The following is a 144179-nucleotide window of genomic DNA, read 5'->3' as shown; positions in this document are numbered from 1 at the left end:
TATTTAGTACTTGTTGTGTTCTGTTTAAGAATTTTTGTTTAAGATCACAAAGATGCTCCTCTGTTTTCTTTTAGAAGATTTATAATTTTAGGATTTAAATATAGGTTTGTTATCCCTATTGAGCTAATTATTGTATATGGTATGACTTATTTTTTTCATGCAGTTGTCTAATTGATCCAGCATCATTTGTTGCAAAGACTTTTCTTTCCAAGTTGAATGGCATTGGCAATTTAGTAAAAAGTTATTTGACTGTAGATATAGAGGATTTATTTCCAAATTTTCTATTCCTCTCTATTGTGTTTCATTTACCTATATTTTTTCTACCTTTATGCTAATACCATACTGTCTTAATTACTGTACTTTTATAAGTTGAAAAATTTGTTAAGTCTTTTAACTGTGTACTTCTTTTTTAAGATTGCTTTGGCTACTCTGTTCATTATACTTCAGGTACATTTTCATATCAGCTTACCAATTTCTCAAAAATTGCCTAATGTGAACTTGATTTGTGTTGTATTAAATATTTAGATAAATTTGAGAAGAATCAATAAATTTGCAATAGTGAGTCTTCCAGTCCAAAAAAAATACTGTTTTTCTTCTCTCGTATGTACATACGGTATGTATACGTACCATATTTTGCTGTGTATAATGCACACCATGTTTTTGGCCCATATTATCAGGAAAAAACTCTTTTGTTTTAATTTTTTTAACTCAGTTATTTATTTATTTATTTATATTTAGAAATCAAACCAGTTGTCATATTCCAGGTAATTATTTTGCATCATTATTGCTTCTCTAGGCACACTTTTAATGCATAAGCATAAATAAAAGAATTTAAAACATTTATATAGGTGTGGAATTAGTAATACCCATGTATAACATGCATCCTTTTTTTCCTTCAAAAATTTGGGCAAAAATGTGCATATTATACACAGCAAAATACAGTGTGTATTTTGTGTATGTATTTGTATATATACATATACATAGTATGTGTATAGTTTGATTAAATCTTCTTTACTTTGTCTCAGAAATAATTTGTGGTTTTCATTGTAGAGGTCATATTTACATTTTTTGTTATACTTATTCCCAAAATATTTTGTGATATTTTTGCTGTAAATGACATTGCTCTAATCAATGCTCTAAATGACATTGATTTTAAATTTTTTATTTTTTCCAATTCTTTTGTTAATATAGTTTGACACATGTTCAATTTACTTCTTGGGTTAAATATTTTTATAGGCTTATTTAAATATTGTATTTGTCATCAAATGTAAATTTGACAATTTTGTCATCTGCAAATAGAGGCGATTTTACTTTTTTTTCTTAGTTTTTATGCCTTTTATTTTCTTGTCTTATTGTTTAAGACATCCAGTGTAGTTAGATAGAAGTGATCAAAGTGAATATCCTCTCCTTTGTCCCAGTCTTAAGCAAAAAGTCTCCACAATTTCATTATTAAGCATGATATTTTAGCTGTGCCTTTTTTTGTAGATGTCTCTTATTAGATTGAGAATGTTGTCTTTTATTACTACTTTGCTGAGAGGTTTTTTAAAAATGTGAATGGATGCTGGATATTGTCAAATACTTTTATCTATTGAGATGATCATATAATTTTCACTTTTATTCTGTATATGATGTATTACCTTGAGTTTCTAATGTTAAGCTAACCTTGTATTCCTGTGACAAATTTCATGTAGCCATGATTTATTATTATGGCTATAATTATTATCATCATCATTATATATAATTAACTATTGTTAAATTTGATTTGTTAATATTTTATTAAGGATTTCTGCATCCATGAGGAATATTGGACTGTAATTTTTCTGTACTGCTCTTTCATTTACCATTTCATTCATTTATATTCTAATATTTATTATTTCTTCTTTTCTGCTTGCTTTAGCATTAGTTTGCTGTTTTTTTCCCAGTGATTTATGGTGAAAGGTTAGGTGGAGGAAAGTGGGGAGAGAAAGAGAAAGAGACAGAGAGAGAGAGAGCGAAAGAGAAGGAGAAAGATCAGTTGGTTGCTTTCCCCATTGGGGATTGAAACTGCAATCTTTCTGGTGTACAGACAATGCTCCAGCCAACTGAGCTGCCTGGTCAGGGTTCTTTCTTCTTTTTAATACAGGCATTTACAGTTGTAAATTCTCCTCTAAGCACTGCTTGGGATGCATTCCATAAGATTTGCTATGTTGTATGTTTATTTGCATTTGTCTCAAAGTATTTCATGGCTTTTCTTATGATTTCTTTTTTGACCTAGTGATTATTTAGAAGTACATTATTTACTTTCCACATATTCATGAGTTTTTCAATTTTTTTCCTACTTCTGATTTCTCATTTCATTTAACTGTGACCAAAGTACATATTCATACTATATCTGTCCTTTTAAATTTACTGAGGTTTATTTTATAGCCTAGCATAAGTTCCTTCAGGAGAACTTTCCATGTGTACTTGTGAAAAATGTATATTTTGTTGTTGAGTGGAGTGTTCTATAGATATGTCAGGTTTAATTGGTTAATAATGTTCTTTAAGTCTTCTATTTTCCTGTTGATTTTCTGTCTAGTTATTCTATCTTTTAAAAAATGGAATATTGAGGCCTCTATCATTGTTGAATTGCCTTTTCTCTGCTTATTTCCATCAGTGTTTGCTTCATTTGTTTTGGTGCTCTGTTATTAGGTACAAATAAACATGTATTCACATATTGAGAAAAAATTACCACAGTAAGTTTAGTTAAAATTTATTCTTATGCATAGCTAAAAACATTTTCTGTGAGAACTTTTGAGATCTCTCTTAGCAACTTAAATTTATAATACAGTACTAGTAACTATATAATCTCCTTGGTATATATTACATCCCTAGGACTTATTCATCTTATAGCTGGAAGTTTGTACCTTTTTACCATGTTTACCCATTTTTCCCACCCCTCCCCCACCTCTATCAACCACCAATTTGTTATCTATATTTGAGTTTGTTTTTTGTTAAGATTCCAGATATAAGACTTCTGGCCAAGATGGAGTTGTAAGTAGACACACTGTGCCTCCTCGCAAAGCCAAAAGAAGGACAACAATTAAAAAAAAACAACCAGAACTGACAAATCGAACTGTATGGAAGTCTGACAACCAAGGAGTTAAAGAAGACACATCCATCCAGACCTATAGGAGGGGCAGAGACAGGGGCTTGACAGAGAGGACTCATGGCAAGGTGGTGGCTGGTGGACCCAGTGAGGTGGTGGATTGTAGAGTGGGGTGTGCAAGGCTGCAGCTGGCCGGCAAGACAGCAGTGGATGGACCCAGTGAGGCAGCAGATTGCAGACTGGGTGGTCCCACATTTACATGCAGAAAAACTGGTAGAAACAACTGGGGAGATGGACAGACTGCGCAACCCAGGGCCCCAGCTTGGGAAAATAAAACTTCAAACCACTGATTGAAAACACCCGTGGGGGTTGAGGAAGTAGCAGGAGAAACTTCCAGCTTCACTGGAGAGTTCGTTGGAGAGACCCACAGGGTCCTAGAACATACACAAACCCGCCCACATGAGAATCAGCAACCAGAAGGGTCCAATTTGCTTGTGGGAAGTGGGGGAAGTGACTGAAATCCAGCAAAGAGCAGAGCAAATGCTGTTGTTCCCTCTCGGACCCCTCCCCCACATATAACATCATAACCCAGCAATGGAGGTTACCCAGCTGGGTGAATACCTAAGGCTCCACCCCCCACTACATAACAGGTGCCTCAAGACAAAAAAAATGGCCCAAATGAAAGAACAGATCAAAGCTCCAGAGATGTTGGGGGCTGGGATAAGCCTGAAACAGGCTGATACAATCAGACCTGAAGGTTGCGCCTGAATAACAGGACGCTGCGGTTAGGAGCCATAGAACTCCCCCTCCTGGACATGCAGGTGGCACACCAATCAGTGCCTTAATCACGCGCCCACCATGCACCCCCCGGCCAATCGCAGGCTAGAGCACGCTTTGAAGCCACCTATCCACTGCACTTCCTCCACTGCCCTCCTCTATATAACTCCCTCCATTTTGAAATAAAATTTGCAGCTTGATCAGAATCCTTTGTCTTGCTGCCATTCTTCGCGCCTCCTGTCCCATCCCTCTTCATCCGTTACAGGTATATCGGTGGACCCCATTGACTGCCTCGCGGGCCGAGGCACAGAAAAAATGCAATTAAGCGATGAAGAGGTAGCCAACTTATCAGATGCCCAGTTCAAAACATTGGTAATCAGGATGCTTACAAAATTGGTTGAATTCGGTGGCAAATTAGATGAAAATATGAAGACTACACTAAGTGAAATAAAAAAAGTGTATAGGAAACCAACAGTGATGGGAAGGAAACTGGGATTCAAATCAGTGGAATGGACCAAAAGGAAGAAAGAAACATCCAATCAGAAAAGAATGAAGAAACAAAAATTCAAAAAAATCAGGAGAGGCTTAGGAACCTCTAGGATATCTTTAAATGTTCCAACATCCGAATTATAGGGGTATCAGAAGAAGAGGAACAGCAACAAGTTGAAAACTTGTTTAAACAAATATTAAAGGAGAAATTCCCCAATCTGGCAAAGGAATTAGACTTCCAGGAAGTCCAGGGATCCCAGAGAGTCCCAAAGAAGGTGGACCCAAGAAGGAACACACCAAGGCACATCATAATTACATCACCCAAGATTAAAATTAAGGAGAGAATTCTAAAAGCAGCTAGAGCTAAGGAGACAGTTAACTACAAAAGAGTTCCCATCAGACTACCAGCTGATTTCTCAAAAGAGACCTTACAGGCAAGAGGGTTCTAAAAAGTATTCCAAGTCATGAAAGGCAAGGACCTACATCTAAGATTACTCTATCCAGCAAAGCTTTCATTTAGAATGGAAGGGCAGGTAAAGTGCTTCTCAGATAAGTTAAAGAAGTTCATCATCACCAAGCCCTTACTATATGATATGTTAAAGGGATTTATCTAAGAAAAATAAAATAAAGAATATGAAGAGTAAAATGACACTAAACTCATAATCATTAAGAACCACACCTAAAACAAAAACAAAAGCAAACAACTAGAACAGGAACAGAACCACAGAAATGGAGATCACATGGAGGGTTATCGAGAGAGGAGTGGGAGGGGGAGAGAGGGGGAAAAGGTACAGAGAATAAGTATCATAGTAGGTAGAAAATAGAAAGGGGGAGGTAAGGATAGTATGGGAAATGTAGAAGCTAAAGAACTTATATGTACGACCCATGGACATGAACTAAAGGTGGGAAATGTGGGTGGGAGTGGGTGTGCAGGGTGGAGGGGAGTGAAGGAGGGAAAATGCTACAACTGTAAAAGCATAATCAATAAAATATATTTTTTAAAGATTCCAGATATAAATGATACTATACTGTCTTTATGTCTGACTTATTATACTTAGCATAATGCCATCAAGACCCATCCATGTTATGGCAAATGGCCAGATATCCTTTGTTATGGCTCAATAATACTCTGTTTTGGGTATATGTATCACATTTTGTTTATCCATTTATCTGTTGATGGATACTTTGTCTTGGCTATTATAAATAATGTTGCAATGAACATAAGGCTGTGTAGATATTTTTAAAATAGTGCTTTTGTTTCCTTCACATGAATATTTAAAAGTAGAATTGCTGGATTATATGGTAGTTCTATTTTTAATTTTTTAAGGAACTACCATTCTGTTTTTCATAGTGGCTATAACAATTTACATTCTCACTGTGAGTGTACAAAGGTTTCCTTTTTTCCCAAAACCTTGTCAACATGGTATTTTCTCTTTTTGATAATAACTAATTTAACAGATGTGAAGTAATAACTCCTGGTGGTTTTGATTTTATTTCCCTGCTGATTAGTGATGTTAAGCACCTTTTCATGTTCTGTTGGCTGTATGTCTTCTGGAAAAATGTCTATTCAGATTCTTCACTCATTTTTAAACTGGATTTTTTTTCCTACTGAGTTGTATGAATTCTTTAGATATTAATGCCTTATCATGATATGATTTGCAAATATCTTCTCCCATTTTATGGGTTGTCTTTTCATTTTGTTGATGGTTTCCTTAGTTTTACAGATATATTACATTTCTTCATGTCTTTGCCCCAAGAACACATTATGCAAGTATAATCTTATACAATTATTTTCTTAAATAAGTTAAAAGAAAGGAGAAGATGTTTTCATACTGTCTTTTATAATTACTAATTATATTTTCCAGTTGCACTTTCTTTTTGTATACTTCAATTGCTCAATGGGATCACTTACTTTCAGTTTGAAGAACTTCCTTCAGTATTTCTTCTAAGGCAAATTTGCTAGTAGAAGATTCTCTCAGTTTTTGTTTATTTAGGAAAGTCTTTATTTAGGTCTCTTTTTTTGCAAGATAACTCTGTTGGATATAGGTTTCATGTTTAACAGCTGCTTTTCCTTGAACATTTTGTATATGTACTTCTGCTGCCTTCTGGCCTCCATTGTTTCTCCTTTGAAGTCAACTCTTAATCTTACTGTTCCCTTGTAAGTACTAAGTCATTGTTTTTTTATCTTGTAAATTTCAAGATTTTCTCCTTGTCTGATTTTCAGCATTTGTACTGTGATGTGTCTGTTTGCAAATCTACTTATATATATCTTACTGGGAATTTGTTGAGCTTCCAGGATGTATAGCTTTTTTTTTTTTTTTTTTCAGTAAATTCGAGTAGTTTTCAGCTGTTAATATGTTTGAATATATGTATTGCACCCTTTTCTGTCTCTCCTCTTCTTTTGGTATTTCATCACTCGTATACTGGTGTATTTAATGGTGCCTCACATTTCTCTGAGGCTCTCTTTATATTTTTCATTTCATTATTTTTTCCTCTTTGTTCTTAGACTTGTATTATTTCTACTCTATACAAGTTTGCTTATTTTTTCTTCTGTCAGTTCAGATATACTGTTAAATCTTTTCCTAATGAATTTTTAATTTCAGTATTGCATTTTACAACTTCAGAATTCTATTTGGTTGTTTTAAAAAAATTTCTATGTTTTTCTTTATTTTTAAAGGTATTTTACTTATTTTTAATGTTTTTGTGCAGTTTTGAAATATAATTGGTATATAACATTATAATAGTTTTAGCTGTATAACAATAATTTACTTACACATTATGAAATGATTATTACAATAAGTAGTTATATACATTATCTGACATAATTATAATTTTTCATTAATATCTCTATTTTTTACAGTATTTATATAATTTTTAAAATTTTATTTAGTTATTTTTCAAGTACAGCTTTTTGTCTGTTTCTCCCATCCCAGCCTCCCCCGCCCCTTGCTCCCCACCTCCCTCCCATTTCCACCCCCCTTAGTTCTCGTCCCTGTGTCCTTCCTATTTGTTCCTCCAAATCACTCCCCCTTTTTCCCCTTAACTTCCCTTCCCTCTCCCCTCTGGTCGCTGTCCCCTTGTTCTCTATTTCAGTGTCTTTGTTTTGTTTTGTTTTTTTTTTCCTGCTTGCTTATTCCTGCTGTTTATTTTGTTGTTTAGCTTCCTGTTAAAGGTGAGATCATATGGTATTTGTCTTTCAACACCTGGCCTATTTCACTCAGCATAATGCTTTCCAGTTCCATCCATGTTGTTGCAAAGGGTAGTAGCTCCTTCTTTCTCTCTGCTGCATAGAATTCCATTGTGTATATGTACCACAATTTTTGGATCCATTCATTTACTGACGGGCACCTAGGTTGCTTCCAGCTCTTGGGTATTGTAAATTGTGCTGCTATGAACATTGTGGTGCATAGGTTCTTTGATATTGATGTTTTAGGATTCTTAGGATATAATCCCAGCAGTGGAATTGCTGGGTCAAAGGCAGGTCGATTTTTATTTTTCTGAGAAAATTCCATACTGGTTTCCATAATAGTTGTACCAGTCTGCAATCCCACTATCAGTGAACTAAGTACCCCTTTTCTCCACAACCACTCCAACATTTGTTTGTTGCTTTGTTTATGATAGCCATCCTGACTGGTGTAAAGTGGTATCTCATTGTGGTTTTAATTTGCATCTCTCTGATAGCTAACGATATTGAGCATCTCTTCATGTGTCTCTGAATGTTCTGTATGTCCTCCTTGGAGAAGTGTTTGTTCAAGTCCTTTTCCCATTTTTTAATTGGGTTGGGTGTCTTCTTAGAGTGGAGTCGTGTAAGTTCTTTGTGTATTTTGGAGATTAAACCTTTGTCTGAGGTATCATTGGCAAATATGTTTTCCCATACAGTTGGTTGTCTTGCTAATTTAATACTGTTTTCTTTATCCACGCAGAAGCTTTTTATTTTGATGAGATCCCATTTGTTTATTCTTTCCTTTACATTCCTTGCTCTAGGGGACATATCAGTAAAGAAGTTGCTGCGTGAAATATCTGAGATTTTCTTGCCAATGTTCTCCTCTAGGACTTTAATGGTGTCACGGCCTATATTTAAGTCTTTTATCCATCTTGAATTTATTTTGGTATATGGTGTAAGTTGGTGCTCAAGTTTCATTTTTTTGCATGTAGCTGTCCAATTCTCCCAACACCATTTGTTGAAGAGGCTATCTTTACTCCATTTTATGTTACTGCCCCCTTTGTTGAATATTAATTGACTGTAGAGAGTTGGGTTGATTTCTGGGCTCTCTGTTCTGTTCCATTGGTCTATGTGCCTGTTTTTATGCCAGTACCAGGCTGTTTTGATTACAGTGGCCTTGTAATACAGTTTGATATCAGGTATTGTGATCCGTCCTACTTTGTTCTTCTTTCTCAAAAGAGCAGCTGCTATTCTGGGTAGTTTATGGTTCCATATAAATTTTTGAAGTGTTTGTTCTATGTCTGTGAAATATGCCATTGGTACTTTAATAGGTATTGCATTGAATGTGTATATCGCTTTGGGTAGTATGGACATTTTGATGATGTTAATTCTTCCAATCCATGAACAAGGTATGTGTTTCCATTTGTTTGTGTCTCCATTGATTTCTTTCTTCAGGGCTGTGTAGTTTTCTGCATACACGTTTTTTACCTCCTTAGTTTTATTCCCAGATATTTTATTTTTCTTTTTGCTATATCAAATGGGATTTTTTCCTTGATTTCTGCTTCTGCTGATTCATTGTTGGTATACAAGAATGCCTTGATTTCTGGATATTGACTTTGTAACCAGCTGTTTTGCCAAGTTTATTAATTAGTTCGAGCAGTTTTTGGGTAGAGTCTGTAGGATTTTCCATGTACACTATCATGTCATCTGCAAACAGTGACAGTTTTGCTTCCTCCTTTCCTATTTGGATGTCTTTTATTTCCTTTTCTTGCCTGATTGCGTGGCCAAAACTTCCAATACTATATTGAATAGAAGTGGTGAAAGTGGACATCCTTGTCTTGTTCCTGATCTTAGTGGAAAAGCTTTTAGCTTTTACCCATTGAGTATGATGTTGGCTGTAGGTCTCTCATATATGGCCTTTATTATATTGAGAAATGCTCCCTGTATTCCCACTTTGCTGAGTGTTTTTATCATGAATGGGTGTTGTACCTTATCAAAAGCTTTTTCCGCATGTATTGATATGATCATGTGATTTTTGTCTTTGCTTTTGTTTATGTGATGTATTACATTTACTGATTTGCGAATATTGAACCATCCTTGCATCCCTGGGATGAATCCCACTTGGTCTTGGTGTATGATCTTTTTGGTATATTGTTGGATGCAATTTGCCAATATTTTCTTGAGGATTTTAGCATCTAATATTCATCAGCGATATTGGCCTGAAGTTTTCTTTCTTTGTTGTGTCTCTATCTGGTTTTGGAATTAAGATGATGCTGGTTTCATAAAAAGAATTTGGGAGTTTTCCATCCTTTTGGATTTTTTGGAATAGTCTGTGGAGAATAGGGGTTAGCTCTTCCTTAAATGCTTTGTAGAATTCTCCTGTGAAACCATCTGGTCCAGGGCTTTTGTGTGAAGGGAGTTTTTTGATGACTGCTTCAATTTCTTTTGCTGTTATTGGTGTGTTTAGATTTTCTGCTTCTTTTTCACTGAGTTTTGGAAGATTGTATTTTTCTAGAAATGTGTCCATTTCCCCTAGGTTCTCAAATTTCTTAGCATACAGTTCTTCATATTAATTTCTTACAATCCCTTCTATTTCTGTGGTGTCACTTGTAATCTCTCCTCTTTTGTTTCTGATTGTGTTTATTTGTGTCTTCTCTCTTCTTTTCTTGATGAGCCTACTTAAAGGCTTGTCTATTTTGTTTATCTTCTCAAAGAACCAACTCCTGGATTCATTGATCCTTAGAATTGTGCTTTTAGTTTCTATGTCATTTAATTCTGCTCTGATCTTGGTTATTTCCTTCCTTCTGCTTGCTCTGGGCTGTCTTTGTTCTTGTTCCTCAAGTTCTTGCAGGCGTAGGGTTAGGTTGTTTGTTTGAAATGTTTCTATTTCCTTTAGGTAGGCCTGTATTGCTATAAACTTCCCTCTCAGGACTGCCTTCACTGTGTCCCATAAGTTTTGGGTTGTTGTGAGATCATTTTCATTTGTTTCCAGAAATGTTTTGATTTCTTCCCTAATTTCATTCTTGACCCATTCGTTGTTTAATGGCATACCATTCAGTCTCCATGATTTTGGGTGCTTTGGGGTTTTTTTGGGGGTTGGTTTCTAATTTCAGTCCCTTGTGGTCAGAGAAGATGCTTGGTATGATTTCAATTTTCTTGAATTTTTTGAGGCTAATTTTGTGTCCTATCATGTGGTCTATCTTTGAAAATGTTCCATGTGCATTTGAAAAGAATGTGTATTTAGCTTCTTTGGGATGAAGGGCTCTATATATATATCAGTTAAGTCCATTTCATCTAGGGTGTTGTTTAATGCCACAATATCTTTGTTGATAATTTGTTTGGAAGATCTGTCCTTTTTTGATAGTGGGGTGTTAAAATCCCCTATCATAATTGTGTTGCTGTCAATATCTTTCTTGAAGTCCTCTAAGATTTTCTTGATATATTTGGGTGCCCCTATGTTTGGTGCATATATGTTTACAATGTTAATGTCTTCTTGGTGGATTCTTCCCTTGAGTATAATGAAGTGACCTTCTGGGTCTCTCTTTATGGCCCTTTTTTTGAAGTCTGTTTTGTCCAATATGAGAATTGCTACCCCAGCTTTTTTTTCTTGTCCGTTTGCTTGGAAAACTTGTTTCCAGCCTTTAACTTTTAGTCTGTGATGGTCTTTTGTCCTGAAGTGGGTCTCTTATAGACAGCATATGTGTGTGTCATGCTTTCTTATCCATTGAGCTATTCTGTGTCTTTTGATTGGAGAATTTAATCCATTTACATTTAAGGTATTATTGATAGGTACTTATTCATTGCCATTTTTGTACCTGTGTTCCTCTTTGTTTCCCTCTTTTCCTTCCTTCCCTTAAAGCAGTCCTTTTAGTATTTCTTGTAGAGCTGGTTTGGTGGAGGCATATTCTTTTAGACTTCTTTTGTCTTGGAAGCTCTTTATTTGGCCTTCTATCTTGATTGAGAGCCTTGCTGGGTAAAGTAGCCTTGGTTGTAGGCCTCTGGTTCTCATTACTTGGAATATTTCTTGCCATTCTCTTCTTGCTTGGAGTGTTTCCATTAAGAAGTCAGTAGCTAATCTTATTGGGGCTCCCTTGTATGTTGCTTCTTTTTTCTCCATTGTTGCCTTTAAGGTTCTCTCTTTGTCTTGGAATTTTGCCATTTTGATGATGATGTGTCTTGAAGTGGGCCTCCTTGGGTTCCTCTTGATTGGGACTCTCTGTGATTCCTGGATTTGTGTGACTTTTTCTCTCATGAAATTAGGGAAATTTTCTCTCATTACTCGTTCAAATACGTTTTCTATCCCTTGTTCTTGTTCTTCTCTTTCTGGTGTTCCTATTATTTGGATATTATTACGTTTCATATTGTCTTGCTTTTCTCTTAATCCCTCTTCATTCTTTCTGAGCCTCTTTTCATTTTCTTGCTCTTTCTGTGAGATGCTTTCTACCTTGTCCTCCAACTCACTAATCCTATCCTCCACTTCATCTATCCTACTTTGGAAACTTTCTACTGTGTTCTTCAATTCGGAAATTGTATTCTTCATTTCCTCTTGTCTCTTGCTGATATTTTCCATTTCCTTTTTGATGTTGCTGTAGTTTGCAGAGAGATCATTATAGTTCCCCTGTAGTTTCTCGTAGTTCACTGTGAGCTCTTTGAACTTCGTAATAACCAGTGCTTTGAATTCACTATCTGATAGTTGGTCAGCCTCTATTTCATCTAACATTCTTTCTGAAGTTTCTGCTTTTTCTTTCATTTGGGGATTGTTTCTTTGTCTTCCCATTGTTTGAGACTCTTCTTGTTAGTCTTAGCTTCTAAAATTGATCTGTTCTGAAACCCTGGTTTTATGGTGTGAACTTCTGTGGTATGATACCTGTGAAGTTCAATGGTGCAGACTCCTTCAAGTTTCTTGATGTTCTCCATCTCCACCTACTCTCACGCTGGTCCTCGCGCTGGTCCCCGCGTTGATCGCCCACCACTGCTGAATGTCCTGGCTCTAGTAGCCGCCTCCTCAAGTGCCCAGGCCTGTTACTACTGCAGCGGCACAGGGGCCAAGAATGTCCCGGCTCCTGTGGCTAACTCCTCTGGCACCCAGACCTGTCACAGGGGTTTGGAGTTTCTGGCTTCAGTAGCTGACTCCTTGGGGCCCAGGCCCCTCTCTATGGCAGCGGCACTAGGGCTGAGAATGTCCCGGCTCCGTACCTGACTCCCTGGCGTCCAGTCCTGTTGCTATGGCAGTGGCACAGAGACTGAGAATGCCCCGGCTCCCATAGCTGGCTGCTCTGCCTCCCAGGACCATCACAGGGGTTTGGAGTGTCCCAGCTCCTGTTCCTGACTCCCCGGAGTCCAGTCCCGTCACTATGGCGGCGTCACAGGGGCCTCTAGTGTCCCAGCTCCTGCAACTGACTCTTCTGTTGCCCAGGCCCGTAGCTATGGCAGCGGCACAGGGTCGAGAATGTCCCAGCTCTGATACCTGACTCCTCTGTCGCCCAGGACCATCACAGGGGCTTGGAGTGTCCGGCTCCCTTACCTGACTTCCCGGCTCCCAGGCCTGTTGCTATGGCGGCAGCACAGGGGCTGTGTGTGTCCCAGCTCCAGTAGCTGACTCTGCCGCTGTCTGGTGTTTCAGTGTCAGTCAATCTCTGGTCTTTTAATTTCATAAATGCTGGGTAACCAATGGTTTTTTGTGCTGTTTCTCTATAGATCTGCCAAGATTTTCACCCATAGTTCAGGAGCTAGAATCAGGTCCGTCCTACTCTATCGCCATCTTCCCAGCATCCACATAATTATAATTTTTGTGATAAGAACTTTTAAGATTAGTCTCTTAGATCATTTCACATATTTTATTTTTTAATTTTTTGAATGACTCATTTTTAATTTTTTGAATAACTTACTTGAATAACTATGTATAACTTATAGTTAAATACAATATTATGTTAGTTTCAGGTGTACAACATAGTGATTAGACATTAACTTAATTTATGAAGTGATCACCCTGATAAAGCTAGTGCCCAGCTGACACCACATGCAGTTATTAAGTATTATCGACTATATTCCTTATGCTATCCTTCACATCACCCTGACTGTTTTGTAACTACCAATTTGTACTTCTTAATTTCTTCTCCTTTTTTATTCATCCTCCCAAATTCCCTCCCATATGGCAGTCATCAAAATGTTCTCTGCTCCCTGGCTGGTGGCTCAAGTTGATTGGAGCATTGTCCCATACACCAAAAGGTTGCAGGTTCAATTCTGGTCAGGGCACACACCTAGGTTGTGGGTTCAATCTCTGGTCATGGTGTGTACAGGAGGCAACTGATCATTGTTTTTCTCTCACATTGATGTTCTCTCTCTAAAATAAAAATAAACATATCCTTAGATGAGTATTTAAAAAATGTTCTCTAGATTTATGAGTTTGATTCTGTTTTGTTTATTCATTTGTTTTGTAGATTCGGTATATAAGTAAAATCATGTGATATTTGTTTTTCTTTGTCTGACTTCACTCAACATTATACTCTCTAGGTCTATCCATATTTATTGAATATGGCAAGATTTCTTTTTTTATGGCTGAGTCATATTTCGTTGTATATATGCACTTTCTTTTATCCATTAATTTATTGCTTCCATATCTTGGCTATTGTAAATAATGCTGCAATGAACATATGGGTGCACATATGTTTTTCACGTAGTATTTTGGGTTTCTTTGGATAAATACCCAGGAGTGGAGTTGCTAGGTCTTTCTTTGTTTTAAAGTTGACTTTGTCTGGTACAAGTATTGCTACTCCAGTGGTTTTCTCTCATTTCCATGTTCATAGCTTTTTCCATTCTTTTACTTTCAGTCTATGTGTCTTTTGATCTGAAGTGAGTCTCTTTTAGACATCATATATAAAGATCTTTTCTCATCTGTTCGGCCACACTATGTCTTAATTGGAATATTTAATCCATTTACATTTACAGTTGTTGTTGATAGTTATGTAGCTATTGCCATTTTGTTATTCATGTTTTTTATCTTTTTTTCTTCTTCAAGAACTCCCTTTAATATTTCTTGTAGTACTGGTTTAGTGGTCATGAACCTTTTAAGCTCTTTCTTGTCTGGAAAGCTTTTTATTTATCCTTCTATTCTAAATGATAGCTTTGCTGGATAGAGTAATCTTGGTTGTATGCCCCAGCTTTTCATCACTTTGAATATTTCTTGCCAGTCCTTTCTGGCTTGTAAAGTTTCTGTTGAGAAGTCAGCTGGAAGTCTTATGGGAGCTCCCTTGTAGGTAACTGCTTTTCTCTTGTGCAGGGGATTACCCTACGGATCAGGATTTGCTTTAGAAGGGCTCCGGTATCTGCCTAGCCTTCCCTTTGGGTGTGTTGTTTGTGGAGGTGGTGGGGTGGTGCTATAGTGTAGTCTGAAGCTGGCCTCCAGGTGTACTGATTCTGGGCCTTTAGGGAAGGGCTCTGGTGTAGGCCAAGGTCAGCTGCCTGTATCTTGTACAGAATAACTTTGTGACATGAACCAAGACAGATAACTTGTATGGAAAGCCATTGGAAGCAGCTTGGGTGGGCCTGCAAGCTAGGTGGGATGGGGGGTCAAAATCACCAGGGCAGGATGAACAGTTTTAGTTAGGCTGATGGAGACTCAGATATGGCCCCCACATGTGCCTGCAGGCTGGGTGCAGGGAGGGCTCTACAAAGGAACAATGGCTTCTTCCAGCACTTTTGTCTGGGAGATAGCTGCCCTTCCAGTCCTCATCCTGAAGCCAGACAATTTAGTTTCTCCTCATATGTCCCTGGCACCTTTTGAGTTGCTGCTCCAGTGTTGGAGCTCAGAGTGAGTGAGTCCATCAGTCAGTAAATCCATGCATGGACCCCTTAAGAGGAACACCTAGGACCTTAGAAGCCCTACAATGACTCAGCCACAATCTCTGCTGGTTTTCACAGCCAGAAATTATGAGGACTTCTCTTCCAGCATTGGAATTCTGGGCTGGTTGACCCCTTGCTCCTCAGGAGGTACCTCTGCAGCCAAGATACCCCTGCTGATTTTTAACTGCCACATGTAGGTGTGGAACCAGCCTGTTCCACATCTCTCCTCCCTCTCCCAGTCTTGACTTGGCTTTTTTCTCTGTATCCTTAGTTATGGGACTCTGTGATTATTGTTCTGCAATTTAGATGTGATTTCAATGTGATTGTGGTAGTAGGAGAGCAAAATATTTGCTTATTCTGCCATCTGTCCTGAAAGCCTTTTTATCTTTTTCTTTCTTTTAAGATTTTAATTTATTTATCTTTAGAGAGGAAGGGAAGGAGAGAAGGAGAGAAACATCAATGTGTGGTTGCTTCTTGTGAGTCCCCTGCCAGGAACTGGCCTGCAACCCAGGCATGTGCCCTGACTGGGAATCGAACCGCGATTGTGTGGTTCACAGGCCCGCGCTCAACCCACTGAGCTATGCCAGCCAGGGCCTTTTTCTTTCTTTTTTAATTGTTCAAATACAGTCGTCTCCATTTTCCCCCTACCATTACCTTTCACCCCAGCCAGCCCCACCCCCCACCCTTGATCCTAGCCCCCTTTGGCTTTGTCCATGTGTCCCTTACACATGTTTCTTGACAACCCCTTCATTATCCCCTTCCACTCCCCCTGGTTACTGTCATTTTTTTCTTAATTTCAATTTCTCTGGTTATATTTTGCTTGCTTATTTGTTTTGTTGATTAGGTTCCACATATAAGTGAGATCTTTACCTTTTTATTGACGCTCTCTATCGATGTGATTTTATCATGCCTTCCTTTACTTTTTTAGTCATGGTTTCATTTACTTCTGTGAACATGTTTATTATGGCTACTTTGATTTATTTTTCTGTTAAACCCAATATCTAATTACAGTCATAGGCAGTTTCTGATGCCCATTTATTCAGTGTGTAGTCATAATTGTTTTTTGTATGCTTCATCATTTTTTGTTGTAAACTAGATGTTTTTAGATGATATATTGTAGTAACTGTGGGTACTGACACCCTAACCAGGGCTTATTTGTTCTATTTGTTTCTTTGCTTTTAACTTTCTAGCTTATTTTAGTGAAGTTTATTTTCTACCCATAGTCTTTTTATATATATTCACAGGTAATCATTTAATCAAATATTTCCTTATTAAACAAATATTTCTTAAGTATTATAGGTGTGTTGGGCACTAGTGGCTACAGCAATAAAAGCAAGTAAGTTAAGGCCTAAGGTCTCTCTAGCTGTAAGGGGTTCATAATTTGGTAAGGAAAGTGGACACTATCTCAGTCAGCTTTGGCTGTCATAACAAAATACCACAGAATGGGTGGCTTAAACAATATAAATTAATTTTGCCCAGTTCTGGAGGTTGGAAGTCCAAGATCAGGTACTGACATGGTTGAATTTTGGTGAGGGCCATCTTTCTGTCCTGCAGATGGCTGCCTTTTTGTCGTTTCCTCACATGGCCTTTCTTCAGCGTCTTCCTTTTATGAAACTGTCATAGGTGGGCTTTGTCCCCTTTGGGCACAGGTAACCAGGTTCTTGGTGATTGGGACAAAGATTTGAACTGAACACCCGGAGTTTATAGCCGAGAACATGAGAGCAGGCCAACTCCAAGGAGAGATTGACCTCATGGGCTGGAGGTACTCTATTCTTATAGAGAGGATCCCTACATCTAGTTTTGGCAGGCTTTTACTGTGACAAGTAGTTGTAAAGCTACTTGCACATGTGGTCTCCCATGGTTTTCCTGGATTGGCCACCAGGGAGGGGGCTTGCTTCCACAATGTTACCTAGTTGACTCCCCCTCTTCTCCTGGGGTCCCCCTGTACTAGATTCGCCTTTCCCTTCGCCAGAGAATTATAGCTCTCCATTAGAGATTAGTGAAAAGGAAAGGTGTTGTGGACCGCTTTGCCTGGTTTCAGGAACTTTAACTCTCTAACCCCCTGTGGCTTAAGAATGAGTGAGCGACTACCTCTGGAATGCGAGCCACAGGAGACAAAGCTTGTCTCTGGTTGCAAATGCTGCCTCAGTTTTTTCTCCCTGCCCACAAAGCATGATCAGACGGGTAAGACTCCTCAGAGAAGGGGCAACCTAGGCCAGACACAATCACTTGGGAGGCCATCATAGAAGGACTCGGGGGGCTGCAACAAAGAGTAGTGGACTCTTGCCCCCTGGCTGCTTTGACAAAGCCTGAGTCCCCATGTCTTCTGGGAGAAGCACTTCCTGGCTTTAATCCCCTTAAGCCTGAATACCTGATGGAAAAGGGTGCAGCTCCTTGCCTTGCTAGAGAGTGTCCTGGGGAAAAATCTGGCATCACAAAGGCTTCCTGATAAACCTGTGAAATCTGCTCTGCTAAGAGTGCTTTCATTCATATGTTAAGGGTTCAAGCAGGAAACTCTAAAATTCTGTTCCTGACAGACTCTGACTCAGACTAAGCTCTCAGATTTCTTTGACATGTTATGTACTGTTTGATCTTTGCCACCCTGTATTCTTGTGTATTACAGCCCAATAAAAGTCCTTGGAGGAAGGGGCTCAATCCATTTTCCTCCTGAGAAACTGGCCACTGCTCAAGGCCTTTTTCCTCTGGGAAACTGGCCACCTCTCCTCCCCAAGCCAATCACGTCTTGTCTTGGTAGTGTTTACTTTCATCTGTGGCGGTTGGGGGGACGTGCAGGAAAAGTCGTCCCCACAAGACATCAGCTTATAGCCTTATGGGAACTACCCTGTAGGTAACTAACATCTTTTCTTTTGCCACTTTTAAGATTTTCTCTATCATTAACCTTTGGCATTTTAATTATGATGTGTCTTGGTGTGGACCTGTTTGCATCAGTCTTCTTTGGGACTCTCTGTGCTTCCTGGACTTGCATATGTCTGTTTTCTTCACCAAATTAGGGACGTTTTTTCCATTATTTTTTTCAAATAGATTTCCAATTTCTTGCTCTTTATCTTCTCTTTCTGGCAACCCTATGATATAAATGTTGGTATGCTTGAAGTTGTCCCAGAGGCTCCTTGCACTATCCTCATTTTTTTTTGGATTCTTTGTTTTTCTTGTTATTCTGTGTGGTTGTTTTTGTTTCCTTATGTTCCGTATCATTGATTTGATTCTTGGCTTCGTCCGCTTTACTGTTGATTTCCTATACATTGTTTTTTATTTCCATTAGTGTATAACATTTCTACCTGGATCTTTTTTTATGCCATTGAGGTACTCACTAAGTTCCTTGTGCATCCTTATAATCAGTGTTTTGAATTCTGTATCTGGTAGATTGCTCATCTCTATTTTGTTTAGTTCTTTTTCTGGAGTTTTTATCTGTCCTATCATTCGAGCCATGATTCTTTGTCTCATCATTTTTTCAGCCTCCCTGTCCTTGTTTCTATGTATTACATAGAGCTGCTGTGACTCCCTGTCTTGGTAGCATGGCCTAATGTAGTAGGTGTCCTGTAGGGTCCTATGGTACAGTTTCCCCTTTTACCTGAACAGGGTGCTAAGAGTGCACCCTCCATGTGGGCTGTGCACACTCTCCTCTTGTAGTTGATCCTCGATTGTTGTTGGCAGATCAATGGGAGGGATTTACCGAGGCCAGTCAGGTGCAATGATTGGCTGTGACCACTAACCACCAACCTCCAACCTCCATGGAGGATCAGCTGTGCAGGAGCAGGTAGAGGTACTCCACCATCGTTTGTAGCTGTCCACTGGGTGCACAGGCTCTGGGGTTTCCCTGGGTGGTATAGGCCACCACCTGTGTTCTGCCCAGGGCCACCCAGCATGAGCTACCAAGCTATCTGCAGATTGCTGGTACTTGTTCTGGGCTTGGAGCCTCCCAGGAAAAGCTAAACTGTGATCCAAAGCTGGATGCTGCTAGTAGTGGACCTAGGGCTGCTTAGTCAGAAGTATGGGGACTGCAGGCTTGCTGAGACTGGCTACTGCTTGTTGGAGAGGATTTAGAAACATGTGAAGCCTGAGCTGAGACCATTCATTCATGTGGAAAAGCCACTGTTGACAACTTGAGAGGGCCTGTAAATTGGGTGAGAGGAGCCTCAGGGCAGAGCCAACTCTGTTAGCCAGGTGGACAGAGTCTCAGGTATGGCTCCTGCTTGGGGAATCTGTGGCTATGTGTGGGAAGGGCTCAGAAAAAGAACATTGCTTTTGCCCATCTTTCTGTGTGGGAGAAATCTGTCACCCAGCCCTCACTCTGATGTCAGGCACTTCAGATCTTCCCTGTATACCACTGGTGCCTCTTAAGATGCCACTCTAGTGCTGGAGCCCAGAGGGAGTGAGTCAGAGTAAGCCTGTGTGAGGCTCCTTCAAGAGGAACTACTTGGGATTCTACTAGTTACTTTCATCAACTCCAACTGTGCTGGTTTTTACAGCCAAAGTTATGGGTGCTTATATTCTTGGCACTGAAATACTGGGCTGGGGGTTTTGGTGTGGGTCCCAAGATATCTTTTCTGAATTTTTATCCACCACATGTGGAATATAAGACCAGCCCATTCCATGTGTCTACATCCCCATTTCCCTTTCTTCTACCTGGATGGATATGGTTTCTTTAGTTCCATAGTTAGTGGACTTTCATTCAACTCAATTTCTGACAGTTCTGAGTGATGGTTGTTGTATAGTTTAGTTATAATTTTGATGTGGTTGTGTAAGGAAGTGAGCCATATTTGCCTATGCCTCCATCTTGACCAGAAGTCAAGGTGTCATTTTTCTCTGGCTGCTTTCAAGATATTTTTGTTTGTCTTTAGTATTTAGAAATTTATTATATCTCTTTGAGTTGATTCTGTTTGGATAAACTCCTTTTTGGATCTGTAGGTTTTGTTTCCTGCCAGATTTAGAACTTTTCAGCCATTATTTCTCTGAGTACTCTTTCAGCCCTACTCTTTTTCTCCTCTTCTTCCAGGACTTTTGTAACATGAAATTAGATTTTTTGTTTTTGTTACAGAGCCACAGAGGTTTCAAGCTCTGTATGTTTCCCCCACTTCATTTTCTTTTAGTGTTTCTGATTGGAGTTTTTCTGTTGTTGTGTATTCCAGTTCACTGAATCTTTTCTCTGTTCTGTCCTTTTCCACTGATCCCATTCACTGAGCTTTTTCTTTCAGTTACTATACTTTTCATTTAAAATTTTCTATTAGTTATTTTTTATATCTCCAATTTTTGTTGAGACTTTATATTTTTACATTTGTTAAATATATTATCAAGCATCTTTTTTAAAATTAAGTTTATTGAAGTCAATTGGTTAATAAAATTAATATAGGTTTTAATATCATCAAGCATCTTAATAAGGGTTCCTGAAGCATTTTTATATCAGATGCTTTAAAATTGTTTTTAGATCATTCTAAAATCTCTATTGTCTTGGTTTTGACTTTTTCTGTTTAACATAGTTATTATTTTTCACTCAGCGTGAGGTCTTGTTATGATGAGTGATTTTTAGTTGAAGCCTTGGCATTTTTGTATTATGTTCTGAGACTCTGGATCTTATTTAAACCTTTAGGGGGCTTCTTCTGACACTTCTTTGTCAAGGAAAAGGGGGAAGTGCCACTTCATAACCGCCACATGGAGGTACAAGTCTAGGTTTCCTTCTGTTGACACCTGAGAGAGAAATCTTCTTCTTACTCTTACGTAGGGATTGGAGTGATGGTGGCTTCCCAGATGCTCTCCTCTGACACGAGAGTTTTGGGAAGGTAGCCTCATTACCACTGGGAAATTGTGAATATACTGACTTTCCACTAGGCCTCTTCTGACAGTAAGAAGGTCAAGAAGTACTTTATTACTGCCAGGTGGTTGGGAGTCAAGGCTCCCTATATTGTCTCTACCAACACCATTTGTGGGGTCCCATTACTGGCTGGCAGGCATGAAAGTTTTGTCTTTCTACTTGCTTTCTTCTGACACCACCTCAGTGGGGATGTCGGGGCACCTGAGTATAGCCTCATTAGGGTAGAAGCGTAAGTTTTCCACTCAGATTTTGCTGGTGATGGAGTGGGACCACGTATTTGTCTGTGTCATTTGGCTGGTGTAGAGCCGTTATTATCTAAAGTTTTTGCCTTGCTAGGCTGCCCAATAACTTTATCCCCCAGCTAGAGAGAAAAGGCTTTGGTGGAGCTTTATTGTCTTCACCCATTGGTGTTTCTGTATTGTCTGCTTCTTCAGCTCCAAGACTGAGATGTGTGAGGCAAAAAGAAAACTCAGGGAACTTACCTACCTTGTCCACCTTTTTCTCTCCATCTTCAGAATCTCTTTTGTTAGGTTATGTACAATGTCCAGGGGTTTTGGTTGTACTTAGTGGGAAGGATAGCAAAACTTGATCTTCCTGGAAACAGAAGTCTCCTTACTGAAAAATTTTTTAGCTCTATCAATTACCCAGTGTCCTCTGCTTTAGGATTTATTTTGGGGTAATACATGTAAAATACCTCACACTATGAATGGCACATATTAAGTTCTCATTAAACTAATTATGCATTGCACAAATTTTCTTGAGCACTTGTTACATGACAGGCAATATCTGAGTCCCTGGAAATTCAACAGTGAACAAAGTCCTGCCCTTGTGGAGTTTATATTTTGTAAGAAGAAAATGAATATTATATAAATTAATGGTCATTTGGTGATCAGTTACCTTGACAGGTTTAAAGCAAGTCAAGGGGGTAAGAAGTGTATTTGTCAGAGCAGGGATAAAGGGTTGCCTCTAGATATTGAGTAGCCAGGGAAGGCCTCTCAAAGGTCTAATATGACCAGAATCTAGATATCCCGGTGAACAACAGGGACCTTTCCTCTATTCTACTGAAATGACAGATTACTGACCTTGTTTCTTGTCATCAGAAATTTTCACTGGTCAGGCTGGCCTAGAAATCCAGGACAGTACACAACTCCAGGATAAATAGTTAGAAGATCTTGGTCTAGGTCTTGGATTATCATTTATTAGTTATTTGACTTTTGACAAACCACATCATCCTTGTATCTCAGTTTCCAAAAGGATTATGTTTAGCTCACATGCTTTTGAGTATCCAGTTACTGGGAAATTGTACATGGAAGCATTTTGCAAATAAAACAAAGGGTCCTGGAGTTGTAAGATATTAAATGGTATCATAATTATTGACAGTGCTGACCAACTTGGATTCCAGGGCATTGGATTTTAGCAATTATTTAGCTCAACTTCTTCATTTTATGGATGAAGAAACTGAGGCTCTGGGAGGTTTGGCTGACTTTACAAGTGTAAACATGAAGCTATAGAATAGATATGTAATAACTTTGTGAAAGATTTGGTGATAATATAGAGCTGTGGTTGTCAGAATATAGTGCTTGGAATAGCAGCATCATTATCACCTGGGAATCTGTTAGAAATGCAGATTTTGGGGCCTTAACTTAGGCCTACTGAATCAGAAACTCTAGAGGTAGGGCCCAACAATCGGTGTTTGAACAAGCCCTCCATGTGATTCTGATACTTGCTAAATTTGAGAACCACTGACATGGAGGTTCATAATCCTGAGACTTGTGAGGAATGATGCTGGGTGTCTGAATATCCACAATCAATCCTCAGCAAAACTGTGAGTAAATGGCTTTAAAAATTGCATAAGATGCATTTTCTTATCTCTCCCCTTTCCCTCCCTCAGAGATGCCACCCCTTTAGGCATATCTTAAGAGACTTCTTTATTTAGATGCTTTCTTAGTTGGTTAGCCAATAATTCTACCTGAGGCATTAGTTGAAATTAGTATATTTTAACTTAATAAAAAATTAAATAAATTGAATATTCTCCATGATGTCAAGGATTTAGTCTGTAATAGAAGGCTATTTAGATGTAAGGTAGACAGAAGGGGAAGTAATAATTTGGAACAGAGAGAACTTGAGATTTCTTCTTTTCTTGATATCCGTTTGGTTATTGAACACTTATAAATTGAGTTGAAGGAAAAGACTCATATTTCTGAGTATCAGTATGTCAATGGTCCCAGAATACACTTTAAGTAACCATGATCTTTAAGTCTTCAGAACATGGAAAAGTAAAGAAACTGGCCTTATTACAAATTCTTGGGGGATTTATTAGAGTAATGATGCCTGGCTGGATGCTAAAACACTAGGGCATGGTTATCTCTGCCTCGTTCCCTGTACATACTTTTTAAATAGATTTATCTACATTAGAAAAAAAGATTTTTGCCTTATTAACATTTCACAGTATTCTTCCAGGCTCAATTTTTTTCTTCCCATCACAGTAAGCCATAGTGCCACTTATCAGGGAGGAGTAAGACTTAAACTACCTCCATTATTACCAATGCAGTGTTGGATTTGGAGATAGCCTCCTGCCTTCTCCTTGCATTTATCCTGTTTGAATTCTCTTATCTAGCATCATAGGTTAGAAATAGTTCCCAAATCTCAGAGATCCCTCATATCTATTAAAGAAAAAGCAAAGAATATTATAAGTGTTTCTAGATTATTGTGAATAGTTTTGTTGTAAGAGATAAGGAAATAAGTCTATAAATCACCTAATCTTGAGGAACAATATTAACCAAAGTAGCTGTGACTCTAAATCCTTTCTGCTTTTATGCTGAGTGAAATAAGCCAGGCATTGAAAGACAAATACCATATGATCTCACCTTTAACAGGAAGCTAAACAACAAAACAAACAAGCAAGCAAAATATAACCAAAGACACTGAAATAGAGAACAGGCTGACAGGGACCAGAGGAGAGAGAGGAGAGAATTTCAGGGGAAAAGGGGAAGGGTTTACAGGAACAAGTATAAAGGACACATGGACAACAACTAAGCGGGGTGGAAATGGGAGGGAGGTAGGGAGCACTGGGGGGATGGGCTGGGATGGGAGTAAAAGACAGAAGACTGTACTTGAACAACAATTTAAAAAATCCTTTCTGCTTTAATCAGGGACCCTAGAATAACCGACTCATATAAAATTAAATATACTCTCAACTGTCTACATAAGCACTTATTTAGATAGTTAGGTGATAGAATAATAAAGCAATTGCCCAGGGCTTTTGAGGTCAATAGGTTAACCCTAAAGAGTTTAATTAAAATCTCACAATAAATGCCTGCTCTGGGCCTGGCCTAGGTGAAATATTCTTTATAATTATTTTCTATTCCCTTTAAATCCTTTCCTCATGAAGCAGCCTTTTTATTACTAATTAGGAGTCCCACACTGGGGGAGGAGATTCCCTCCAGCAGCCTCCTCATTAGAAAGGTATATCCACCACTGTAAAAGAATAAATTGGTATTCTATTATCTTATTTTTTAAATGCCCACACAGTGAAGCCAAATTATAAGGATTAAAAAAAGTATCAGATACAAAAATAAAAACACTCTGGCAATGGCTGTGATAAATGCAGTCTACATTCTTTTTGCTATTAAAAAGTAAATACTGTTTCTGGTTCCACCTTAAAATATGAATGGTATTAAGAAAAACATGGTTTTTTGGCAAGCAAAATTGTATGTAAAAATTAGAAAGTTAATAAGAATAATTATTTTAAGAGTTCAGTCCCCCTCCTTTTTTTTTTTTGTTTGTTTGTTTGGAGAGGGGTATGGTTCAGAGGAAAATAGTTTCCCAAAAAGGAAGTAAAATCTATAACCACAAAGTGCCTGGGAGGTTTGAATGCTGTGAAACTGTGTAACTTCTTCAGTGCTCTCCCAGTCCTTTCTTTCTACTAGTATTGGAACCCTGCTTTCACTCTGCATTCTTAAGAAGTTTATTACCATCATTGTCATCTCTAATTGGTCCATTTTATAGCCTTCCTAAAGTCTTTCCTGTCCTACTCTATCCTCCATACCACTGTCAGAATTGTGTCAACTGTACTCTTCACAGAATGTGACCAGTTTGATGCATGTCCTAATTTCCCATCACTGCATATGAGGCAGTGAGGTTTTAACTTCACAGTCAGGTTTTACATTCCATCTGTGGCCTCATCTGATTCCTTTGCTCATGGAGCCTATGTTTAAACTACTCTGAAGTCCCAAGCTTATTTTATCTTTTTCAAATGACCATCTCCATTTCTCTTTCATGTACTCGTCTTTTAGGAACTAGCTCAAGTCTTCTTTGAGAAGTCTTTCTGGATTCCCCAGTTTAGTAACCTGCTCTATGTTATTATCACACTTTGTGTTAATACTTCAAAGTAAATATTTTGTGTTATAATCTGTTTGAATTGGTGTCTTTCCCACTGGCTGGAGCTCTTCAAAGGAAGGGATGATGTCGTATCTTGGGTGCCCATTTCTGTACGCACACATACTTGGTACTTACTAAGGTAGTTTGAATGGAATTGAGGGTTCATTAAACAGCCCTATATCCTCCCAGAGCACTTCATTTCATTTGCCTTCTATTAAAGTTCACTCACTGCCCACATTCACTTTTGTCACTATCCCTGATTTCACTCACTTAGGAGCTTAACAATGTTGAATAAATGAATTAGTTTTTATAGCACTATAGAGCTTATAATTGAGACACATATATTTTTAGATTGCAAAATTCTCTGCAAATTTTATTTTACTTTTTATATTATAGCAACATGAGACAGTGATAAAGAACTTCACATTGTGTGCATTTCTTTGGTCACCTTTCAGCATTTGGATGCATTACTCTTCACTTATGATTTTTGTGTGAACCTCTCGGCTCTTCACCCGCAGCTTGTTGACCTGGGACTCAGCGATGTCAGCCCGCTCCTCGGCCTCCTCCAGCTCGTGCTGGAGCTTGCGGAACTTGGAGAGGTTGACATTGGACTGTTCCTCCTGAGGATGAAGGGAAATGCATTTGAGAGTACAAGAAAATTTGACATTTCTGGTTCTTATTGCCTTTGTTACTAGAAGCAGCTACAAGACTTGCTTCATGAATGAGAAAGCAAAAGGTTCTGTCATTTGGTGATGTACTTATTTGGGGGTAGGGCATTTCCACATACTTGCCTCTATAAATGAGTGGGCTTACAACCCCCCTGTTCAGTCTTTCTTACTTAAGTTTCTTCCTAGCAAACTTAAGTGCTATAGTGACCAAAGGGAGATGAACATAGCAGGAATCTGAATCAATCTTGTATCTACAAAACAAACTTTTAAGAGTAGGTACAGTAGGTAGAATTGGGTGCAGAAAAACTTGAGGAACATTTCAGAATTAACAGGATAAGAAAGATAACTGCAGTCAAATTAAAAAGAAATGTCCTGAGATGGATTTATCATAAAATTAAATAAGGCTTGAACTTCAGAGCCCTCACTTGCACAGTCTCTATGAGTGCTGGGAATATAGGACCTCCAGATAGGGGTTAGAGAGTGTTCTAGACAGGGAGGAAATTGGGTTGTAAACAAGAAGCACTTCCATGTGAACATGTCTGGAAATTGCTTAAAGATTTCTCAGAAGAAGTGAACCTGAATCTCAAAGGCTCTAGTAATTCATGGTAAAATTTTGTCATTCTAAATAAATATCTAAACAAACCTAATTCTTTATTCCCAATTTCATGTTCTTTGCCTTAAAGAAAGTCTTTTAAGTTCTCAAAATTTCATGGACCTGAACCTTTCTCTTACTCTGAAGATATACTCACAGCTTCTTCAGCTTGTCTCTTATAAGCTTTAACTTTGGTTTGTAATTTGTCTACCAAGTCCTGCAGCCGGAGAACATTCTTGCGGTCCTCCTCAGTCTGAAATGAAAAAGATACCAAATAGATAGTGTCATGATTTGAAAAGAATTCATTTTATTTTCTTGAAAATATAATTTGGAAAATATGGAAATGTTGGTCACCTGGTAAGTGAGTTCCTTCACTCTTCTCTCATGTTTGCGAAGACCCTTGACTGCCTCCACATTGCGCTTCTGTTCATTTTCAACCTCATTTTCAAGCTCCCTTACCTGAAAAAAAACAAAGGCATTTAATGGTTGGCTGTAACTAGCTGTGCAAACAGGCTGGGAACTGAGTGAAGTGGTGGAAACCCACCCTGGCCTCCAGTTTCTGGATCTGCTTCTTCCCACCCTTCAGGGCCAGCTGCTCAGCCTCATCCAGACGGTGCTGCAGATCCTTCACTGTCTGCTCCAGGTTCTTCTTCATCCGCTCCAGGTGGGCACTGGTGTCCTGCTCCTTCTTCAGCTCCTCAGCCATCATGGCTGCCTAACAATATCAATAAATCAAGAAAATAAGGAAAACTGGTAATGGCAGGTAGCATGCATATATATCAGTAAAACAAATGCTCATCTCACATCAGTGATGGCCTTCTTGGCCTTCTCTTCTGCATTGCGAGCTTCCTGGACAATGTCTTCCATCTCCCCCTGGATTTGGGAAATGTCAGTCTCCAGTTTCTTCTTGGTGTTGATCAGGCTGGTGTTCTGGTTAAAATATCACATTTAGAAATATTAAGTATATGAAAGCAAAATCACAATGCCTGCTGTTCTAATGAAATCACAAACTAATTAATTAAATTAATTAGCATCTCAGTTGACAGTGTATTTTTAAAAGACAGTCACCTCTGAATGTCAAAATTCAGAAAAGCACAAATATTGTTAATGCAAAACATTAAATATTTTAACTTTATCCTCCATGAAACATTATGAATAAATTTTTAGATCGTACTAAGATATGAGCAAGAATTTGATATTCCTTCCTCTATTTTTCACTATTCTCTTATCCTATCTGCTCACCTGGGTGTGCAGCAACTGGACACGCTCACTGGCATCCAGCAGCTCCTGCTCTGCAACTTTCCTGCTCCTCTCTGTCTGCTCCAGAGTGGCCCGCAGCTCCTCGATCTCAGCCTGCAGCAGGTTGGCTCTGCGCTCAACCATGGCCAGCTGCTCCTTCAGGTCCTCCTGGCCCCGGAGAGCATCATCCAGGTGGATCTGTGTGTCCTGTGGCATAAATGAATAATTACTGAGACAACTTGTTCTCGGGGCCTTAGTCACCCCAGTGCCCTAGGACCAACTCCTGAACCCCTTTACCTTGAGAATGCCTTGGGTGTTCCTATAGTTCCTCAGGGCCTCAGCAGCCATGCGGTTGGCATGGTTCAGCTGGATTTCCATTTCATTCAGATCTCCTTCCATCTTCTTCTTGATCCTGATGGCATCATTCCTGCTCCTGATCTCAGCATCCAGGGTGCTCTGCATTGACTCCACAACTCTAATATGGTTTCTCTTCAGCTGGTCAATTTCCTCATCCTTTTCAGCAATTTTCCTGTCAATTTCAGACTTGACTTGGTTCAGCTCCAGCTGGATGCGCAGGATCTTTCCCTCTTCATGTTCAAGTGATGCCTTAATGACAGCAAGAGGTGACATTAGCAGAGAATGAAAGTGTATAGCATTCTTGGAATAGGAATTAGTTCTTAGTTTTGGGCTGCCATTAACACATCGTTATTCCATTGTTATAGAAACTTCTACAACATGTTATTGTTGGTTTTGTTGACTTCTGTCTCCTCAGCCAGGTAGTGCCCCTGAAGGCAAGGTCTTTAACTTCATCTTTGTTTTCTCAGTGTCTAGCAGTCTGTCTGACATACAGTTCTGTTAGTTGTATATGTGGTCAATTTCCCAACCCCATACTCGTATGCAGAGTGAAAATTATTTGTCTTTTCTCTTGATTCACCAGTTCTTGGCATGTGATAGACCCTAATTTTTCTCAAAATTGTTTTCAAGTGTACAATAATGTCTACCTCTGCCTCCTCTAAAGCAGCCTGAAGTTCAGACTTTTCTTGCTCAATTTGCTTCTTTATTTTTTCCAGTTCATGAATACGTTTCCCTCCTTCTGCAATCTGCTCAGTGAGATCAGAAATCTCCTCTGTTGGTGGACAAAAACATACAAATTTGTTCAGTGAGGACAAGCATTCTTTCAACTCTTTTGTTAAAGAAAGGTAAAATGTACTCACGTTGCAAATTCTTATTTTCCCGCTTCAAGGTTTCAAGTTGATCCAAGGATTCCTCATAAGCATTCTTAATCTTGAATAGCTCTGTGCTGAGGGAGCGAGACTCCTTTTGGGAAGCTTCAAGTTCAGCATGAGTTTCTTCATACTTTTGTTTCCATTCTGCCAGGACCTGAGGGGCAAGGAATAGTCAAGAAATTTAGTGGAGAAAGTTTGAGGTAATGAAACCATTTATTCTAGCAACTCTCAAACAGAGTTGAGCTGTCTGGGACTGAAAAATCATTATGAATGAGAACAGCAAGAATCACAGGAACTCCCCACCCCATCAGTGAGACAAGAGCTACTGAGAACAGTCCTCGGATGGTTGGAATAAGGCACACTGAGTAGCAGGCCATTTTTAATCATATGTTGTATGCTGAGGCAGAAACTTCTTTGGAAATTACCTTATCGAAGTTCCTCTGCTTTTTGTCCAGGGCTGCGCAGGCAGCATTAGATCTCTCCACATCGAGCATGAGGTCCTCGACCTCATTCTGGAGCCGCTGCTTTGTCTTCTCAAGGGAGGCACACTTGGCATTCACGGCTTCTACATGCTCCTCAGCATCCTGCAGCCTCTGGGCCAGCTTCTTCCTGGGAAGTGAATTAGAGACAGTAGAAGTGAATAGTCATCAGTGGAACTGGGTGTTCAGAGTGGGTACAAGAGAGTGATTTCCATAGTCAGGCTCCATAATACTCTGCTTTTCAAATTTGTTTTCTAGGTGTAGTTCTGTATTAAATCATTCCCATTCTCCCACCAACCAAATACTGAAAACAACCAAAATTTCAGTATGGCTGTGCTTCATAGTCTGGTTTTAAGGCAATCATGATCAGCCTAAGCCAACACTTTGCCCTTCAGAGTAGCTGGTTCAGTCCTTCTTTAGAGAATGTTAATATCTACCTTGAATTACTGTTATTTATTGTTTTCTGCACTGAATTTTGATATCCAGAGAGTAGAGTCTGTATTTTGCTAATCTTTGTGTATTCTTGTAGGCTGCCATATATATTATCTACTCAGATGTTATCTTTTTTTTTTTTAAGATTTTATTTATTTATTTTTAGAGAGAGGAAGGGAAGGAGGAAGAGAGGGAGAGAAACCCATCAATGTGTGGTTGCCTTTCTAGTGTGCCCCCCACTGGGGACCTGGCCTGCAACCCAGGCATGTGCCCTGACTGGGAATCAAACCAGTGACCCTTTGGTTCTCAGGCTGGCGCTCAGTCCACTGAGCCACAGCTGCCAGGGCAGATGTTATCTTAATTGTATTCAAATAAAGCGTACTTGATTTTGTCTAATTGTTTAATTATATTTGTATTTTCCTAGCTTTTCATAAATTCTTAATAAAAAGCTTTCCCAGATCTACATAAATTTTGCTCTGAGAGTTCTGCTAAGAATCTGTTCTAAGGCATTCACCAAAACACTGTAATTCCAATAATAGGAATGTGCCTTGGCCATAGACTAGCTGACTAAATCTCTCCTTAAACACTCTGTTGAATAAGTAGATCCCTTTCTGTCCAGACTCTCTCTCTTAACAGTTAAGTCTTGAACTTTTGATTTCATTGTATATGTAGTCCATTACTAAACAATTTTATTTTTATTACAGAATTTTATGTCTGTTATAATTTTATTGTCTGTTGCAACATATTCATTCCCCCTCCCTTTTCAATGTAGCCATATTTTCACATCTCAAAAGGAGGAGCTGTACTTTAAAGTCCAATTATTTTTCTCTCCCATATCTATTACCTTGGACCAATATTTTTGTTAGTTGCTGAAAGTGAGGAGAGGCACAAGAAAGTACAATTAATTCTTATTCTATCTGCACCTGTAATAGATAGAATGGTGGCAAAAGTCCCCCCCTTTAAGAACAATCATTCAGCTTCCTCTTGCCTTATATTTTTTCTCTTTCTACTCTCTAGCTTAATGTCTTTCTTGAGACAATCTAGAGTATTTTTCTTGCTTAGTTTTATGTTCATGCATATTTTTCCTAGGTTTTCAAATTTTTTTGGGGGGGGGAGGGGAGAAGTAGACACTTGCCCATTCGTAGTGGTAGCAGAAGCACTTTGTTAACAGAGATACTTCATTTTAACTAAGTTTAGAACATACTTGGCTTCCTCCAGTTCCTCGGTGCGCTGGATGGCATCTGTCTCATACTTTGTCCTCCACTGGGCAACCTCACTGTTGGCCTTGGACATTGCCCTCTGCAGCTCGGCCTTGGCTTCCTGCTCCTCCTCGTACTGTTCCCGCAGCAGGTCACAGTCATGACGGGAGGACTGCAGTGCATGTGCCAGAGCGTTCTTGGCCTGAACCAACCAAAAAGTGTATAATATAAATTTATGTTCTTATCATCAATATTCTTTATGTGTTCAATAGTGTCTCATGCTGTAAAGCTCAGCTGATTGAAAGTATCAGATGGAGAATTTTCACCTTAGACTCCTCTTCTAGCTGTCTCTTTAATTCCTCAATCTGTTGTGTAAATGCTTGTTTGCCTCGGGATAGCTGAGAAACCAGAGCTTCTTTCTCATCGAGCTGTCGTGAAAACTCACCTGTGAAAGATAAAACATGGGTGATATATTTCTGTAGTCTAAATGAAGAATAATTTAAAGGATGAAACAACATTAGAACTCTCTTATTTCATATGATGGAAAGAATAACTGAAGAGCTTTGATGCTGTTGAGAACATGAGTTCTTGCTCTTTAAAAATTTATGAGGTTTCTTTGATATTTTAGGATTTGCATTTTAAAAAAGTTTTTATTGTATTCTTTCCATTACCATTTAGTACCATTATACCCCCATCCCAATGCTAAAGCAATAAAAATTTTCTCAGCCCAGTGAGCTTAATTTTTTCCAGCTATAGCTTATAAATCATTTTTTACCATCTTACAATGAAAATATGAAGGAATAACAAGTCAGTGATAAATGGGTGTACATAGCCCACGAAATTTTTGTTTGATAGGTATATACTGGTTGAGGCTCGCCTTTCCTTCTTCACCTCTCCATGGGATGATCAAATTTATTTACTAACCTGATTCTGTATGTAAACGTGCTCTCTGAGCTGATAATTCATTTATTAAGCGTTGTTGCTCCTCCTCCTTTGTTTTCACTTCACTAAGCTGGTCTTCTAGTGTGCGGCACATTTTCTCAAAGTTTCCCTGTGGTGGGACGTACAAAGCAGTAAGATGATACATTTCTATGTGTAAGTTTGGTATTTGGAGATGTGTAAGTGGTTGTGGAAACAGGGATGAGTTTTAGCTGCCTCAAAGCCCTGTGTGGTGCCTTAGATGTAAAGGCACATAATTTTGCCTGAATAAATGAATAAATGATTGTATAAAGGATATTGGAAATGATTGGAAAACATAAGCATTATTTAGATTCTGCAACATGTTGTAGATATGATTTTTAGACTTCTTTTCTATAATTGCATTCTTTCATAGTATTAGTGACAAAGTTTAAAGTGATTGCTACAGCCCTGGCTGGTGTGGCTCAGTGGATTGAGTGTTGGCCAGTGAACCATAGGGTTATCAGTTCGATGCCCAGTCTCAGGCACATGCCTGAGTTGTAGGCCAGGTCCTCAGTGGGGGTTACACAAGAGGCAATTACACATTGATGTTTCTCTCCCTCTCTTTCTCCCTCCCTTCCCCTCTCTAAAATAAATAAGTAAAATCTTTAAAAAAAATGATCTCTACATATAAATCAAGTAATTCAATATAATGATGTCTATTGAGAATAATTTTAATATTTGAAATAAGATCTAAAGTTAGAAAAGATTGTTGTATATAAACTTGATTATTTTTGAATTGTTGTAAACAATGATGAAAGAGTAACAAGTTAATAAAGACCTTGGCTTTGGTGACAGTCTCCATGTTACTAGCAAGGTCATCAATCTCCATCTTCATCTCACTTTTCTCCTTCTCCAGCTTCTGCTTGACCCTCTGCAGGTTGTCTATCTGCTCCCCAAGTTCAGCCACACTGTCTGCATGCTTCTTCCTCAGGGTGGCTGCTGTGGCTTCGTGCTGCAGGGTGGCCTCCTCCAGGTCCCTGCGCATTTTCTGGAACTCAGCTTCCCTCTTCTTGTTCATCTCAATCTGGGCCGAAGTGGCCCCCCCAGCTTCTTCCAGCCGCTCACTGATCTCCTCCAGTTCCCGGGAGAGGTCAGAGCGCTGCTTCTCTGCTTTGGCCCGAGAGGCCCGCTCTGCCTCAATTTCCTCCTCCAGCTCCTCAATGCGTGCCTGGGAGTGACACACTAACATTAATGTGAATTCATGGCAGTTTTGATTCCTGAAGTGCATAGAAAAGGTGAAATTTATGACTTACCTGTAACTCCTTGATCTTCTTCTGCAGCTGCATTCCAAGGGCCTGTTCATCTTCAATCTTGCTTTGCAGATTGCTCATTTCAAACTCTTTCCTATTAGAAAAACACTTTATGTAAGGCACAGAAATATTAATAGTAATTTCCCCATGACACTTTTGTCTATGTTGCTTACTTTTTCAGCTTTTCATCAAGTTGCTGTTTGTCATTTTCCACATCCATTGTAGATTCTTGAGCCAATTTTAGGTCTCCCTCCAGTTTCCTCTTTGCTCTTTCTAGATCCATCCGGATTTTCTTTTCTTGTTCCAGAGACCCTTCAAGCTAAAAGTTAATGATCCATGAGTACAGTTTCTGGCATGTTACCACCTTTTGTCCCAGGGTGAACTTGTAAACATTAAACTCATATGTAATCAACAAAGTATTTAGATTTTTTGAATTTGACAAATTTGTCCCATCTATTTCATTTCAGTTACTATTTATGTAGTTCAAAAATTCATCATTTAAATGCTGAAATGTACCTTATTACCATATTTTTACAGTAAACTACTAGGGAGACAGCATGTCTTTTCTGTCTCTCCACTGGAATTCATTGTGACCAATGCTTTACCACATGGGATGAACACCATGGCAATATTCCCAAACCGTGACCTTTGTCAAGTCTTCCCTTACTCAGACATTTACAGTGGGTTCTCTACTCAATATCAGGACATGTTTTAAGCCAAATTTATTTTCCACATTTTTAAATTTGAAATCCCCTTAGTCCCTGTGAGAGGAACCTTTGGATCATTATTGCCTCTTTGCTCTTGTTACACTTCCCACTTAGACAACCCTGTCTCTTGTATAGTCTTCCATGGCCTCTCTCCTTTCAAGCCCAGCAAAAGACCCATTTTGTTTATACCGCTTGCCCTTCTGGTCTTCCCCCTAATTCTTTTTACCCATTTTACCCATTACCACTAACTTTCTTTATTGATTTTTTGGACTTATATGTCCATCTTAGTTCTTGTAGCAGGAATAATATCCTATACCATTTACTTATTGGAAGCTCTTGAAAATACTCATTTCATCATAAGAATGGAAACTCATGCTTACTTCATTTGTTAAATTATCTTAAAAATGTTTTACATAATGTTAGGCTTACATCATCCACTTGCTGCTCTAGCTTGATTTTGGCTTTGGTCAGGGTGTTGACTTTGTCCTCTTCTGCCTGCAGGTCATCCAGGGTCTGCTGGTGGGCCTCCTGGAGGGCCTTCTTCTCCTTGGTCAGCTTAGCTATGGTTTCATCCAGGCCTGCCATCTCCTCCGTGAGGTTTTTCACCTTTAGATTTGAAAAAAAGTTGTAGGAATGTTAATGACATCCTGTCATCTTGATAAAAACATGGTACTATTTTAGGACGACATCAGCCCAATTAAAAAGGGAAACTACAAGCTAACCCAGGTGTATGTACCTGAAAAATATGTGAGGTAAAAGTCAAGATAAATAAGTAGAAATGGTAAATACTAAATAGATGACATAATCTTGATAGTATTTTCCCTTCATATTTAATAATTCTATGATAAACTTGCAATTGAAATACATCAGGAACAAGCTAGTATTTGTAAATACTCTAAAATGGAGCACGATTTATACCTTGTTCTCTGTGGCATGTTTCTCCTTTTCAACCTTGGCCAGTGTCAGCTCAAGGTCATCAATGTCTTTCTTCAGCTCTGAACATTCATCCTCCAGTTTCCTCTTCTTGGCTGTCAGCTCAGCATTGATCTCTTCCTCATCCTCAGCTCTCTCAGTCACCTCTTTGATTTTGGCCTCCAGCTGGATTTTTGCTTTGATTAGCTGGTCACATCTTTCCTCTGCATCAGCCAAGCCTTCAGCTTCCTAAAGGGGGGAATGAAATGTTTTCCTTTGTCTAAACTATATCTGCAAACTCATAGTAATTTATTAAAAGGTGGAAATTTCAGTGACTTAGCCAGTTTGGTCAACACATATGCCAACTACCTTGTCAACTTTCAAAAATCAAAAGGACAAAAAATATTAGTATATACTGATTAAATATAGTGAAAAAATCTTCCAAATATCTATATCTGGAAGGTTAAATCAGAAAAATAAGCCTTTTGGCAAAATCTGTACCTCTGCCACTTTGGAAATTCACTTATTCAATCTAGGACTCAGTTTCCTTACATTTGAGGGTGTTCAATTTAAACTTTTTTCCTCTACTGGTGGAAACAACCTAACTTCTGTATTTTATTTATAAAAAATTAACTAAAAGCATTATAATTCAAGAGAAAGTTATATAAAGAAAGGAAAGTGTCTGCAGATATTTTTGTGACTTTGCTCACTGATCATCAAACTATGTGTGAATGCACACATGAACATAGGCAGCATAATTTGTGACTTTGCATCTATTACTTCTTTAGGTCTGAATCCTGATAGTTTTGAAAGGTAAACAATTACAACAAATGTTTTGGTGGAAAGCATTTATTAACATAAAAAATTATCCTATCAAGTCAGATAGTAATAGAATGATAAAATGTGGCTGAAGTATGCAATATATGATACTCACAGATTGAACTTGGAGTTGTAGGTCGTTTTTCTCTTGCATCAGAGTTACCATTTTCTCTTCAAGTTCTTTCCTTTTTGCCTCTGATTTAGCCAGGTCTTCTTTGGTCTTCTCAAATTCTTCTTTCATGTTGGCCATCTCCTTCTCTGTCTCTGCACTCTTGAGGAGGGGCTTGATTTTGAAATACAGCTTCATCCAGGGCCAGTGCTTCACATTCATGAAAGCACGGACATTGTACTGGATACAGAAGATAGACTCTCTGTAGGAAAGAAATAAAGATGCAAATGAAAGAGAATGTGGAAAGTGATCATTCCTCAACAAATGTAATGACTGCATTGGATTCAATTATTAAAATGTGGAGAAAAAGGACTTGTACTTGGTCCCTCACCTCCTTTCCATCATCTTCCTGAACTCCACCCTCATAAGGTACCCTCTGCACACGGCTTGAGTGCGTGTGATGAGTTGAGCCAGCTTATCATCTCGCATCTCCTCTAGAGTTCCCAACAGTCCAGCTTTAAAGAAAACCTTGCAAAAGAACAAGTTAAATGTGTTATTTTTATTCAAATTCAAAGGAGTTGAATTTATGACAGAAATTCGTGTTGGTGGTACCTTAGTATGACCAAATTTGTACTGGGTGTGGTCAATGTCAATGGACCCTAGAAGTTTCTCAGAAGCTTTCTTGCTGTCAATGAACTGACCTTCTGGAATGGCACTTGCATTTAGAACCTTGTATCTGTCAGAATAAACAAAATATTAAAATGTGGTTTTGGGGATGCTGGGAAGATGGCAACGGAGTAAGATGGAGCTGATACTAGCTCCTGTACTCATGGGTGAAAATCCTGGCAGATCTATAGAGAAACAGCACAATAAACCATTGGTTACCCAGCATTTATGAAATTAAAAGACCAGAGATTGTGACTGACGCTGAAACACCAGACAGCGGCAGAGTCACCTACTGGAGCTGGGTCTCACGCAGCCCCTGTGCTGCCACCAGAGCAACAGGCCTGGGAGCCGGGGAGTCAGGTACGGGTGCCGGACATTCCAAGCCCCTGTGATGGTCCTGGGAGACAGAGGAGTCAGGAACCGGAGCGGGGACATTCTCGGCTCTTGTGCCGATGCCATAGCTACTGGCCTGGGCAACGGAAGGGTCAGTTGCACGAGCTGGGACACCAAAGGCCCCTGTGACGCCACCATAGAGACAGGCCTGGACCCTGAGGAGCCAGCTACAGGAGCTGGGACGTTCTCAGATCCTGTGCCGCTGCCATAGCGACAGGACTGGACGCCGGGGAGTCAGGTACGGAAGCCGGGACTCTCCAAATGCCTGAGAAAGCCCTGGGCGGCAGAGGAGCCCTCTACGGGAACTGGGACGTTCTCAGCCCCTGTGCTGCTGCCATAGCGACGGGACTGGACACTGGGGAATCAGGTACGGGAGTTGGGACATTCTAAGCTTCTGTGCCACTGCCATAGAGACAGGACTAGACGCTGGGGAGTCAGGTACGGAAACCGGGACACTCCAAACCCCTGTGACAGCCCTGGGCGGCAGAGAGAGCCAGATACGGGAGCCGGGACATTCCCAGCCTCTGTGCTGCTGCGGCAGTAATGGGCCTGGGTGCTTGAGGAGGCGGCTACTAGAGCCGGGACATTCAGCGTTGGTAGGCGACCAACGCAGGGACCAGCGCGAGAACCAGCGTGAGTGTAGGTGGAGATGAAGAACATCAAGAAAATTCAAGGAGTCTGCACCACTGAACTTCACAAGGATCATACCACAGAAGTTTACACCATAAAACCAGTGTTTCAGAACAGATCAATTTTGGAAGCAGAGACTAACAAGAAGAGTCTCAAAAAATGGGAAGACAAAGAAACAATCCCCAAATGAAAGAAAAAGCAGAAACTTCAGAAAGAATGTTAGATGAAATAGAGGCTAATCAACTATCAGACAGTGAATTCAAAGAACTGGTTATTATGAAGTTCAAAGAGCTCACAGTGAACTACCACAAACTACAGGGGAACTATAATGATCTCTCTGCAAACTACAGCAACATCAAAAAGGAAATGGAAACTATCAGCAAGAGACAAGAGGAAATGAAGAATACAATTTCAGAATTGAAGTACACAGTAGAAAGTTTCCAAAGTAGGATAGATGAAGCAGAGGATAGGATTAGTGAGTTGGAGGACAAGGTAGAGAGCATCTCACAGAAAGAGCAAGAAAATGAAAAGAGGCTCAGAAAAAATGAAGAGGGATTAAGAGAAATGCAAGACAATATGAAACATAATAATATCCGAATAATAGGAATACCAGAAGGAGAAGAAGAAGAAGAACAAGGGATAAAAAACATATTTGAACGAGTAATGAGAGAAAATTTCCCTAATTTTTTTTAATTAAAATAACCTTTTTATTGAGGTGTATTTTTAATTTCCCTAATTTGATGAGAGAAAGTCACACAAATCCAGGAATCACACAGAGTCCCAGTCAAGAGGAACCCAAGGAGGCCCACTATAAGACACATTATCATCAAAATGGCAAAATTACAAGACAAAGAGAGAATCTTAAAGGCAGCAAGTGAGAAAAAAGAAATAACATGCAAGGGAGCCCCAATAAGGTTAGCTACTGACTTCTCAATGGAAACACTTCAAGCAAGAAGAGAATGGCAAGAAATATTCCAAGTAATGAGAACCAGAGGTCTACAACCAAGGCTACTTTACCCAGCAAGGCTCTCAATCAAGATAGATGGCCAAATAAAGAGCTTCCAAGACAAAAGAAGTCTAAAAGAATATGCCTCCACCAAACCAGCTCTACAAGAAATACTAAAAGGACTGCTTTAAGGGAATGAAGGATAAGAGGGAGAGAGAGGAACACAGGTACAAAAATGGCAATGAATAAGTACCTATCAATAATACCTTAAATGTAAATGGATTAAATTCTCCAATCAAAAGACACAGAATAGCTCAATGGATAAGAAAGCATGACCCACACATATGCTCCCTACAAGAGACCCACCTCAGGACAAAAGACCATCACAGACTAAAAGTGAAAGGCTGGAAACAAGTTTTCCAAGCAAACGGACAAGAAAAAAAGCTGGGGTAGCAATTCTCATATCAGACAAAATAGACTTCAAAAAAAATGGCCATAAAGAGAGACCCAGAAGGTCACTTCATTATACTCAAGGGAAGAATCCACCAAGAAGACATTAACATTGTAAACATATATGCACCAAACATAGGGGCACCCAAATATATCAAGAAAATCTTAGAGGACTTCAAGAAAGATATTGACAGCAACACAATTATAGTGGGGGATTTTAACACCCCACTATCAAAAATGGACAGATCTTCCAAACAAATTATCAACAAAGATATTGTGGCCTTAAAAGACACCCTAGATGAAATGGACTTAACTGATATATATAGAGCCCTTCATCCCAAAGAAGCTAAATACACATTCTTTTCAAATGCACATGGAACATTTTCAAAGATAGACCACATGATAGGACACAAAATTAGCCTCAAAAAATTCAAGAAAACTGAAATCATACCAAGCATCTTCTCTGACCACAAGGGACTGAAATTAGAAACCAACCCCAAAGAAAAAAACCCAAAGCACCCAAAAACGTGGAGACTGAATGGTATGCTATTAAACAACGAATGGGTCAAGAATGAAATTAGGGAAGAAATCAAAACATTTCTGGAAACAAATGAAAATGATCTCACAACAACCCAAAACTTATGGGACACAGCGAAGGCAGTCCTGAGAGGGAAGTTTAGAGCAATACAGGCCTACCTAAAGAAAATAGAAACATTTCAAACAAACAGCCTAACCCTATGCCTGCAAGAACTCAAGGAACAACAACAAAGACAGCCCAGAGCAAGCAGAAGGAAGGAAATAACCAAGATCAGAGCAGAATTAAATGACATAGAAACTAAAAGCACAATTCTAAGGATCAATGAATCCAGGAGTTGGTTCTTTGAGAAGATAAACAAAATAGACAAGCCTTTAAGTAGGCTCATCAAGAAAAGAAGAGAGAAGACACAAATAAACACAATCAGAAATGAAAGAGGAGAGATTACAAGTGACACCAGAGAAATAGAAGGGATTGTAAGTAATTACTATGAAGAACTGTATGCCAAGAAATTTGAGAACCTAGGGGAAATGGACACATTTCTAGAAAAATACAATCTTCCAAAACTCAGTGAAAAAGAAGCAGAAAATCTAAACACACCAATAACAGCAAAAGAAATTGAAGCAGTCATCAAAAAACTCCCATCACACAAAAGCCCCGGACCAGATGGTTCCACAGGAGAATTCTACAAAGCATTTAAGGAAGAGCTAACCCCTATTCTCCACAGACTATTCCAAAAAATCCAAAAAGATGGAAAACTCCCAAATTCTTTTTATGAAACCAGCATCATCTTAATTCCAAAACCAGATAGAGACACAACAAAGAAAGAAAACTTCAGGCCAATATCGCTGATGAACATAGATGCTAAAATCCTCAACAAAATATTGGCAAATCGCATCCAACAATATATCAAAAAGATCATACACCATGATCAAGTGGGATTCATCCCAGGGATGCAAGGATGGTTCAATATTCGCAAATCAGTAAATGTAATACATCACATAAACAAAAGCAAAGACAAAAATCACATGATCATATCAATAGATGCGGAAAAAGCTTTTGATAAGGTACAACACCCATTTATGATAAAAACACTCAGCAAAGTGGGAATACAGGGAGCATTTCTCAAAATAATAAAGGCCATATATGAGAGACCTACAGCCAACATCATACTCAATGGGAAAAAACTAAAAGCTTTTCCACTAAGATCAGGAACAAGACAAGGTTGTCCACTTTCACCTCTCCTATTCAATATAGTATTGGAAGTTTTAGCCACAGCGATCAGGCAAGAAAAGGAAATAAAAGGCATCCAAATAGGAAAGGAGGAAGCAAAACTGTCACTGTTTGCAGATGACATGATAGTGTACATGGAAAATCCTATAGACTCTACCCAAAACCTGCTCAAACTAATTAATGAGTTTGGCAAAACAGCTGGTTACAAAGTCAATATCCAGAAATCAAAGGCATTCTTGTATACCAACAATGAATCAGCAGAAGCAGAAATAAAGAAAAAATCCCATTCGATATAGCAAAAAGAAAAATAAAATATCTGGGAATAAACCTAACTAAGGAGGTAAAAAACCTGTATGCAGAAAACTACACAGCCCTGAAGAACAAAATCAAGGAAGACACAAACAAATGGAAACATATCCCGTGTTCATGGATTGGAAAAATTAACATCATCAAAATGTCCATACTACCCTAAGCAGTATACAGATTCAATGCAATACCTATTAAAGTACCAATGGCATATTTCACAGACATAGAACAAACACTTCAGAAATTTATATGGAACCATAAACTACCCAGAAAGCAGCTGCTCTTTTGAGAAAGAAGAACAAAGTGGGGGGATCACAATACTTGATATCAAACTGTATTACAAGGCCACTGTAATCAAAACAGCCTGGTACTGGCATAAAAACAGGCACATAGACCAATGGAACAGAACAGAGAGCCCAGAAATCAACCCAACTCTCTACAGTCAATTAATATTCGACAAAGGGGGCAGTAACATAAAATGGAGTAAAGATAGCCTCTTCAACAAATGGTGTTGGGAGAACTGGACAACTACGTGCAAAAAAATGAAACGAGCACAGACTTACACCATACACCAAAATAAATTCAAGGTGGATAAAAGACTTAAATGTAAGTTGTGACACCATTGAAGTCCTAGAGGAGAACATTGGCAAGGAAATCTCAGATAGTTCATGCAGCAACTTCTTTACTGATATGTCCCCCTAGAGCAAGGAATGTAAAGGAAAGAATAAACAAATGGGATCTCATCAAAATAAAAAGCTTCTGCGTGGCTAAAGAAAACAGTATTAAATTAGCAAGACAACCAACTGTATGGGAAAACATATTTGCCAATGATACCTTGGACAAAGGTTTAATCTCCAAAATATACAAAGAACTTACATGACTCCACTCTAAGAAGACACCCAACCCAATTAAAAAATGGGAAAAGGACTTGAACAAACACTTCTCCAAGGAGGACATACAGAACATCCAGAGACACATGAAGAGATGCTCAATATCGTTAGCTATCAGAGAGATGCAAATTAAAACCACAATGACATACCACTTTACACCAGTCAGGATGGCTATCATAAGCAAAGCAACAAACAACAAGTGTTGGAGAGGTTATGGGGAAAAGGGGTACTTAGTTCACTGTTGGTGGGAATGCAGACTGGTACAACCATTATGGGAAACAGTGTGGAATTTTCTCAGAAAAATAAAAATCGACCTGCCTTTTGACCCAGCAATTCCACTGCTAAGAATCCTAAAACATCAATTTCAAAGAACCTATGCACCACAATGTTCATAGCAGCACAATTTACAATACCCAAGAGTTGGAAGCAACCTAGGTGCCCATCAATAAATGAATGGATCCAAAAATTGTGGTACATATACACAATGGAATTCTATGCTGCAGAGAGAAAGAAGGAGCTACTACCCTTTGCAACAACATGGATGGAACTGGAAAGCATTATGCTGAGTGAAATAGGCCAGGTGCTGAAAGACAAATACCATATGATCTCACCTTTAACAGGAAGCTAAACAACAAAACAAACAAGCAAGGAAAATAAAAACAAAGACACTGAAATAGAGAACGAGGGGACAGTCACCAGAGGGAAGAGGGAAGAGAATTTAAGGGGAAAAAAGGGGAGGGATTTGGAGGAACAAATATGAAGGACATAGAGATGAGAACTAAGGGGGGTGGAAATGGGAGGGAGGTGGGGAGCAAGGGGAGGGGGAGGCTGGGATGGGAGAAATAGACAAAAAAAACTGTACTTGAAAAATAACTAAATAAAATTTTTAAAAAATATAAAAAGGAAATAAATAATAAGGCTATGAAAAAAGAAAAAAATGCGATTTTCTTTCTGAAATAAAAACGTAGAACCTTTAGTACCTGTTGTTGACAAAATTATAGATTGATTTTTGGAGAAAAGTACTGAAATAATAAAACTGTGCTTTATGTAAAACTTGTAAATATATAATGAAAAAATTTTGGTCATATAAACCAAGACTTCTTTCTTTTAATTAACTGCATTTTGGTGTTCAAGGAAAAGTTAAAAGGAAGTTGGAAATATGTGGCAATTTTGATATAGACTAGCACACTCATAAATAATGAGATACAAACCTCTGTTTGAAGTCTGCATAGAGGATTCTGCTTGGGAATCCTTTCCTGCAGATTCTGATGCCTTCCAGCACGCCGTTACACCTCAGTTGGTGCAGGACAAGTTCATGTTCCATGGCCCCTGAAAGGAAGATGTGTTTTTCCCTTTAAAATTCTCACAAAAAGTCACACTGGAGTCTTATTTGGATATCAGAAATATCTTACCAGGAGTTTTAGTTTCATTGGGAATGAGGCAGCGTACAAAGTGGGGGTGAGTACTCCTCAAGTTGGTCATCAGCTTATTTAAATTCTCCTATAAAACCATGTGAAAAGTTTAAAAAATAATTTCTTGTATTTACATTAAAGCCTCTATCAATGATCTAGTTAATGTGCTTCTGTTTCATGTTTCAATGAGCTGTCTCAATGAAGAACAAATCATAATAACAAAAATAAATTACATACATGGAACATAGATAGAAAATTATGGATTACACAAAACCAGTCAATCTCAGTATGTTTTCCTTAATCACTGCCAATCAGAGACATTTTATATTGAGACTTTGGTCATATGAAATAGATGTAACTAAATACAGTGGTTGCTTTTAAGTGAGCATTTGATTTCATGTGAAATTTGTTTAATACCAGATCTTTCAGATTTGGGGCCTAAAGAGGATGTGCTTAATTTAGCATGAGGTTTGATGTGAATAGACATGCCTGGGTCCTCTTGTTAATTTTTTCTCAGGCATTTTTTAGATTATTTTTAGTACATCTGTACCTTTTTTAAAACTTTTTTTCTGTTTCACAATAGATTTCTTTTAAAAACCTTTTAAAGTTATAATTTAATTTCTTCACAAGAGTAATAATTTGGAATTCAAGAAATATACTATACCCTGAAAAGAGCTGACACTGTCTGGAAAGAAGATCCCTTCTTCTTGGCACCTTTCTTTCCACCACCACCACTTTCTGAAAAATAATATAGAGAAATTACAGTTATTTGCAATAGCCTTTTAAGTACTATCCAAGGACACCAGGACTGCCAAATACCATTTGAAATTTAAATTTGCACGCATTCATTTATATCATTTCTATTCTTTTCATATCTCCCCTTCTTCAACTTTAGATTTGGAAAATGTAAGTGTTAGCTTGCATTATAAGTGCTCAGGAAAACACCACCACCACCAATAACAACAATAACAACAAAATAACTGTGTATGTAAAGTGTAGATTTGGGGAAGGGATGGCATTCCTGTAATTCAAATCAGCAGGAGCTGCCAGGAGACAGAGAAAGGCTTCAGTGCACATAGTCCCCAGAAAACAGGTGAAGTTGCCTGTCTGGTTCCAAGTAGGTAAGCCTCGGCTAACCTGCAGGTTAGACCTATATTCCATTTGCCTATGCTTTCATCTGTTACTTGTACATCCAGTCTTAGGTGACTTAACAGAACTGTAATTTCTGAAGCACTAGTGCCTTAATAAAGAATTTTCTCATCTCCAACTTAGCTGGATCCTTGAAGGAATCAATATTATTTAAATGGTAGAAATGAGCTGTGTGACTCAGCAAGTTACTTAACTCTTTGAGTTTCTGTTTTCTTATTGGTGAAATGGGTCCATACTAAGTGATCCATTGTGTCAATTGTAGTTCTGAAAGTTTATGATTATAAGACTGTACCACACTTAATTAATTATACTTCATTTCATTAGATCCATATTGGCCAGTATTTTCATGTTAGGTTTTGCTTTAACTGTGTCAATCTCAGATTCTAGCTCTAGGAATATATTGATGAAATTAAAAATACCCATCAGTAGATGAGTGGATATAAAAACCTGTGGTACATTTGCACAATGGGATACTACTTGACCTTAAAAAAAGAAGGAAATCTAGGATGCTGGGAAGATGGCGATGGAGTAAGATGGAGTGATACTAGCTCCTGTACTCATGGGTGAAAATCCTGGCAGATCTATAGAGAAACAGCACAATAAACCATCGGTTACCCAGCATTTATGAAATTAAAAGACCAGAGATTGTGACCGACACTGAAACAGCAGACGGTGGCAGAGTCAGCTACTGGAGCTGGGTCTCACTCGGCCCCTGTGCTGCCGCCAGAGCAACAGGCCTGGGAGCCGGGGAGTCAGGTACGGAAGCGGGACACTCTAAGCCCCTGTGACGGTCCTGGGAGACAGAGGAGTCAGGAACCGGAGCGGGGACACCCTTGTGCCGATGCCATAGCTACTGGCCTGGGCAACGGAAGGGTCAGTTGCAGGAGCTGGAACACCAAAGGCCCCTGTGACGCTGCCATAGAGACAGGCCTGGACCCTGAGGAGCCAGCTACGGGAGCCGGGACGTTCACAGACCTGTGCCACTTCCATAGCAACGGGACTGGACGCCAGGGAGTCAGGTACGGAAGCCGGGACTCTCCAAACCCCTGTGACGCAGCAGAGGAGCCAGCTACGGGAGCCAGGAAGCTCTCAAATCCTGTGCCGCTGCCATAGCGATGGGACTGGACGCTGGGGAGTCAGGTACGGAAGCCGGGACTCTCCAAACCCCTGTGGCGCAGCAGAGGAGCCAGCTGCGGGAGTCGGGAAGTTCTCAGATCCTGTGCCGCTGCCATAGCCACAGGACTGGACACTGGGGAGTCGGGTACGGAAGCCGGGACTCTCCAAACCCCTGTGACGCAGCAGAGGAGTCAGCTACGGGAGCCGGAGGCTCTCAAATCCAGTGCCGCTGCCATAGCGACAGGACTGGACGCCGGGGAGTCAGGTACGGAAGCCGGGACACTCCAAACCCCTGAGACAGCCCTGGGTGGCAGAGGAGCCCTCTACGGGAACTGGGACTGTCTCAGCCCCTGTTCTGCTGCCATAGCGACAGGACTGGACACTGGGGAATCAGGTAAGGGAGTTGGGACTTTCTAAGCCTCTGTGCCACTGCCATAGAGACAGGAGTGGACGCCGGGGACTCAGGTATGGAAACCGGGACACTCCAAGCCCCTGTGACGGCCCTGGGTGGCAGAGAGAGCCAGATACAGGAGCCGGGACATTCCTAGCCTCTGTGCCACTGCCGTAGTAACAGGCCTGGGTGCTTGAGGAGGCGGCTACTAGAGCCGGGACATTCAGCAGTGGTAGGGGACCAACGCGGGGACCAATGCAGGGACCAGCGTGAGAACCAGCGTGAGTGTAGGTGGAGATGAAGAACATCAAGAAACTTCAAGGAGTCTGCACCACTGAACTTCACAAGGATCATACCACAGAAGTTTACACCATAAAACCAGTGTTTCAGAAGAGATCAATTTTGGAAGCAGAGACTAACGAGAAGAATCTCAAACAATGGGAAGACAAAGAAACAATCCCCAAATGAAAGAAAAAGCAGAAACTTCAGAAAGAATGTTAGAAGAAATAGACGCTGATCAACTATCAGACAGTGAATTCAAAGCACTGGTTATTACGAAGTTCAAAGAGCTCACAGTGAACTACCACAAACTACAGGGGAACTATAATGATCTCTCTGCAAACTACAGCAACATCAAAAAGGAAATGGAAACTATCAGCAAGAGACAAGAGGAAATGAAGAATACAATTTCAGAATTGAAGTACACAGTAGAAAGTTTCCAAAGTAGGATAGATGAAGCGGAGGATAGGATTAGTGAGTTGGAGGACAAGGTAGAAAGCATCTCACAGAAAGAGCAAGAAAATGAAAAGAGGCTCAGAAAAAATGAAGAGGGATTAAGAGAAATGCAAGACAATATGAAATGTAATAATATCCGAATAATAGGAATACCAGAAGGAGAAGAAGAAGAACAAGGGATAGAAAACGTATTTGAACGAGTAATGAGAGAAAATTTTCCTAATTTGATAAGAGAAAAAGTCTCACAAATCCAGGAATCACAGAGAGTCCCAACCAAGAGGAACCCAAGGAGGCCCACTTCAAGACACATCATCATCAAAATGGCAAAATTACAAGACAAAGAGAGAATCTTAAAGGCAGCAAGTGAGAAAAAAGAAATAACATACAAGGGAGCCCCAATAAGGTTAGCTACTGACTTCTCAATGGAAACACTTCAAGCAAGAAGAGAATGGCAAGAAATATTCCAAGTAATGAGAACCAGAGGTCTACAACCAAGGCTACTTTACCCAGCAAGGCTCTCAATCAAGATAGATGGCCAAATAAAGAGCTTCCAAGACAAAAGAAGTCTAAAAGAATATGCCTCCACCAAACCAGCTCTACAAGAAATACTAAAAGGACTGCTTTAAGGGAAGGAAGGAAAAGAGGGAGACAGAGAGGAACACAGGTACAAAAATGGCAATGAATAAGTACCTATCAATAATAACCTTAAACGTAAATGGATTAAATTCTCCAATCAAAAGACACAGAATAGCTCAATGGATAAGAAAGCATGACCCACACATATGCTGCCTACAAGAGACTCACCTCAGGACAAAAGACCATCACAGACTAAAAGTGAAAGGCTGGAAACAAGTTTTCCAAGCAAACGGACAAGAAAAAAAAGCTGGGGTAGCAATTCTCATATCAGACAAAATAGACTTCAAAAAAAAGGCTATAAACAGAGACCCAGAAGGTCATTTTATTATACTCAAGGGAAGAATCCACCAAGAAGACATTAACATTGTAAACATATATGCACCAAACATAGGGGCACCCAAATATATCAAGAAAATCTTAGAGGACTTCAAGAAAGATATTGACAGCAACACAATCATAGTAGGGGATTTTAACACCCCACTATCAAAAATGGACAGATCTTCCAAACAAATTATCAACAAAGATATTGTGGCCTTAAAAGACACCCTAGATGAAATGGACTTAACTGATATATATAGAGCCCTTCATCCCAAAGAAGCTAAATACACATTCTTTTCAAATGCACATGGAACATTTTCAAAGATAGACCACATGATAGGACACAAAACGAGCCTCAAAAAATTTAAGAAAATTGAAATCATACCAAGCATCTTCTCTGACCACAAGGGACTGAAATTAGAAACCAACCCCAAAGAAAAAAACCCAAAGCACCCAAAAACATGGAGACTGAATGGTATGCTATTAAACAACGAATGGGTCAAGAATGAAATTAGGGAAGAAATCAAAACATTTCTGGAAACAAATGAAAATGATCTCACAACAACCCAAAACTTATGGGACACAGTGAAGGCAGTCCTGAGAGGGAAGTTTAGAGCAATACAGGCCTACCTAAAGGAAATAGAAACATTTCAAACAAACAGCCTAACCCTACGCCTGCAAGAACTCGAGGAACAACAACAAAGACAGCCCAGAGCAAGCAGAAGGAAGGAAATAACCAAGATCAGAGCAGAATTAAATGACATAGAAACTAAAAGCACAATTCTAAGGATCAATGAATCCAGGAGTTGGTTCTTTGAGAAGATAAACAAAATAGACAAGCCTTTAAGTAGGCTCATCAAGAAAAGAAGAGAGAGGACACAAATAAACACAATCAGAAATGAAAAAAGGAGAGATTACAACTGATACCACAGAAATAGAAGAGATTGTAAGAAATTACTATGAAGAACTGTATGCCAAGAAATTTGAAAACCTAGGGGAAATGGACACATTTCTAGAAAAATACAATCTTCCAAAACTCAGTGAAAAAGAAGCAGAAAATCTAAATAAACCAATAACAGCAAAAGAAATTGAAGCAGTAATCAAAAAACTCCCATCACACAAAATCCCTGGACCAGATGGTTTCACAGGAGAATTCTACAAAGCATTTAAAGAAGAGCTAACCCCTATTCTCCACAGACTATTTCAAAAAATCCAGAAGGATGGAAAACTCCCAAATTCTTTTTATGAAGCCAGCATCATCTTAATTCCAAAACCAGATAGAGACACAACAAAGAAAGAAAACTTCAGGCCAATATCGCTGATGAACATAGATGCTAAAATCCTCAACAAAATATTGGCAAATTGCATCCAACAATATACCAAAAAGATCATACACCATGACCAAGTGGGATTCATCCCAGGGATGCAAGGATGGTTCAATATTCGCAAATCAGTAAATGTAATACATCACATAAACAAAAGCAAAGACAAAAATCACATGATCATATCAATAGATGCGGAAAAAGCTTTTGATAAGGTACAACACCCATTTATGATAAAAACACTCAGCAAAGTGGGAATACAGGGAGCATTTCTCAAAATAATAAAGGCCATATATGAGAGACCTACAGCCAATATCATACTCAATGGGAAAAAACTAAAAGCTTTTCCACTAAGATCAGGAACAAGACAAGGTTGTCCACTTTCACCTCTCCTATTCAATATAGTATTGGAAGTTTTAGCCACAGCGATCAGGCAAGAAAAGGAAATAAAAGGCATCCAAATAGGAAAGGAGGAAGCAAAACTGTCACTGTTTGCAGATGACATGATAGTGTACATGGAAAATCCTATAGACTCTACCCAAAAACTGCTCAAACTAATTAATGAGTTTGGCAAAACAGCTGGTTACAAAGTCAATATCCAGAAATCAAAGGCATTTTTGTATACCAACAGTGAATCAGCAGAAGCAGAAATAAAGAGAAAAATCCCATTTGATATAGCAAAAAGAAAAATAAAATATCTGGGAATAAACCTAACTAAGGAGGTAAAAAACCTGTATGCAGAAAACTACACAGCCCTGAAGAACGAAATCAAGGAAGACACAAACAAATGGAAACGTATACCTTGTTCATGGATTGGAAGAATTAACATCATCAAAATGTCCATACTACCCAAAGCAATATACAGATTCAATGCAATACCTATTAAAGTACCAATGGCATATTTCACAGACATAGAACAAACACTTCGAAAATTTATATGGAACCATAAACGAGCCCGAATAGCAGCTGCTCTTTTGAGAAAGAAGAACAAAGTAGGGGGGATCACAATACCTTATATCAAACTGTATTACAAGGCCACTGTAATCAAAACAGCCTGGTACTGGCATAAAAACAGGCACATAGACCAATGGAACAGAACAGAGAGCCCAGAAATCAACCCAACTCTCTACAGTCAATTAATATTCGACAAAGGGGGCAGTAACATAAAATGGAGTAAAGATAGCCTCTTCAACAAATGGTGTTGGGAGAACTGGACAGCTACATGCAAAAAAATGAAACTTGAGCACAGACTTACACCATACACCAAAATAAATTCAAGGTGGATAAAAGACTTAAATGTAAGTCATAACACCATTAAAGTCCTAGAGGAGAACATTGGCAAGAAAATCTCAGATATTTCACGCAGCAACTTCTTTACTGATATATCCCCTAGAGTAAGGAATGTAAAGGAAAGAATAAACAAATGGGATCTCATCAAAATAAAAAGCTTCTGTGTGGCTAAAGAAAACAGTATTAAATTAGCAAGACAACCAACTGTATGGGAAAACATATTTGCCAATGATACCTCGGACAAAGGTTTAATCTCTAAAATATACAAAGAACTTACACGACTCCACTCTAAGAAGACACCCAACCCAATTTGAAAATGGGAAAAGGACTTGAGCAAACACTTCTCCAAGGAGGACATACAGAACATTCAGAGACACATGAAGAGATGCTCAATATCATTAGCCATCAGAGAGATGCAAATTAAAACCACAATGAGATACCACTTTACACCAGTCAGGATGGCTATCATAAACAAAGCAACAAACAACAAATGTTGGAGAGGTTGTGGGGAAAAGGGTACTTAGTTCACTGTTGGTGGGATTGCAGACTGGTACAACCATTATGGGAAACAGTGTGGAATTTTCTCAGAAAAATAAAAATCGACCTGCCTTTTGACCCAGCAATTCCACTGCTGGGATTATATCCTAAGAATCCTAAAACATCAATATCAAAGAACCTATGCAGCACAATGTTCATAGCAGCACAATTTACAATAGTCAAGAGTTGGAAGCAACCTAGGTGCCCATCAGTAAATGAATGGATCCAAAAATTGTGGTACATATACACAATGGAATTCTATGCAGCAGAGAGAAAGAAGGAGCTACTACCCTTTGCAACAACATGGATGGAACTGGAAAGCATTATGCTGAGTGAAATAAGCCAGGGGTTGAAAGACAAATACCATATGATCTCACCTTTAACAGGAAGCTAAACAACAAAACAAACAAGCAAGCAGAAAAAAAAAAAACAAAGACACTGAAATAGAGAACAAGGGGATAGTGACCAGAGGGGAGAAGGAAGGGAAGTTAAGGGGAAAATGGGGGAGGGATTTGGAGGAACAAATAGGAAGGACACAGGGATGAGAACTAAGGGGGGTGGAAATGGGAGGGAGGTGGGGAGCAAGGGACGGGGGAGGCTGGGATGGGAAAAATAGACAAAAAACTGTACTTGAAAAATAACTAAATAAAATTTAAAAAAATTTAAAAAAAAGAAAAATTAAAAAAAAAAGAAGGAAATCTGACCTTTGGTTACAGCGTGGATGGAACTGGAGAATATTATGCTAAGTGAAATAAGCCAGTCAGAGAAAGAAAAATACCATATGATTTCACTTATAAGTGGAATCTAATGAATGAAATAACAAAATGGAAACACTCATAGATAGAGAACAGACTGACAGCTGCCATAGGGGAGGGGAGGGGGTGAGGAACAAGGCGAAGGGAATAAGCTAAAACTGCACAAAACTCATAGACACAAGCAGTATGGTGATCACCAGAGGGAAGGGGTATGGGGGGGAGGTAGAACAGGGTAAAAGGGGGATAAATGGTGACAGAAGATGACTTGGGGTGGTGAACACACAATACATGTACAGATGATGTATTATAGAATTGTATGCCCAAAAGCTATATAATTTTGTTAACCAATATCACCACAATAAATTCAAGGAAAAATTACCTGCTTCAGCAGTTTGAGCCCCAGAAAAGAGGAGAGACAGAGTCTTCATTCCAGACTTCTGGTACAGCCCAAGCACCGTCTCATTCAGGGGGTCCTTGTTCTTGTCAAGCCAGCCAGCAATGTTGTAGTCCACGGTGCCTGCATAGTGCACCAGTGAGAAGTGGGCCTCAGCCTTGCCTTTGGCAGGCTTGGGCTTCTGGAAGTTGTTGGACTTGCCCAGGTGCTGTTCATACAGCTTGTTCTTGAAGGAAGTGTCTGTGGCCTTGGGGAACATGCACTCCTCTTCCAGGATGGAGAAGATGCCCATAGGCTAAGAGTAGGGAAAAGGGTTTAGGAATGATGAGTCTCTCAAAAAAAAAATATACTCCAGTGATTAAATACTCGGCGGAAACCTGTACAAAAGAAGACTTGGAATGATAAATTAATTAGGCATCATACTACTTACTTCATGGCCTCTACTACTGAAATGTGAAACAATCATGTATCAAGGACATATGGGAAATATGTTTGCTAGAGAGACTCCATTAAAAAAAGATATCTGTGCCATGATAAACTTTATGTTTGCAGAGTATAAAATTAAATTCTGAAACTGCCATTTCAAAGGTGAATTCTTTCTTCATAAATGTATACATTTAAATACCTTCTTCCTTACTGACAGTGTAACTTCCTTCGCTTCAAGTTTATACATGACAAAAGTATGAAGAGAAGAGAGATTAAGGATAATGACTAGGAATGATCCATTGCCAGGAAAAAAGTACATCTCATGTTGTATCATAAAACTCTTTGTGCTCTAATCTCTGTTCCAAACCACGGTGGGGTTAAGTGATGCTTATTTGGTTTTCTTTTGTAAGCAGATTACTTTTTTTTAGTGGCAAATTTGGTATGAAAGCATGATATAAAATTCAACATTCATGGCTTTGCTTTAGTCACAATCTGTCTTCCAAAAGCTATTTTGGGTGTTCCAAGAAACTGAAATACTATAGAAGAAAACAAATGCCTTTCCTGAGGACTATACAGTTTTGATGAATAGTAGAGATATCATATCACCGCATTATAGGATCTTTTCCCCAAATTGGGCAGACCTAGTCTGCTTTTAACACTCTCATCTAATATTTCTATGAATTTTGACATTAGTATTTGAAGTTTTCCTACACAGCAGTTGCATTTACTCTTTCCACTGAAAGGGTATGGTTCGCAAATAACAATATGCCTTATTGTTATCAATAGATACATGATGAGTTCCCACTACACTTTTGAAAGTGTTTAACAATTGCTTGATGAGTTTTAACATCTTCTGAACTGATATAACTTTTGCTCTACCCCCTTGATAATGAGTTCACGGTTCATATTCCAGGTAAGGCTGTAGAAAGCTTTACTGATTAGTCGTCAGTTTGCTCAATTGACTACAACAATTAAAGAGGTAACCTTCCAAACTTTAAGACATCTTGACATAGCCTGCCTAGATACACATAAAGGATGACAAATGCACAATACACAATCGTAGGTTCACTGGAGTTAATTACTATACTCAGAGGACTAGCCATAATTTCATTCATTTCTCTCATATGCATGAAATCATGCAGGAATAACAGAGAAGATGAAGTGATTAGAGGATAAATATGACTCTGTATATGTGTTGTAACAATTTTTCTACAGATTACTTTTTTCATTAATAATAGGTCACTTGTGACAAATTTCACAACTGATCAGAGTGCACAAGTATACCATAAAATTCCACTGCTTTTTCTTTGAAAATTCGGATTGCAGTTAAGCATAGGAAGGTGGACTATTTGTTCTTCATGTTTTGAAGGCTTGAAAAGTCATGCAAACCTTCTCGATGAGCTCAATGCAGGCAGCCAGGTCCATCCCAAAGTCAATGAACTCCCACTCGATGCCTTCCTTCTTGTACTCCTCCTGCTCCAGCACGAACATGTGGTGGTTGAAAAACTGTTGCAGTTTCTCGTTGGTGAAGTTGATGCACAGCTGTTCCAGGCTGTTGAACTATAGGAAACAATAAATATAGGAAATTACTCATAACTTAAGTATTTATATCTACAGAGCAGCTACTAATATTTCCTTCTAATTTTAAGGCATTTGATTTATTAAATTACAAAGGTTCAGATTGTTTTTTAAATTTATGGCATAATTTTAAAACTAAGGAGAATTGACTCCTCTATACTTTGCTCTCCAAATAACTGCATGTGAGGCAAAATGCTATTAAATGAGGAGATCTTTTAAACATTTCCTTATAGCAATTTAAGAAAGTGTTTCTATACTCATCTGTTTGGATTCAAGATTGATGTTGACTATTTTAATAATTCATGGAACATTTTTGAGACTTCTAGATTTGAAAGACTAAAACTTTTTTCTATTTACACCTATTGACTAGATTTTATATCTCTTCAAAGGCCTTTTTTTTTTAGCACAAATTCCATTTTGTACTTTTTTGATAGTTGAAGATTTTAATTCCCTTCTTTCAATAAGTTACAGAAAAAGTAGGCAGAAAATCAGGAAAGATATAGAAGACTTAAATGACAGAAGTGACTCACCTGATTGATAGTCATAGATTTCTCCATTCAACAATGTTTAGCAGAGCTCGTGTTTTTTTTCTTTTATCATATAAAATTTGAAATCTTTAATGTAACAAAGTACTCTATAATCTAAACAACCATTCCATAATTTTAAAGCCGTATCCCTTAAAAACCCACCACTTTCTTACCACATTATGCATCATTTAAAATTTTTTAATTTAAATTTATTGAGGTGATATTGGTTAATAAAATTCTGTAGGTTTCAATTGTACAGTTCTATAATACATCATCTGTATATTGTACTGTGTGTTCACCAGCCCAAGAAAAGTCTCCTTCTGTCACCATTTATTATCCCTTTACCCTGTTCAATTTCCCCCTACCCTTCTTTTCCTCTGGTAATCACCATACTCTTGTCTGTGTCTGTGAATTCTTTGTGTTTTTTCCTCAATCCCTTCATTTTTTTTTACCCAGCCCCCAGCTCCCCTCCCCTCTGACATCTGTCTGTCTGTTCTCTATCTATGAATCTGTTTCTATTTTGTTACTTTATTTTGTTCATTAGATTCTACATATAAGTGAAATCATAGGGTATTTGTCTTTTTCTGACTGGCTTATTTCAATTAGCATAATGCTCTCCAGGTCCATCCATGCAATCACAAAAAGGGACAGATTTTATTCTTTTTTTTTTTTTTACAGCCAAGTAGTATTCTATGTGTAAATGTACCATAGCTTTTTTATTCACTCATCTACTTATGAGCACTTAGGCTGCTATTGTAAATAATGTTGCACTGAACATTAGGGGTGCATATTTTTTTGAATTAGTGTTTTGGGTTTCTTTGGATATATTCCCAAAAGTGAGATCTCTGGGTAATAAGGCAATTGCACTTAAATTTTTTGAGATAACTCCACTCTGCTTTCCACAGTGGCTGCACCATCTTCATTCCCACTAACAGTGCATGAGGGTTCTCTTTTCTCCACATCTTCACCAACACTTGTTTATTTTGTATTTTTTTAACTGAATTTATTAGGGTGACATTGAGAAATAAAATTATATAGCTTTCAGGTATACAGTTCTGTAATATAGCATCTGTATATTATATTGTATTGTTTATTCACCACCTCAAGTCAAGTCTCCTTCCATCACCATTTATCCTCCCATACCCTTTTTAACCTCCCCCCACCTCTTCGCCTCTGGTAATCACCACATTGTTGTCTGTGTCTGTGAGGTTTTTTTGTTTGTTTGCTTTTTGCTTAGTCCCTTTACCTTTTTCACCCAGCCCCACAACACCCCCACTTTTTTGTTTATTGACTTTGTATGCTTTAAATGATCGGGATTTGCATTTGCTAATTTCTGTCAGTCATAACTCACATCAAAGATCTCAAAGCCAGCGATGTCCAAGACTCCAATGAAGTACTGCCTAGGCTGCTTGGTGTCCAGTTGCTGGTTGATGCGGGTGACCATCCACAGGAACATCTTCTCATAGATGGCTTTGGCCAGAGCACCCACTGAGTTGTACACCTTCAAGAGCAATGGTAGTTTAGTTTTTGAATTGAAAACAATGATGGACCCTTGAGTCTCCTTTGGCTGAAATGAATCAGGAGGTTTAAGTCATGTTTACCTGCTGCACAGTCTGGCCTTTGGTGACATACTCATTGCCGACCTTGACTCTGGGGTAGCAGAGGGCTTTGAGCAGGTCAGCAGAGTTCAGACTTTGGAGATAGGCTGCCTTGTCAGCAACTGTATGAACAAAGTGGGGACAGTGAAACCAATCAACGCTTACATAATTTAAGGTGTGAATGACAATGACACAGGAAAAAAATTTTGTTTGAAGAGAATATATGCAAGTATAGCAAAACCTGTTCATTTGCTGATATTGCTTCAAAATTATTGCTACCTTTTATGTTAATTTTAGTTGTTTTTTGAGATGATAATTTGAAATTTGAGGAATTAATGCTCTATGTGATATTCAAAACAGCTAAAGTGGGCCACAGACAAAAAAATTGAGAAATTCTAATGTAAGAGAGTAGTGACAGTAAAGTTTAGATTCCTTTTTTCCAGCGCACATGGACACACAAAATATTCCCTGAAATGAAAACTGTTTTAATCAAATTACAAATAGTATCTTGTGATGTCAATGAAAAATAGAGTGGGCAGACATCACATCACCACAGATCTGCTCAGTCATGTAAAATACTAAGCAGTGTGTCATTTCTATTCCCATCATAGGATACCTCAAAGTAAAAACATGGTCTGTGCCTCTGAGGAGCTGATGGGGTCAGTTCTGTCAATTGAAAGAAGTCAACAGGGAGTGGTACCTTCAGTGCCATCTGGCTCGGCTTGCTCTTCCCTTTGCTTTTGCTTGAATTTCATGTTCCCATAATGCATCACAGCTCCTGTGAGCTTGTAAATGGCCACCTTTTCATCAGCACTGAAACCCAGGATGTCCACAGCACTCTGTGAAGAGTTGAATTTAACTCACCTCACAATTATTACCACAGCACACTCAGAATACACCTCCCACTTTTTTTCTTACCACACTTGGTCTTACATTTTATTAACACATTTTCATTTCAAAAGGCACGCACATTCATCACCATTTTATTTCACATAGCAGCACTGAGATGTATGTATCAGCCTTCCCCTTGACTCATGTGGTCAGTAAAGATACTGTATGATTTGCCCACACTCACTTAGCCAGGACTTAAGCCTTTGCTTTGGGTACCAAGGCCAGTGCTTTTCCCATTTCTCCACATTATTAGCCTGGCCTTGCTGTATATACTTATTGTCTCATAGCTTTTCTTGCTCTTTTCTCCAGAGTCACTAATCACTCTGTTTGCTCCTTCTTCTTCTACATTGTCCTAAACTAATACATAATCAAAGTCTACCTTCTCACCTTAGTGGGCATGAAGGATACTATTGGGAAGAAGATATGAGGACAATAGCAATGGCCCGAGTTTTTTTGCACAGTCCTCTCTAATACCAGGTCACAGCTCAGCTGATCATGAGATACCTGGCAGTGAACTTTACCCAATCATTATTGGTGTAGGGAACAGATATTTGTGGAAAGAACTTTCTCATTATATTGAAATATATTTGTGTCTTTTTCCTTTGTGAGATTTTGATTACCTTCTTAGTTGCCCAGGTTAGGCTTTGAAAAGGCTTTCACAATGAGTGCAGGCATTAGGGAGGAAAGAATGTTTATTTACTACTCTTGTCTCCTAAGTCTCTTTCCTCAGATTGTTGCCTTCAGTTCCAGCTCACTGACTCTACCTATTTACAGAACTTAGACATTATTACAGAAGTCCTGGAGCAAGACTGCTACATTTTTTTAATCTCTGAAACTAGGAAGTATTTCTCAACTCCATATCACATTTGGACATATGAATATAATAACAAGATACAGAGCGTAAGAGCTGATATTTATAAGATAAAGGCATACAAGTAATTCACAGACTCTTTGAAAATAATATTTGAAAAGAAAACTTATTTGCAAGCGACTTTAAATCCTATCTTAGGAATATTGGGGTATTCCCATTGCTATAAAAGTTAATCAAATAAAATTGATTATTCAGAAATTCAAAAGAAAACACAAAATATGTACATATAAAGAAAATAAGTCAGAGAACTCTTTAAAAAAGAAGAAGGAGGGAAAAACTATAGTTGCAAAAATAAATGTAAAAGCCTCATGGAGTCCCAAAAAGAATAATGTTTTGGTAGACAATTCATTGCTTCTCACACTGTGTGGGGTGGTGAGGCTTATATTACGAGCCCATAAAGGTATACTCAGAACAGATTTTGTGTTTACATCTGAGTATAGGGGACCTGTGGCAATTGCATATTCCATTATAAAAAAATTTAAATATTGTAGTTCTTTCTCATATTCTTGGGTATAGGGTCTGACAAAAAATAGAAGAGAAACATCACTAATGGAATATAAAAACTGACCAAAAATGACTTATAAGATAGCAAAAAATGAAGAATTAGCCAGGGAATAACAAAGATCTAACACTTTAGACATTTAATTTTTCTAATACATACTGGTGGGCAGGGGCATTGAAATATCTTGTACTTTTATTTTAGGGGTAGAAAAGCCAAAAAGGTAGTACTGCCTACTTACACTTTTTTTTCTACTAATGCTATCTACTCCAATAGAAAAGAGTGTTGTATAATGTAAAATGAATTTGCCTTTTCCCGATTTTCCCCATGTTGTATCTATTACTTACATCTGTGGCCATCAGCTCTTCCTGATCATCAATGCTGGGCACTGTAATTTCACCTTGACTGACAAAGGCAAAGTCATATGGGTTGGTGGTGATCAAAAGCATTTCTGAACACATGGAAGAGAATAATTATAGATAGAGTTACGTTGGACATCAAAAACATTTTAGAAGGACTTCTTAGAAGGACTGTTATTATCAATCAAAGATATTTCTTACCAATGAGCTCTGGTTTCTTGTTGGACATGATTTGATAAAATATGTGGTAGCTTCTTTCAGCCTTTAGCTGGAAAGTAACTCGGGACTTCTCTAGCAGATCTAGAAAGTGAGATTAAGTACATTTAAAAGAAAAGGCCAAGGTGGAAAATAGATAAAAATAAGATTTTCAATATATACCTCATACGAAAACATACTCTGTAACTAATATTTATTAACTTACATGTTTCAATATCTGCAGAAGCCAGTTTGCCTGTGGCCCCAAAATGGATCCTGATAAATTTACCCTTAAGGAGGCAAAAAAGAAGTTATTGTTCATATTAGGGTAGACACTAGCTCTTTAGCTATGAAATGAATAGATGGAAAATATATTATCAGATGTGTTGAAGAGGCAGTGCTAAATGTCACATGAATAGGAAGACCAAGAAACTTACGAAGCGAGAGGAGTTGTCATTCCTCACGGTCTTGGCGTTGCCAAAGGCCTCCAGTAGGGGGTTGGCACTGATGATTTGGTCTTCAAGGGTCCCCTTAAGAGAATTGAATAAGACAGATAAAGATGCCTTATAAAAGAGGAGTTTCTGTTTGCTAAATTATGTTCTCATTGATCTTTCCCCTTCTCCTTTCCCCCTTTGCAATAATCTGTAACTTTTGGGTAAGATTTTCTAAAATGAGTGAGGAGGACAGTTGTGGGGAGGGGGACACCCCATTGACAGGGTCTTGATTTGTGTATCCTTCAGGACCAGTTTTTCCTGCTAATTAAATGGTCGTGAGAACTTTTGCATATCAAACCTGCCAATATATTTCATTCTCACAAGTTCTTCCAAGAGTTATCCCAAATCTGGAATTGCAGGCAGTTAAGTTGCCCTGATTCTTAAGTACTGTGGTCACACTTTAAAGCCTTTTAGTTCCTCCATACTGAAATTAACATCATGCCCACCTGCAGTTTGCCACCAGGAGCAGATTCCTCTTTTTTCTTCTCTCCGGTAACTGCAATTGTTGCAAAGTACTGGATGACACGTTTTGTGTTCACAGTCTTTCCTGCACCAGATTCTCCGCTATCAAGTTCAGACAGAATAAAAAGTCAGAATCTAAGGCTATAGTAGTAACTACTACAAGAATCAAAACTCAACAGAAAAATAAGAGACAGGAAATGTGCATACGTAATCAGGATTGACTGGTTCTCCCGATCTGTGAAGAGAAACCAAAACCCAAGGTGTTTAGAAAAACAACTTGGCACATAGATTAACACAGTATCTGTAAACTCAAAATTGTCTTAAAACTACCTCCTGACACAAAAATAATAATTATCAATTAGTGCTTTGCTTTTTTCACAAGATACTTTTAAAAAATAGCTAGCAAAAGATGTGCTAATTAATCAGTGTATTAAACTTCCATTACCTTTAATGTGATAAAATATGTAATGCATTATTTTACCATATTAGCTATGAGAATAAACTATTGATATCAAATGAATGAATAATAATTTCATGTTTAATGTGCCATTAATTACCTAGTTTATCATTCAAAAATCCTGTTGTGATATTAATGTGCAATCCAAAGTTTAATATAGTAATTGTGATAACTTCTTAGCATGAAATTCAAAAGTTTACTTTTTAGAAGGGATAATAAATTAGTTATCATTAAAATGCATAGTTGAGCCCAGGCTGGTGTAGCTCAGTGGGTTGAGCGTGGGCCTGGGAACCAAACAACCGCAGTTTGATTCCCCAGTCAGGGCACATGCCTGGGTTGCAGGCCAGTTCCCGGCAGGGGACGCACGAGAGGCAACCATACATTGATATTTCTCTCCCCCTCTCCTTCCCTTCCCCTCTAAAGATAAATAAATAAAATCTTTAAAAAATGCATAGTTGGCACCTAGATTTGGTTAATTTTGAGCTGGAATTTGCATGAATTAATTTAGATTTTAGCATAGAAATGTAAGCAGAAGTCCTTTTTTGGAACTGGTACCTTTTATTCTAAATATACTCCTTAATTTTACTAGTGCTATTCTTATGTCTGTGCTAAACATCTTATTCTCAAAGTACTGGCTCTATGTCTTCTGCATTACCAGTATACAAATCTTTTATTAGTGGCTATAGAATTAGTAATTATCGACTTGCTCACCGGTCAGCATGAACTGATAGGCATTGTCTGAGATGGAGAAGATGTGGGGTGGGGCCTCCTGGCGCTTTTTGCCTCGGTAGGCAGACACCACCTCAGGGTTGTACACTGGCAGCCACTTGTAGGGGTTGACAGTGACGCAGAAGAGGCCCGAGTATGTCTGGGAAATGACAAGGTTGCTCAATCAGTAGTCACCTCATTAATGTGCCTGGGAAATATATAGATAGGGACCTAAGTATGCATTTAAGGGACCTAAGCCTTAAGTTCTCATATGACATAATGGTTTCATATGCTACCTCTCTCTAAGCACCTTCTGCTGCACAAAATGCTGCAGTTTTCCAACCATCTCAGTATTAAGTAGATGGTTTTCCACAAGCATATTTTCAAATACATCAGAATTTGCAATACTAACCAAATGATTGTCCTTAAAATAATGTTGAGTAGCAAAATCTGAAAATAAAGTTTTGTTTTAGCTAACATGGTACTTGAAGTTATTGAAAAGTAATGTCAATGAGGGCGCTCACATAGATCATCCAGGCTGCATAACGCTCTTTGAGGTTGTACAGCACAGCGGGCTCGTGTAGGTGGGTCATCATGGCCATGTCCTCAATCTTGTCATATTTGGGAGGGTTCATAGAGAAGACTTGGTCATCCTTAACTGTGACAGTCTTAAGAAAAGAAGGAGTCAGTGTATCAAGTAAGTAGTAGAAAAGTATCAATTATGCCTCTCCCTCCTTTTATTTACTTATTTATTTTTACTCACAGTTCCGCCTTCAGTCTTGGCTGTCACTTTCCCTCCTTCCCTGCTCTGCACTGTTGCTTTCACATAGGACTCCTTAGGGTCCACCACAAAGACAGAATTCTTGGCATCAAAGGGCTTGTTCTGTGCCTCAATTCGCTCCTTTTCAGATTTTCGGAGGTAAGGAGCAGCCTCCCCAAAAACTGCCATCTCAGCGTCGGAACTCATGGCTGTGGGTTATTGATGGCAATGCAGCACAGCACCAGGTGTAACTAGAGAGAAGAAACAGAGTTGGACGATGACCCAGGTTGCAGGTGGGCATGGTCCTGTTGCTCACCTGTTTGGTGAATGGACTTCACTGGCCATGCTTACTTCCTTACCCCTACTTTTAGGAGTCACTCCTGTGTGTTTTGTACAGGTTCGGAAATATTAGATCATTGACTTGAAAGTCTGATATTGGTGGCTTAATTTTTGTGAAATTTCAAGTCTCCATTGTATCTTTTGTATCAAATGAGATATATGAAGGAATTAACGTTTTACTCAGCAACATTTGTAATACCCCAAGTGTGTTCAGAATTTCTTCTTTTGCTGTTTGCTTTTCTTTTCTTTCTTTTTTCTACACAACCCTTTTTTGATATTGTGATGATACAATCAATTGGAAAATAACTGTTAACAATGCCTTTCCAACCTAAATGAAACTATTTAAAATACTCAATTATTTAAGCAAATTTTCTTCCTGCCCAAGTTATTAAAGATGGATATATAAACTGCATGTAAAAAGATATTAAAATTGAACATGCAAAAGATACATCTGTTCTTTGAGAACATAATCCAGGTTGAAAACACCTAATAAACACAAACTCCTAGTTAACTGACAAGCATTAGGTAATTAAAGGGGAAAGTAAGTACAATGGTAGCTGAAAATACAATAAATGACCCTATCCTAACTCAAAATTATACCAGTTCTTAAATTGTGTAAAAACTAGAAACATTATCTGAACGGAATATAACTTTAAAAGTTTCTTGGAAAATATCTGAATTTTTAATAAAATATTTGTAGGAGTTGCATATTTTTATTCTATACTTCTCTTTGTTTTTAGCTGGATTTTAGCATACATAGCTTTTTTATCTGATTCGTACTGTTTTAGATCTCTCTCTCTCTGCCCTGCTTCTCCTCTTAGTTAAAAAAATACCAATCCTCTAAATATATCTTCTGAAATGAATAGCCAGTATAAGGTTTCAAGCCAAAATAAACTTAAATTTTTCCTACTGTCATATGAATTGTGAGAAAATAAGGATTTTCACCCTTGTGACAAGGACAGAATGATTGCCTAGAGTTAAAGTAGGTGACCTTTGTGGAGCAGAAGAGGGGCTGGTTTGTGGAAAGCAGTGTCTTGGTTGTTAGCAGCAATACAACGTCAACCTTTTATAAGCTTCCAGGAGTCTTGGTCAAAACCTCCTCCCAACTCATAATGTGTTAGATATGGAATTCACTACCTACTAATCTCTGAAATCAGTATAATTCATACTTGTAAAAATTTCTTGATAATACAGTGAAATTTAAACATTTTCAGTGGACAGATATTGAAACATTTAATGTTAGGGTGTTTTTTTTTCTTCAGAGAAGAACTATTATTGTGTTACATTATTTTTTATTTCTATGCTTGTTTTTACACCAGGCAATTTTGAATTAACTACCATGTAGAGATTACTATGTACAGTGTATCCAAAAGACACAGAAAGGATGTTACCCTCCCCATTTTATGCCTGAAATCAGTTGTTTCCCAGCTTGTGTATCACAAGCTCTCAAGGGTCCTCAAGCTTGTTGAAGCAAGCTTCTTGAATTCACCTGCACAGTGATAATTGCCTTGAGTTCAAGAAGCAACATTCTTACACAAACAATATGTTTTCTTCTCTAAATGAATGCCGCAGTATTAAATATAAAGTCATTTAAAATAATTATTACATGTATAGTAGGTTTTCATCATTATGTGTATTCCTAACATAATGCAAAAAGTACAGGTTCTGACACTTAGAGTTGGGGAAGGTCCATTCAATGTTTTGGGTTCTATGGGAGGGATCCTAGGAAATCACTGACTTAGATCATAGATGGCAATAGCTGGAGGGACCTTAATGGCCACCTGTAATCCAGTCTTGTCAACCTGTGGATGAGGAGACTAAGGCTCAGAAAGACAAAGGGTCATTCAGTGACAGAGAGGTGTAAGTGGTGTTGCTTGGACATGGGTCCTATTCCCTGAAGTTCACTTTAGGACTTATTAGTGCTAATTCCACTGCAACACACTATTTCAAGTTATATAACTGCCAACCAGCTTCACCAGGTAACTAGAGTTAATGTAAAGCCTATACTGGCACCTAGAAATTTTGACTGCCAGATCAAGCCATTGTTGCTATTGCCATTCCATCTCTGATATATCCTTACAGTTTTAAGATGCAGTAGTAGTTTACATTAAATGTTACATGCGAATGTTTGCATACTATCTACAATTCTAACAACATGTAAAACAGAGGAGTCATTCAGTTTTTTGTGATTAAATGGTCTGAACAGTCAAGATTTTGTGAAAAGCCATTCTTAGAGAGCATGGCTTATATCCTATTTCTAATAGTAAACTAAGATATAAAATGGCAGTTCTTTAAGACATAGCAATATAGAGATCCCTTTGTTCTTTAGACTGTAATAATAGATTATTCTTACCTCTTGTGTTACCAGCTGGAGAAGGTGGCAGGTTCAAAGCAGACAACTACTGTTGAAAGAAAAGCAAAAGAATGTGGATTCTTTTATTTTTTCAATTTAATTTATTTAATTCAATTTTTTTCAATTTAAAATACTAGTAATTATTGTGCAGCACAATGTCACCCTTAGGAATGTTACAAAGAAAAATTAAAAATTGGGAAACAGGAGCCATCTCCCTTAGGTGAATAATAATTCAGGAGTATAAAACTAACCAAGTGTTCTTCCATGTATACATACCTTAAAGAATTTCGACGAAGGACAGGACACAGGCATCTTGGTTCCACTTTTATAGAGACCATTCTGCAAACACAGCAGCCACCTCAGCTGTCCTAGCTGGGAACCTACTTGGCAATCCCTTTGCACAATATTCACTGACTGTGGCTGTGAATGGATATAATTAGAAATATTTGCTGTCAACTATAAACAATTTGACAGAGGATAATCTAGGGCTTTTTTAATAGGCATTTGATAGGGATGGGGATTCAGGGCTTCTAAGGCTGCTTCTTCAGCTTTGCTGTTGCGTCATTCATCGCAGAACTCAAAGCCAGGTTCCCACTCACTCTCCTGCCTATAAAATTGGTCTGGCAGAATGAGCCTGATGTGAGGAGTTCAGGGCTAATTGATTTGTTAGTGCTTAGAGCCATCGAAAAGCTGGGATGAATTTTAGATCTGACGCTATGATTGGAAGCAGTGAGTGATGGATATTAAGGCAGAATTTCTAGCCCACATCTGGATCTTCAAATCAGTGGCAATAGATTCTTTCGAAGTCTGAAAGTCTAAACATAAAGGAGAAAATTAACTCTTAGATTAGGCAGTAGTGATGGACCATAAGGAATTTAGAATGGATATAAACACTTTTGTTCCTTTTCTGGAGGACTTACCATGGATATCTCCAGCTCATAAGTTTTCATTGAGGGGACAACAGAATGCTGTGTGATGTTCCGTGCACGTTTCCACTGCATAATAGAAGGAGATACAAAACATGCATTTCTAGTTCATGGGCAAATCCTCATGACTAGCTGTAGCTTAATGAAGTGGGTATTACATATTTTAATTGAAGGTGGGAGGAAAGACAATACTCTTTTTGTGAACTAAGAAGATGAATGGGCCATAACATATGAGCATGATACTTTTAAATTGGATTTTGGTGGTTTTGCCACATATACAGCTGTTACTGAATATGACAGGAAATCTATGTACTCTAAGGTGTCCCTAAGATTGGGTGTGATATTTTCTTTTAACTGTGATCTGCTAGCTTAAATTGCTGATTAATGTGACTACAGTTTTTATATATCCCATTGGCTTAGAATTTCTTTTTAACGTGTAACAGGTCGAAACTTTTCTACTTTTTATTTTTTTTATATGATACTATGGAATAGTTGGTCAGACTTTTTTTTTTTAATCTCCATGGAAATGATTCTCAGAAGTCTAAGGACTTACCAAAATATTATGTTCTAAGCCAGAAAGAAGAAACATCTAATTTAAGACTTTCACAACTCACTTATTTTTACTTCTTTTGCAACTTAATATCTCAATTATAGACATAAATGTTATCAAATGCATGTACTACTTGTGGAACTGGAAGATAAAATAAGGAATTCTGAATGAGACCAAGATACATAGGTTGAGTTATACAATTGTGGCTGATGAGGACTCTGCCTAAAAGTCAGAACTTTGACTAATCACAGATAGACTGAGCATTCAGATCTTGAACACTCTAAAATAAGACAGTGATATTGTAGTGGAGACTGGCATGGTCCACTGTGGTGGATCCTGGCTGGCAGGATCTGTGTATGTTGTGGCTGCTCGTGAGCAAATACACACGGACAACAGGGACAGCATGGCCACTCTCTAAGAGAGAGAGGGCAAGAGGGCCAGAGAGCTCAGCCCCTGCCTGGACAAGGTATTGCTTTTCTGGGTACATTACATGGAGGGTAGTCCTCATTTACTATGCACAGGTTCACTGCAGGGGATTACCTTATATAGATAACAAAGGAAAGAATGTTGCTAATTACTTCAAAGAGAAGGATGTTGCAGATCAGGGGAAGAAGTGGTTGAACTGGTCATACTCAATACTTGAGGGGTTTAGTTTAGATTTTAGGAAGTTGCAGTAAGCCCTTGTTGCCTCAATTCAGGGTGAGGGAGTTTTTAGCAAAAGCAAGTCTCATAGCAGGGTGGGTACAATGCAGGCCTGATTCCCCATGGGAGAACCTCTCCATGGGCATGGTCCTGCATGCCACTCGCTCCCCACTGGTTTTCCACATGAGTGCTGAGCTACATTTTCATGCCATGCAAAGGAGTTTCCTACAGTCCACCAGGAGTGGCTCAGAGAGCCTTGCAGAGCTTGTAAAGGGAGAAGAGAGCCAACACTGAATGAGGGAGGAGACATTTCCCTTATACTTGCTTTTCTATGGACTGTCTAAATAGGAAATACAGGAAATTAACATTAAGCCTTCTTGTATTCATGTGGTTCTTTATGATTAGTTATGGGTGGGAAGGAGAATGATTTTGGATGCTATACTTTAGCAATCTGCATAAAAATGTCTCTCTAGCATTTCTCTCATTATCCTCAAGATTTGGAAATATTATAGTCTTCCATGACCTCGTACTTCTTTATCAATTAAAAACACAAATCTGGTGAAAAACCTAATATTCACTTCACCTAATAGAGTGTAGGATTAAATTAGATTATATAAGTAGTTTATAGTATATAATACTTACATAAGTAATATATATTATAGATTATTTTACTGTATGAGTGGAAATTATATGTAATTATATGTAATCTCATTTAATTTATATGCACACACAGACACACATATCTACAGTGCTTAGAATAGTATCCACCAGGGGCTGCTGAAGTAGACATTTCTTAATTAGAGGTAAAGGTTGCAATAGCATGCTGATATTTCTCCCAAATATGCCCAGAGAGTCAAAGTGGTAGTAAAGGGCTGCAGATAGGTGGTGGTTAGGAAATGTCAATGAATAGAATTATTTTGTTTTATGTTTTTCTTATGTAAATTGTGTTAAAAATACAGTTGGGAACTAGGTTGGAGAAAATGTTTATATCCTAGCTTCTGTGGTATACAGCATGACAGTATGACTGTAATAAAACCCCTTGCTATTTGGCAAATCAGATTGCTGTTTGTCTTCTATTAAATTTCTCTGGGACTCTACTGGGTCATCACTACTGAAAAGAAGTTGTATATTCACTTTTAAGTCAACTGCTTATTACACTTTAATGTTCTCATTCTACCATGTGGGTACAGTCATTTACTCATTTGTCTATTTAATACATATTTATTGAATGTCCACTATGTGTCAGCCACTGTTTTAGCACAGGGTATCACTACAAAAATTGGCCAAGCCCATGCCCTCATGGGAATTTCAGTTAATGAGGGTAGACATACACAAACTAACGAACAAGGCAATACATAGTGTGCCAGATACTAGTGAGTACTAAAAATAAAGCAGAGTAAAGGGGAAAGAAATGGAGTGCTGTACCAAAGTGGGTGATACAGAAAGACTTCTAGAATATGGTGAAATTTGGGTAGAAGTTTGACAGAAGTGAAAAAGCAAGCAGTATGGATATCTAGAAAAAGAGTATTTTAGACAAAGGGAACAGAAACTGCAAAGTCCCTGAGGCAGGAGTACACTTGTTTAAGGAGCAGCAAGGAAACCTATAATCAGGCAAAATGGTCAAGGAGAAGAGTGGCAGGGGATGAGGTAGGGAGGGCAATGTAATGTAGGATCTTGTGGGGGCTTGGGCTTTTAATCTGACTGAGATAAACCAGAGAAGAAATTTGGGAAGTGAATCAATGTAATCTGACTGAAGATTTAAAAGAACCACTCAGATACCTGTATTGAATGTAGATTATAGGTTGCAAGGGAAGGTCAAGGATAGGCAGCAGGCTATTGCTACAACGTAAATGGAAATATAATGATGGTTTGGGCCATGTTCCAGTTATAGTAACTACATAACAAATTACCCCAAACATAAGGGCTTAAAACAACCTTTTCATTATGCTTATGAATTCTATGGGTCATGAATTTGGAATGTCAAAGGAACACAGCAGTCTGTTCTACAGTATCTGTGACCTCTGAGAACCCCAAGCTTGGGGATGACTCGGCATCTAGAGGCAAGTATTATGTCTCATAATAAAGGTTAGAGAAGAAAGGATTGTTTAGAAGGGTAGCTAATAAATGAAGTGGTATTTGGAGGTAGACATGAGGCCAAGGGAAGTTTTATTAAAGGACTGGAGAGACTAAGCATACTCGTGTTGATAAGATGGATCCTGTAGAGTTAGATAAACTGAGGGTGCAAGGGAGGGAAGGGATAATTGTGTCACACCAGGCAAGAGAAGCTGGAGTCCAGAGGCCAAATGGAAGGGTTGGACTCTGGTGGAAGTAGGGACATTTCATGTATGAGGCAGGAAGACAGAGAGTAAGAGCAAGATGCAGGTTAGAGGTTAGTTGGTAGATTTGCTAGCAGAAAGATGTGGGAATTTCTATTTCCTTGCTTCTATTTTCTCAATGAAGTATGAGGCAAGGTCACTGGCTAAGAGTGAGGGCAGTGGAAGAAGTATAGTGCATATACAGATAGAAGATGAGAAGTGTTCATTTTGGAGAGGAGGTGTCCCAGGCCTGCCCAGAAGTATTGAGTTATAATCATGAAGTTAAAGTGGGACCAGTTTGGTAGATCTGTATGTTTCTCCAGCAACTTTAGTTGCTTGCATGTGACCATAGAAAATATGAACAGTGAAATATAGGGTGAGAAAGGCAAGGAGTTAAGAATCTTTTCAAGTGGGGGATTATAATACTAGACCACAAAATTTGAGCTTGGATAAAGAAGAAAATGAAAATAAAAGGGCAGATATCAAAACAATGAGAAAGTGGCATGGGTCAATGAATAAGTGGTCTCAGTGTTGTCAAAGAATTGCAGGGATGAACTCTCTGGAATAGGTGAGCTGGAAGAAGAGGAGATAATTGATAGAGATTGAATAGAATAAATTTCTCCTGGTTGTGGTGTATAATTCTTTTTAATATACTGTTGTGTTCAATTTGCTAATATTTTGTTGGGGATTTTTGCATCTATGTTCATAAGATGTACTGGTCTGTAGTTTTTCTGTCTTATAATGTCTTTATCTGGTTTTGTTATTAGGTCATGCTGGTCTTACAGAATGAATTAGAAAAATGTTCCCTTTGTTTTTATTTTCTTGAAGATAGGGTGGTGAATTGGTAATATTTTTCCTAAATGTTTGGTAGAATTCACTAATAAAGGAATATGGGCCTGGTGCTTTTTGGGGGGAAGCTTAGTGGTTATTGATTCAAATTCTTTAATAGATATATGCCTATTCAGATGATTTATTTCTTCTTGTATGCTTTGATAATTTGTGCAGAGACTGAATAGGATGCTTGAAATTGGGGTTTTGTGAAGGTACAGATGTTCATAATGATGAAGTCAGTGATGACTATATGATTTATTTCTCTAAAATTTGAACTTGCTTTGAATAATAGATGAGGTAAGACAGATGCAATAACTGAAGAGGAGGGATAAGGTAGGGTGAATTAACTGTAGGAAACATAAGACAGGATGGAATGACTAAACAAGAGAGATATGACATGTAGTAACTGAAGAGACAGGATAAGAAAGGATGCAATAAATGAAAGGGAGGGAATGAGAGAACAACATGTAATAACTGAATGGGAGAGAGAAGACAGGATGGAATAACTGAAAATGATAAGAAATAATGCAATAAATGAGAGAGGATATGGAAAGGACAGAAAAGGAAAGAGAATAAGATGTAATTAATGCAAATGAAAGATAATAAAGGAAGAAATAACTGAACTGCAGAGGTAAGAGAAGATATAACAAATTAGCAAATAAGAATACAAGGTGCGAAATGATGAGAGACAAAACAGGGTGGAGTAACTGGAGGAGATGAGACAGGTTGCAATAAATGAAACTGACAGATAAGATAGGATACAATAAATGTACAGGAGAGATAAGAAAGGATGCAGTAGCTGGACAAGAGAGTTATGACAAGGCACAATAACTGAGCAGGAGACATTAGACAGGATGCAATAACTGAATGTCAGAAATAAGACATGATAGAATAACTCAGTAGAAGAGGTAAGACAGGAGAGGATAATTTAACAGGAGAAAGTATTAGGTAATTGCTGTAGGGAGATTCTTCTTTCAGCTAGGAAAAGCTTTTTAGAGCTGATGCTCTTGAAGGATGAGTAGGGTGAATTTACAAAGAAGGGGAAGGAGTGTTATGGTCAGAGGCAAAAGGGGCAGGAAGCATATGACAGTGAAAATGAAGGTTTAAGTCTATGATCATGTAAGGGTGGATGCCTGACTTCTAAAGAAAGTACTAAAGGGAGTAACATTTAAATTGAGACTTAAAGGATAGGTAAATATTTGCCAAATGGAAAGATTGGAGGGCATATAGGAAGCAAATTCAAAAGTATGGAATCATTCATTCTTTCAAAATACAATTTTTGAGCATGAACTCAAGCATGATACAGAAATGAATAAGATCCCTTATCCACACTTACATAGCTTACATTTTAATATGTGAGAAAGACATTATTTACAGTTTAGTAAATGATAAGTGAAGAGAACATAACAGGGAAATCTGACCTATTCTAGAGGTGTAAGAAGGTTTTCTTAAAGAAATGAAATTTAAGCTGAGATTTAGAGGATAAGTAGGCCTTTTCTAGTCAAATCATGAAAGTGAGACATGAGAAAAGATTCCAGGAAGCTGAGGAACAATGTATTAAGTCCTTGATGTGATAAGGCTTACAGTATATTCATGGAACTAGAAGGAGGTCAGTGAAGCTGAAACCTAAAGATGGAGAAGGAGAGTATCTCAAGGTGGAGCCTGCTAGGTCGGCAGGGAAATCTTTGGGATTCTAGTTTTTATAGTAAGAGCAAAGGAGTGATCTTAAGCTAGAGTGATGTGATCAGATTATTGTTCTTTAAAAAATCTCTTTAGCTATAGCTCAGATTTTGCCAGAATGGTTTAGACTTTGGAAAGAAGAATAGATGTGTGAAAGACCAGGCAGTAGATGATGACAGTCTGGATGAGGACTATGGCAGAAAAAAAGGGAGAAGTCGATGGTTTTGAAAGATATTTAGGTGTAGTAAAGAAAAAACATAATATTGATTGGATATGGGTGAATGAGGATAGGTAGATTTCAAGGCTGATTCCTAAATATTTAGCTTGAGCAACTGAATCATTACTATGGTCATCCACTTTGAGGAACAGTATAGGAATACAAGAGAGGTTTTAAGGAGGGTAAAAGAGAATCGTTAATGTGTTTAGTTTGAAGTACTTATTTGCAGAGATATCAAGTCTGGAGCTCAGAATAAAGAACTAGGATGGGGATGGAAAGTTGAAATTCTTGGGTTATAGATTGTAAAGAAGCCAAGGGAATGGATGAGATCATCCAGGAGAAAATGTAAAGTGAGAAGAAAGGGGCTTGAGATGGAAACTTTAGTCACATCACATTGAATTCACAAAAACATTTGATGGTTAGGCAGAAGCAGATGAGCTGATAGAAGAAAGGAAAAGAGAAGCTGGAAAGCCAGACTATAAAGTACACCAGGGTAGGACAGAGTTTTGGAAATCAAGGGAAGAGAACATTTCAAATAAGAGAGAATGACCAGATGTATAATAAATAGGCAGTTAGAAGTTCAGTTTAATTACAGATTGAGAATTGTTCATTTGATTTAGCAAACAAGAAGTGACAGGATTATAGTGAAATACATTTAGGTACAGTATAGGATAGAGGAGTAGGTGGGAGGTAAGGAAATGGAGACGCTTGTGAAATTTTATTGTAAATTAGGGAAACGAGATAATAACTAGAGAAAAAATGGATAAAGGGAGACTTAAGAAAGGATCCAGTAAAGTAAGAGAGAATGGAGTAAAGGTGAGGGAACAGAATGGTCCATTTTATAAATATTTTAAGGTCGGGGGGATGAGTTTCAGAGCCAGGCAGGGGAGGTGGCTCTAAATTGGAGGAGAGACCCACATAGGGGAAGGGAGAACATAACTTGGCAGTAGAAATGTAAAGCAATTTTCATCCAATGGCATCTACTATTTTTCTTTCAAGCAGGATGTGAGATTATTCTCCAGGGCCAAAGGGCAAATGGAGATTTTGGAAGAGTGGAGAAGATTTCAAGTAGAGAGAAATAGAATGTTTGAGCAAGTTGACAAAATAACTACAGCACTGAAGGCCCAGTGGGTTTGGTGTTAAGAATTTATAGTGGTACCATTTTCTCTGAAGTGTGAAGTAGTAAATTATCTAATTCATTCAGATTTAGTGTTTTTACACTCCAGTATAATAGAGGGATAGGAGATGGCAAAGGAATTCCATGGTGTTATCATGAGAGTAGACAAAAAGATAGATGATGAGCTTTTGCTTAGTTGAGAGAGAAATAAAGGTAAAATAGGGTCTGATGAAAATGAAAGAAGTTAAAGGCCAGAATACTGGAAGTGTCAATGGTGTTGAAGACCTGTTCTGTTGGGTGTAGTTAAACAAGCAAGCTAGAAAATCAGGAAGGAATTGCTTGGTTTGGTGACTTTAAGGCATTTTTCTGGAGTGAGTCTACAGAAGAGATAGAATGGAAGAGAAGACAATGGAAGGTGGGAGTCATTGGATTGGATGAATGATTCGTGTGAACATTGAAGTGTCCTAGAAATGTGATAAGAATTGGGTGATGAGGGAAGAGGTGCCAAACTCTTTAATAAATAAAAAGTCAGTAGATAATAGCAATAAGTATGGGCAATAGTCAAATAGTGTGAATCTTAAAACAAGAAGAACTTTTGACAAGAGTATAAGCAGCAATGGAGACCAAAGGTGAGGAAGGGATTTTGTGTCTAGCTCAGGACTAAGGAGAAAAATAATTGTTACTACTTAAGAGAGCTTCCAGGGAAGCATTATTTTCAGGGAGAGGCAGACTGAAATTTAAATTAAGTGGTGGGGGATGTTCCAGAGACATAAGAAATCTCATGCTTTTCAAGAGGGTCAGTATTAGGTGAGAGTACAACTAAGGTTGGCTATTGTTATCAGACCCTATCTTCCTTTCCTACATCTTTGCTTAACATTTGTCTGTTTACCTATTCATTTTCTTATGAAGTGAATAGCCAAATGAAATTGTGATGTGGAATTGGATGAATAGGTTGTAACCTTCAGCAGGATATTGGATAATATATTGAGGACCATTAACTGTTTTATAGATTACTTCAAAGTGAGCTCAAAATGTGTATTAGAGTAATCAATCCAATAATCAATATAAAATAAATGAAGGTGCATAATAACTCAGAGGGAAACTTCCCCAGGCGCCAAAGCCCAGAAGTGTGTATCTGAATAATTTAACTTACTGGATAACAAAATTAAAAACTTTTAACTTTGTATTATTTCTCTTAAATAGGTTGTATACTGTTCTTGTAAAATCTTTGTTATAGTCCTAATAAACAAGATTCTTGCTTGCTCCCTGTCTGTAAAAAATTAGATAAATAGAAGGCACATGCTACCCACAGCACATGTAAATCTGTAGTAGTAATACTACATACAGATTATACCTTATAATTATACATATAAGGTAGACTATACATTGTAATTATGATGCTAACTACCACAACACTATAGAAAGGCACAGTGTAGCAACCTAAATACAAAATAATGAGTGTAGAAAATGGACTTTTTAAAAATATTAATTGACCTTCTCTTTGTATCAGAAGTACGATGGGGAAGCCTTGTAAAAGATGCAGAAGCTTCTAAAGAGAGAGAAGAACAAATCTGAAAATATGTATACTCTTAACCCTTGTTTATCATTCTAATGTAATAACAAGGGAGGAGGGGTCAGTAAAACAAACAACTAAACATCTGTAGGTAACAAAAAACTAATAATCTCGTATTTAAAAAGGACCAGAAAAATCCATAAAACATATTTCCTCCTTAAGAGATTCTAATGTCAACTTAATAGTTCATAATAGGGGAGAGTTTGCATGTTAAATATTTTTAAGTGTATAACCAAAATTGTTTATTTTTTCTTTTATTTTATGTTGGTAATTAGTGTTTTACTATATTTTTACTCCACCTTGGTATCAAGACTGTTAACTTCATTAACAGAAATCTGCTTTTCTGATGACTAGCTAGGGTTTTGCTAAGAGGGGTTTAACAAATCCTCTATGTTCTGTATGGCTAAGATCTGCCTCTAGGTGTTCCCTGCTCATGAATGGTTTAGGGCGCTGACTAACTGGGACTGACCTGGCTGCTTCTCTCATCTTTTATTTTTGCTGACTAAATCCTTCTCTGTAAGATAGAAGCAAAATGTTTTTTCTTCATTTGATGCATAAAAAGGTAAGTTGACCCAGTGGGGGAAAAAGAGACACAAATTCTTTGCAAATAAATTTTTTATCTGCAAAAACCGTAAGTACAAAACAGAGTGACAAAGATTTTCACATTGTGTGCACTTCTTTGGTCACCTTTCAGCATTTGGATGCATTACTCTTCACTTATGATTTTTGTGTGAACCTCGCGGCTCTTCACCCGCAGCTTGTTGACCTGGGACTCAGCGATGTCAGCCCGCTCCTCGGCCTCCTCCAACTCGTGCTGGAGCTTGCGGAACTTGGAGAGGTTGACATTGGATTGTTCCTCCTGAGGATGAATGGAAATGCATTTCAGACCAAATAAAGTTCAGAATTTCTAGTTTGTTAGGTCAGTGGGTCTGGAATTCCTGTTTTCCTCTTGCAATGCTGATATGTTCTCTTAGTTCTTTTTAGTAATATGCCATCCACCTGTTTACTCAAACCATAACTTGACCAATTACCTTTGATTTTCTTTCTCTCATCTCCAAAGTGAAATCCTTTAGCATGTCTTGTAGTTTGTACCTCCAAAGTGTCTCTACTGCCTTCTGTGCGGTCCACTACTCTCCTAATTTAAGCTGTGGGACCACCTAAAAAGCCTCGTACAATATTTTGCTGCACCAACCTATGTTACCCAACAATCATTCTCCACATGGTAGCCAGAATATTCTTTCACACATACACACACATATACACACACGTATATATATACATATATGTGTATATATATTAAACATGTATATATTGACTGACCTGGCAGAAACCATCTTATGGCTTCCCAGTGTCCCATTGCACTTAGAATAAAAGCCAGACTTCTTATTATGACCTAGAATACCCTGTGTTGTTCCTCCTGCCCAGCTGTTCAGCTCCATCTCTTCTACAACTCCCTTGTTCTGCTTCTTGACTCAGACTCCTTTCCACTCAAAAGCTTTGCATTTGCTTTTCCCTATCCCTAGAACATTTTTCCCTGGTCTATCAAGTGGTTGGTTTCTTCTCATTCTTCAGACCTTCACTGAACCATTTCTCTTTAACCTTTCCTCCTTTTACCCTTTTTATTCTTTCATCCCTTTAACCAAATTGGCTTGGACATGTCCTGAGACCTGGAGGCTGCCCAAACCCGCCAAGGGATTCTGTACTCACCGCTTCCTCAGCTTGTCTCTTGTAAGCTTTCACCTTTGCTTGCAGTTTATCTACTAGATCCTGGAGCCTTAGTACATTCTTACGGTCTTCCTCAGTCTGAAATAATATTTTAAAAACTGAGTTTCTTGAAAGTATAAATACCATCATATTTTGTTTTACATTTGGTTTCTAATCCTTTGCAGACTGGGGTGAAAACCTAGGCAGGCCATTTTCCTTACCTGATAAGTGAGTTCCTTTACTCTTCTTTCATGTTTGCGTAGACCCTTGACAGTTTCAACATTGCGCTTCTGTTCACTTTCAACTTCAGCTTCAAGTTCACGTACCTGCAAAAAGGTGGGTATTTTAAAGACATTTATTATAGTCCATTCACTGAATTTCTACTCTTCATATGGCCTGTAGTATATCTTTTACTCTGCTTTATGTGTAGTTTTTTATATTTTATTGATTATGCCATTACAGTTGCCCCATTCCTCCCCCTTATTCCCCTCCACCCTGCACAACCCCTCCCACCCACATTCTTCCCCTTTAGTTCATGTCCATGTGTCATAAGTTCCTTAGCTTTTACATTTCCCACACTACTCTTGCCCTCCCCCTGTCTGTTTTCTCCCCACTGTCTATGCTACTTATTCTCTCTACCTTCTCCCCACTTCTTTTCTTCCCACTTCCCTGTTGCTAACCCCCCATGTGATCTCCATTTCTGTGGCTCTGCTTCTGATTTAGCTGTCCAATTAGTTTGCTTTTGTTTCAGGTGTAGTTGTTAATAACTGTAAATTTGCTATCCTTTCACTGTTCATATTTTTTATCTTCTTTTTCTTAGAAGTCACTAAAGTCACTTTAACATTTCATATAATAAGAGCTTGGTGATGATGAACTCCTTGAACTTGACTTTATCTGAGAAGCACTTTACCTGCTCTTCCATTCTAAATGAAAGCTTTGCTGGATAGAGCAATCTTGGATATAGGTCTTTGGAGTTCATGAGTTGGAATACTTCTTTCCAGTCCCTTCTTGCCTGTAAGGTCTCTTTTGAGAAATCAGCTGACAGTCTGATAGGAAGTCCTGTGTAGGTAACTGTCTCCTTTTCTCTTGCTGCTTCTAGGATTCTGTCCTTCATTTTAATCTTGGGTAATGTAATTATGATATACCTTGGTGTTTTCCTCCTTGGGTCCACCGTCTTTGGGACTCTCTGAGCTTCCTGGACTTCCTGGAAATCTATTTTCTTTGCCAGATTGGGGAAGTTCTCCTTTATTATTCGTTCAAATAAGTTTTCCACTTGTTGTTATTCCTTTCCCCTTCTGATACCCCTATAATTCAGATGTTGGAATGTTTAAAGATGTCCTGGAGGTTCCTAAGCCTCTCCTGATTTTTTTGAATTCTTGTTTCTTCATTGTTTTCTGTTTGATTGTTTCTTTCTTTCTTCTGGTCCAGTCCACTGATTTGAGTTCCAGTTTTCTTTCATCACTATTGGTTCCCTGTGCATTTTCCTTCATTTCACTTAGTGTAGCCTTCATTTTTCCATCTAATTTGCAACTAAAATCAACCAGTTGTGTAAGCATCCTGATCACCAATGGTTTGAACTGTGCATCTGTGCATCTGATAGGTTGGCTGTCTCTTGGTTGCTTAAGTATTGGCTCTGGGGCTTTGACTTTTTCTTCTATTTGAGCCATAAATGTTTTGTGTGTCCCGCCTGTTACGTAGTGAGGAGTGGAGCCTTAAGTGTTCACCAGGGTGGGGCTGCCCAGGTTGCTGGGTTGTGACGCTGTATGTGGGGGTGGGGTCAGAGAAGGAACAATGGCACTTGCTCCACTCTCTCTCGAATTTTAATCCCCTCTGCCACTTCCCACAAGCAAATTGGGCCCTTCTGGTGCTGGTTCCTGGGTGGGTGGGCTTATGTACATTCTAGGACCCCTGTGGGTTTCTCTAATGAACTCTCCTGTGAGGCTAGGAGTCTCTCCCTGTGCCTCAACCCCCACAGGTGTTTTCAATTGGTGTTTTGAGGCTTTATTTCCTGGCACTGGACCCTGGGTTGCTCCGTCTGTCTTGCTCCCCACTTATTTACCCACAAATGTGGGACTGCGGTCAGTTGGCCACCTTGTGCGCCTCACTGGGTCTGATTGTTTCCTCCCCACACCCAGGGTCTGCTAGCCCCATGCCGTCTGCACTCCCCAGTCTGCTAACCGCCACTTTTTCCTGCTGGGACCTCTTTCCGCCAGCCATGGACTCCACCCATCTTACCAGTCTGTTTGAATGGTTATCAGACTTCCGTACAGTTAAATTTTTTATCTGTTCTGGTTGTGTTTTTGTTTCTAAATGTGTGTTGTCCTTAATTTTGGTTGTATGAGGAGGCACAGTGTTTTTACTTACACCTCCATCTTGGCTAGAAGTTTCTATGTAGTTTTTGATGCTCTAGCTTAATCTCCCTGATGATAAGCTTTTTACAACAAGGAATGTCTCTCATTCCCCTCTGAATTATTTAGTAGAGATACTCAAAAATCATTTGTTGCATTGGATTGAGATGGAAAATGTGCTAATCAGAAGACCCACCCTGGCCTCCAGTTTCTGGATCTGCTTCTTCCCACCCTTCAGGGCCAGCTGCTCAGCCTCATCCAGACGGTGCTGCAGGTCCTTCACTGTCTGCTCCAGGTTCTTCTTCATCCGCTCCAGGTGGGCACTGGTGTCCTGCTCCTTCTTCAGCTCCTCAGCCATCATGGCTGCCTAATTAGCAATAAATCAAGAAAATAAGGAAAGCTGGTAATGGCAGATAGCATGCATATATATCAGTAAAACAAATGCTCATCTCACATCAGTGATGGCCTTCTTGGCCTTCTCTTCTGCATTGCGAGCTTCCTGGACAATGTCTTCCATCTCCCCCTGGATTTGGGAAATGTCAGTCTCCAGTTTCTTCTTGGTGTTGATCAGGCTGGTGTTCTGGTTAAAATATCACGTTTAGAAATATTAAGTATATGAAAGCAAAATCACAGTGCCTGCTGTTCTAATGAAATCACAAACTAATTAATTAAATTAATTAGCATCTCAGTTGACAGTGTATTTTTAAAAGACAGTCACCTCTGAATGTCAAAATTCAGAAAAGCACAAATATTGTTAATGCAAAATATTAAATATTTTAACTTTATCCTCCATGAAACATTATGAATAAATTTTTAGATCATACTAAGATATGAGCAAGAATTTGATATTCCTTCCTCTATTTTTCACTATTCTCTTATCCTGTCTGCTCACCTGGGTGTGCAGCAACTGGACACGCTCACTGGCATCCAGCAGCTCCTGCTCTGCAACTTTCCTGCTCCTCTCTGTCTGCTCCAGAGTGGCCCGCAGCTCCTCAATCTCAGCCTGCAGCAGGTTGGCTCTGCGCTCAACCATGGCCAGCTGCTCCTTCAGGTCCTCCTGGCCCCGGAGAGCATCATCCAGGTGGATCTGTGTGTCCTGTGGCATGAATGAATAATCACTGAGACAACTTGTTCTCGGGGCCTTAGTCACCCCAGTGCCCTAGGACCAACTCCTGAACCCCTTTACCTTGAGAATGCCTTGGGTGTTCCTATAGTTCCTCAGGGCCTCAGCAGCCATGCGGTTGGCATGGTTCAGCTGGATTTCCATTTCATTCAGATCTCCTTCCATCTTCTTCTTGATCCTGATGGCATCATTCCTGCTCCTGATCTCAGCATCCAGGGTGCTCTGCATTGACTCCACAACTCTAATATGGTTTCTCTTCAGCTGGTCAATTTCCTCATCCTTTTCAGCAATTTTCCTGTCAATTTCAGACTTGACTTGGTTCAGCTCCAGCTGGATGCGCAGGATCTTTCCCTCTTCATGTTCAAGTGATGCCTTAATGACAGCAAGAGGTGACATTAGCAGAGAATGAAAGTGTATAGCATTCTTGGAATAGGAATTAGTTCTTAGTTTTGGGCTGCCATTAACACATCGTTATTCCATTGTTATAGAAACTTCTACAACATGTTATTGTTGGTTTTGTTGACTTCTGTCTCCTCAGCCAGGTAGTGCCCCTGAAGGCAAGGTCTTTAACTTCATCTTTGTTTTCTCAGTGTCTAGCAGTCTGTCTGACATACAGTTCTGTTAGTTGTATATGTGGTCAATTTCCCAACCCCATACTCGTATGCAGAGTGAAAATTATTTGTCTTTTCTCTTGATTCACCAGTTCTTGGCATGTGATAGACCCTAATTTTTCTCAAAATTGTTTTCAAGTGTACAATAATGTCTACCTCTGCCTCCTCTAAAGCAGCCTGAAGTTCAGACTTTTCTTGCTCAATTTGCTTCTTTATTTTTTCCAGTTCATGAATACGTTTCCCTCCTTCTGCAATCTGCTCAGTGAGATCAGAAATCTCCTCTGTTGGTGGACAAAAACATACAAATTTGTTCAGTGAGGACAAGCATTCTTTCAACTCTTTTGTTAAAGAAAGGTAAAATGTACTCACGTTGCAAATTCTTATTTTCCCGCTTCAAGGTTTCAAGTTGATCCAAGGATTCCTCATAAGCATTCTTAATCTTGAATAGCTCTGTGCTGAGGGAGCGAGACTCCTTTTGGGAAGCTTCAAGTTCAGCATGAGTTTCTTCATACTTTTGTTTCCATTCTGCCAGGACCTGAGGGGCAAGGAATAGTCAAGAAATTTAGTGGAGAAAGTTTGAGGTAATGAAACCATTTATTCTAGCAACTCTCAAACAGAGTTGAGCTGTCTGGGACTGAAAAATCATTATGAATGAGAACAGCAAGAATCACAGGAACTCCCCACCCCATCAGTGAGACAAGAGCTACTGAGAACAGTCCTCAGATGGTTGGAATAAGGCACACTGAGTAGCAGGCCATTTTTAATCATATGTTGTATGCTGAGGCAGAAACTTCTTTGGAAATTACCTTATCGAAGTTCCTCTGCTTTTTGTCCAGGGCTGCGCAGGCAGCATTAGATCTCTCCACATCGAGCATGAGGTCCTCGACCTCATTCTGGAGCCGCTGCTTTGTCTTCTCAAGGGAGGCACACTTGGCATTCACGGCTTCTACATGCTCCTCAGCATCCTGCAGCCTCTGGGCCAGCTTCTTCCTGGGAAGTGAATTAGAGACAATAGAAGTGAATAGTCATCAGTGGAACTGGGTGTTCAGAGTGGGTACAAGAGAGTGATTTCCACAGTCAGACTCCATAATACTCTGCTTTTCAAATTTGTTTTCTAGGTGTAGTTCTGTATTAAGTCATTCCCATTCTCCCACCAACCAAATACTGAAAACAACCAAAATTTCAGTATGGCTGTGCTTCATAGTCTGGTTTTAAGGCAATCATGATCAGCCTAAGCCAACACTTTGCCCTTCAGAGTAGCTGGTTCAGTCCTTCTTTAGAGAATGTTAATATCTACCTTGAATTACTGTTATTTATTGTTTTCTGCACTGAATTTTGATATCCAGAGAGTAGAGTCTGTATTTTGCTAATCTTTGTGTATTCTTGTAGGCTGCCATATATATATTATCTACTCAGATGTTATCTTTTTTTTTTTTTTGGTCCCCTGGTCGTACTTTTTCTCGTGCGTCACCCTGAGCCACAGCTGCCAGGGCAAGTTATCTTAATTGTATTCAAATAAAGCGTACTTGATTTTGTCTAATTGTTTAATTATATTTGTATTTTCCTAGCTTTTCATAAATTCTTAATAAAAAGCTTTCCCAGATCTACATAAATTTTGCTCTGAGAGTTCTGCTAAGAATCTGTTCTAAGGCATTCACCAAAACACTGTAATTCCAATAATAGGAATGTGCCTTGGCCATAGACTAGCTGACTAAATCTCTCCTTAAACACTCTGTTGAATAAGTAGATCCCTTTCTGTCCAGACTCTCTCTCTTAACAGTTAAGTCTTGAACTTTTGATTTCATTGTATATGTAGTCCATTACTAAACAATTTTATTTTTATTACAGAATTTTATGTCTGTTATAATTTTATTGTCTGTTGCAACATATTCATTCCCCCTCCCTTTTCAATGTAGCCATATTTTCACATCTCAAAAGGAGGAGCTGTACTTTAAAGTCCAATTATTTTTCTCTCCCATATCTATTACCTTGGACCAATATTTTTGTTAGTTGCTGAAAGTGAGGAGAGGCACAAGAAAGTACAATTAATTCTTATTCTATCTGCACCTGTAATAGATAGAATGGTGGCAAAAGTCCCCCCCTTTAAGAACAATCATTCAGCTTCCTCTTGCCTTATATTTTTCTCTTTCTACTCTCTAGCTTAATGTCTTTCTTGAGACAATCTAGAGTATTTTTCTTGCTTAGTTTTATGTTCATGCATATTTTTCCTAGGTTTTCAAATTTTTTTTGGGGGGGAGAAGTGGACACTTGCCCATTCATAGTGGTAGCAGAAGCACTTTGTTAACAGAGATACTTCATTTTAACTAAGTTTAGAACATACTTGGCTTCCTCCAGTTCCTCGGTGCGCTGGATGGCATCTGTCTCATACTTTGTCCTCCACTGGGCAACCTCGCTGTTGGCCTTGGACATTGCCCTCTGCAGCTCGGCCTTGGCTTCCTGCTCCTCCTCGTACTGTTCCCGCAGCAGGTCACAGTCATGACGGGAGGACTGCAGGGCGTGGGCCAGAGCGCTCTTGGCCTGAGAAAGTAGAGATTGGTGATTTAATTTAATATGTTTAAAGTGCTATTGAGTACCTAAGCTCTTGTAGGTTATCAGAAGAAAATCTTTAGAAGTAAGCAGAAACCAGAATAATAACAAGAAGAACAACAATTAGAGCTTACCTTTATCTCCTCTTCAAGCTGCCTTTTCAGTTCCTCAATCTGTTGTGTGAATGCTTGTTTGCCCCTTGAGAGTTGGGAAACTAAAGAGTCCTTTTCATCTAGCTGGCGTGAATATTCACCTATAAGTACCAAAATCGAGACAATATAACTTTACTTTGGAAATCAAAGCTTCAAATTAAAAATGGAGGAAGGAAAGGGAGCTGAGGCAAAACATGATGAAGATCATGGATTACAGCAAACCACAACATCCACGTCAAATCTGACAAGACAATCTATGCAAAACTGAGAAGTGTGGAAAATGTTGAGGCAGAATATGTGCTATGGACAGCACGGAGATTTTGGGAAGTATTTGAATTATTTTATTACCATAGAAATTCTTAAGAAACATGAAAAAATATATAAGGTAAACCAACAAAACAATATCTAAGGCAATAGTGTAGTAGCTTACTTTTCATTGAAAGTTGATTAGAAACAATTATTCTGTAGAAAATAGGAGACAATGAGCAATTCCCTCTGTAAGTAGAAGTGATAGTCAAAAGAAAATTGTGGCATCATTTTTATATTAAGGAATAATCAAGTATTCTTCAACTCCCCCAGGAGTTGATTTATGGGATTACTAATCAGTTCATAAAGTAAATGGCATTTAAATTGATCTCCAATTCTTTAAGCATCATAATTTAGAAAATATATTATACTAAATAGAGAAAAAACATTTCAACCCCATTTTAGAGATAAGGTTACCTGGAAGCCTTATCTGTAACATTTCATAAGAATCGCAGCTTGCTTTTTTTATATACCACTAAATTACTAGGTGCAAACATGTATTGAGGAAGAAAAAATACAAGGAGTATTTTGATTCTTTTATAATTTTTCTTTTTCATAAAGTGTACTTACCATTTATTTGTATGATAGTAATAAAAACCCTACATTGTGCTGTATTCTAGAAAGAACAATATTTGAACGATCATGAAAGAGTCAAGTGGTTCCAACACTTTGATTTTCCTATTAATTTAATAGTTCAGATGACCTATAAACAATTTCCATCATGCTACTTTTCCCTAGGGGATGCAGAACTGTGGTTGAAATGTGGACAAGTTGATAGGAGGAGGAATGAATGCAGAGACTCCCCACTTTGGATATTCAGAATGCTAAAAACCTCACTTGAGTGCTCCTGGGCTGGGTTATGATCCTAAATATTTCCCTACATCACTGTGGTAGCTACCAGCAATTGGAAAAATTTCAGGAAAATGACTGGAGTAAGCATTCTTAGACAAGTCATTTTATCACTACCATAATTTGTCATCTTTAAAATGGCAATATTATACAGGCTATTAAGAAGTAAAGTAACAACCTGCAGAAGCATTTGGAAAAGTGAAAATAAATATTGTGAGGATAAACTTTTTATTTAATAACTTTTTGATTAGAGTCAAATCTGATTAAACATTTTTAAATTTTTAAAAGCATTTTTAAATGTTTGATTAAACATTTAAAAATGTTTAAAAAACAAACACCCCCCCCCAGATCTCTTTATTATTAAAAACAAAAGTAAAACAAAACAAAAAGAAAGAAAGCTGTTTATGTTCACGGTCAATAACATGTTCATATGAGTGGGCATCTCGGGGAAGGTAATATGTGATCTCAAATAGGTTAATGGAGAGTTTTTCAACAAATTGAGCATCCAAGGTAAATTTGTCATTGAAGAACAACACTGGTAAGTGGCCCACCTGATTCTGTCTGGAGGCGAGCTCTTTGAGCTGTAAGGTCATTGATCAGTCTCTGCTGCTCATCTTCCTTTGATTTTAGTTCACTCAGTTGGTCTTCTAGTGTACGACACATCTTTTCAAGGTTCCCCTGCATTCAAAAGGTAGTAGAAGATACCTCAAATATTTGGAGCATAGAAATTTTTATTAATCTCAAGCATTCCATAGGAGCTTAAATTCTCATTTATTTTGAGAATCAAGTATTACTACAAACAAAAATAACAGGCCTTAGACCATGATTGGAAGAGTATCAAGATATATAGTCTACTTGTGAATGTGTTTACTCAATTGACTTATCTTAATATGAGAATAATTTTATTCAGTTCATGAGATTTTTTGATAAACAAATTATGTATTTGTGCTTAAAAGATAAATAAAAAGTTTAATCAAGGTGAAGTGTTTAAAAAATCTCACAATGTATAGTTGAATTGTTTTTATTTGAAAGAGCTTAAGTTTTCACTATGAATATCCTTTGGCTATGGCTCTTCTCCCATAAAGAGTAAGCACGTTATCCCATCACACCCAAGTTGCCCCTCCTTCTGGCCAGTCTTCTGCCTTGTCCTTTCATAGTCTCTCTCCAGTTACTAATGATTCTTAAATTGCTCACTCACACCTATGTTACAGAAACCATGACTGTACCTTGGCTTTGGTGACAGTCTCCATGTTACTAGCAAGGTCATCGATCTCCATCTTCATCTCACTTTTCTCCTTCTCCAGCTTCTGCTTGACCCTCTGCAGGTTGTCTATCTGCTCCCCAAGTTCAGCCACACTGTCTGCATGCTTCTTCCTCAGGGTGGCTGCTGTGGCTTCATGCTGCAGGGTGGCCTCCTCCAGGTCCCTGCGCATTTTCTGGAACTCAGCTTCCCTCTTCTTGTTCATCTCAATCTGGGCCGAAGTAGCCCCCCCAGCTTCTTCCAGCCGCTCACTGATCTCCTCCAGTTCCCGGGAGAGGTCAGAGCGCTGCTTCTCTGCTTTGGCCCGAGAGGCCCGCTCTGCCTCAATTTCCTCCTCCAGCTCCTCAATGCGTGCCTGGGAGTGACACACTAACATTAATGTGAATTCATGGCAGTTTTGATTCCTGAAGTGCATAGAAAAGGTGAAATTTATGACTTACCTGTAACTCCTTGATCTTCTTCTGCAGCTGCATTCCAAGGGCCTGTTCATCTTCAATCTTGCTTTGCAGATTGCTCATTTCAAACTCTTTCCTATTAGAAAAACACTTTATGTAAGGCACAGAAATATTAATAGTAATTTCCCCATGACACTTTTGTCTATGTTGCTTACTTTTTCAGCTTTTCATCAAGTTGCTGTTTGTCATTTTCCACATCCATTGTAGATTCTTGAGCCAATTTTAGGTCTCCCTCCAGTTTCCTCTTTGCTCTTTCTAGATCCATCCGGATTTTCTTTTCTTGTTCCAGAGACCCTTCAAGCTAAAAGTGAATGATCCATGAGTACAGTTTCTGGCATGTTACCACCTTTTGTCCCAGGTTGAACTTGTAAACATTAAACTCATATGTAATCAACAAAGTATTTAGATTTTTTGAATTTGACAAATTTGTCCCATCTATTTCATTTCAGTTACTATTTATGTAGTTCAAAAATTCATCATTTAAATGTTGAAATGTACCTTATTACCATATTTTTACAGTAAACTACTAGGGAGACAGCATGTCTTTTCTGTCTCTCCACTGGAATTCATTGTGACCAATGCTTTACCACATGGGATGAACACCATGGCAATATTCCCAAACCGTGACCTTTGTCAAGTCTTCCCTTACTCAGACATTTACAGTGGGTTCTCTACTCAATATCAGGACATGTTTTAAGCCAAATTTATTTTCCACATTTTTAAATTTGAAATCCCCTTAGTCCCTGTGAGAGGAAACTTTATGGATCATTATTGCCTCTTTGCTCTTGTTACACTTCCCACTTAGACAACCCTGTCTCTTGTATAGTCTTCCATGGCCTCTCTCCTTTCAAGCCCAGCAAAAGACCCATTTTGTTTGCACTGCTTGCCCTTCTGTTCTTCCCCCTAATTCTTTTTTACCCATTTTACCCATTACCACTAACTTTCTTTATTGATTTTTTGGACTTATATGTCCATCTTAGTTCTTGTAGCAGGAATAATATCCTATACCATTTACTTATTGGAAACTCTTGAAAATACTCATTTCATCATAAGAATGGAAACTCATGTTTACTTCATTTGTTAAATTATCTAAAAAATGTTTTACATAATGTTAGGCTTACATCATCCACTTGCTGCTCTAGCTTGATTTTGGCTTTGGTCAGGGTGTTGACTTTGTCCTCTTCTGCCTGCAGGTCATCCAGGGTCTGCTGGTGGGCCTCCTGGAGGGCCTTCTTCTCCTTGGTCAGCTTAGCTATGGTTTCATCCAGGCCTGCCATCTCCTCCGTGAGGTTTTTCACCTTTAGATTTGAAAAAAAGTTGTAGGAATGTTAATGACATCCTGTCATCTTTTTAAAAAATTTTTAATTAATTTTATTTAGTTATTTTTCAAGTACAGTTTTTTGTCTATTTCTCCCATCCCAGCCTCCCCTGCCCCTTGCTCCCCACCTCCCTCCCATTTCCACCCCCCTTAGTTCTCGTCCCTGTGTCCTTCCTATTTGTTCCTCCAAATCCCTCCCCCTTTTTCCCCTTTACTTCCCTTCCTATTCCCCTCTGGTCACTGTCCCCTTGTTCTCTATTTCAGTGTCTTTGGTTTTTTTTTTTTCTGCTTGCTTGTTTGTTTTGTTGTTTAGCTTCCTGTTAAAGGTGAGATCATATGGTATTTGTCTTTCAACACCTGGCCTATTTCACTCAGCACAATGCTTTCCAGTTCCATCCATGTTGTTGCAAAAGGTAGTAGCTCCTTCTTTCTCTCTGCAGCATATACACAATTCCATTGTGTATATGTACCACAATTTTTTGATCCATTCATTTACTGATGGGCACCTAGGTTGCTTCCAACTCTTGGCTATTGTAAATTGTGCTGCTATGAACATTGTGGTGCATAGGTTCTTTGATATTGATGTTTTAGGATTCTTAGGATATAATCCTAGCAGTGGAATTGTTGGGTCAAAAGGCAGGTCGATTTTTATTTTTCTGAGAAAATTCCATACTGTTTTCCATAATGGTTGTACCCGTCCGCATTCCCACCAACAGTGAACTAAGTACCCTTTTCCCCACACCCTCTCCAACATTTGTTGTTTGTTGCTTTGTTTATGATAGCCATCCTGACTGGTGTAAAGTGGTATCTCATTGTGGTTTTAATTTGCATCTCTCTGATAGCTAATGATATACATCCTGTCATCTTGCTAAAAACATGGTACTATTTTAGGACAATGTCAGCCCAATTAGAAAGGGAAACTACAAGCTAACCCAGGTGTATGTACCTGAAAAATATGTGAGGTAAAAGTCAAGATAAATAAGTAGAAATGGTAAATACTAAATAGATGACATAATCTTGATAGTATTTTCCCTTCATATTTAATAATTCTATGATAAACTTGCAATTGAAATACTTCAGGAACAAGCTAGTATTTGTAAATACTCTAAAGTGGAGCATGATTTATACCTTGTTCTCTGTGGCATGTTTCTCCTTTTCAACCTTGGCCAGTGTCAGCTCAAGGTCATCAATGTCTTTCTTCAGCTCTGAACATTCATCCTCCAGTTTCCTCTTCTTGGCTGTCAGCTCAGCATTGATCTCTTCCTCATCCTCAGCTCTCTCAGTCACCTCTTTGATTTTGGCCTCCAGCTGGATTTTTGCTTTGATTAGCTGGTCACATCTTTCCTCTGCATCAGCCAAGCTATCTGCTTCCTGAGAAAAAACAATAGACACATTTATATTTTAGTTCTCTGGATATTTTCAGATGTCATTAATATTTTGAAACCAAAAGATTAAATTGTGTTTTAAAGCCTTAGGTTAATTTTTATTAGCTTTCCATCATTTAGTAAATATATATTGGACACTTATGACACTGAAGGTAAAATAAAGGAGTTTAAGTCATGGTTCCTGGTGAAATTATGATACATTATACTTAAATAATGGGGTTCAGGGTACACTCTTTCAAAATATGGCACTTTGGCATATTGAAAATCTTAAGCTGAAGGAATTTGGAAAAATAGCAGAACAAGGAAGGTCACTCTGATCACATCCCCTCACCATTTTCCTTAATTAGGTCATAAAACTCCCAAGTTAATGGTTCCTCCTCTCCATACTAGGAGGAAAGATGTTCTTATTACCAGAGATGGGAAATTGGGGACCAAGGAGTCTGTATAAACCAATCTTATTATACTAACCCTTATCTTTTTAGTTACATCTTTATCATTAACTACCCTTAGTGTAAACTCCTGTGTCTTTTCAACTCTTTACAAATTTCTTTTTTCTTTGTCTGAAAGGTATCAAAGCTTTCTGCTTCTGTCACTTCTTCAAGTCTTCTTGTGAAGATTCCCTTTTTGTATATTTAAATATGCAAACATTTAATAAAACGTGTATGCTTTTTTCTTGTTTATCTATTTTTGTCAGTTTACTCTTCAGACCCAGCCATGGCTATGGAAAACTTTTTTTCCTGTACACTAAATGTGTTCGTATACAATTTCAGATAAGTCAGTTTTATTTAATATTTATTTCCAGGAAAAATTAGGGTATGAAAAACAAACACAATTGTTGTATATCTCTCAGGTTGCTAGGAGGGGGGGTAATATCAGAAAAGTGACTTAAAGGGAAGACATGTCCTACAGTGACAGAGTAGCTGAGAACTAAAGGTAGCATCTGGAAGAACTAAGGGGAACTGAACAAGTTAAAGTTGGTTCTCAGAGAAGCAATAAGCATGCTTCTTGTGAGAAGAGTCAGGAGTTAAACTATAATCTTTCTGAGAGCAGAGGCCATATCTCTTCCTCAGAGTTGTATACGTTGTGTTTGGAACTTCAACAAATACTTATTAAATGGATAGTTGACAGAATAATGTTGAAAAGAGGTCATTCTATACTCAAAGAAGAGGATTATGCTTGGATATAGCATGGGTACCCCCTGTAATTATCCTTTGATTTTTGAAGGTATGATGAACCTCTTTTCAATTTAGAAAACCCTGATGTATGTAAACTACGAGGAAAGTCACAAGGCCAACCTAGGTTAGGATTCATCTTCCTTTAAATTTTTTAGTTATGTGTCCCAAACTTACAGTTCCAATATAGATTCCCTTCTGAATTAAGAAAAAAACAAAACAAAACAAAACTAGAGGATAACCTGTAATGTTTCAGTTGTTGATTTCAATGATAGCAACTCAAATTCTCATGTCATTTGGTTCACTGAAATGGGTTAGGCTGTGATGTTTGATCAACTATTTCTTCCCAAGTCTCTGAATATTCTCCCGTCCAAGTACTAACCAGGCCCGACCCTGCTTAGCTTCCAAGATCAGATGAGATAGGTGCATTCAGGGTGATATGGCCATAGACCAAGTCTCTGAATATTTATTGGGACATATCAACACTATCTCTCATGCTTTGCATAAAAAATGATACTACTTATAGATAATATTGTTGTTATCCTTGCAATGATCCTATTCTTTCAGGTACTAGAGTGTTTCTACAGAGAGTTCATATATCTATGCCAGGGGGAGGCATAGATATAAAAATTCAGAATATTGGTTGTAAGTTGATTCATTTGCATCCAAAGTCTCTTCCTTCTCCACTGTCAATTTTGTTCTTTTTTTCACTACCCCTTTTTGCATTTTTAGTAGGGAGAATCTTAGGCAGCAAAGATCATCTTTTCCTGCCTATATTTTGCCAAGGAGAAACAATAGTTGGAAAGGAAAAACACTTGTGTTTCCCTTCTTAACAGTGAGGGATCCAATCACAGTTCTTTTCAGTAACATTGCATATGAAATTTTATAGAACATTCTCAGGAGCCGTGAATTAGGAAAGATTGATAGTAAGTCCCTCAGTTAGGTGGAATCTAGACTCTCCCCTAGAACTGCTTAAATAAAATTTTAGCATCAGATGACAAGAAATGGGTTCTGACACTCACAGCTTGAACCTGGAGTTGTAGGTCATTTTTCTCTTGCATCAGAACAACCATTTTTTCTTCTAGTTCTTTCCTTTTGGCCTCAGCCTTTGCAAGACTTTCTTTGGTCTTCTCAAATTCTTCTTTCATGTTGGCCATCTCCTTCTCTGTCTCTGCACTCTTGAGGAGGGGCTTGATCTTGAAATATAGCTTCATCCAGGGCCAGTGCTTCACATTCATGAAAGCACGGACATTGTACTGGATGCAGAAGATGGACTCTCTGTGACAAGAACAGAAATTTTCAAAGTCAGATTATAACAGGAATAAGAATTTAAAACCATGGCTGATGGGGTTTAGTAAATTATCCCTATTAATACCTTCTCTCCACCATCTTCTGGTACTCCACTCTTGCCAAGAACCCTCTGCACCTGGCCTGGGTTCGGGTAATCAGCTGGGCCAGCTTATCATCTCGCATCTCTTCTAGGAGCCCCAGAAGACCAGCCTTGAAGAAGACCTGTGCATGGGGAGAGATGTACATCAGAAACTTTGTGTAAACTTCAAAGGGACGGAAATAACATCAGGTAGACTTTAGAGACTATTACCTTGGTGTGACCAAATTTATACTGGGTGTGGTCAACATCAATGGACCCAAGGAGTTTCTCAGAAGCCTTCTTACTGTCAATGAATTGTCCTTCAGGGATAGCACTTGCATTTAATACCTTGTATCTGTTTAACAAATAAATGATATAGTTGGTGTCATGAATAAGGAGTCTCCCTGCCTTACTATAGAAACAACATAGTTGTTGGGTAGTCTAACAAACATAAGAAATCATGTCTACCATTTTATTCTCCATATATTCAAAGGGTGTCAAACTTCTGGTATGTCAATACAGAGTCAGTTAAATTTGTTTCTCTTCAATTTTAATAGAAGGTGCAAATGTTTTTCTATTGAAAAATTAAAGCAAATAAGAAGAATCTCTTAAAATAATTTGTAGTAAAAAAGTCTGACCTCTGTTTGAAATCTGCATAAAGGATTCTGCTTGGGAATCCTTTCCTACAGATGCGGATGCCTTCCAGCACGCCATTACACCTCAGCTGGTGCAGGACAAGTTCATGCTCCATGGCCCCTAAAAGGAAGAATATGCATGTCTCATTTCATGGTCTAAAGCAAACACACTGGAGCTTGTGTGGATGTCAGAACTGTCTTTACCAGGTGTTTTGGTTTCATTGGGGATGATGCACCGTACAAAGTGAGGGTGAGTGCTCCTCAGGTTGGTCATCAGCTTATTCAGATTTTCCTGTAGAACCGTATGAATATTTGTTTTAAAAAGTATACTATTTCATACATTCATATATACAAACATAATCATTGTGATCCATGATATTGATTTAACTTCTTAATTATTAATTTTTTAACTTTATTGGTCAATTACTGTTTATATTCAATATTATTTTGTGTTATTTTCAGGTGTACAGATTAATGGTTAGACAATCATATACTTTACAAAGCATTCCCTCTGATACTTCCAGTACTTATCCAGATTTGAATTTGAATTTCTAAAGAGTTACCTCTGGAATTTCCACATTTCTAAAATGATCTTCTATTTCCTATTTTTTGTGTATGTGTGTGTATATATATATATATACACACACACACACACACAGACATACACTAGATGTTGAAGTGTTGTTCACTGCTGTTGAATGGGATAGCATATGTTGTAAAATTAGTAATATTCTCATATGGGAATGCCCTACCCATACTCTTTTGCCTAGATATGTGGTCTAGTTTTACAAATAATTCAATGTCTTTCTCCAAATCTTCATTTCTTTCTTTTAAAAACTTTAAAACTATATATTTATTGATTTTAGACAGAGGGAGAAAGAGAGAGAAACAACAATGTGAGACAGAAACATAGACTGGTTGCCTCCCATACGCACCTCAACCAGGGATCAAACCTGCAACCCACTTATGTGCCCTGACTGAGAACCAAACCCCGGGCCCTTTGGTGTACACAGTGACGGTCCAGCCAGCTGAGCCACACCTGCCAGGGCTCCATTTCTTTCTTTACATGACTTTTAGTTGTTTCTGCTTCCCTATCACAAGCTTATTCCTTATCATAGTTAGACAGCTGTGTCCTCTTTCTGGTTCCATAGAAAGTGGCTTTACAATGCCTTATTCTCAGGACTGGCAGAAAACTGACAGTTATGTTACCAAGTGTGAGATATTTCCCAAGGAAATACTGGCTTCTCAGAATAACTAGAGCTTCAGTTTTTTACAGATTGGATTGTCAAAAGTAAGTTTTCCTTAAAGGACTATTTCTTATCCCATCTGGTTCTTACTCTTCTTTCAGGTCAGCTTCCAATCCTTATTATTATTCTATACTCAGCCTTTGAAACCTACTCATTTCGGTTCTATACCAATATACACTTAAGCACTTAACATCATTTAGAGTTCCCAACATCTCAAGTAAATCCATCACAATAGAAACTTTTAAGTGTCAAATGACTTAATCTCCTGACCCACAAATTGAATTTCACCATCTCATACTGATTTCTGCAATTCACTGTCATCCCTCCTGAGGCCTGTGTCTCCTATCTTACTTTGAGTATCTCTTCCAAACTACTGCAGACCTCCCTGAGACTGAGTTCTACCACTACCTACTGACCTATCTATCTCCTTGAGTCATATTTAGTTCTCCAATCCTTGCAACATTACTTCCCCTTCCCCACCCAATGAAGAAAATTTTAATTTCCTGCATCTAATTAAAGAAAATGAAATTTTTACCCTGAAGAGAGCAGACACAGTCTGGAAGGAAGAACCCTTCTTCTTTCCACCTTTCTTTCCACCACCAGACTCTGAGGAGGACAGAGAAAGCACAAGCAGTCATAGTGCAGGCTTCATCAGTTTAGGCTTTATACATTCAGGAAAAGATTAATTCTGTTGAAAAGTACCTGCTTCAGCAGCTGCTGCTGCCCCAGAGAAGAGGTAAGCTAAAGTTTTCAGTGATGACTTCTGGTACAGCCCGACCACTGTTTCATTCAGGGGGTCCTTGTTCTTGTCAAGCCAGCCAGCAATGTTGTAGTCCACGGTGCCTGCATAGTGCACCAGTGAGAAGTGGGCCTCAACCTTGCCTTTGGCAGGCTTGGGCTTCTGGAAGTTGTTGGACTTGCCCAGGTGCTGTTCATACAGCTTGTTCTTGAAGGAAGTGTCTGTGGCCTTGGGGAACATGCACTCCTCTTCCAGGATGGAGAAGATGCCCATAGGCTAGAAGGAGGATAACAGGCTGTACCTCAGTATTTGATACTAGTATATTCCAATGACTCCATTGTCTGCAGGAGCCAAAGACAACCTCCTTGGTGCTGACACTCTGTTACTAGGAGCACTGGACTGTAAGTGCTGAGAGAGCAAGGTTCTTGGCCTGTTTGGTGCAATGACGGAATAGTGCTGACATATAGTAGGTGCTTAATTAATATTTATTGAACAAAGTACATGGAGTGAAATTATGTGTATATAAATGTAGCTTGCTTTTAGCAATAGGTTTACAAAAACTGTAGCTATGTACATAGACATAAAGTAATATGAGGGGGGACCCCCCAAAATGGAATTATCTTCTGGAGGGCAGGCCCCTTGTAGTACAGGCTTCCCCTGCTAGGTGAGTGTTCTAGGAACCCATCTGCATCAGTGCACCAGCTGGCATTGTTGTGAGAGGCTGCATTCAGCTTAAGTGACTTTTTTTTGAGTGTTTGCCCATTTCATGATGGGTGATTTATGAGAGCACCTACCCACACCATGCTCAGTGTTCAGCAATTTTTGACAAAAACATCCCACCCTCCCTATTCACCTGATCTTGCCCTGAGCAACCGTGTTTTGTTGTTGTTTTCCCAAGTGGAAAAAGGCCTCAAAGGGAAACATTTTGCCAATGTGGAAAAGGTGAAACAAAAAAATGGCAGAAGCACTAAAAAGCATCAAAATCAACAAGTTCAAAAACTGTTTTGAGCAGCAGAAAAAACATCTCAATAGGTGTATTACATCAAATGGAGAGTACTTTGAAGGTGACTAAAGTTTAAACGTAAGAATAAATACACAATTTTTATAAATAAATTTTGCTTTCTGGATCCCCCCTTACACAAATAATATTTTAAACAATCATATCTGAATTTCTTAGTAGTCACTTCCTTCCAACATAACTAGTACTCAAAACACTATGGAATTCCTTTTTGTAAAGTTAATGTTATTTGCTGTTTTCAGAGTAACATCCCAAGACCCCCAGTGCTCCACAGTCCCTCCTCTGTGGGTCTTTGGATAAGCCAGAGAGGTATGACATGCCACGGTCCCTGCTGGGCTCCCCATGACATTCTTAGGGATAACTGAGCCCTGGGATCTTAACCACCCGTGCACCTCTCCAGGTATCTGAACAGGTTCTGGGTGCTTTCTAGACACTTAGGCTTTGTACAGGAGGGGACCCTACTCTCTGAGGGCTCACAGCCTGGCAGTGAGTGGTGAGGGGCAGCAATGTATTAGCAGGAAAGAGAGCAAAGAGGTGATGGTCCCAACTAAAGAGCAGCCATCCCTGGGGAGTGCAATGACTTCTTTACCTTCTCGATGAGCTCAATGCAGGCAGCCAGGTCCATCCCGAAGTCAATGAACTCCCACTCGATGCCTTCCTTCTTGTACTCCTCCTGCTCCAGCACGAACATGTGGTGGTTGAAAAACTGTTGCAGTTTCTCGTTGGTGAAGTTGATGCACAGCTGTTCCAGGCTGTTGAACTAAATGAATGGAAAATACAAATTAACATTCATTTTGTAATAAAAGCTTCTATTTGATAGGGGCTTTTCTTAGTTAGCTAGTCCAACTGCCCTCTTGGAATGACGTGGCTTCACCTATCCTCTAGCAAGCCTCCATTTCCCTCATGCCTGTTTTGCTACTGTAGACTAGTATGTGTCACCACCCTTGTTGGAAGTGTTCCCTAAAGAGGAATAAACAGAGTTTGAATATGCTTACTGTGCAGTAAAACAATTATTTGGTTTTCACAATATCTATTTTTGTTAGTTAGTGATTTCTTAGTAATTTTCTCTTTATGATTATGCTGTATAACTAGCTAGGGTGATACATGTGAGCCACTGTGGTCTGTATGTTATTATTAATAATAAGAATAAAAATTCAACAACTAACATTTGTTGAACATTTACTATATGCTAGACACTGTGCTAAGTGCTTGTATAAATTATTGCATTTAATCCTCACAGCCTCCTATTTAAGATGGTACTATTTCCCTGTTTCATGGAGGAGGAAACGGTATTAGAGAGGTTGTGTAACATGAGCAGGATCCTGCTAGTAAGGGGCATGGCAGGGGTTCCAGTGCTTTGACAGCAGAGCCAATCTTTTTACTCAGTATTAGAACTCGAAGTCTGCTCTGCTTTACTGTTCAAGATGTCTAGATCTAAAAACTATTGTGAATGCTTGTTTCTAGGAACAGTTTCACCATACACAGAAGTCAAAGAGATTTTACCACACAGATGAACCTTACAAACACTACAGTAAGTGAAAGAAGCCAGTCATAAAGGACCATGTATTGTATGGTTCCATTCCTGTGAAATGTCTAGAAGAGGTGAATCCATAGAGACTGAAAGAAGATAAGTGTTTTATCAAGGGTTGGGGGACAGAGAAGTAAGGAATGGCTTAATGGGGAATGGGTTTCTTGCTGAGGAGATGAAAATTTTCTAAAATTGTCGTGATGACTGCACAAATCTATAAGTACATTGAAAAGCATGAGTTAAATAGGCAAATTTTATGGTATGTGAATTATATCTCAATAAATCTGCTTTAAAAAAACTCGAAAGACATTGCAAGTGTGCACTGTTGTTAGGCTTCTTATTTGAAAAAAGCATGAATTGCTCTTCTTCCTGCTTGGTGCTGGATTATTCCTTTCTTCCCATGTGGGCTTGGGGCTTTCTGGAGTTGCCCTTGCCCCTAAAATTCAGAAAGATCCCTCCAGTGTCTATCAATCAATTCATAGGAAAAGGTGTAGAAATGCAACATGTGGATCAGACACATCTGTCAGGTAGAGGGCTTTGGTACTCTGTTTCCTAAGCTGTATGGCAGGTATTCCTTCTTAGGCAGGTGAATTTGAGTTACTTTACAATGTCACATCCATCCTCTATACCTGGATATTTCAGAGCAGATAGGAATCCTGAAGTCTTTCTTTGAATTTGTCATTGTTTCCCTCACTGTCATCTTTGTCACCCTCATCATCTTCTTTATCATTTACTGAGTACCTATATGCTTGGAATTTGTGCTTGGGGCTTTAAATACTGGCAGAATAGTCAGTATTGTGCTTGGGGCTTTTAACTAGCAGAATAGTCCAGAAGTAAGTGTGTTGTTTGGAATGTTAGGAATACTTAAATGTCATAGTTGAATTAGCTTCACGAGTGGTCAGATACCATTCACATTATCCAAGTTTACCTAAGTAGGAATTGACAGGGGTGGAGTTTGAGTCCCCATGTGTCTCACTCCAAATTTCCTGCTCTTTTATGGGCTTTGGTCTTTTTTCACATATCTATTTAGTTTAGAGGACAACTATTCTTTCATAGACCTTTTCTAATATTGATTGTAGCAGCATGATTTCTAATTTCCTGCTACAAAGTTTCTGTTCACTCACATCAAAGATCTCAAAGCCAGCAATGTCCAAGACCCCAATGAAGTACTGCCTGGGCTGCTTAGTGTCCAGCTGCTGGTTGATGCGGGTGACCATCCACAGGAACATCTTCTCATAGACGGCTTTGGCCAGAGCACCCACTGAGTTGTACACCTTCGTGGGCATAGAAATAGTGGTTGGTATTCTTAAAGATACATTGTGAGATTTAGAATGTGTGTCATTCACTGGAGTCATGTGCTTACCTGCTGTACAGTCTGGCCTTTGGTGACATACTCGTTACCGACCTTGACCCTGGGGTAGCAGAGGGCTTTCAGCAGGTCAGCAGAGTTCAGACCCTGGAGATAGGCTGCCTTGTCAGCAACTGTAGAGACACAATTCAGGTGCCCAACATGACCTACAGTGCACCCCACATTTCACAGGGGCAGACTGATTAGTGAATCACTTTATAGAAAGTCTGTGTGGGGATGAACTTGTACATGTTCATCAGAAACTCCACTCTAAAGGAGACATGAATTTGGAATGGCCTTTCTTTTTTTATTTTTATTTTTGGCCTAGGTCCCCTTATTAAACACAGATGGAGCTTCATCTGGTACCTTCAGTGCCATCTGGCTCAGCTTGCTCCTCACGCTGCTTTTGCTTGAATTTCATGTTCCCATAATGCATTACTCCCCCTGTGAGCTTATAGATGGACACTCTTTCATCAGAAGTGAAGCCCAGAATATCAATGGCACTCTGCCAGGACAAAAGAGAAGTAAAAAAGTTAGGGCAGAAGACACTGATTTATTTAGGAGAACTTATACTATCTCCTTAACCACACACCTATGGCAGGTTGCTATCGTTATTCCCAAACATAATGGATTTTTAAAATAAGAGAGAGAGAGAGAGAGAGAGAGAGTGTGTGTGTGTGTGTGTGTGTGTGTGTGTAACTTACATCTGTGGCCATTAGCTCTTCTTGGTCATCAATGCTGGGGACTGTGATCTCCCCTTGACTGACGAAAGCATAGTCATATGGGTTGGTGGTGATCAGGAGCATTTCTGAGTACACAGAATTCAGGGGATATCTTTTATATTGGAATGTATGAATAAAGCAATTAACCCCTAGCTTATAAATTTAAGTTCTTTCTTACCAATTAGCTCTGGCTTCTTGTTTGACATGATCTGATAAAAAATATGGTAACTTCTTTCTGCCTTTAGCTGGAAAGTAACTCTAGACTTCTCCAGAAGGTCTGCAATGCAAAGTAGATACTGGATTATGGGGAGATTGTAAAGTTTCTGGAGTGGTGTTGGCACTTGGGGTCATTACCTAGATTTCACTGGCCCCCTGATACTTCAGCTGAATGTTACCATGAGGTATCACACATTACATCTCTACAATGGCAGTTGCTTCTCCATCTCTAAAAAGAAACTAAGGCAAGCTGGCCCAAAGCATATTCATTTCTCGTACAGAAGACCCTTAATGTATGAAATATACTTGACTCTTGATAACCTCTCTCCCCCCAGGATCTCTTCTCACTTTATAATACAGGGAATACAAAAAACAAAATTTTATCAAGGCTCTGACTAAGAAGTAGTTGCACTTACTCAACCCAGAGGCAACTCATTTAACCCTAGTGTTAGGTTTTTTTCTTAGAAAAAACTTGACATTAATTCTGAGGCTGGAATAATTCTGACAAGCCCAGCAGCTCCTGGCAGTTGCTACAGATTCATTAGCTCATGACTGACATGGATAAAGCACACCATGGACTCTGGGTAAGATTGGCATTAACCGTGGGCACGTTTGGCAGCAGACTGGTGTTTCACAGACTCCAGGCTCAGCGGGAGCTGCAAGATGTTCCTCCAAACCATCATTTGTCATCTTTGGATTCCATCTAGGCGGTCCTGTTACTCACATGTTTCAATATCAGCAGAAGCCAGCTTCCCTGTGGTACCAAAGTGGATCCTGATGAATTTACCCTTGCAAGTGAAAAAAAATGACATTATGTACAAAGCTGGGAGCACACAAGAAAGAGGAGATTGAAATAATAACTCAGACATGCTTTCTCTGGCATTTTGGGCTGAGAAAACCCTTCTGTGACCAAGAGACTTACAAAGCGAGAAGAGTTGTCATTCCTCACAGTCTTGGCATTGCCAAAGGCCTCCAGTAGGGGGTTGGCACTGATGATTTGATCTTCCAGAGTCCCCTGCAAAGGTAAGAGCAGTGCTCACATCTGAGGCCCTGGACTTTCCAAGAGCCCCAGCAGCCTTGGTTCTGACTCTGGCTCTCACCTGCATTTTGCCAGAGGTAGCTTCCTCCTTCTTCTTCTCCCCAGTAACTGCAATTGTTGCAAAGTACTGGATGACACGCTTAGTGTTCACAGTCTTTCCTGCACCAGATTCTCCACTGTAAAACAGGACCAAACATATATAAGAAATTAAGTCATGTAACAAATGAAACTACTTCCACCATCAGTACTTACTACCCATGGACCTATTTTTATGTGTCTATGTCAGAGTCTTCTAGATCTTTTTCTTCAGCCTACATATAGCTCTTTACCTTTATTGGTTATCACTAACTAGACATAGGGAAATTAATTCATTATTCATGTAACACATATTTCTTTAGTGCTTCAGATATGCCAGGATTCCTCCTAAGTGCTGAGGCCTGGGCTTGAGAAGTCCAAAATGTAGCCACTCAACAATTAGATAGGAAATTAAACAATTAGTAAAAAACTCTGAGACAATGCAGTATTCTTCATTTCCTTTAGACCAAAGACATGGCTCAAGTTAGGTCTTTGAAGGAATAGACATTCCTCAAGCAGGTCTTAAAAGTGAACCACTAGTGCATTCCCAAACCCTTAACCTACAGAAGGCTGTGTGTTGCTTTCTGTCCTGTACCAGGTTTTGGCCATGTCTAAGAATGGGTTTTATATCTCCTACTCCCTTGTGAGTCCTGTGGAACTTTGAAGACTGGACTAGTAAATGTTGTATCTTGCAACATTGTTATTTTACATTCTGATGAAGTCTGAACCTTGGGAATGAAAACAATATTTAATTTTAGGCTAATTATGCCATTGCTTTAGTGTGTGGACATTAACTAATTTCTTCTTTTGGTTTTTATTTTCCCAGTGAAAATAAAATACTAACATGCCTCAAAATAGTAATACATACGTGATTAAGATAGACTGATTCTCCCGATCTGGGGGGGAAGAAGACAGTGGTTAATTAGCATATATACTAGTTACACAAACAGAACTTTCTACAGAAAAACACTTAGGGTGTTGAGTATAAATATCATATCCAATGGAGTTTTTAACATATTATTGTAAAGTTATATATCATGTTATTCTTAAGCCTCTGAAGTTGAGGAAGAGAAAAATAAATGTTGTCATATTTTAAATTCCTTAAGCCCACACAGGAAGTGTGTCTTTCTGGCTTAAAAATATTTTCCAAAGGCATTCCCTAGTTGTCATGTGTAAATTTCAATGTCGTGCTGAGTGCTGATTAATGCACATAATTGAAAAATGCACAATATACTAAGGCTTTGGACTGTAGTTTAGTAGGTTAAAATAGTATTAATCAAGCCAAGGTTGAGATTTACTTTCTAAATCGATCAACTGGCCACACACACACCTATGTCTCATGACCACAGACTGCAACCTTAACTCTAATCAGTCTTCCCAAAAGTATGACATTGGGTCAAAGAAAGAGCAGATGAAAGAAGGCATTTTAATCAGAATATAATCCTTTTAAAGGGGGAAATAACAACTTCTGCATATATGCCTGTACCCTCTATACACCACTTCATTCAAAAGAGGCTATTATCTGAAATGAGCTCTGATGGCTTAAAGAAATAGAGAGATCTCTAAAATATCTAATTCAAAATCAACTAAAGACTTAGGCACCAAAATGATTGAACACATTTATTATTTCTACTCAGACAATATAATTCAGTTATTAATCTAACTCTTCTTATTGAAATATATAAAATAAATTATGGTTTTCTAAATAGGGAGAATAAACAAACTTCATAAGGATGAGCAGGAGCATGATCTGGTAAAGTCATGGAGTTGGACTCAGGAGAATGGAGTTTTAGTTCCTACTTTGACTGTATGTACCTTACTGTGTTTTAGTCACCTTTTCTGCACAACTATGGGGTTGGATTAGATTATTTCTAAAGGTCTTTTTAGCTTTAATATTTTGTGATTATATAGGTGGTAAAATAATTCATATGAAAGATAGTTGAGCCACTCTACTCACCAGTCAGCATGAACTGATAGGCATTGTCAGAGATGGAGAAGATGTGGGGTGGGGCCTCCTGGCGCTTTTTGCCTCGGTAGGCGGTCACCACCTCGGGGTTGTACACTGGCAGCCACTTGTAGGGGTTGACAGTGACACAGAACAGGCCTGAGTAGGTCTATAACAAAAAGGGAAAAGGAATATAACTAGTTTATAGGAATCTTAATAATCTACTATTTTTCAGAAATATTAATACCTGTATGAGCACCGCATGAGAATGAACTCACATAGATCATCCAGGCTGCATAACGCTCTTTGAGGTTGTACAGCACAGCGGGCTCATGCAGGTGGGTCATCATGGCCATGTCCTCAATCTTGTCATACTTGGGAGGGTTCATGGGGAAGACTTGGTCATCTTTCACAGTTACAGTCTGTCAAGTCAAATAAGAGAAACCAGATTAAAAAAAATGTAGTGTCAACTCACCTAACCCCAAATGAGGCAGAACCTAATTAATAGTGTCCAGATGTATTACTCACAGCTCCACCTTCAGTCTTGGCTGTCACTTTCCCTCCTTCCCTACTCTGCACTGTCGCTTTCACAAAGGACTCCTTAGGATCCACCACAAAGACTGATGACTTGGCATCAAAGGGCTTGTTCTGTGCCTCAATTCTCTCCTTTTCAGATTTTCGGAGGTAAGGAGCAGCCTCCCCAAAAACTGCCATCTCGGAGTCAGAACTCATGGCTGCAGGTTATTGATGGCAGCCCAGTTGAAGACTCTGCCTGGCAGAAGAAGAAAATATATTATAGAAATTCAGAAAGCGGACCATTAGATTTACATTGAAAAAGATAAAGCATTACATGGTTTTCTAATTTCTTTGTTGTCTAAAACTAATTTAGAATAATATTGAACATAGACTGTAATTGAAAAATTAAAAAATAATAAAATTTAAATTTGAATAAAATAATACTCTTTAGTCACAGACCAGTTTGGTGCTTAGCCCTGCATTGAGTGTGACCATGTCCCTGGCTTGGCTGGAGGCGAAATGTCAGTGCCCATGCTCTGAGCCAGTGCTGACAGACACTTCATCATGCATTTGGAAAGAGACTATTGTAACCTGGCTTACTTAATGTATGATATTGTAGCTGCTTTCTGAGTTTCATTTGTTATATATATTAATTTGTATAACTGCCTGTTATGGGCTTATACAAAACGTGAAGCTAAGACAATGGCAGGAGTTCTCCATCCCTCACTTATTGTTCTTATCTTCCAGTTGGATTATGAGTGCCTTGCAGGCAGGGGACATTTTTCTCTGTATGACATTGTTCACACCTGTTGGAACACAGGTTAGATACAGCCAATAAGCTCAAAGCTGGCTTTGTGAATAAAATTAATAATATAAATTTGTTGCTAAAGTTGTAGGAACTATTTTGTATGTGGTGAAAATCTTTTTATTCTAAATTTAAATTTTAAAAGACTACCTAATAAAGCAAAAATGTAAGGAATTTGTTTTATTAAAATATATTCTATTATTTACCAACTTCTCTAGTTTTTATATTGTAATTTTGACAAATGCAGCTTTTTTGCCTGTCTTTAGTATTTCTCAAAGACTTAACATGTTATTACCTATATTTTCTTGCTGTATTACTAATATTATAAAAAACCCACAAGATTTTTTTCGAGTCATCTTTTGCCACTTTAATTTTCATTAATCCTGTTAATTAAGATTATAAGTAATAATAAACTTATCTTTTCCAGAAAATCTTAAAGCACTCAGGCAAACCTCTACATTGTCCATTCAGATGACAGTGACTAGAGTGACACAATTAAAGTGCTTTGTCTTGCTGAAACTGCTCATAATTATTTTCCATATCATTCTTTTTAAAAATTTCATTTTACAATTGTGAAACAACATTCAGATTTAAGTCACTTTTCAAAGCAAAGATTCAATCCATTTAGACAGCATCTCAAGGTTTTCTTATGTTATATATTGCTGAGTAAAAGCTATCATATAGGGAATTTACATTTTTCCTATAAATTAATAACACTGAAATGTTAGTGTATTGTGTGTTGTTATATTGTGTGTTGTAATTCAATTATTTAAAAGACAAACTGTGATGATGCAAATAGCAAAAATATGTATGAAAATCCTGAAGGCTCTGAAAAAGGGTTTTCACATGTGACAACGGACATAACTGCATAAGAACCAGTTTCTAAGACCCTCCTCAGAATTTTTCAAGGGAAGCATGATTAGCCATGAAATTGAAATGGGTTTATTTTCTAATCCCCTGAGCACTCTCCAAGCCACTGCAGAAGATTTCTCACACCTTGCAAGGAATGAGAAAAAAGTCAGTTTCTTACCTTGGAGCTGCAACTTTGAAGTGGGCCAGAACTGTTAAGAAAAAGGATAAATTTCTTCTGAATTAAATTCTAATAATTCCCAATAATAGCATGCGTAATTCTTAACTGAGAACCAGGAAATGACTGGGAACACCGACACATCTAATTAAAATTGCTCTGGAGTAAGTTGGTGCCTCATGGCAGGGCTGCCAGGGACGATGGGAGCCAGGATGTGTGGCATGCGTGAAGACAGCCACACATCCCTTACCGCCCCTCAGACAGAGCCCTGTCCTCACACTTACCTTGAAGCTTTATGAGGAAAGACAAGTCATACTCATTCCAAGGGTACTTTTATAGGGTCAAATATGGAAAACACGTAGCCTCCTCCTCTTTCTTAAAACATATTTGGCAAAACATGTTTTTGGCAATGAAGGTCTCCAAGCATTAATTCCCTTCATATTAAAGATGTTTGGATATAATTAGAAATATTTCCTCTCACATTGGGTTAAGTATATGAATCAATCTCCTATAAATAATTTGAGTTGTTGGCAATTTGAAAGTGATCTGCCTTTGGAATAATGTAAGGTGATTTTTCAAAGGCAGCTCTGTTCTGGAATCCCTGGACTTTGTTGCCTGCTGTTCTACTGTTTCACTGTCAACTGTGTCAGCTGCCCACAGACAGTCTTAATTAAAAGAAAATTGCAGATATTATACTAGGGAAGGAAGTTTCTGATTTTTAACAGAGTCATGAAAAGATTACTTGCTCTTCCCAAGAATGCATAGTTTGTTTTTGTAATTTACTGTGCTTTTTCAAGAATGCTTGGAAATTGAATTTTAAAATTTTCTCCACGAAGAGCAGCCAAAGAGAACTTTTGTTTTCCCTACTCAGTTGCCTCATTCATTGTCACAAAATACCATTCCCACTTCAGACTTGCTCTGAGATGGGATTGCCTCTCTGAGCTAAGATATCCCGCTTCTCTTGTTGTTTTTGTTGTTTGCTTGTTTTGTTTTTATTTTCACTAATATTTAGTGAAAGTTGCCTGTGAAATTGTTTCTTCTCTGAAACTCAACATAGGAAAATATTAGAAAACATGGATTTTCTCTCTCTAAAAATGCAGCAACTATGACTTTTCTTCCCATCAGCTACCCATGGTATATATTTCACATTTTGCTTACAGACTATGTGAAAATTGTTTTCTATTCTAATTTTAAGTAAAAGAAAATTTGCTTTATTGTTTCTGTGGACTTGCATCTCTCTATGTCAACATTGTCTGGAACTGATACCAACTTTGCTTAACATACCCTGTTTTGCAATCATCCCTGTGTTATTGTACTTGCATTTCAATTGATTTAATGGTAATATATTGTTTTAAGCAGATATCAGGAGATACTGGTTGTAATGGTCACATGATCATGTTACCGTTAGACCATCTAATTCATATCTCTCATCTTACTAATAATGCAACTGAAATCCAAAGAACAGAAGAGGATCTTCACAAATCACATAGTAATCTAGACCCTGGTCACCTGGAGTAATTTAAAGCCATCATAAGGGGTCTTAAAGGAGACATTCTTCTGAGACGGGCTTCCCTAGCCAACTCTTAACCTGCTTTGTTACCACAGGAACATAATTTTATTTATTACATATCCATTTTCTTTATTGGGCATCTGGAAAATGTGGGAAATGATTCTGTGGAAGAGAAATCATTTTCACAATGCTGACAATAGGATTTGATGAGAATCTTATGAGTCTTTTGACCTGCCCTACATAGATTTTCATTATTGCCATGTTATGAGACACATAAGCAATTACAGGTGATATGTGAACAAAATGAAAGAGAAGCCAATGCAGTGAGAAGGGCAATTTCACAACTTTCCTAAGGTCAGTGACACTGTGAAACCTAATTACCTGTTAAACAGCTCCTACACATCCAATTTAAGTTATTGTCTCACAGTGCCATTTAAACCACTGTAACCTTGCTCCCTATTCAGATGGATAGTTAACCTTTCAGGGGTGTCCAACCATTTGGCATTTCTGGGCCACACTAGAAGTTGAAGAGTCATTGTGGCCACACATTAAATACATTGCGACACATATTCACAAAAAAATCTCATAATGTTTAAGTAAATTTACGATTTTGTGTTGGGCTGCTTTCATAGCCATGCTGCGATGCATGAGGCCCATGAGATGCAGGTTGCACATGCTTGCTTTAGCTTTTCCTTTATGCATCCAAGAAGGATGGATCTTAACTGAATCCAGTTGAAAAATCAAACCTCTAGGAAAACTCTGAACAATTGAGAATGCTACCATATCTGGTTTTTGGACCAAACTCATACTCCTCATTATGTGTGTTGAATATATAACCTATTTTGAGGTTTATATTTTAATGATTATACAGGAGGCCACAAAGTCCGGAATCATAGGCTAATAGCTTATCGATATTATATTATAATATGTACAATGATATTTTCTTTTTATCCAAACTTTATAGCCACCCTATAACTTTCACAGGGAGATCATATCTCACTCTTTCATGTCATACTCATAGCCCAGTGCATGTGTTAATACCACATGCTGATTAATGATGAAAACTTCATATTATAATACTTTGGTTTTGTACTCTTGATAACAGTTATTAAGCAAGAGGAGTTAATGATCTATTTCAGTCTGAATTCCCTATATGAGAATACAGCTAGTGGCATCCTTCACACAGACCTGGAAAATTAGGTTCATGGCATGGGAAGCAGGAGCTTTCTAAGATCCTACTATATGCTGGTATTAGGGGAAGGTTAGAAAGAAATACAAATGACTCAGATTTCTGCTCATCAGAACTGGCTTCCTTAATAAGTGACAACTGTATAGTCTTAAGGCATTACTACAGATGTAAAATAAGAGTGAGTACATAACTACCTCTCAGTAGTAGGTTGAATGTGATTGTTTGACAGCCTTGTGACTGAAGCTTTGACATCAGTTTAGGAGTGAGAGAAAAGACCAGTCTAAGGATTTTGTTTGCAAATTACCCTATGCTTTTATTTCCTTTGCAATAGGGTAGCATAGATAATAATTACAGATAGACATGACCAAAGACTTCACATTTTATGACTCTCTTCAGTCATTCCGTAGCATCAGGGCACAATCACTCTTCACTGATAATTTTTGTGTGAACCTCGCGGCTCTTCACCCGCAGCTTGTTGACCTGGGACTCAGCGATGTCAGCCCGCTCCTCAGCTTCCTCCAGCTCGTGCTGGAGCTTTCGGAATTTAGATAGATTTGTATTGGATTGTTCCTCCTGAGAATAAAAATGGAATTGTAAGGAACCTGTGCTGTGTGTGCATCTTCCTATACTACCTAGGCTTAAGGGAAGAAAGGACTTGGTATCTAAAGAGAAGTTAAAATACTCAGCAGAACATAATTGTCTTCACTTCTTCTGGATTGCACTTATCATTGAAGTTAATTTTATGATTTATTTGGGGGTTGGTTCCTCATAAAAGATCACATTCACATTTTTAAACCAAAATATTATTAAAAGATACATACCACAAGTAGAGCAAGAAGTTTAAGTGCAGAGAAGAAGGCAAGAATATTAAAGTCATGCTTATTAGTGCTTAATATAAGGTGACTGTTTGCTCAAGGTAGATATTCTTTATCATATTAAGGAAGAATTTATTAATACTGTCTTTTAAAAATGTTGAATTTCATAATATATTGTTCTGTCACATTTTTACCCAATTGCTTTTTTCTCCTTCTTAGGATAGATATAATTATTCTATTGACAGATTCCCTAATATTAAGCAGGAATTAAGCCTATTTAGTCACTGATGGGCAATCCCCTGAATAAAGTAAGGGTTTCATCAGCCTATTAATCAATTTTTATTATAAATACGGTCATCAATAAAACTGCCTTTAGTTTTTTTTTCCTCTTTTCTCTCTTGGACAGGTTTTGGCATGGGGGTTAATGAGCTTCTTAAAATAATTTGGAAATCTTTCCATCTTTTCCCATGTTATTCAATGGCTTACATAGCTTGGGGATTATCTGGTACTTGAAGTTTTGAAAGAACTATATGGACCTGAGTTCATTTCACAAGTAATTATAAAATAACATATTCAGCCACCTTACTAATTTATATTCTCCTGTAAAAGTCACTAACTTCTAGATTTCAAATTTGTTGACAGTTTTATAGTTCACATCTTAAAAATGTAAACCTGCTTGTCTACTCTCTCATTTCTAATGTTGAGAATTTGTATTTTCTGACTGGTTTTCCTCTTTCAAGATGCATATAAGTGTATTTATTTTACTACTATTATTTTAATAACTTCCTAGATATTACCAGATATTACTGATATTAGCAAATTAAGATATAGTACAATGTAATTTATCAGTTTCTACCTTTATCAGTACTTCTTTCATTATTATTATTTATAATTATTTATTGGGATGTCAGTTTGTTCATTTATTTTTATTTTTGATTAATAACAAAAGCATATGAAGCAATGAACTGTCCTCTGAGGACAGCTTTGGCTATATCTATAACTATGTAAAAATAGCATTTTCCTTAAAAGTTTATTTACAATTGATAATTATTCAGTAATTATGTTTTAAATTTCCAATTTAACACAAAAATATTTGAGAGAGTTTATTAATGTTTAAGTATTTGGATTTTTAAAAATATTTATCATCACTTTGAAGTTTTGTTACATTGTGACTAGAAATGTGGTCTGTATCATTTCCATTTTGAAATTTTTTGAGGTTTCTTTGTGGGTTGAAAATTTACTTAAAAAAATTATGGCATTGATATTACAAATAATGAGCAGTGAGTATAAAAAGGCACAAAAGTTTTTAAGAAGTATGTAATCTCTATAATGCAAATAACTTATTTACTACAATAAGTAGTAAATCTAATTATTTATTAGCTTTTCTTAACAGGGGACTTGTCTTTTCCCTTCTAGCTTAAGGATACTTACAGCCTCCTCAGCTTGTCTCTTGTAAGATTTCACCTTTGCCTGAAGTTTATCTACCAAATCCTGAAGCCTGAGAATATTTTTTCGATCTTCTTCTGTCTGAAAGATTATGAAATGCATAGAGTTTTACTTCTAAAGTATATGACCATTATATCATTGCATATGAGGTTTCACATATATGTGAAAGAGAGCTTAGCTGATAAGAGTTAGTGCTATACCTGGTATGTGAGTTCCTTCACTCTCCTTTCATGTTTGCGCAGACCTTTGACAGCTTCAACATTACGCTTTTGCTCACTCTCAACCTCTCCTTCCAGCTCGCGCACCTGTGAGTAAGTAGGCTCTTAAGAACTTTGATCCAATGAGGCACTGGGAGCAAATGGAAATAGATATTGAGATACGTACTCTGGCCTCCAGTTTCTGGATCTGCTTCTTCCCACCCTTCAGGGCCAGCTGCTCAGCCTCATCCAGACGGTGCTGCAGGTCCTTCACTGTCTGCTCCAGGTTCTTCTTCATCCGCTCCAGGTGGGCACTGGTGTCCTGCTCCTTCTTCAGCTCCTCAGCCATCATGGCTGCCTAATTAGCAATAAATCAAGAAAATAAGGAAAGCTGGTAATGGCAGGTAGCATGCATATATATCAGTAAAACAAATGCTCATCTCACATCAGTGATGGCCTTCTTGGCCTTCTCTTCTGCATTGCGAGCTTCCTGGACAATGTCTTCCATCTCCCCCTGGATTTGGGAAATGTCAGTCTCCAGTTTCTTCTTGGTGTTGATCAGGCTGGTGTTCTGGTTAAAATATCACGTTTAGAAATATTAAGTATATGAAAGCAAAATCACAATGCCTGCTGTTCTAATGAAATCACAAACTAATTAATTAAATTAATTAGCATCTCAGTTGACAGTGTATTTTTAAAAGACAGTCACCTCTGAATGTCAAAATTCAGAAAAGCACAAATATTGTTAATGCAAAATATTAAATATTTTAACTTTATCCTCCATGAAACATTATGAATAAATTTTTAGATCGTACTAAGATATGAGCAAGAATTTGATATTCCTTCCTCTATTTTTCACTATTCTCTTATCCTATCTACTCACCTGGGTGTGCAGCAGCTGGACACGCTCACTGGCATCCAGCAGCTCCTGCTCTGCAACTTTCCTGCTCCTCTCTGTCTGCTCCAGAGTGGCCCGCAGCTCCTCGATCTCAGCCTGCAGCAGGTTGGCTCTGCGCTCAACCATGGCCAGCTGCTCCTTCAGGTCCTCCTGGCCCCGGAGAGCATCATCCAGGTGGATCTGTGTGTCCTGTGGCATGAATGAATAATCACTGAGACAACTTGTTCTCGGGGCCTTAGTCACCCCAGTGCCCTAGGACCAACTCCTGAACCCCTTTACCTTGAGAATGCCTTGGGTGTTCCTATAGTTCCTCAGGGCCTCAGCAGCCATGCGGTTGGCATGGTTCAGCTGGATTTCCATTTCATTCAGATCTCCTTCCATCTTCTTCTTGATCCTGATGGCATCATTCCTGCTCCTGATCTCAGCATCCAGCATGCTCTGCATTGACTCCACAACTCTAACATGGTTTCTCTTCAGCTGGTCAATTTCCTCATCCTTTTCAGCAATTTTCCTGTCAATTTCAGACTTGACTTGGTTCAGCTCCAGCTGGATGCGCAGGATCTTTCCCTCTTCATGTTCAAGTGATGCCTTAATGACAGCAAGAGGTGACATCAGCAGGGAATGGAAATATTTGGAAGCTTTTTTGCACACCTTTTCTTTCACAAATTATGTGCCTTTTATCTTTTTATTCAACTTGTGTTATTGGGCCTAATTCTTTTCTGAATTTGTTTATAAGGCACAATTTGACCTGTACCTCTGCCTCCTCTAAAGCAGCCTGAAGTTCACATTTTTCTTGTTCCACTTGTTTCTTTATTTTCTCCAGTTCATGGATACGTTTCCCTCCTTCTGCAATCTGTTCCGTGAGGTCAGAAATCTCCTCTGTTGTTGGGGTAAAAGACATGTAGAGATTTGGTCAGATGGGAGCATAAGAGAAAGGTTCTTTCAAGGCATGAATATTACCAAAAGTGAAAGGGACTCACGCTGCAAGTTTTTGTTTTCCCGTTTCAAAGTTTCTAGCTGATCCAAGGATTCCTCATAGGCATTCTTCATCTTGAACAACTCAGTGCCAAGAGAGCGAGCCTCCTTCTGGGAGGCCTCAAGTTCAGCGTGGGTTTCCTCATACTTCTGTTTCCATTCTGCCAGGACCTGAAAAACCAAAAGTGGTTACCTGCTGTGAAGGGTGGAGGACAATAGTGTAGAATAGTGGCTGCTGCAGAAATTACCTTATCGAAGTTTCTCTGCTTTTTGTCCAGGGCTGCGCAGGCAGCATTAGTTCTCTCCACATCGAGCATGAGGTCCTCAACCTCATTCTGGAGCCGCTGCTTTGTCTTCTCAAGGGAGGCACACTTGGCATTCACGGCTTCTACATGCTCTTCAGCATCCTGCAGCCTCTGGGCCAGCTTCTTCCTTGGTTATACATATTTGTAGAGAGAAGTGAACCAATACAAGAACTATGAACTATTACTATACTGAAAAGTATTAAAAAGTTTATACTATAAACATTCATATTAAAAATATTCATTCATTCACTTGACAAATATCGATGAGCTCCTTTTATGAACCAGACACGGTACACAGCAGCGAACCAGACAGAAAAGGTCCTTGTCTCATGAAGCTTCCAAAAAATAAGCAAGTAAGAAAATGCATAATAACATATTGCTGATATAAGTGCAATGAAAAAAATTTTTAAACAGTAAGGGCTGAGAAACTATTCTAGATACTCAGGAAGGCCCCTCTGAGGAGGTAACATGTAAGTCAAAATCTAAAAGAAGTCAGAGATTGAGCCAATGGGAGACCTGGAGAAGAATATTCCAGATGGACCAGCAAGTGCAAAACCCTGAAGCATCAATGAGCTCTGTGTGCTTGAACAACAGCAATAAGGCCTAATTATCTGAATAATTATTTGTTCTTTATTTCCTTAACTAGATTTTAGGTGAATAGGGCAGAAATCATGTTTGCTTTATTCATGTGTTTTCAGATGGCTTGATAGTGCCTGGCAAATAAAAGCTAATTGTGGGTTCATTCATGGGATCCTCAAAGGTTGTATCTTTCTGATTAAAAAAGGAAAGTTGTATGCACATTCACTCATCTGTGCACATACTTGGCTTCCTCCAGCTCCTCTGTGCGCTGGATGGCGTCCGTCTCATACTTGGTCCTCCACTGGGCAACCTCGCTGTTGGCCTTGGACAGTGCCCTTTGCAGCTCAGCCTTGGATTCCTGCTCCTCCTCGTACTGTTCCCGCAGCAGGTCACAGTCGTGGCGGGAGGACTGCAGGGCATGGGCCAGGGCATTCTTGGCCTGTCAAAAAATTACATCTTAATTTTACTGGATATTTAAGTGTTTTTAATTGTTAGTTTCGAAATCTTTGAAAAGTTAATGGACTCCAATTAGGGTCAGATCATGGGGTGGGGAGTGAATCTTAATAATAAGTTACCTTTATCTCCTCTTCAAGTTGCCTCTTTAATTCCTCAATCTGTTGAGTAAATGCTTGTTTGCCCCTTGATAACTGAGACACCAGAGCTTCTTTTTCATCTAGTTGACGTGAATATTCACCTGACAGATGAAACAAAAAGCACTATTTTGTTAAAGCGAAAATTTTGCAAGCCCCTATTTGAAATAAATTTTAACTTTTAACTCTTCCCCAGTTGAGTGCTCAGATGATTGAATTATTTATTGGCATCTTCATGCTTAATGTTCATTTTCTGATTTATATGGTATAATTATGTGAACAAATAAAATACAGCTTAAATTCTTTTTGTTTTCTCCATAATTTATTCTGTCAGGTTATATAATACTGTGTAAAATCTGGTGATAACTGTCCAAGAAGGGAGCTAAAATGCTTAATTCTATATAGTCTCAGTTTTATAAGACTTTTTAGACACTGGGTTACCCATTGGCCTGTTCAGGGATTTGGTTCACTGTAATGTAGATTAAAAAAAAAAAGCTTGATCTAAAACAGGAGCGCTGGACCCATGTTAGAGTTATTCCTAACCCCAAGTATCCTCTCACTGTGGCCAAATACTCAAGGTCTTCTTGGAGCAGAGCTTGTTGCTGTCCTTTATCTCCAACATTGTCCCCAAGTGACCTTGCAAGTAGGTTGAGAGTCTGAGCTTTTCAGTGCATCACCCATGTTCTCAGTAGCTTTTATTAGGCTTTCACATCACCAAATCAGTTGTTTTGAACCACATCACCCCCACTCTTAGGCACCATAGAAGAGGAAGGAGTTACCAGATTCCGTCTGCAAGCGGCCCCTCTGGGTGGTCAGGTCATTGATTAGCCGCAGGTGCTCTTCTTCCTTCGATTTCAGTTCACTCACTTGGTCCTCTAGTGTACGGCACATCTTCTCAAGGTTTCCCTGTGGGAGAAAAATCAAAAGAAGTAAATGAAGGTATTTTAGCATAATTTTGCTCTAGCTACAGTTTTTTCTAAAACAGAAAAATATGTATGTTGACATATGAAATAAATCAAATTATCTTATGTGCAATATGATATAGACAAAATTTTCTCTTTATAGTTTATTACTGCTCTCTTAAGTTGAAAGCATACATTGGGATTTTTAAAAAGCTAATCATGAAGCTCTGTTCAATATTATAAAATATTTAAAGATTATGTTCTAAATTTAAGATTTTGTAAGAATTTATGGTGTATTTTCTAAAAGCATGTTCATAAATATTTCACTGTCTTTATGTAGAGACACTTTGCTTATTGGTTAATTGAGAATATTGGAGACCTATGTTCTTCAATTGGGGACCTAGAGAACACAGACAGCCTATGTTCAAAGTTAGTGCTTTTGTTTATTAATAGTATGATGGGGGCAAGGTGCTTAACTTCTTTGACTTAAGATTCTTTATATGTTCAGTAGAAATAATGCAAATACTAATGTCTTTCTTACTAACCTCCTGGACTACTGGATTTGTGTGTAAATAAAGGATTATTGTTGTTAATATTCAATTTCCCAGACTTTGTAGTACCTTGGCTTTAGAGACTGTTTCTACATTACTAGCAAGGTCATCAATCTCCATCTTCATCTCACTCTTCTCCTTCTCCAGCTTCTGCTTGACCCTCTGCAGGTTGTCTATCTGCTCCCCAAGTTCAGCCACACTGTCTGCATGCTTCTTCCTCAGGGCGGCCGCTGTGGCTTCATGCTGCAGGGTGGCCTCCTCCAGGTCCCTGCGCATTTTCTGGAACTCGGCCTCCCTCTTCTTGTTCATCTCAATCTGGGCCGAAGTGGCCCCCCCAGCTTCTTCCAGCCGCTCACTGATCTCCTCCAGTTCCCGGGAGAGGTCAGAGCGCTGCTTCTCTGCTTTGGCCCGAGAGGCCCGCTCTGCCTCGATTTCCTCCTCCAGCTCCTCAATCCGGGCCTGAGAGTGATAAAAAACACAAACTTAGTTTGTGTTAGTAACTTCATTTTGTTGAATTACACTGATGGAAACCAAGTACTTACCTGTAACTCCTTGATCTTCTTCTGCAGCTGCATTCCAAGGGCCTGTTCATCTTCAATCTTGCTTTGCAGATTGCTAATTTCAAACTCTTTTCTTTTTGAAAAGTAGCAAAAGATAACAATTGAGTCTGTATTCACCTCTGGAAGCAAGTTCATGCATAAATAATTCATTTATACTTACTTTTTGAACTTTTCATCAAGTTGTTGTTTTTCATTTTCAATGTCCATTATGGACTCTTGGGCCAACTTGAGGTCACCTTCAAGTTTCCTCTTGGCCCTTTCTAGGTCCATACGAAGTTTCTTTTCTTGTTCTAAGGACCCTTCAAGCTAAACATAAATAATGTTGAGTCAAAAGGTTTGCTTAGCCTTCTCTCAAAACAATTTTTTTTCTTGATAATCCTAGACTTACGTCATCCACTTGTTGTTCTAACTTGGTTTTGGCTTTGGTCAGGGTGTTGACTTTGTCCTCTTCTGCCTGCAGGTCATCCAGGGTCTGCTGGTGGGCCTCCTGGAGGGCCTTCTTCTCCTTGGTCAGCTTAGCTATGGTTTCATCCAGGCCTGCCATCTCCTCCGTGAGGTTTTTCACCTTAGGAAGTAAAAACATTTTGTATTACATGCTATATTTTCGTGGATTCAGTTTTATTCAATAATGATAACATAAACTTTTCTTATATATGTTTCATACCTTGTTCTCTGTTGCATGTTTCTCCTTTTCAACCTTGGCCAGTGTCAGCTCAAGGTCATCAATGTCTTTCTTCAGTTCTGAACATTCGTCCTCCAGTTTTCTCTTCTTGGCTGTCAGCTCAGCATTGATCTCTTCCTCATCTTCAGCTCTCTCAGTCACCTCTTTGATTTTGGCCTCCAGCTGGATTTTGGTTTTGATTAGTTGGTCACATCTTTCCTCTGCATCAGCCAAGCCTTCAGCTTCCTTGATTTAGAAATGAAATCAAAATTGGGAAGAAAGAATGAAAATTTCCAATGATAACAGTATAAATTTCTGTTTGTTCTTTGAAATTAAACTTTTATGAACCCTCTTTGCCTGTGAAATGTAGGCTATTCCACATTATAGGAAAAATGAAATGTATCAGATATTGTCCTGTTCTTTTAGAAGAGTATATACACTTGTTTCTTGGTACCTATGGGGGATTGGTTCCAGGCTCCCCTCACGGGTACCAAAATCCACAGATGCTCATGTCCCTTATATAAAATATCATAGAATGTGCATATAACCTACAAACATCCTCCCATAGAGTTCAAATCATGTCTATGTTATGTATAATGCCTAATACAATGTAAATTGTATATAAATAGTTGTTTTACTATATTGTTTAAGCAATAATGACAAAAAGTCTGTACATATTCCATATAGACACAACCTCAGTAGGCCTATCTATATAGTACATGTCAGCAATAACAACAGTGTTTTCTCATATTTTCAATTTATGGTTGGTTAAACTCACAGATGAGGACCCCTTGGATATGAAGGGCCAACCATATTCTACAATAGATTAGAAAATCTAGCTCTGAAAATCTACCACTAATTCTGAAAGTAATTAGTGACATAAGACTTCAGAGAAATTTTATCAGATTGTTTCATGAATGAAATGGCATTTGAATTGGGCCTTGACAGATGGGTAGGATTTGGTTTTTAGGAATCCATTTACGGAGGGAGGAGCAGGAAGAGAGAAGAGAGGAGGCATTCCAGCTGGAGAAATTCAGGATGCAGCTGCTACTGAACTATTTCTCTTTGTGATACTGTAGAACAATCTTGGCCATGCTCTAAATTCAAGTTGAGGCATAAGGTAATCAAGAAGTTATTGACAACCTGCTATGTTTTTAATTAAGAATGTTGAGGGTGTAAAGGAAATGAGAGAGAAATCAATATATACACTTATCACTGAGCCTCCATATCAGCTTTTGAATACATAAAAGAATAAAATGTGCTGCATAGAGCCATGCAGTGGATATAGTGGTGTAGGACTGATTCTAAGTAATCCTCTAGGGACAACAGAAAAAATTCAGGATGGATTTGAAGAGGGTAGCGGAAGAAAGAAACATCTTTTTTTTCTTCTGTAATCTAGGAGTTGTTACCACAAACTTGACAGAAAAGAACAATCTTAACAGGAAAAAATACATGATTCTGTGATGAATAAATTGTTCCAGACCAATTCAATTCAAACCAAATGAAAGGCATTCTTAAAAATCACACATTAGAGTTGATGGAAGCAGTTCTAAAAGGACTGGTTCAGGTGTGAGCAGTGAACAGGCTGGGTGGAGGAGTGAGTCAGGGGTATGGGGTAGGCGGAGCAACTTAGTGCTGCTGCAGCAATCTGGGTATGAAATGATGGGGCACTGACTATGCAGGGGGTTGGAATGAGAAAGTCTGAGTTTTGGAGATCGATAACAAGCAATAATTCAATAAAATGATGTAGAATACTGCCATTTGTGAGCTGTACATATTGTGATTTAAGATGCATGGACAACTAGAAATTGAAGGAAGTTTCAGAGAAAAAAATCAGTCTCTCCATGCTATCCTCCTCTTAATATTCTGTTTGGGATAGTTTCATATTCAAATCACTTTCAGGGATTGTCTTCAAAGGGGAAATAAGTTACAAATCCTGAAGTTTGATGAAATTGTGTAAAATGGAAGACATCATTCTACTTCAGTTCAACCTCATTGCCCTGGTGCTGGTTTGGGGGTGTTTATTGGGCAATGAAGGAATATACAGCTTTATTAGTACAACCAGTATGCTCTTACTTCCTCTCTACAGTGAGTGCCTTCCACATTGACTACCCAATTTAATGTCCTTAGTGACCAGACTTCTCTGCACTTGCATCCTGATTAATAGTACCCAGGATAATACCACTACATACAGCCTGAACTTGGAGCTGCAGGTCATTTTTCTCCTTCAAGAGTGACACCATCTTTTCTTCAAGTTCCTTCCTTTTTGCCTCTGACTTGGCCAGTTCTTCTTTGGTCTTCTGAAACTCTTCCTTCATGTTGGCCATTTCCTTCTCAGTCTCTGCACTCTTCAGCAGGGGCTTGATCTTGAAGAACAGTTTCATCCAGGGCCAGTGCTTGACATTCATGAAGGCACGGATGTTGTACTGGATGCAGAAGATGGACTCTCTGGAATTGCACAGAAATATTAGTGTAGATTTATGCAAATGAGAGTGTGTGGATGATGAAATCTTGGCTGTGTGAGTTGGAGGCGCTGCCCCAACTGTGTTTCTCCTACTTTCAAAAGCACAAAGGAAAGAAACTGATTTTGTCATGATGGCCAAGGACTTATCAATCACTCATTTCTCTAATTCAGTGCTTTTCAAACTTTGCTGTATGTAAGAATCATTTGAAGGGCTTGTTAAAATATTGGTCCTTGGACCTTATCTTCAGACATTCATGTTCAGAAAATCTGAAGTAGGGTCTAAAAATTTGCATTTTCATTAAGTTTGCAAGACATGCTGATGATGCAGGTCCACAGACAACCCTTCCAGAAGTACTTCTCTCCATCAGTGCTTCTCAGAGTTTTCTACGAGAACTCTACTAAGACAAGTGTAGGGAAACTAGGGATGTGAGACATGGGATAAAGGTACTCACTAAAAACGTAGAATTTCTTTGAGAATCTCTGGTTTTATATTTTAATAAAGTGTGTGAATGTTGCATTCTACTCTATATTATCAAAACATTTGTTTTAATCTAAATTATTTAAAAAGTTAATTACCCTCATATTTAGGCAGTTAATTGTCCAAATATATATCTACTGGGTCATGACCACACTTATTATTTTTAATTAAATAGAATACAATAGAAAATATTACCATAACTACAGGTGATACAAATAAAATTTGTTTTATGTAAGTTATTCATGTAGTTACATATACATACATATATATATGGATGTATAGATGACAAATAGAAAATTCATTTCTCACTATGGGTCTCATTCTCACTATGGGTCCTGTAGTTTGAGACACCTGGCTTGCTAGTCTCAGTACTCTGTCCCTGCATTATGTTAGATGATTAGAAAGTCATGTACCGTGGGGACATTGTATTAACCAACTGACAGAAAATTTTCAATGTCCTTAATATTTTAAATCTTGATAGTTTGATAATGGAAATGATTAGATGGAAGAAGTTGTTTCTGTGTCTTGTATAAGATCACTATTGAAAAAACTGTGTACCATGCAATTCAGTATATCTTATTTAATGATCCACCCAATAAATTCATATTAGAATCAAGTGCTAGGGTAAACTTCATTTCTGCTTACTCACTGGTAGATTTTTTCTTATTACACAAGAACTATACGCACTCTATGTTTCTCTCTCTCTCTCTCTCTATATATATATATATATATATATATCCTAAATACTCAGGATGTATTCATTAGTAGTGATCTCCACCTAAAGTTTTCTGGTACATGTATGTCTCTACTTCAGTGCAGGACTCATGTTCATTCCTTATTACTTTGGTGGCCTTACCTATCTGAGTCTTAACTGTAAGCCACCTCAAATATGTTTCTGAGGAAGAGAGATGTGAATAAACAATATGTTTATATACCTTCTCTCCACCATCTTCTGGTACTCCACTCTTGCCAAGAACCCTCTGCACCTGGCCTGGGTTCGGGTAATCAGCTGGGCCAGCTTGTCATCTCGCATCTCCTCTAGGAGCCCCAGAAGACCAGCCTTGAAGAAGACCTGTGCATGGGGAAAGTTGTACATCAGAAACTTTGTGTCAACTTCAAAGGGACAGAAATAACATTAGGTAGACTTTAGAGACTATTACCTTGGTGTGACCAAATTTATACTGGGTGTGGTCAATGTCAATGGATCCAAGGAGCTTCTCAGAAGCCTTCTTACTGTCAATGAATTGTCCTTCAGGAATAGCACTTGCATTTAATACCTTGTATCTGTTCAAATAAATACAGTTTTTTAAAAATTGGTTTACTGATGATACAAATAGTAGCTAAACATTAAGTGATCCATTAAAAATCAGAGTTTTAAAAATATTATGCTTTTTACAGGAAGGACATTTCATATATTGATAGTTAACCTATCATTGACTATTTTTATTCCATTTTACCTTCTTCCATAGTTGTAACTTTCTGCCTCATAAAACCTTGTTCTCAGGCAAAGATTCTGTAATCTTGTTCACATTAAGATACAGATGACCAATAAAATATAGCATGCTATCCTTGTTAGATGATTTTGTTTTTTAAGTTTCTGAATCCCAGAAAGCAAATTTTAATGAGGAATCTGGTAGAAAGTACTCTTTAAGCATGAGGAACTGTTCTAATCACCTAAGATCAAACTTAAGAGTGCAAGAGGTCTTGGAGACTGGTGTTTTCTGTCAATTTCCCCAGACTCAGACTTGGGAGAGACCAACTGCTTATGGCAGTTACCCAGCCCCTACCACTTTGCCTCTTATTTGATTCTCAGGATGGACTTCTCTAGGGAGGAGAAAAAGGAGCTGAGGAGCTGTTATTGTTATATGGTTCTGGGAAACTAGTGTGTGAGAGAAAAAGATAAAGTGACAGAAAATGACTTGATAGTTATAGATGCATGAGAGTTTCTAACTCAGCCACTTAATACCCATGTGACTTCTGTTAAGTAACTTAATTTCTTGTAGCCTCAGTTTATTTGTCTATAAAATGAGATATTAGTAGTGCTTGCCTCTACTGAGTTTTTATAGGGATTAAATGAGATAATCCAAATATATTAAGTACTCAAATATGGTAGTATTCATAATTATTAAAGTAGATGTATACATCTATGAGCTAACCCAGAAGCTTCACAAATTCATTGAAAAATCTGCAGAATGCTTAATATGTGGTATATTTACATTTTAAAGGTGTTTTGAGACATAATTTTTTACCTTTTATGAGACATCAAAATAACAAATAGAAGTATATTTCCCCCAAATTATTTTGCTTGCATTAAATATATTTATACTAAACTTTTGGGTACACTATAATTAGGAGAGTCTGACCTCTGTTTGAAGTCTGCATAAAGGATTCTGCTTGGGAATCCTTTCCTACAGATGCGGATGCCTTCCAGCACGCCGTTACACCTCAGCTGGTGCAGGACAAGTTCATGCTCCATGGCCCCTAAAAAAATATGTGTTTATTTCCATGCAGTTTGTTAAAAAGAAGGTATGGCTGTCACACATTGTTTTCTTTCTAGAACTTCTTACCAGGAGTTTTTGTTTCATTGGGGATGATACACCGCACAAAATGTGGATGGGTACTTCTGAGGTTGGTCATCAGCTTGTTCAAATTCTCCTGCAAAAATCAGGAAAAATCCTGTTATCTCAGACTTTAAACATGGTTATTAGCATTCTGGTGATGTCTTTAAAATCAGTATCTATGGTTGAGTTGAGTGACCAGTATGGAGCCTTTTCACTTAAGGTTACACCTTGCCCTGGCTGGTGTGGCTTAGTGGATTGAGTGCTGTCTTGCAAACCAAAGGGTCACCAGTTTGATTCCCAGTCACAGCACATGCCTGGGTTACATGCCAGGTCCTTGGTGGGGGGCACATGAGAGGCAAGCACATATTGATGTTTCTCTCTATCTCTTCCTCCCTCCCTTCCCCTTTCTCTAAAAATAAATAAATAAAAACTTAAGGAAACACATGACGTTTCTCCTGAGATGCAGTTTCTGCCCCAGTACTTCTTTCTTCACTTGAGTGGGCAGGAGTTACATATATAGAGCAGATTCTTTATATACACTAGATTCTTTGTATACAAGTACTATCTTTCTTCCTACCCCCTGGCCATTCATTTACATTTACAAAGCTGTTGTGCAAAACCGAAGGTGGTCACACTTTCTTCTGCTAAACTCCATGGTTTTCCAAATAATGAAATATAAGCCTGTACCACATTTGGACATTTTTCTCATAAATATTGCTGCCCCTTTCCAACTATATCAATGTTTAGGGCATAAATATTGTCTATAAAAGAAATAATTTTAACAGTTATTATTGAGAATTGACTGGATTAAGAACAAGGATACCATATTAGGCTCCTTATAGACAAGCTATTAAATTTTTATTAGTCTTGCTTATTATCTTGTCTCTTTGCATGCATGTCATTGCTTATTTTTATGACTCAGCTAAATTAAGAATGACAGAGTATTAAGTTTTATAAAATCTCCTATGAAATATTGTTTATCATTTGGTTTAACATAAAAGATGAGCTAATAATTCCCAAGTAATTTAAAGCTCTTCTCCCCAAAGCTAAATTAACATATGTCACCAGTTAATATCAGCCTTTATCTAAATAGCAGTGAAAAGAAGACCCTATGATTTTAAAAACAAATTCCCAGAGTAACTTGGAGTGTTGAGAACAGTTTCTTCCTTACTCTGAAAAGGGCAGACACTGTCTGGAAAGATGAACCCTTCTTCTTGCCACCTTTCTTGGCACCACCACCACTTGCCTCTGGAGAAAAAAATAAAAGATGTCATTCAAATCACTTTTGAGTCAACAGGGCTATTTCTTGCCTATTTGCTGGCTTCTTTACTGAGCATTTTTTGAAACCACTGGCCTCTCTGTTTGATCCTGAATAAATCTTATATGCCAACTAAGTTTGCATCCACTTTTCTGTGATTTATTTTTACTCCACTAGGAAATGAAGAGAAAGGCTTTCATCTCACTGTATAGAGATGGACTCCTCAATATTAGAACATTTGGGGACAGTATACTTTCAAAAACCATCAATAAAAGCTAGAATTGAGAGGCAGAAGTTTCTTATTATATTACTTTAAATATCCCCAGATACTAAATAACCAGCAGATGTGGAGGGGGAAACAGGAGAGAATCAGAGGCCAAGGCATTTCTTTGGTTGAGCTCCTGACAAGTTCCTCTCTGACCCTTTGCAGTAGGGTCTCTGTCAATGCTGGAGTGAGCCACAGATGCACAGTGATTAAAGTGCAGCCTACTTACTCAAAACCTGGAGATACAATGGGTTTGGCCCAGCAATCCTGTGAGATCATCGGCCTGAATCTAGCCCCATATTTTTTAATATCCAGAGAAAATGTTGGATTTTTTCATCACTACCTGCTTCAGCAGTTTGAGCACCAGAGAAGAGGTTAGCTAAAGTTTTCAGTGATGACTTCTGGTATAGCCCGACCACAGTCTCGTTCAGGGGGTCCTTATTCTTGTCAAGCCAGCCAGTAATGTTGTAGTCCACGGTGCCTGCATAGTGGATCAGCGAGAAGTGGGCCTCAGCCTTGCCTTTGACAACCTTAGGCTTCTGGAAGTTGGCAGACTTTCCAAGATGCTGCTCATACAGCTTGTTCTTAAAGGAGGTGTCTGTGGCCTTGGGGAACATGCACTCCTCTTCCAGGATGGAGAAGATGCCCATAGGCTAGAAGTAGATCACACACAAAGTTATAATTTTATTTAAAGATTTTTCTCTGTGCACAGAATTAAGATGCAGGAAATAATTTAGTTGCCACAAAACATGACTTCTGAAATGTAAAACAGACCTTCTCGATGAGCTCAATGCAGGCAGCCAGGTCCATCCCGAAGTCAATGAACTCCCACTCGATGCCTTCCTTCTTGTACTCCTCCTGCTCCAGCACGAACATGTGGTGGTTGAAAAACTGTTGCAGTTTCTCGTTGGTGAAGTTGATGCACAGCTGTTCCAGGCTGTTGAACTAAATAAATAGGTATATTTACTTTTCTCTTTAGTAAATTGAGCATTCTTAAATATAGGACTTTTTAATTTAAAAATATATGTCAAATAGCCTTTAGATATCCAAATCATTGAAGGCTTATGAAATTTAATGTTTTATTTGCTGCCATTAATGCACAATAAATCATTGTTAATACACTTTTGCTGCAGTTGTTTAGGTTTACCCAGGTATTTTTCTGAGTTACTACTTTTTCATATCATGTTTATTCCCAGTAATGTTTGCATTTTCTGTTGACTCATTTAAAAGCTCATTTGTGACCCATCAGAAGTGAGCAGGGAGGAGGCACTGTTGTATGGAAAGCATCATGGTTAGCATGACAAGCGAGCAATCATTGTTCACCCATGTTCTTTTTTAATTTGAAGTGAAAAAAGTAATTGAGAAACCAAATATTATGTACAATACGTTAACACACATACTTTGTATTTTTTAAATGCTGAAATGTTAACATTACCTAGATTAGCTAGATATAAATAATGGAATTAATGTGAAATTTTTCCCTAGATTTTCCATACTTGGTCTTCAATGACCAAGTTTTACTTTTAGAATTTGAAAGAAAAAGATAAACTCTTCAAAACTATAAGCAGGAAACTGTATTTCATATTCAAATGTGAATTTTTATCCCATGTTACTACATTAATGAGAATTAAGAGTTAATTGCACTGAGTTTATTAATGCTGACTCTAAGTTACCAATATTTTCTCAGTTCTTACTATCAGCCTACATATTTCTGAATGATTTTTCCACTGTATGTATACTCAGGACATAATATGCACTACACAGGTTTACTTTGATTTTTTTTATGCTAACTTTATTTTGCATTATGGGATTTTTAGAGCCTTCTTCCCCACGACACCAAGCTGATTTCTAACTCCCTTTGGGTCATGTAGCCAGTTAAAGAGTCCCCATCAAGTGCATCGTTTCTCATAGAAGTAAAATTGCCACTACAGTATATGAAACAGTCACACTCTTTTAAGTCTTGGCATCATAGTTGACAGTGTTAAGAAAAGATTATAATATTCATAATTTTTCTCATCAATATTTCCACTGCCTTAAGATAAAACTCCATAACCAACCACCTCCATACTCACATCAAAGATCTCAAAGCCAGCAATGTCCAAGACCCCAATGAAGTACTGCCTGGGCTGCTTCGTGTCCAGCTGCTGGTTGATACGGGTGACCATCCACAGGAACATCTTCTCATAGACGGCTTTGGCCAGAGCACCCACAGCATTGATCACCTTAAAAGAAAAAGATATATCTATTGAGGTTATTAGAGGATGGTAAAATGCTTGCATCCCTGACAGTGAATATGAATTATGTACCTACCTGCTCTACAGTCTGGCCTTTGGTGACATATTCATTGCCAACCTTGACCCTGGGGTAGCAGAGGGCTTTGAGCAGGTCAGCAGAGTTCAGACCCTGGAGATAGGCTGCCTTGTCAGCAACTGTAGAGACACAATTCAGGTGCCCAACATGACCTACAGTGCACCACATTTCACAGGGGCAGACTGATTAGTGAATCACTTTATAGAAAGTCTGTGTGGGGATGAACTTGTGCATGTTCATCAGAAACTCCACTCTAAAGGAGACATGAATTTGGAATGGCCTTTCTTTTGGGGGGGGGGGCTAGGTCCCCTTATTAAACACAGATAGAGCTTCATCTGGTACCTTCAGTGCCATCTGGCTCAGCTTGCTCCTCACGCTGCTTTTGCTTGAATTTCATGTTCCCATAATGCATTACTGCCCCTGTAAGCTTATAGATGGACACTCTTTCATCAGAAGTGAAGCCCAGAATATCAATGGCACTCTGCCAGGACAAAAGAGAAGTAAAAAAGTTAGGGCAGAAGACACTGATTTATTTAGGAGAACTTATACTATCTCCTTAACCACACACCTATGGCAGGTTGCTATCGTTATTCCCAAACATATTGGATTTTTAAAATAAGAGAGAGAGAGAGTGTGTGTGTGTAACTTACATCTGTGGCCATTAGCTCTTCTTGATCATCAATGCTGGGGACTGTGATCTCCCCTTGACTGACGAAAGCATAGTCATATGGGTTGGTGGTGATCAGGAGCATTTCTGAGTACACAGAATTCAGGGGATATCTTTTATATTGGAATGTATGAATAAAACAATTAACCCCTAGCTTATAAATTTAAGTTCTTTCTTACCAATTAGCTCTGGCTTCTTGTTTGACATGATCTGATAAAAAATATGGTAACTTCTTTCTGCTTTTAGCTGGAAAGTAACTCTAGACTTCTCCAGAAGGTCTGCAATGCAAAGTAGATACTGGATTATGGGGAGATTGTAAAGTTTCTGGAGTGGTGTTGGTACTTGGGGTCATTACCTAGATTTCACTGGCCCCCTGATACTTCAGCTGAATGTTACCATGAGGTACCACACATTACATCTCTACAATGGCAGTTGCTTCTCCATCTCTAAAAAGAAACTAAGGCAAGCTGGCCCAAAGCATATTCATTTCTCGTACAGAAGACCCTTAATGTATGAAATATACTTGACTCTTGATAACCTCTCTCCCCCCAGGATCTCTTCTCACTTTATAATACAGGGAATACAAAAAACAAAATTTTATCAAGGCTCTGACTAAGAAGTAATTGCACTTACTCAACCCAGAGGCAACTCATTTAACCCTAGTGTTAGGTTTTTTTCTTAGAAAAAAACTTGACATTAATTCTGAGGCTGGAATAATTCTGACAAGCCCAGCAGCTCCTGGCAGTTGCTACAGATTCATTAGCTCATGACTGACATGGATAAAGCACACCATGGACTCTGGGTAAGATTGGCATTAACCGTGGGCACGTTTGGCAGCAGACTGGTGTTTCACAGACTCCAGGCTCAGCGGGAGCTGCAAGATGTTCCTCCAAACCATCATTTGTCATCTTTGGATTCCATCTAGGCAGTCCTGTTACTCACATGTTTCAATATCAGCAGAAGCCAGCTTCCCTGTGGTACCAAAGTGGATCCTGATGAATTTACCCTTGCAAGTGAAAAAAAATGACATTATGTACAAAGCTGGGAGCACACAAGAAAGAGGAGATTGAAATAATAACTCAGACATGCTTTCTCTGGCATTTTGGGCTGAGAAAACCCTTCTGTGACCAAGAGACTTACAAAGCGAGAAGAGTTGTCATTCCTCACAGTCTTGGCATTGCCAAAGGCCTCCAGTAGGGGGTTGGCACTGATGATTTGATCTTCCAGAGTCCCCTGCAAAGGTAAGAGCAGTGCTCACATCTGAGGCCCTGGACTTTCCAAGAGCCCCAGCAGCCTTGGTTCTGACTCTGGCTCTCACCTGCATTTTGCCAGAGGTAGCTTCCTCCTTCTTCTTCTCCCCAGTAACTGCAATTGTTGCAAAGTACTGGATGACACGCTTAGTGTTCACAGTCTTTCCTGCACCAGATTCTCCACTGTCAAATAAAAACTCAGTCTATAATGTTCCAAAGCTGGCAGCTATCACAGTAATGGAAAAAAGTGTAAAATTTACTTACGTGATCAGGATTGACTGATTCTCTCGGTCTACAGAAAAGAAATTATAGACATTTAATACTGTTTTCTTATGTATTTATAACTGGTAAGTAAAGTAATATGGAATGAATTTAGTATTTTTCAGACTTAGTATCTTTCAAGTTACTAGGGCATGATGGGCCCTAGACCTACTACCTTTTTCGGTACTCTTCTCCCCTGCTCCCTAAGGCTCCCCTCATTCTCCACCTACTTGAGCATACATGCAGCCATTTAAGGAGAACACTACAAAGAAGCACCTGATTTTTCTGTTTATACTATACCACTAAGTAAATATAAAACATGGGATAGGTTCTTTAGTTGGATTTTGATGACAAGTTAATGACAGTTATAGGTACAAGAAATAATGAAAATAGGTATTGGAGATCTTCAGCATGTGAAAAGGAGTTAATATGGTAAAAGCAGTAACTTTGGAAGTAATCATGGCTTTAGTCATTTTTTAAAGAAAAGGTAAAAGTTTGTTTTGATGTTTTACTCTCCTTGAAGAGGAATCCTCTAAGTTCTTTCCCCAAGGTGCATAGTACCTCAGATTGGTCTAGCTGACACAATGTTCTAGAAAGAAGATTCAAATGGCGTTGGGAGATCTGGACAGCTACACCCCAAAAAATGAAACTTGGCCACCAACTTACACCATATATACAAAAAAACTCGAGATGGATAAAGGACCTAAATATAAATTGTGATACCATAAAAGCCCTACAGGAGAACATAGGAAGGAAAATCTGATAGTCCACATAACAATATTTTAACTGATATGTTCTTAGAGCAAGGGACATAAAGGAAAGAATAAACAAATGGGAGTTCATCAAAATAAAAAGGGAATTTTAGTGCATTCTTGGTGGGAATGCATTCTTGGTGAGAATGCAGCTGCTGTAGAAAGCAGTATGAAACATGGAAGTGGAACCTAATCAACAAAGCAAACAAGCAAGCAAAATATACCCAGAGACATGGAAATAAAGAACAAACTGACGGTAACCAGAGGGAAGGGGGAAGGGAATAACAGGGGAAAGAAGGGAAAGGGTCATCAAGGATCATGTGTAAAGGACCCATAGACAAAGCCAAAGTTGGGAAGGATTGAGGGCAAAAAGTGGGGAGGTTGGGGGGAGAAAGTGGTGGTGGGAAAATGAACTCACATGACTCCACTCCCAAAAGACAAACAACCCAATTATAAAGTAGACTAAGGACTTAAAAAGGAGGACATACAGAGGGCCCAGAGACATATGAAAGGGTGCTCAGCATCACGAGCCATGAGAGACATGCAAATTAAAACCATAGTGAGGGCCCTGGCTGGTGTGGCTCAGTGGATTGAGCGCGGGCCTGTGAGGCAAGGGATCACCGGTTCGATTCCCAGTCGGGGCACATGCCTGGGTTGCAGGCCAAGTCCCCAGTGGGGGACATATGAGAGGCAACTACACATTGATGTTTCTCTCCCTCTCTCTCTAAAAATAAATAAATAAAATATTTAAAAAATAATAAAACCATAGTGAGATACCACTTCACACTGGCCAGAACAATCATCATAATCAAATCAACAAATAAGTTCTGGCAAGGTGGAGAAAGGGGAACCCTAGTTACACTGTTGGTGGAAATGCAGACTGGTGCAGCCACTGTGGAAAACAGCATGTAATTTACTCAGAAAACTAAAAATGGAACTGCCTTTTGACCCAGCAATACCACTGTTTGGGTTATACCCTAAGAATTGTGAAACACTAATTCAAAAGAACCTATACACCCCAGTGTTCATAGCAACACAATTTACAATAGCAAGTGCTTGAAGCAACCTTGGTGCCCATCATCAGCAAATGAGTGGATAAAAAAACTGCAGTACATTTACACTGTGGAGTACTACACAGCAAAAAGAAAGGAGCTCCTACCCTTTACAACAGCATGGATGGAAGTGGAGAGCATTATGCTAAGTGAAGTAAGCCAGGCGTTGGAAGACAAATACCATATGATCTTACCTATAAGTGGAACCTAATCAGTGAAACAAACAAGCAAGCAAAATATAACCAGAGACATTGAAATAAAAAACAAACTGACAGTAACCAGTTGGGAAGGGGAAGGGGATAATGGGGGAAAATAGGAGAAGGACCATCGAGAAATATATATAAAGGACACATGGACAAAGCCAAAGGGGGTAGGTTCAAAGGTGGGAGGTGAGGATGGGTGAGGTGGGAGGGGCATGGAGGGGGGGTGGAGACAACTGTACTTGAACAACAATAAAAATTTATTTAAAAAATAAAATAAATTTTAATATTAAAATAAAGAAGATTCATGGTATAACTCTTCTTATACTAGAAACACCTTAAAATCTGGAGTGTGTTCAGATTGGCTCTGGAAAAAAGGTAATAGCATTTTGCCATGCTTAATGTAAAAAGACTGTTTATTGGTCATAATTTTGGTTATAGGATAAGACTGCAGAGGCAAATTTTACCCTTCTGTTTTTTGGCTCTTGGTAATAGAAACATAGTTTGTGTGTGTGATTATGTGAGTTGAGAGTGTGTGTGTAGGCATGTAAGACATGCATATATATATATATATAAAATGTATGCTTATATTTTTGCTCAAGGTTATTTATTTTCAGAGTTATTCAAAAGTAAATTATGTAGCTATGGCCAACCTCAGTTGATTTTGAAAAGTTTAACAGATTATTACCAATTATGTAATAGCAGTGATTCCAAGTCATCTTTATACTCTCTCCTTCCTAGACCATCTCCCTCACAAATACATCAGCCTCAGCTGCAGGGGACTGTCTCAAAGAGACTGTTGAGGTGGTTCAAGTCTCTTTCTCATACGGTTCTTCTCTAAGAAGATGCATATATAGAGCATTCAGCTCACCAGTCAGCATGAACTGATAGGCATTGTCCGAGATGGAGAAGATGTGGGGCGGGGCCTCCTGGCGCTTTTTGCCTCGGTAGGCGGTCACCACCTCAGGGTTGTACACTGGCAGCCACTTGTAGGGGTTGACAGTGACACAGAAGAGGCCTGAGTAGGTCTGTGCAAGGAAATAAGAAAGAATAACTACTCAAAGTCCTTGTCCATTATTTGTACAATTCACTTATTAATGCATTATAACCTAAAGGAACATGTTAAGTAAGTAAAGTGCTGATGCCTTACTTCTTCAAGGCTTCAGTGTGAAAACTAGTTGCAAGGTACAACAATTAGATAGCAAAATTTTTGAGGGAAGAGACCACAATTTAAGTTTATTTCTGTTTGGGTTTGTCAGTGACCTTCACATAGCAGAAGCTCCAAAATGATTTTTTTTGTGTGTAATATGAGACATTCTTACTATACTTTAGGAAATATGCATATTTCTTTTACAATGTTAAGATAGTTTAAATTCATAAAAACATAAATTCGGACAATACAGGGATGGTTAAGTGAACTATGGTAAATCTTCTTAGGAAATATGATATAAACATTTAAAAAGGTAAATACTCTGCAAAATACTATTACATTATAAAGAAATAACTCAAAATATTGTAAATTCATTATATTTAAATAGGATGACTTTCAAATCTTTGACAACTCATCTACAACAGGCACCAACCAATAAGAATGGATGCTGAATCTAAGCAGTAGTTTGTATAGGTGTGGTTCAGCTGAATATCAGCTCTGGCTACCTATACAAAATATCAGTGTAACCCAGTAACTGCAGTTAGAAAATATGTACTGAGTGTGTATTATGTGCCAGGTCTCTGTGAGGCACTGGGAAAGAAACATAAATGAGACGATGTTCTCTGAGGAGCTCGCAGTCCACCTAGGAGATGGACATATAAATGAATGATGGCCAAAAAACATGACCAATGTTACTGTGGGGCCAGGAACAGTAGGACAGAAAATGCAGCTCTGCCCAGGGAAGTTTTAAGGATTCATTAAAACATTCCACATAGAAGGGACAAGAATGCACAGATGCAAATTGCTGTTATTTTGGAGGAGCAAAAATGAGTGAAATTCTTTTAAAACATTTTGTTTAAGTGCTGTTAGATAAGTTTATCTTTTCTCTCTGGATGATTCTGCTGCTGGAATGAGGAGGTGGGGTTGAAATGTAGGCCATGGCTGAGACATAAGTAGTAGCTGCTCCAAGATTCTGTGGTAAACTCAGTATGTGGACAATGGCCTTGCTCAGCTTTGGATTAGAAGACAGGATAAAGTGCCAGGTACTGGGTTGCAACTTACAATAGCAATAGTCAAACCTTTAACTAGTTTTACTGCTAGTGAAAGTGAAATGGGTCACTATCTGTGACCCAGTGATACTATAGTAGAGGCAATGGGCTGGTGGGGTCCAGGTCATCATCACTCCAGGAGGGGCACTCACGTAGATCATCCAGGCTGCATAACGCTCTTTGAGGTTGTACAGCACAGCGGGCTCGTGCAGGTGGGTCATCATGGCCATGTCCTCGATCTTGTCATATTTGGGAGGGTTCATGGGGAAGACTTGGTCGTCTTTCACTGTCAGAGTCTGGGGAACAGAAAAAAATCACTGTTTATGTTGATGGAGTGACCAAACAAAAAAATCAATACAATGTCAGCTGCTGGAACTTTACTTACTGCTCCCGCTTCAGTCTTCACAGTCACTTTCCCTCCTTCTCTACTCTGGATAGTTCCTTTGACAAAGGATTCCTTGGGCTCCGCCACAAAGACAGATGTCTTGGCATCAAAGGGCCTATTCTGGGCCTCAATGCGCTCCTTTTCAGACTTCCGAAGATAAGGAGCAGCCTCCCCAAAAACGGCCATTTCCTGGTCTGAGGAACTCATGGCTGCTGAGCATAGAGGTCCTACAGAGAAGATGAAGCATTTCACACTAGAGATTCTGGACTTTTGTGTATATCAGTAATTTCTATATTGATGATATTTCAAAGGTCCTGTTAGAAATGTCACCGGGCAGGTCCACTGTACACTGTATTATAGTTATTGAAACAAACATAATCTCAAAGACTCCCATGCATCAGGGTCCCTGAATACCCAACACTGAGCTGGGGGCTCTACACCCATTATCTTCTTTTATCCATCAAGACTGGCATTCTAATCAGGGATCTGGGTTGTAGTCTCATCATGCTGCTAAGGAGCTTGCAACCTTGGGTAAAGCACTTGGTCTTTCTGAGCCTCAGTGTCTCCATGTTTAGAATAGGAATTACAATATCTACCTTTCTTAATTCACAGTCTGTGAGATACAGTGTAGATACTTTGAAAATAAAGTTAAAATGATGATTGAGAAAGCAATTTGAAATAGTTCAGGCTACCCAATGATACTAAAATGTCATTTATTATAGTGTACGCAACAATTCATTTTTTGCCAGATGATGTAAAAGAACTTTCTTTCCTTATTTAGATGTTCATTCAGAACTGCTCACATTCAGTGGATTTTGGAGGATTGTAATCTTATTTACCTTTTTTTCACTTGGGTGCTTAGTAGACTTTCTCTAACATAATTCTTTGTGTATTAAATTCAATTAATGAGTCCCAAGTAAACTAACTGAGGATAAAGCCATAGCAAATGTTATCTTATTCTTCTACATTTAAGGGCTCCCTTTGCTTTCCCAAATTTCCTCCTGAAGAATGCATGCTAGGCTGTGCCATTCTGTGTCACCTGCAGGTCACCAGTGATATCAGTAGAATAAAAGATTGGGCAGAGGATGCTCCTGTAGTCATTACATGATCCAATTACATGAAACTCATTTTAATCACTATCCACTGGTCTTTTTTTTAGAAATGTAGTGTGCAGTAGCAGGGCAGAGAAATAATACCTTTACAATAGATGTAACAAACATTTCACAGTGTTTTTATTTCATACAACTCTCAGCATTGGGTAACGCAGAGATTTTCAACCTTTTTTATCTCATGTCACACATAAAGTTCTGCAGCACACCAATAAAAATTTTTTTGTCAACCTGACAGAAAGAGATATCATTTTGATTCTTTCATACCGGATAGCTATTGTGTTGGCTGTTGTCATGTTTTTTTACAATCTCAGGGAAAAGAGGTCACTGTTTCTCTAAATAGTCATGTATTTTTATGTTTTAAAAATTCTTGTGGCACACCAGTTGAAAATCGCTGGAGTAAGGTAATATTTTAAAAAGATTTTAAAGAAGTTTAAAGGACTCATTTTCCTAGGTACTTCCTTTCTTGTTTATGAGATATCGTGTTTACTAAATAAAGTCTAGCAGCAAGATACATTTTTATCAAATTTGAGACTTTTAGTCAGGGAGTCTTAGTGCACACTTTTTTTCCTACAGAAACAAAGTTTTATTCTATTAACGACTATCCCTTTGCTAAAATATCACCCCATCAGTAAGGATATGTGCACTGTTCTTCCTCTCTCCCTCTCCAGCACCTTTCCTGAAGTACAGTTGTTAAGGTATTTACTGAGACAAGCACTTTTTCAAAGGTTGCTAAGTAACATCCATCCCCCAGTCTCTTGCATTCTCCTCCAGGTACTGGTTAGTCTAAATCTTACCTTGTTAGCAAGTGAAAAGATGTAGCCTGAGAGCGAGACAGTGTTCTGTAAAAGAAAAGGGAAAAGCACTTGATTAGTTAACCAAAACCAAAACAAAACAGATTCCCATTTGTGGCATTATTTGCTATTGCAAACAGAAGGCAACAAAAATCATGAGTGGAAAATGCAGTATCAGAAGGAGCAGTACCAGAGTGGGCAGCTGCAGCTGACAGTGGGTAGCGTGGCCAATGTCCCTCTTGAAAGTCCTGTCCTGTTCCCACTTACCTTGGAGCTTTTTAAAGCAGGACGAGTCAGCCTCATTCCAACGGCTCTTTTATATGGATAGCTATGGAAACAATGCAGCTGCCTGTTCTTTCTTAAGTCAAAAGAAATTGTTTGGCAAAAAAGTCTTGGCAATCTTGCGTCCCTGCATAATTCTATTCATATTAAGAATGGTTGGATATAATTAGAAATACTTTTCTTATTGAGTATGTGGATAAGCCTCCTATGGATAATTTGAGAAGATGATCTGAATGAAGGGTTCATGCTGATAGATAAAGAGAGTGACTGGGCAGTCACAATACCTGGCTTCTCTTGTAAATTCTTTCTGACCCTGTTGGGAATGCCATTCTCACTTACTTTGCATTATTTTTCACATTTACTATGGTAAATGATCAAAATAAAATTCAAATATTTATTTTCATTTTGTGAGGGTTCATTTTTACCTGTTAATTTGTCCTTTTCTGCCCTGCAATACTAAGCTATGTGCCTTTAACAGAGTAAAAAGAAAGAAGATCCTCTCTTTATAATGTTCCAATATAGTTGTAGTTTGGGGGAACATCCTTACTTTCTCACTGTTTTCCTTTTGCCCCACTGGTTCTCTGCATAGCACTTTCCTGTTCACCTATTTGTTTGACTTGGCTGCAACAAGAAAGGCTTAATAATTTCTAGTAGTAAAAGGTGTATTAGGAGTACTTCCCAACATTTTTTTGTATCAGCACACCCAGAAATAAATTATATATTTGAGTAGTATGCTAGAGTCATGTGTGAGTGATTTGGCTACATCTGTAAAGGGCTTGGTAAGAACATTTCTTTATATGATATAAATATAATAAGTGTAGCCAACATTGAAGAAAATATTAAATACTGAATGTATCTAAAACTTCCAAATTTTAGACTGACAGACAAAACTTATTTATATCTGGTTTTATACTTGAAATAATGACACGCATTTCCTCATTTAAAAAAATTTAAAAATGACCACATACAGCATTTGCATTCTTGATAATTATAATCATGGGGAAACTTTGCACAAGAAGGCAATAAAAATATAAGATCATGTTGTTTAAACTGTTGAAATTATATTTTAAAAGTTTACTGGCCCTGTTTTTTTCTCTTTGTCAAAATTTCTAGGATAATGAGAATACATTTTAAATCTAGTTGAACTCTTTTTCATATCAACTATTTCAAAACATGGTAAAATTCTAATCTTCAAAAAGTCCATGTGTTAGAGCTGCCCCACTGCTGGGTTGGTCACCACTAAACAGGCACATCAGCTACAAAACACAGAAGTGTCTAATAGGTTTGAAGTCCAGGATTTGGAGCTCCCTCTCTGAACTGTTTCCACCAGGACAAACTACTTGGCCTTTCGGGCTTCCCACGCTGGCTGGCGGCACTCTGTCTGCGTGCCCTGCTTTAGGCATACTGAAATGCCAATCCTCCCAGCAACCCCAGGGGTCTCTCGCCTACAGCTGGCAGCATCACACTCTCAGCTGGCCGCTGAAGTAAATGCTCTCCTTGGTTCCACTCAGTACATGGTAAACACCACCATTTTTCCTTGCCACCTTTAGGGACTGTAGGGTACACTGTCAAACACTAACTCAACCCAGGCCACCCTCTGAGGAACCCCTAGCTAGCCTTCTCACAGCTGGAGACCACATCCAAAGGATCTGGCTTCCCCTGCCCAAGATAGAAAGAATGCACTTTTCATGGTACATCTAGAACCATTTTGATGGCAAGACACACTGGCTGGGCAGCTCTGCTTTAAGGTGAGCTACAGTTCTATTGCCCAACACTATTTCACTGAAAACGAAGCCATTTTTAGTGTACAAACTAAACTTTTGTTCCTTTTCTTCTGCATATGGGCACTTCCTTTATACTTTATTTAAATATTTCTTATTTATGTCCTTTATAAAATGTCCTTCACTTTTAAGTCATATTGTGGTTACATTTTTTTCTCAGGTTTTCAATTCCTTCAGTGAATAAGCTGCCCTTCAGGGCAGAAGCTGTCCAGTATATTATTTTTTGATGTAAAGAAGAAAATGCAAAGCCTCATTCCAGTAGTTGAGAACTATACACCTTCATTGATCTCCATGCCACTTGGTATGGTAAACAACTTTTTGGTAAACAACTTGTGATTGGTAAATATTACTGGAGAATTAACTTATGTTATGTAAATGTTGCAAGTAATTTGCTTTTCTACTCTGCAAATAAAATGAAGATATAGAGTACATTCACTTCCAACATTTTTCTTGATTTCACCAAGATTTTGACCACTGCTCTAATGAGCCAGGGCTTTCTACTTTCCACTGCTTACCATTTGGGATATCTGACACATTTAGGGTTAGTGACAACTGAGGGGAAAAGGGGATTCAAGAATAAGTACTGTCTGTGTAGTACAAAGAAGTTCAAAGTGTATAGTAGCACCCGACCCTCTCTTCAGGAGGTTATAATCTAACTGAAACACCAAGTGAACACTAATGAAGTAGCTCAGCTCACTCCCCAAACAATATCATATCAGGTTTAAGAATACACAGTGTACAAGTTCTTTGCAGGAAAGGAGCCATATTTTATGCATATATTAGATACTCACCAATACCTAGGATGATGTGAACATATAGAAAATGTCCCCTAAATCCTAGTTTGCAATTTCAGATGCTCCAGGTTTCTTTATCCTAATCATTCAAGTCTCTGACAACTGAAATTGGATCTTGGATTTGACTTTTGATTACACATCAGCTGAACAACCTTGGAAATTTACTAAACCCTCCCAAGACATTTTCCTGATCTATAAAAGGGATAATGAAGTGATACCTCATAAAGGTTTCTGAGGAATCAATAAATGAATGCTTAGAAGCTGAGAATACCCATTACTAATTCAATAGATATTAATGATTGTGATTGCTATTTCCCCTGTCTTTTGTTAGTTTTTACAATGATCCCTCACCTATCTCAGGAGTTACATTCCAGAGACACCTGCAACAGGTGAAAATCCACGAAGTAGCAGCGTTATATGTATTTTATTATTTATATATATTTAAGGCTTTATAAACCCTTTCTACACACCTATAAACCTTTCCCACTCTCACGAACCTTTCCCACACTCTTATAAACACTTCATATGCTCTTAAACACTTTCTACACTCTTAAACCTATGTAATTTTAACAACATATAAAATTGTATATGGGTACTCACCAGTGAAATATACTACAACTTGAATGATGAAAATCATGAATTATGTAGCTGTGCAGTACTAATGGCAATGAAGGTGATGATGGCGAGATGAATGTACTGCACAGCCAAGAAGAGCATTACAGCTCTTCTGAAGGCACCACGTCATCAGGCGCTTCATCAGGTGGTGCAGAATCTTCACCCTGGGCCATATCTTCTATTTCCACTAAAGGCGTAGGCGTAACTGATCTCTTTGTCCGAGTGATGAACATAGTTATGGGGAGTTTCTGGTGCTGCTTTTTATCTGCAGGGGCAGCTTCTCCATGCAGAGAAATGCTCTTGAGTCCAAAGTGTCTCTGAAATTTGTCAAACCAGCCCTTGCTGGCACTGAATGGGGTTGGTCTGGTGGGAGAAGCACTTGACGGTCCTGCTCCTGTGTTGTCATCCTCGTCTTCATCCTTGTTACTGTCGCGAATGTCTGTGCTTTCTGAAAAACTATCATAAAGTTTCTTGGCCTTCATCTGGGTGGTGTTGGCATCCAGTGAGGTATTCTTCTTCCTACAGTCATTTATCCACAGGGCCAATGCAGACTCCATCCTCACAATGGCCTTATTGCAGGAAGTGAGCATGCTCTTTGCAGTCTTGTTAAAAGTCATTGTTAGTGTAGACCTAATATTCTTCTTGTCTTTCTTTATATAGAGAACAGTAGATTTACTGATCCCATAATGGCGGCCTACAGCTGCATAGTGTTTGCCTTCCTTTAACATGTTGAGAAATTCCACCTTTTCTTTGATGGTAAGCATATTCCTCTGGCACTTGGGTTCACTGCCAGAAGCCTTAGAAGGCACAGAACGTCTGGGTGGCATCGTAGGGCTTGAAATCAATTCAGACTTTTATGAAAGTCCTTGTTCACAAAAACACAACACCACAGAGCAACAGTACGCGCAGCAATCAGACCTCGATGTATAAAGTGGACAAGGAGAGATGCTGAAGGTATGGGCAAAGTGTGGGAAAGCAAACAGACCAATGCTACTGGTCACTGAGCCAATCAGCACCGAGAATACAGAGCACAGTGCTGTGGTTGGTCGCCTTCCATTCCATCAGCCAGTAGTGTGCCATGTACAATCTCATGTTGGCAAAGTTGGGCAGGTGGTAGTAGCCTACTGCATTTCAATTGTGTAAAGTATGGTATTCATACACTGATGAAATACATACTGTATTTTATTTTGATTTACTATTCTTTTAATACGTTTGAATTAACATTTTTATATTTTTATAGTGTTTTAAAGTTTTAGGCAAAAATAATTAAAATAATAAATATTATATAAATACCTATATACTGCAAAATCCCATGATATAGCAAAAAGTCTGCGATACAGAATTAGATATATATTTTTTTAAAAACTCGTGATACAGTGAAGCCACAATAAGTGAACCACAATATAGCGAGGGACGACTATATTCTGAACTCTGTGGCCATGAAGCAGTTTCCTTTGTGATTCCTATAACATGACATGCATGTTTCATCGATCATTTCACTTACCTGCTAAACATTTACAGAGAATCACTTTATGCCAGGATCTTAAGTAACCTCCCCACTGCCAGTGTGGAACACCCTCCTCACTTTTGTATCATTTATATGTCATACATATTTCAAACTCCAGATTAAGTCTTACCTGAGCATTGTTCTGTTATTCTACCTGATGGGAGAAGGGCAGTTTGGTTTGGAAAGGGAATAACTGATGTTAGCTGTTACTTGAATATTGGCATGAAGACATGAGAGCCTGGTCCAGGTAGTTGGTCATGGAAATGGAAAAAAAAAGTGCTCAAAAATTGGTTGACTGATGATCTCCAGAGAGAGGAAGTGAATGTTTGGTAACAGGGTCCCAGGGAGACTGACACTTCACACTAGACTCTTTTGTACCTTTCGAATTTTGTTTCTGGCGTGTATTACTACTTTAAAAATAAAAAGTAATTATTCATTAAATGAGGATCTTGCTAAAATGAAAGAAAAGTACTTATGGAATTGAAAGAAGTTAAGACCACAAAATTAAAAAGAAGAGCTATTGAACTCTAGAGAAGTTAGGGTGGAAGTTTCCCAGTAGCCACTTCTCTGTCTTTTCCATGGACTATATGCCAGACCCATCACTCTGCATGTTGAAAATTATGGCTGTTGATATGGTTTTCTAGGAATGTGTTGATTTTCTGGTCTAAACTTGGTACCTTTGCACCAGCAACTTACATGTTTGAAGAACCATCAGTAGAAATCTATACTTCTAAATGTCCAGACATAAAATTTCCTGACAATTTGCTTTATAAAGAAAAAAGAGAATGGGTAGCAAAAGGCCTACAGCAGTGCTCATAATTTAAAGTCATGAAGAGAGATGATGAGAATATTTCAAAAGCTATATATAATTTGGTTTTGTCATATATTACATGGCTCTTTTTTAGTAGTTGCAGACTGGGCTTTCAATAATACATTATTTAGTCCTAATTTGAAATAGGTGTGGTGGTGGGGAGCTTGGATCTGTCAGCACTCATGGACGGGATTGTTCAGTAAGTTGCTGGAACTATGCCATACTAAAACACAAGAATCTAAGTCCAGTTGCATGTAAAGCATCCTTTAAGCATTTGGGAAGATGGACCATACTTGATACATAATATTCAGCAGTTCTGCCAGCATGAAGCACATAATCTGTATGTAGATAAGGGAGTTTGGTAACCCTTCATGGAGAAATTTGGGAGAAGCAAAACTACCAACATTTGTTTTCTTAACTATGAAAGTAATATATGTATATAGACATTCTAGAAATTTGGGAAAAGAACAATAAAAAATGGAAATCAAGAGAAATTATTTCTTAATGGTGGATATAGAAAGAATGCATTTACTTCTGCATATCTCTACATTCATTTACTAGGTTTTATTGGGTTAATTTGATTATGAAATTAAGAAGTATAATCAGTATGTACAGGAAGTCTTCACTTAACTTCATTGATAGGTTCTCTAATGTTAAGTAAAGTGATGCATAAGAAAACCAATTTTACCACAGGCTAATAGACACAAGTAAGAATTGAGTTACTACAATGTTCTATCAATGCTGAACAAAATGATAATATTCAAGGATGTGCTGTATATGGTCTCTGTTATCCTCCTCCTTATTAAGCAGTAGGCACCAATACATGTAAGTTGATTGATTAAAGAATAAATGAACAATATCTTTATAATTCCACTATTTACATAACATCTATAGCCTGTAAATAGTACATGGGCATTGTCTCACTTTTTTTTTTCAAAAACTGTGCTGTGTGAATAGGGCAGATAAACTCTCCTCACTTCATATTTGAAGAAACAATGACTCAGAGGGGTGTGCTATAGCTTGCTGAATGAGACTGGAACACAAATAAAGATTTTCTGCTTCACTCTCCATTGCTTTAATGACCAATATATGTAACTCTGACTGTGTTCATTCTAGAATTGTTCTACTCCTCTAGGTTGCCTATTAGAGGCTAAGTTAGTAAACTACTACCCTTAACCAGACATCTTCCATTATTGTGGGGAAGGTAAGCTAGTATACCAATATAAATATACTAAAGATTATTCCAGAATGCAGAGCATTTTAAGTGTAGAGCCCCAGAGGAGATGGGATGAAATGGCTGCTCCCTCTTAACCTTTTGCTACCCTGTTCTCTCAATTGCCTCAAAATTACCACACTGAGTGTAACAGCATATTCAAATTTCTTTAATGAAGAGATGGCATATGGTTAAGGGATCAGGGAAGGTTTCCTAGAAATGACATCTGAGATGGTCTATGAAGGAATAGGTAGGATTTGACAGGTGCTAATCCAGGAAGAAAGAAGTGCTAGGTGCAAGAATGGAAGCAAAGGAAACAAATGTAGGAAGAGGGAAAGTTCGAAGTCTGTTTGAGGGAGAGGGAGCTCTCTTGTCTGACTAGTGTCTAACACATGTGTAAGGGAGAAGTCTAGGGAGACAAATTGAGAACAGATATGTTAGAAGCTTTTTCTATCACTAATTCATTAAAAATAAGAGGTCCTGTCCCTAAACTGCAAATGAGGCTGACCAGAACATCTCTTGCGGTTTTTTGCCTTTGTCCCCAGACCATTGACCTCCCAGTTTCCTTATTTTTCATTCATTTCTGCACTTTAGTTTTCCATCTCCCACATCCATACTCACTGTATTCTCCACCATTGGACCCTCGTCTACCATTGACCTCTTCCTCCCTTGACCACATTTGATCATAATGTCGGGTAACCTAACCCTTTGCCTTCTTCCTTGACCATGATCCTTCCTCCCACCAATGCTTCTTGAAGGTGGAAAGAGCTGTGACTTTCACCCAACTCCTATGCTGTCCACCAAAGCTCACTCAAAGCATGTGACAGCAAAGGGCCTTGAATACTAGGTACAAGAGTTTGACTTGAATAAAATGAATATTTAGTCATTTAAATATGAGGCAATTAACCAAGACAACACTGTCATGAATCTAGAATGCTCTGCTACTGAGAATTAAAGTAATCTTGCACATGGTTTAAAATAAAACCTATCCAACATTTGTCTGAGAAAATTTTATTTTACTTGGCTATGATAAGACTTGTAAAGTCAATTTGTAGGAATAAAAATATTCAGTTAACACAACTTTGTTTTTTTATCCTAGTTGCAAGAATAAAAATTCAGTCAAAATAATTTTTATTTTGTCCTGCCAAGATTATCCCTCATCTTCTCCCTCCCCAAAAGGAAAATCTTGAAAAATAAAAAGAAAAGGAGAGTGTGAATTGGAGGTGGGAATGGGATTCTCATGGTTGGAAAAAGAAAATATGTGTGCTATTTCCGTGAGCTGGACATTTCAAGGAGACCCAAATGTGGAACAGTTCCCTCAAACAAATGATCTAGGGGACAGGCGTTGATGAAAACAAGTCTGTACTCCAAGGCTGAGGAGTATTTTTAGATCATGAGGAAGAAGGGTTTTTTTTCATTTGAAGGAAAGGATGGTAATGTCATCCAAAGCCCTAGTCCTGTGCAGAAACTGTGACTTGGCATGACTCAAGAATCATACTTCAAAAGGAATGCAGCCAGAGGCCAAGTTTCAAGATACCAAAGGCTATGGAGACCCAGTTGTTCTGCTTGTTTATCTGAAAAAGTTGACAGCAAAATTTTTAGTGGATTTCTCATTCTTTGTCCCTTTTATAAAGTGTCAGTGAACACGAGCACATGCTCAGTCTTGATTGCCCTGTGGGAGACTCAAGCCTGCATCCTTTTTCTCCTTTGAGCAATAAAAATTACTGTTGAAATCCCTGAGATGTGTCATATCCTTATGGAAAAATATTAGCTGGCCAATCATGAACAGCCCTCAAAGTAAAAGTTATGTGAAGAAATAAGGGGTTGAAGATGAGGTGCCTCTATGTGTACATACATGGTGTGGTGTGTGTTTAGGTGTGCCGAGCACACATGTATGTGGTGACTAGGAGAAAGTGCCCTGTGAAATTAGGAGAAAGACAGGAATGAGAGAACTATCCATTTTTTCTTGGGTGATTTAGACTCTTCATGGATTAGCTGAGTATTGAGATCAAACCTCAGATCAAGCCACCCCCATAAGGTCTTACTAGGAAAAAAATTGTTCTAAGTTGGCATTCAGGAAAATTAGTAACTTATGTGAAATAAGGAAATTGCGCTTCTGGAAACTGTCTTCAATTAAATCTTATGATGTTTGTTGTTTGAGCTACTCAGGACTTGTGAGCAAAAGCTTATAAACAATAGTGTTTTTTAAAAGACTGCTTTTAATCATCTCTGGTATTTGCTTTATGGGGAAGTTCTTTCAAAGTTACCATAGACCAGCTTTCCTCAAAATGTGTCCTCTGGACTTATTTCTACATAACTGATGACCAAAAAAATGTTTTGGTCACCTAAGCTTAGGACACACTACATATTACATCCTCCTAAAGAGTGACTGTGAACTTTGGCATGATGTAGGGTCTTAGCTTGTCTGACTTTATTATTCTAGGTTTTTCACACACTTACTTAGTCATGGAACTTTTTTCTTTCCCTTTCTGTACTTACACCATAATAACAAATGCAGGAAAGCATTAACACAATGTATAGCTGTCTCTGAACTGTATTTTTCTGTGCGTGTTTCATTAAGTACATCATTGGTAATCAAAGTGAAGTTTTTGTGGGCAGGCTGTGCTGGTATCACCCAGGAGCTTATTAAAAATGCATATTTGGGGGCCCCATGTGAGGTTTACTGTACTAGAATCTCTGCGTATGGGGCTCAGGAATCTGTGTTTTCAGAAACTCACTGTGTGATTTTTACTCATACTAAAGAGAAGTCCTATGCAGCTGTTTAGTCAGAACTGAGGCCAACAATTACATTTCTTAGATGATAACTAATCCATTAAAAATTATGCATTCTATCCTTGGTTTTTAAGTCTGCACCCAACCAATACAAACTTAATTTACTTTTATACCCAGCCCTATATACTGCTTACTCTCTTACATGCTTAATCCATTTCACTGTCACTATGGCTTGCTAGTATTTGTGGTATAGACCCTTCTCAGAATAATGTTTTTAATTGTATAAATTGAAACTTGTAATATTTTAAAAGGAACTGAAATAAATTATTAAAATATTTTTAAAGTTGTAATAAAAAAGGTAAACAGTGCATTTCACGTAAGACTTAGAGGCAGATCTGCAACTGTTATACTTTCAAAGTGGTGATGCCTATAAATAATATTTAAAATATCTATGAGTAATGAGGTATGATTTGAAAATACCCATGTAATTTCTTTGGTGAAAAGTCAGTTACTGCTACACTACTGGGTTTGTCATCCATGTCAAATTTAAAGGAAATGGACTGACTTTAGGTTGATTTTCCCTGAGTAATTTCCCAATTTCCAGCTACCAGTAAACACTGTTCATTTTTCAGGATCCAGCAGACGTCTCCACCTATTCCAGCCTCCACTGAGATTTTACATTTCTGGAGACTTTGTGTCCACATAATAATAACGCCCAGCAAAGTATCTTAATTGTTTATAAAATTTTGACTTTATATTTTATTGTTCCTATATCATTGTGGGTTTTATGGAAGTAGAGACTGGACTTGCATTTATTTTGAAACCATCTGATCAATGCAAACAACAGTATTGGTCAGACCATACTCCATTAACTCTCAATCTTGGACAGATATCAGAATTACTGGCAGATTCTTGGGTTCTATGCCCTATGTCAGTGGTTGTCAAATGTGGTCCCCAGTATCACCTGGGAACTTGTAACAAATGCAAATTGTTAAACCCTACCCCAAATCTGCATCAGAAACTCTGGGGGTAGAGGAAACAAAAATGTACAATTTTGATATGCTCTAAAATTTGAGTATCACTATCCTAGGGATTCTGATTCAGAAAGTATGGGGTAGAATTCAGAAAATATGGAAAAAGTACCATTATCCAGTAAACTCCATCAGGTCAGGGGTACGGTCCAGATTTGCT

General features: G+C 38.5%; 3 protein-coding genes across 5 annotated transcripts; all 3 read right to left on the bottom strand.

Moving 5' to 3' along the window:
- Positions 1-25887: 25887 nt before the first annotated feature.
- On the bottom strand, positions 25888-65085 carry LOC119056595 (myosin-4). Its single transcript, XM_053672694.1, has 40 exons — positions 65035-65085; positions 64759-64807; positions 62070-62317; positions 61831-61974; positions 61310-61466; positions 60349-60376; positions 60126-60243; positions 59623-59715; positions 59412-59475; positions 59192-59290; positions 58979-59082; positions 57071-57209; positions 56374-56492; positions 56124-56273; positions 54057-54227; positions 52227-52536; positions 44263-44336; positions 43599-43686; positions 43398-43515; positions 36750-36873; positions 36529-36665; positions 36144-36399; positions 35216-35458; positions 34727-34903; positions 33764-33909; positions 33594-33684; positions 33119-33508; positions 32305-32431; positions 31707-31825; positions 31386-31582; positions 29696-29879; positions 29259-29424; positions 29046-29170; positions 28342-28650; positions 28048-28251; positions 27610-27735; positions 27350-27520; positions 27160-27264; positions 26963-27058; positions 25888-26165 (listed from the first exon to the last, which is right to left on the bottom strand). The coding sequence occupies exons 3-40, from the start codon at positions 62271-62273 to the stop codon at positions 26013-26015; spliced, it is 5826 nt and encodes a 1941-aa protein (XP_053528669.1). The 5' UTR covers positions 62274-62317; positions 64759-64807; positions 65035-65085; the 3' UTR covers positions 25888-26012.
- A 10121-nt stretch (positions 65086-75206) lies between these two features.
- Positions 75207-104371, bottom strand: LOC119056593 (myosin-1). 2 transcript variants are annotated; one of them, XM_037155055.2, is made up of 40 exons: positions 104354-104371; positions 104073-104103; positions 102250-102493; positions 102000-102143; positions 101734-101890; positions 100645-100672; positions 99763-99877; positions 99585-99677; positions 99387-99450; positions 98625-98723; positions 98429-98532; positions 98091-98229; positions 97740-97858; positions 97501-97650; positions 95438-95608; positions 93794-94106; positions 93627-93697; positions 92049-92136; positions 91848-91965; positions 91441-91564; positions 91216-91352; positions 90863-91118; positions 88412-88654; positions 87087-87263; positions 86121-86266; positions 85951-86041; positions 85476-85865; positions 84801-84927; positions 83077-83195; positions 82737-82933; positions 81202-81385; positions 80765-80930; positions 80552-80676; positions 79848-80156; positions 79554-79757; positions 79116-79241; positions 78858-79028; positions 76535-76639; positions 76317-76412; positions 75207-75468 (listed from the first exon to the last, which is right to left on the bottom strand). In XM_037155055.2, exons 3-40 carry the CDS (start codon positions 102451-102453, stop codon positions 75316-75318), a joined length of 5823 nt encoding a protein of 1940 aa, XP_037010950.2. In that variant the 5' UTR covers positions 102454-102493; positions 104073-104103; positions 104354-104371; the 3' UTR covers positions 75207-75315. The 2 variants fall into 2 exon arrangements, with proteins under 2 accessions (XP_037010950.2, XP_037010951.2); XM_037155056.2 differs by lacking the exon at positions 104354-104371 and having other exon boundaries at positions 102250-102489.
- A 2690-nt stretch (positions 104372-107061) lies between these two features.
- On the bottom strand, positions 107062-133538 carry LOC119056592 (myosin-2). Of its 2 annotated transcripts, none has more exons than XM_037155054.2 (40): positions 133520-133538; positions 133256-133300; positions 131350-131576; positions 131117-131260; positions 129637-129793; positions 126765-126792; positions 126569-126683; positions 126391-126483; positions 126193-126256; positions 125430-125528; positions 125234-125337; positions 124926-125064; positions 124584-124702; positions 124346-124495; positions 123048-123218; positions 122617-122926; positions 121922-121998; positions 120757-120844; positions 120553-120670; positions 119350-119473; positions 119125-119261; positions 117440-117695; positions 115251-115493; positions 114975-115151; positions 114747-114892; positions 114569-114659; positions 114096-114485; positions 113353-113479; positions 112559-112677; positions 112226-112422; positions 111348-111531; positions 111105-111270; positions 110879-111003; positions 110404-110712; positions 110110-110313; positions 109672-109797; positions 109414-109584; positions 109230-109334; positions 109015-109110; positions 107062-107341 (listed from the first exon to the last, which is right to left on the bottom strand). In XM_037155054.2, exons 3-40 carry the CDS (start codon positions 131554-131556, stop codon positions 107189-107191), a joined length of 5829 nt encoding a protein of 1942 aa, XP_037010949.2. In that variant the 5' UTR covers positions 131557-131576; positions 133256-133300; positions 133520-133538; the 3' UTR covers positions 107062-107188. The 2 variants fall into 2 exon arrangements, with proteins under 2 accessions (XP_037010949.2, XP_037010948.2); XM_037155053.2 differs by lacking the exon at positions 133520-133538 and adding an exon at positions 133443-133505.
- Positions 133539-144179: the final 10641 nt, after the last annotated feature.

This window comes from Artibeus jamaicensis, unplaced genomic scaffold (genome assembly GCF_021234435.1).
Source record: "Artibeus jamaicensis isolate MK-2021 breed Jamaican fruit bat unplaced genomic scaffold, CSHL_Jam_final contig_781, whole genome shotgun sequence".
NCBI classification, from domain to species: Eukaryota; Metazoa; Chordata; class Mammalia; order Chiroptera; family Phyllostomidae; genus Artibeus; species Artibeus jamaicensis.
Note: the sequence above shows the minus strand (reverse complement) of the source record. Positions and strands in the feature narration are given on the sequence as shown.

Coding starts and splice junctions, on each gene's coding strand:
- LOC119056593 (XM_037155055.2), bottom strand. CDS start 102,453: ATGAGTTCTGACTCCGAGATGGCAGTTTTTGGGGAGGCTGCTCCTTAC. Junction 98,724..99,386: donor TTCTGCTGATATTGAAACAT/GTGAGTAACAGG, acceptor TTTGCATTGCAG/ACCTTCTGGAGAAGTCTAGA. Junction 79,758..79,847: donor ACACCCAAGGCATTCTCAAG/GTAAAGGGGTTC, acceptor TTCATGCCACAG/GACACACAGATCCACCTGGA.
- LOC119056592 (XM_037155054.2), bottom strand. CDS start 131,556: ATGAGTTCCTCAGACCAGGAAATGGCCGTTTTTGGGGAGGCTGCTCCT. Junction 114,893..114,974: donor TAGAACAACAAGTGGATGAC/GTAAGTCTAGGA, acceptor ATTTATGTTTAG/CTTGAAGGGTCCTTAGAACA. Junction 109,111..109,229: donor TGAAGGAACTCACATACCAG/GTATAGCACTAA, acceptor ATAATCTTTCAG/ACAGAAGAAGATCGAAAAAA.
- LOC119056595 (XM_053672694.1), bottom strand. CDS start 62,273: ATGAGTTCCGACGCTGAGATGGCAGTTTTTGGGGAGGCTGCTCCTTAC. Junction 44,337..52,226: donor GGCTCAAACTGCTGAAGCAG/GTAATTTTTCCT, acceptor ATTATTTTTCAG/AAAGTGGTGGTGGTGGAAAG. Junction 43,516..43,598: donor CAATGAAACTAAAACTCCTG/GTAAGATATTTC, acceptor TCTTCCTTTCAG/GGGCCATGGAACATGAACTT.